We start from the raw sequence: 144,179 nt of genomic DNA, 5'->3' as shown, positions 1-144,179 counted from the left end.
GTGGTGTGTAAATTTTGAACCTAAATAATGAGTTTATAAATACAATTTTTCTGGTAAGGAAAGATAGTTTTCATCGAACAACTGGAAGAGCCTTCTTAGTAACTTATTGAATCTGCTGGTCTTCTTATAGTACTAAAGCTGATAATAACAGATTGAATTTAGCTGTCATAAAGTGTTTGTTAGAGACATGCCAGAAGGTGTTGTATTTGCATCTTAATTTACACTCACAGATGTGCATATAATACTGTTTTTGCCTTGTGATTGAGTAACTTATGTAATATCAAAATTGAATATTTTGTATAGGAGAAGTAGCATTATGTGTAAGCCTTATCTTGTTTGCATATATCAAATGATGATTTAGTTTCAAGTTTCAGGTATTTGGAATTGTTCTTGAAAGTGAAAATTAGGAAGAATATCTGTTCTTACCATATGTTAATAAACTGAAGTGCTTGATAGAAGATGAGTAAGAGTCATAGATGCTTTCTTAACCTGAAGGTTGCAGTCCTAAATGCTAGGACTGAAATTGCACTTGTGGTTATCTAATAAGACTATTAAAAAAATGTGTGTGGCTATTAAAAGAGAAGCATGTAGATGTTTTTGCAGTATCTAATTGTTTGAATGATGTACGTAATAGTCAAGTAAACTTGTTGCAGTGATTCCTGAGAGTGTTGTGTTTTTTATTTTGACAGGAGTCCTACACGTACAGGGACCCCATCACAGAATTTGTGGAATGCCTGTATGTTAATTTTGATTTTGATGGTGCACAGAAGAAGCTGAGGGAGTGTGAAACAGTAAGCTCTATAATTCTATTTTTTTCTTTGATTACAGATCTGCGTGAAATTCTCAAGAGCCAGCTAACTTGAAATTTGAACTCTAATTCCATTGCCAGTGTTTTTGTTAGCTTTAAGATTATATTTAGTCAGCTCCTAGAGCAAAAAGTGAATAAGTGATTGTGCTTCTGGCTGAGCTTCAGCTTCTCAGTTAGTGTTAGTTTGAAGAAAAGGGTGGCTTCACCTTCTGTTCTGAAAAGTGTTGCGCTCTGGGATGGTGACATTGAAAAACACTGAAATCAGGATAGGTAAGGATATATTCATGTAAAATGAGTATAGTTAAAGATAAGCAGTGCTTGGGTTGTAAAAGTTGTAAAAGTTAATGTTTCTCACAGCTGAAAACCATTGTCAGTTCTTAATCTCTTTTGACTCTTTCCACTGATATTGGTTACCTTATTAGATAAGAAGGTTAGTAACTCTGTTCACTGCTAAGCGCTGGTGGTCCTTTTATCTGAATTCAACATGCACAGTTGTACTCAAATGAAGCTGGCTTGCACGATAAGAGAAGACAGAATCAGAAAAGTCTCTTAAAGTAAGAGGAGAGTAGTTAAGTTTTATGCGTTATTGTGGGGGTCTTTCAGTTTTGAGACCATGTTCTTTTTGGTAACTTCCGTGATCAGGTTAGTGTGTAATGTTAATTTAGCAATCTGCAAATTCATGAGAAGTCATTTTAAATACAGACTCTTTTTGTCCATCATGGATTATGCTAAGAGCAGTCTCTAATAGATTCTGCATTCCATCAATAAACAAGATGAGTGACAAAATTACTCTTCCCATATTTGTTTTCAGTGTTCCTCTTCTCTTTACGCTTGCAGGTGCTTGTGAATGATTTCTTCTTAGTTGCCTGCCTTGAGGACTTCATTGAGAATGCCCGTCTCTTTATATTTGAGACTTTCTGTCGCATCCATCAGTGTATCAGCATTGGGTAAGAGAACTTTTTTATATGGCCATACAGATGGATCGGTTGCAAGTGAGATTGACAAACAGCATAAACTTTTGTACTAAAAATGTTCAATCATCAAAATCATGTAATGATTTTTCATTAACTAAAACCTAATTAGGTAGTCTTTTTAAATGTATAGCTCTGAAGTGATGGGTTTTAATTATAGCAGTCATATTTTAAAGCTATGTAACTTTAATGAAATTTAACACAAATTATCTTTGTTCTCCTCCCTTCTACACCCAACCAAACATTCATTTCTGCACACATTGATACAGAAGGATAGTATTAAGTAAATCATAGCAAATATGGTAATTGTTTACTTAGGCATAGGTTTGTCAATCAATAATGTCTTAACTGCATGCAGCTTGAAAGCGATTGGAGTTTCATTGCTTTTTTAAATTATATCTTGTTTCCTGTGCACTACTGAAATGATCCAGCTAGGCAACGGTATTCTTACAGGCAAAGATGTCTGCTATATACTCAAACTGATATTCTAAAAGCAGGCTTTTGCAATACCTTTGTTGTAGAAACTAAGCAGAAAAACGGTGTTATACATGTTTGAGATCCTCCTACAGTTGGTATATGCCTCCATGCTCTGTAGGTCCATGTCACTTAAACTTTTCTAGAGAATATTGGAGAGATCCCCTAAATAGCAGAAATCAGAGCTGGTAAATCAAATTCAGTGGAATTTTGCTTTGGACACCCACTAGTAACAGGTGGTGTTTGGCCGTCTGAGGAAGCTGTTTAATGCCTCTAGATTTAAAAAAAGAAGGATTTCTACAATTTCCCATGATTCAGGAGGAACAGTCAGAGACCTGCTACTCCAATTGGACTGCCACAAGTCCATGGGACCGGATGAGATTCTTCCGAGAGTGCTGAGGGAACTGGCGGAGGTGATAGCTGAGCTGCTTTCCATCATCTATCAGTGCTCCTTGTTGACGGGTGAGGTCCCAGAATACTGGAGGCTTGCCAATGTGACTCCCATCTACAAGAAGGGCTGCAGGGAGGATCTGGGGAACTACAGGCCTGTTAGCCTGACCTCGGTGCCAGGAAGATTATGGAGCAGGTTGTCTTGAGGGAGATCACGCAGCATGTGCGGGACAACTGGGAGATCAGGCCTAGCCAGCATGGGTTCACGAAGGGCAGGTCCTGCTTGACCAACCTGATCTCCTTCTATGACCTAGTGACTCCTCTGGTGGATGAGGGAAAGGCTGTTGATGTAGTCTACCTAGACTTCAGTAAAGCCTTTGACACTGTCTCCCACAGCATTCTCCTGCAGAAGCTGGCAGTCTGTGGCTTGGACTGGTACACTCTTGCCTGGGTAAGGAACTGGCTGGAGGGCCGGGCCCAGAGAGTGGTGGTGAATGGAGTTAAATCCAGCTGGTGACTGGTCACGAGTGGAGTTCCCCTGGGGTCCGTGCTGGGGCCTGTCCTCTTCAATATCTTTATTGATGACCTGGATGAGGGCATTGAGTGCATCCTCAGTAAGTTTGCAGATGACACCAAGCTGGCTGGAAGTGTTGATCTGCCTGAGGGTAGCAAGGCCCTACAGAGGGATCTGGATAGCTGGGCTGAAGCCAATGGAATGAGGTTCAACAAGACCAAAAGCCGGGTCCTGCACTCTGGCCACAATAACCCCAGGCAACGCTACAGGCTTGGGGCAGAGTGGCTGGATGACTGTGTAGAGGAAATGGACCTGGGGGTGTTGATTGATGCTTGGCTGAAAGTGAGCTAGCAGTGTGCCCAGGTGGCCAAGAAGGCCAATGGCATCCTGGCTTGTATCAGAAATAGTGTGACCAGCAGGAACAGGGAAGTGATTGTTCTCCTGTACTCAGTGCTGGTGAGGCCGCACCTCAAGTACTGTGTCCAGTTTTGGGCTCCTTGCTGTAAGAAAGACATCGAGGTTCTGGAGCGTGTTCAGAGAAGGGCAACAGAGCTGGTGAGGGGTCTGGAGCACAGGTCTTATGAGGAGCGGCTGAAGGAGCTGGGATTGTTCAGTCTGGAGAAGAGGAGGCTCAGGGGAGACCTTATTGTTCTCTCTGACTACCTGAAGGGAGGTTGTAGTGAGCTGGGGGTCGGCCTCTTCTCTCGTGTAACTGGTGATAGGACTAAAGGGAATGGCTTCATGCTGCGCCAGGGAAGGTTCAGGCTGGATATTAGGAAATACTACTTCTCTGAAAGGGTGGCTGGGCGCTGGAATGGGCTGCCCAGAGTGGTGGTGGAGTCATCGATCCTGGAGGTGTTCAAGGAACGTTTGGATGTTGTGTTGAGGGACATGGTTTAGTGAGTACTATTGGTATAGGTGGATGGTTGGACTGGATGATCCTGTGGGTCTTTTCCAACCTTAGTGATTCTATGATTTGACTGAAAACTCTTCCAAAATTTTGTCAGCTTATTGAAAGGATGACTTATTCATATCCTTTTCTAGTAGGATAAGCCCCAAAGATTACCTTCACAGTGTATCTGGAAAATGATAGTATTTTGTTAGGTGCTTAAAGTAATTGAGTTCAATACAAAGGTTGGTAGAAGAAGATTTTTTTTAAGAACTTAACTCTGAAGTAGTGTGTTTTAAGACTACTTAAAAGGTAGTAAACTGAACTAGATGGTGTAAGTAGAACTTTTTTGTACTTACGTTCACTTTTGTGAGGAGACTAATACTTGAATCTAAGTACTACACGTTTAGGGATAAAGTGACTTTAAATTAAGAATTTTGGAAGAATATCTATGTAAACTAAGCTCTGTAAGGGTTGAGTTTCTGGAATATGTAAAACTACATAGGGTCTTGCTATCTCCTGCAAATGATTCTTTGTACTTGAAGACACGCATTCTTAATGAAGTTAATGTTTACCAAGAGAAGTTTAAACTAAAGGCTAAATGTCATTCTTAGAAGTTTATTAGCCATCAGATCATAAAAGCAATGAGTAGAGAGCCTATAAGATGCATTTTAATGCATTGCAGGTTCTGAAAGAAATGAGATGATTAATGATAGCAAAAATAATGAGCTTTGTTTGATTCAAAGTATATGGCATGTTATCCTCTATAGAGCATTTATTGCTTTATGGTTCATACAGTTTTGTACCAAAATGATTAAAAAATACTTTAGTTTGTTCTCATTGTGTGGTTTGGAAGTAGAGGTAGCAGTGTCTTTATTCCATAATTGTAACGATGTGTTCTGAGGAAAGTGATAAATTGAGTTAGGTATGGATATTGTTGGCATAATTTCTGGTGACTTCATGTGGAATCAATCATCATTAAGGAGATTGTTTTCACTCGGTCATAGTGTTTAAAATGATGGACTCAAGCCTTTAAATTTCTGCACAAGTTGTGACAATTGTTAGACTTGGGCTTCAGTGGGGTACATAAGTGCATTGGTGCATTCTAGGCTTCGTTTGAAGGAACTGGCATCTCAGAATGCTTCTATTAAACTTTGGCTGAGCAGAGTTCTTGCATTTCTCTCTCCATGAGCAATTTCAACTGCTATTCCTAGAGCTGAAAACTAGTTGGTTCTATCACAGTGCCTTCAAGTATTGCTTAAGTAGTCAGAACTTGGAAATGCTGCTGTTCCTTATATTTAATATAAAATAGGTGGCTTATTTGATTTCTCTAACTGTATCTTTTAGGCAGTTGATACTTTTTTCCAAAGGACGTAGTTTCCTTATCAGTTGTGATTTTAAATTTATCAGTGCTAAATCATCCTGTAATTAGTTTACTGTTTAAAATACCATGTTTAGCAGGGGGTAATAGATTCAGTTATTTCAGAATGTGATTTGATTAGTTTGATATGCCTGTATTTAATTAGAAAGCTGAGTATGCTTTATTTCTCTTCTGTATCTTATCTTTCAGCACACAGAACACAGCAGGTATACTTATATATGAAGCTGTGTGGAAGTTCAGTAACCTTTCTGTTTATGCAGAGGAAATCTTTAAATAGCATTTCTTCCAGCATGAACCAAATAAGTGAGCCTCCTATTGAGACAGAAGGGTGGAAATAATCTGGAGAGCTTTTTTTTTGAACAGCATGTAACATGATATGGTAGACAGGAGTACTGTATACATACATATTTAATAGCACAGTAGAAGAATGGTGTTTGTAACATAGTTATAATTAGGATAAGTCTTCGGTGCATTTAGTTTGGAAGGATTGAAAATGCTTTCTGGCTGTTACTTTACCAGAGGATTATCTCCTCAGTGCTGTACATCCAGGCACTTGAAGTTGGTGTTGGCTGCTTCAATGTGGCCTGTGAGGGGACTCTAAGCTGGAGCCTAATTGTAGCAAATGCTGAAATCGGGTCATCTTTTGCCTTAAAGGTTTGATTAAAGTCTTAGTATTACTACCAGAATTAAAAAAACCCTTTATATCACTGAAAGATGACTGTTCTGTTATCTGTTATTTTATATTTAAAAGCTTAAATCAGTTTAAATTTCGTAGTTAGAAATTCAGGTAAGTTTTCTTATATCCCTTTCTGCCCTCTATCACTTTCATTATGTAACTTTGAAGATTTTCAAGTGATGTTGGAGGAAGAAAATACCTGTACAGGAGTTGTACAGAGGTGTGATATATGCTTGTCCATATAGCTATTTTAACATACTTACTCGGTTTCTTGAGAGAGAGGCTTATTTTGTAAAATACAGACATGGATAAAGCAATTCATAGCTCTTAATTGTCTCTTCAAGACTAGTAGTAATGAGTGTAGAAGATATATATTCCTTCTCAAGAGACATCTTGAGGTTTGAAGAACTTCCTAGGGCTGTGCTTATGTTGGCAAATAGTGGGTGTAAGAGGATTAGATCTACAGAGAAAAGTGTGTTGTTCAGGAATTTGCTGGCATCCATACTCGTATGTGTTCTGTTTAAAACAAGTTATAACTTGAGTAAACTAGATTTAAACCCATCATACTAGTTAAAGCACGCTTTATTCTTTGAGTGTATCTAACTTTCTATCTAATTAGAAGAATCTAGTTTTCAGTCTGGTTTTGATCGTACTTGTCACTGCAGTCTCCCACAATAGGAAATAGGTAGGAAATGATTGGTTTAATTTCTTGTATAAACATACATGCTAATGAAGACTACTTGGTTAACAAACCTTATCTTCATTGGCTCTTGAGAAAGGTACAATTTATCTACTAGATGATGTGAAGCAATTAATAGTTTCTGCTCTGGAGTAGCTCTTTCCTATAAGCCTATGTTGCACCTACACCCACTCCAGCACATAGGGACTGTAAGTTAAGGAAAAAGTAAAATCTGGGTGCTGTGGCTTAGAAGTGACCACTGGAAGTCACCTGATTCAAGTCTGTGCACCCAATTACAACTTGGTGCAGGAGCCACTCTCATGTTATGCTACCCAAATCCTTGCCTAGTTAATTCTTGTCTCCAAAGTTGGAATGTCCATAGCCAAATCACAAAGGTATGTAACTTAATCCATGAAGTTATGGCAATAGCCACTTCGTGTGGTCATCTGGAGGAGTTATCAGGGATTCTAATAAAATACTTCTAACAGAGAAGTAGGAGAATTCCCCTAGTTTGCTCTTCCCTACTGTTCTTTCAATTTAGAGTTTCTTTGTTTAGAGTCAAGTGCTTAAAATCACAAATTCAATGACTTAAAAAAAAGAAGTAGCTTTTTCCTGCTGAGATTTCAATATCCGCTGCTGCTTCTATACTGATAATTCCACAGAAATTTTACATCTGTGATGTCTTCTGTTCTCTTGCTTTGTCTGCCATAGCTCTCTACACTTTCAAAGTGCACCACAGATTAAGAGTTCAGATGAAATAGTAGCAACTATTTCTGGATTTTACTTACCCTTTGTAAAATTCCAGGTGTCTTGTTGTGTATTTGTTGCTATTTCACTGACTGAGGTCAGTATTAAAGTTACTTTGATTTTTCTCCTTGCTTCATTTCATATCCATCTGTGACAGAAATGAAATTGGTAGAAAATTAAGAGATAAGAGTGTGTAAAAGGAGAGATCATATAAAGAAGACCCAATATGTAGTCTAGCTATGTGGACTGGCTAATAATTGATAGAACATTAACTAGTGTAAAATGAAAGTTGCTTTTGGGTTCAGAAAAATGTTTTAGCAAGACCCTGTAAACTGGTGAGAAATTGACCTCTTGTGCAACTCCAGCGTAACCAGCTGGGTTTTGGTGATGTCTGCAGCCCTTACCTCATGTTTGTCAACGCAGTCTGGAATCTGATGGAAGAATGAGCATTACAAATAAACTCTAGGAGCCAAATGCCAGCAGGAAACTGGAGGAATTGGCTGCAAAGCCACAGGAAACACTATCAGAGGGAATTATTTCTGGAGTGCCTGTTTCATTAAGCATTTTCCCTTCTCCGTTCTCCTCCTCTCCTAGTCACCCTTGAGATTTCAGGAAACTGTAGTGTATCTATATTGAATGTGTGATGAATATATTGAACCTTCTGTACCAAGCTGTGTGTTCTTGTGGCCCTTGTTTCTGGCATTTCAAAGTCCACTGGTAGTTGTGTAACAGTCAAACAGCTTTATGGACTGTTTACTCTTAAAATGTGACTGTCTGGGTTTAAAGAAGAGTAAAAGGAATTCAGTTTTTTCCTTACAGTAACAGTTGATGTTTTATGTTGTGGTGAGACTTCATAATAGACAATTTTTCAGGGAATTCTCATGTAGACAAGCTTTAATAGGAATATATATAAAGATACAAGTTAAAGATATGCAGTAAGCATGTACTTCAAGGAATGAATTCCTTATTCAGAATATCCCAAGCAGTGACAGGATTTTTTCCTTTTTAAGGAGGGGAAAAAATACAAGGAGGGGAGGGAAGTAAGGATTGTATATTTTAAAGTTATTTTAGTCAAAGGGAAGTAGGCTTCCCAATTATATAAAAATATTGAAGCCTTGTGCTGTGTCAGGTTTTGTGTATTGGTTTGATGCATATTTTACAGGCTCTGAGTATATTTGTCAACATGAGAGAGGCCATATTTCATCTTTTGATAAGCCTGTTATCTTCTAGTATGTTGGCAGATAAACTAAATATGACTCCTGAGGAAGCAGAAAGATGGATCGTCAATCTAATCCGAAATGCACGATTAGATGCCAAACTGGATTCAAAGCTGGTAAGACTGCATGCATGGATCCAAGTGATTTCTTATCTAGAAGTAGTGTGTTCCAGTTTGTTTTTATTTGCCCACAAACTGTAGTAAGCTTCACTACTATGTTTTGGCTCTGTGTGAGAGAGAACTTTTGTAGAAGCTCTGAATGCAGAGCATTAAAATAAAGGCTTGTGTACTCTGAGTGACTGTTAAATTTCCTGTTTCTTTGTCACATTTTAGGGCCATGTAGTTATGGGCAACAATGCAGTGTCACCTTATCAGCAAGTGATTGAGAAGACCAAAAGTTTGTCTTTTCGTAGTCAGATGTTGGCTATGAACATTGAGAAGAAATTGAATCAGAGTGGTAGATCAGAGGTTAGTATGAGTTGTATTTTTCAGAATCTTTTTTTCTTGAATGTATTTTTCTTGAATGATATTGAAGCGTAATTCTAACCTGTTCCTTAGTTCCTCAGGCATACTTACTTCTAGTTCTGATGCCAAATGTTAACAAATTGACCAAATTGCCAGAAGTTGACAAATGTTTATTTCTTACAGTGGTTCTTGTTTTCTTCTTATTTCTTCTCTCTACAAAACAGGAAAAAAAAGATGCTTAATTATTTGTTTCAGTCATTTGATTGTGCTTCCTTTAAATGGTCCCTTTCACCATCCAGAAACACCTTTTAAGGAGGTGACATGTATGAAAATAGCTAATACCTTTTCTGAGTGAATTGTACTTGAATTACTCTGAATATTGAACACTGAGTTTGATCACTCTCTTCATCACACATTGGTGCTCTTTGACAATATTGGGTTTTGAGTCAGTGTTCCTTTGACAGTGTCATTTGTGATATAAGTATTTGTGGGTAAGTATTATTGGAAGAAAAATGAACAGCGTTGCAGACTCAGGAGTAGAAAATATGTTGGTCAGCCATCAGTGAAATTGGGGAAGTTGGCAATTTGATTCTGTTAGATGCAAGTTGTACAAAACTTAATAGGAGAAGAAATGAGTATTGCGTATTTTTGACTGATGCTTATTTTATTTGTTTTTAGGCACCTAACTGGGCTACTCAAGACTCCGGATTCTATTGACATAGTTCTGTTGTGGGAAAATTATCAGTTTTCATTTGAATAAAAAGCATATAAGTGTGTAACTTGGAGAAAACAATTGTTTCATCTTAAAATTATTTGAATAAAATTGGCTACTTTTAACTGCCTGTGTTATCTCTAATTTGTGTAGATTAGTACTTTAATTATATTGTACTGGGGTTTGTTAATATAATAGTATTCTGGAGCATTTTAGATAATAGTTTGCAGGATTTTGAATGTTACTTCTATTTTTACTTGCCTTGTACCAAGGGATGTTATGGCTTTTAGCGCCATCTGAGTTTATAAGCAGGGAATTTTATATGCAGCTATTTTCTTCTGCAAAAGTTGCATTTTAAGAAAAGAAAAACAGTATGAGCAAGTGCATCCCTAATAGCCAGATCAGAATCTTTTTTTCTATACTTCCACATTCGTCGCAGAAGCTTGTCATTACTAATGCATTTCTAACACACCTCTTGGAAAAACAGCACAGCCCATATGTAAAATGGTTTGGTTGGGCATTGTGCTTCAGAATTATAGATTGTTCCTGTTTTCTTGCCTGGTTTTGGAGACTTTTTTTTAGAGTGGCACTTTCTCAGCAGAAAAGTCTTTCTAAAGGTGTGGATAACGAGCTTGGTAGGTTGAAAACTCTTATTTTTGGAAGACAAAGCTCTGAGGATTCATAAAGCAACCAATAAACTAAATTCTGTATTGTTTGACTATTGTAACTTTTAAAATCTATTTTAGCATGGTTTTCTTCGCCCATCATTTCAGTGATTTTTTTTTTTTTTTTTTTTTCTTCCTTAGCACCTCTTTTCTGCAGAATATAGCGTAACACCTCCCAGGTCAGATCCCTAAAAAGTATCTTGGGTTTTCTGTGAAGTACAGACTGATCAGTGAGGTCAGTGCAAGTACTGGAAAGGAAAATATGGCATCTGAACAATTCCACTATTAAGTGTGGGGGTGGGGGACATGACTCCCTTTTACTGCACCCCCGGCACATACTAATTTCTTAGCTCTTTTTGTGAAGTTCTGGTACTGACATACATATAGCAAGTTGTTTTAACTCACCCCACTCTCTTCCTACAATATTTTCCCAGCTAGATTTTTGTCGTTTTTATTTAAACTGAAGGACTTACTGGATAGATAGTAATATGCCAGAACTGGCAAAAGGTGAGTTGTAGAACTATTTCATGTAAAGAAGGACCTTTGTACCTTGTGGCTTGATCATAACTTCTTAGAAAATATTTAGTAGCAGTTCTGACTTGGAGTGTTTCTGTTCTGTTGCTCTTCTCTGTTACAACATGTTAATCTCATTGCATAAGAATAACTTTATGGCCTCACTTCACTATGGAGAGTATTAAGTACCTAATTTGGCCTGAAGTATCAGTCAGTAATATTAGAGATACTGTAGTAGAGTAGGAGTATAGTGAGAAGTATTCAGGCTTTTAAATCAGTTTGATGTCTCTAAGTTGGCTCACTCTGTTTAAACTACTCATATCCTATCAGTGATGGCTTTCTGGTTGCTTGAAGTTCTGTTTCTCAATGCTGTTTCTAAGAAAGGATTAGCTACTACAGCTTTTCTTGTGCAAAAAGATTTGTTTTCAAGGTGATTTTTATCTTACTTGAACATTAGTGTTTTGGCACTGACAGCATGCTGAGAGCATGTCTACAAAACTGTTGAATGATCAGTAATGTGCAAATTTAGCCTAAGTATGACTGATTATCAAAAATCCAGACTGCTTCAGTAATAAACTTCTATATTGCATTATGCAAAGAAAAGAGAATCTGAATTGTTAGTAACAGAGAAAAGAAATTACTTTTCTTTCTCAAACCTCTACAGATGTAATATTAACTTCTATAAGACACTTAATGTATGTGACTTGTTATCCAGGAAATGAAGTTGTAGGAGCAGATTTTTCCATGAAAACAGCAGGTATCTCTCTTGAATTTTAATCACCTTTGAAGAGATATTTCTTTCCCTCTGTCTAATCCCATACAATTAATCCCATACAATGTGCAGTACCAACCTCGGACGTGGGGAGCAATCCACGTGCTGGAGTGGAAGGTTGTAATTCAGTAAGTGAAGCAGGCTGGAGGAATTGCCTGATAGGAATCCTCTGAGTTTTGGCAAAGCAAAGTGTGAAGTCCAGTGTCTGGGATGGAACAACCCTAGTATAAGGCAGATACTGATCTTGTGCAAGCCTGGTGGGGATTACCACCAAAACAGTGAGGAGTCAAGAGCGTGTGTTATAAAACCTCCACCTGAGGGAACTGCATATTCCTTAAGTAAAGCAGGCAAAGAACAGATTTTGTTGCTGTCTTTGGTACATAATTGGAGACTTCAAGCTAGAACATTTTTGAAGGTCTGTTGGGGTAGAATGAGAGAGAATGGGTGGAAGTATATTGTAATGGGGGAATTCCAATTAGATTTAAAGAGCAATATTTTTTATTTTTTTTTACTTTAAGCACTGGAACCAGTCATCCAGAGAGGCTGAGGAATGTTTACCCTTAGAGATGCTCAATGAGTATATGAGCATTGTGATACAGTTACAACTTTGAGCAAGGAGTTGTACTCAATGACTCTCAGAGATCCTTTCCAATCTAAATCATTTTGTTCTAATGTCAGATGTATTAATGTGTGTGCTGACAACTTTAACGCATACTTTTTCATCTTCAATTCAGCAGAGTATTTGTAGTGGTTTCCAGTAGATAGTTTAATTTGACTTATCACTGTATTATAGTCTAATCCTATAATGTTTTGGGCTTTAATAAGTATGAAGGAATAATACTGACGAACAAATTATCTTTTCTTGATATGAAACAAGGGATGGAACACCTTCCCTGTGTGAACAGGCTGAGAGAGCTGGAGCTGATCAGGAGAAGAGGGGGCTTCAGGGAGACCTGACAGCAGACCTTCAATATGTAAAAGGGTGCTGTAAGTGAGAAGGGGACAGATTCTTTAGCAGGGCCTGTTGTTTCAGAACAAGGGGAAGTGACTTCAAACTAAAAAAAGGCAGATTTTTCTTAGATATAAGGAAAGTTTTCTACAATAATGGTGGTGAGGCACTGGAAAAGGTTTTCCAGGGAAGTGGTTTGTGGATGCCCTGTCCTTAGAGATATTTAGTCTGGACCAAGCTCTGAGGAACCTGATCTCTGTAGATGTCCCTGTTCATTGCAGGGGAGTTAAGCTAGGTGACCTTTACAGGTCTTTTCTGACTCAAGTGATTCAATCATTCTATAATTTTGCTTTAATAAACACTGCTTATTGTCCTTATTGATGCTGCTCATCTCATGACTGCCAAAACAATTTTGCTGCCCTGATGGAAGGTAGCAGGTAATGGTGAACTGTTGCTGGTCTGTATGCACTAATACAGAAAGCTGTTCTACTGCACAAGGATTCACTCTGCTAACATACAGGATTAGTTCCCAGGATGAGAATGGGGGTGGAGGGGTCAGAATCAGAGCTGAAGATAGCAATTAGTATTGTAGAGTAGTTTCCTAGAGCTGAGCATGTTCATCTATGCTGAGCTTTTTGCTGTTTCTCAAGTTTTCTCTTGAGAGTTACGAAACTGCAAAGCGTAAATTTGTTCTCAGTTATTACAGTGCCAAATGACTAGCTTTAGAGCAATCCAAATCATGTAATAGCCATGTTCTGTTTGATAATGCAATCGCAGTACTGTTGTGTAATAATTAAAGAATTTTAAATGAGATAATATTTGAATGATTTTGTTTTGTAAACTGAGGGGAAACGACCCAGGTACAGCTTTACTTTTGGCAGTAAGAATTTCCTTGAGTATAGTCGCTCAGTTTTAAAAACATTTTGTCATGTTACAGCTTTCAGTTCTGTTTTTTTTTTTGACCTTTCATCTTTCAGATGCGCATATACAAGAAAGTGGGTCCAGACTGTAGCACTGTTTAAATTCTAGGAGTATGAGCCTTCATGGGATCCACTGTGTGCTGCAGTGAGTTTCAGTAACGTGTTGAACTCAAATCTTCACAAAACAGAGTTGTGACTGAAACAAACAAAACTGGGAAGCAAAACGTGTTCTCAGCCAAAGGATGAAGCTGTCTGGAGCATGTGTTGCAAGAGGCTGGCAGTAGATGAAACTCATTTTAAGCATGACTTGCAAATTCCATCATAACTTTCTTTCTATTGACTAAGCTTTAGAAATATTAGTAGTGATGTTTTATAAGCATCCAAGAATAGTTACTCTCATCCTTAAGTTACGTGATAAAATCAACTTTGTGCATCTTCTGACTGTTTCATGAAAATATTTGTAGCAACTGTCTGAAGGAGTCCTTGAAAGGAGAAGAGATGAAGAACTTTTAAGATTTTTTTTGGAAAGAGAGTCAAAAGAAAGAAACAGAAAGGGGAGAGGGAGGAAGACTGAGGGTGGAGAAATCTTCTACTCCTGCAAGGGCATTCTGAACAAAGCTATTTTTTTTTTCCCAGTAAATTTGTTGAGCATTTACAATTTTATGTTGTCTAGTTCTGTTAGGGGAAAAGATTAGTGTTTTTAAAGATAGGAAAGTGCAAATCTTTAAAGCTGTGGTTTTTTCTAAGGATTAAGTTGTTGGTAATTTTTAAAATTTATGACAGTTTTGCAATGCCTTCTGATGGCAAATGAACACAGAAATAACCCCTACAGCATCCATTCAAGAATTCTTAAACAAATATGATTTTACCTCAAATAACAGGCTCCTATAGCATGTAGAAGTGTAAGCATGGTATGAGGATCTCCCAGTGTACTGGTTATGTTCTTTCCCTGTCCACTAATTATAAGATAATTAGTATATTAACTTCAACAAGCAAAATCAGGTGTCTATGAGCTGTGTCAGCAGCTTGGAAAGGCAGGTGTGTAGAAACATCATGAGGGTGTAGTTTTCCTGTGAATGGAGAAGGCAATAATTGTATTTGTTGGAATAGGCAAATGGAAGGAGTTGGAAAGCGTGGTTGGCACATTGTTGCTGGAAATCTGACTGCGCTTACCTTGTGACTTCTGTGGATGCCTTGGTGTACTATCTTCGTAAGTAAACAAGGCAGCAATGAAGAAATACCTGTCTCCTCATAGCAAAATAATGCAGCCAGTGGGTATTGTTATGGCATGTTGCTCAGTACTGAGAACAAGTTGTGGTAAATATGCATAGGAGATGCATGAGAGCTCCCTACAGACACATTTGTGAATCCTGTATTCTATGAAAGGAAAACAACTGGCAACAGGAGCACAGTTACAAATTATTTGTTACCAGATCTTAGCGGCAAGCTAACAGGCTATAAAATAACTTTTTTTTTGCTTGTATAATGCAGCACTGAGTGAATAAACTATACTTCTAAATAGATGGAAATGCTTCTCTGCAAGCCTCCTAATGCATATTTTCACTTTAGGAATGAGTGGTACTTTACAAAGAGCAAAAGCATTATTGAATTATAGCTGTCCAAGGATATGTTTAGTTACTGAGGTAGAGGTTGATTATGGTACCTTAGCAGTCTGAGCTAAACGTTAAGCTACACCTCAGCACCCTTCTTGGTTCTACTCCACAAGCACTGCCTTGGAGATAGGATGCTTGTTTCTTGTTCTGTGTCCTCAGTGTTTTATAGAGGCATTTTAAATTCAAATGATATGTAATCCCTCCCCCCCCCCCCCCCCCCCGTGGAAGAGTAGGTTTTGTGGTGGCAGTTGGACTGGAAACAGCATGTCCACACATGTGCACTGTGCTAATAATGTGGACTAAAGTTCTTCATCCTGTGTTCTTAGACATCCTTTATGAGAGTTTGCATTCTTAAGTTATGGTCTTTGGACACACTTGATCTTTAGTAGCCAGTAAAATCATTATGCGATATAAACATGTTCTATAGCTCAAGGAGCATGAAAATATGTATTAGGTTTTGATGTTGGAGCTGTTTTCCTGGAGATAATTAAGTACCAGCTATGGACATACTAAGATAGCTATGAAGAGAAATTTAGTGCTAACAATGTGAAGGTTTAAGCTTATTTAACTAGGTTGAGGTTCTGATACACTGAACATCCAGTGTCCATAGGAGACTGGCACAAGGAAACACCTGGGTGCTAGTGAGAGCTTATATGTGCACATGTGTGAAGAGGAGCTAGCCCTGCTGCTCAGCTCCCACAGGCTGGATCCCATGCTACAAGACTCGAGGTTTTATTTGTCTGATAATAACCATTGGCAGCGTATGCAGAAGTCACTAGGTCAGAAACCGTTTTATGTCCAAGTTGGAAATGCTTATTTGTTAACCCTAGTGAGCCAAGGTATGGTATTTATCTCATGCTGTACCTAAAAGCTCTTTATTGAATGCATAAGCAAGTTTTGATGTCACAGTTAATACAAGACTGGATGTGATGCATGGCTTGTGTACCTGGCTTCAAAATGGAACCTTTGTGCATGCAGTTAGGTGTTAAAGCACCTTCTTAGAGTATTGTGATGTTAACCAATTATTTCAGTGTTTTCCTATCCTAGTACTCTCAAAAGGGTACAGAAATACGTGGTATTATTTCTTCAGATGGTACTTATTTTTTTGGCCCATTTTTCACTGCTTTAATGAGTGTGTTTCAAGGATCCTTGTTTCCTCCCGTTATACTAGATGGATGTGTTTTGTATAAGTAAAAAGGTAATAATACTTACATAGTAAGAGTTATCTAACATAAAAACATAGTTCATCCTTCCATCTTACCAGAGTTTTGTGATGAGTAATTTCTTTGATGTGAAAACGCTTTTCCTAAGATTTTTGGAGGAAAAAAGCTTATTCTTAATGGAGGAAATTTTGACTGTAAGATAGAGAGCAGCTTGCTTATTTCTTTCCTGCAGGTTCATTTCTGACCTAATGAGAGACTACTTGTTCAGTGTCTTGATTACCATATATTTAGGAAATGGCTGATTTCAAGTTATTTTCCTCTCTGTTCTATGCTTCATGGTGCCTGAAGGATCTGAAACTCACTGAAGGCAGTCAGCCCCCAAAGTTTGCAAAACATTTGTTAGGAAGTATTAGTACAAAAGTTTTATAGTTCATATGTTGCACAATTTGAATACAAAGGAAATATGTTACTTCCCATTCTTGGTAATGATTTCTCTTGAACTACAGGGGGTTCAAATTAAGTTAGAAAAAAAAGACAACTATTTTGGCTTTCAGTGTGTTTAGGTGTTAGTTTCTTGCACAAATTCAACTGGGATTACTGTGTGGTAACTGAGTCATGACCCAAACCACTGATCACCTGGGCAAAGGACCCAGTCAGTCCTGGGAGCACAGGTGAAGGCAATTCAGCTGTGTGACTGGAAGGGATGGAGTCTGGCTGTATCTCTCTTAGACATTTAAAGGCTGACTGCCACTGGGGAAGGATCTCTGGTTGGAGATCCCACCCTTGTGGATTTTTCCTTGATCTTTAGAGATGGGTGAGCACTTTTCTTTTTGTAATACCTTTCTACTGTGCTAGTTCCTTTGTCATTACACCTCCTGTATTGCCATTCCATTGCGTTGATCTCTCTGATTGTTACAAATACATTATAGTCTTAGTTCTGAAGGCTAAAATTATTTGCACCGTTCCAAGTGCCAGTAATTTGTGAAGCCCCCTCTCACACAGTAAACAGTTTCTGAGAGATCAGGCATTTGTGATTATCAAGTTATTAATGATATGTCCAACTAAAGACCAAGAGAAACCTAATTTAGGTAGCTGTGATAATTCAAGTCTTGGTTACAGAGCTTAAAGTGCCATTGGAAGCACCTTTATCCAAAGAACTCCCTTAATAGTATGTTGAGGAAATACCCCTGATGTGAAATGAACTTTTCATTTTGACTTCATTGAATCCTCATCCTCCCAAAAAACTATCAGACAGCATCTTGTTATATAATTTGTCAGCTCTGTCAAAAAAAAAAAAAAAAAAGAGAGCTTGTGTTACTTAGAGGGCCTTCATGCCAGTTCCAAAATGAAAAGCACTGCACGCTGCCAGTGCAGCAATTGCCTTTGGGCTTATTGAATTTCTGTCTTCACTCCCACTCACCACCAAATTCAACTCAGAAGAAAAAAAAAATCCCCAAAAAGGCTTGTTAGAAGGCAGCAGAACTGAAAGCTGATAAAATGCTAAAACCAGAATTTTCTTGGGGGATGGGGGGGAAATTGCACATTATTTATAGCCTATCGTATAAGTGCTTTACTAAAGTATAGTGCTAGAGTCAGTAGGGCTGCTTAACATGTGGGCCAAGGCTACATTTTGTGAGTTTAAGAACACAGGTTTCAGTAGCCCACCAAGTTCTCTTTACCTTTGCTTTGTCTACCGGATTCTGGATTTATTCTTTGGAGGGGATCATCACAGACCCTCTTTTTACCCCCTTTATATGTTAACTCTGTGTTATGTGAGGAAAGCGAATAGGATATAAAAATATATCTACCACCTGGCATTATCCTTCCATTTAGCTAACAGCATCCATCAATCTGTGCAGACTGCAGCAGGGAGTCTGAGATGCACTACATGCTCCACACAAGTTCTTTACAGCTCTGTGATACACTTGAACTGAGGATTTTTTTTATAGACTCTCACAAAGGAGTGCAAAGAGTGCAAGGGAAAGCCATGGGGAAAAGTCTTTGTTCTAGAGAGGTAACTAAAGAAACGGGATGCAGAAGTAGAAGAGAAGACTGGGGAAAAAGCACAAACAGTGCGGAGTGTGTTGTGTAGAAGAAAGACAAAAGAAGCTGTTAGATAGGAATCAGAAAGTACTGAGCAAAGATAGGAGGAAATGAGAGCTGAGGTGTGAACAAAATAAGTGTTGATGGCCATGTATATGTGGAAGAAGTGTTAAATTTGCATCAGTGTAAGGGGATGTTGGCCAATGACCTGGCAACTTTTTCTCTAAATATGCAACTTTTTCTCTAAATACCTTTCTACTTTAGTTAATGGCAATGATGGGGCTGGAAAGCCAGGCAAAGCATTTTGGGAAAAGAAAGAGGATAAAATAGTCTAGTGTTTTTCTCTTAATTTTATCTGGTCTATTTTTGTTGTTGGCTCATTAAGAATCCCACCCATCTTCCAAGAGAGAAAGCAGTTTGGTTTCTCCTTGATAAGATATTTCAGGCACACCATGCTGTTTGCATGGAAATATTACAGTTGAGGAGTTAAATGGCAGAAACAGAAATGGAATAATAAGCTTGGGGAAAGTAGTCTCTGGCAGCTGGTTGGAGGTTTTGGTTAGTACTTATAACAATCCAAAGGCTTCTAGTACCACAGGCTTCTTCCTTTCCTCTTTGGTTTACTTGTGATGAGAGAAGAATGACAGAAAAGATCCAATTCTAAATTTCCAACATACTTTATTTTTTTCTCTTGTGTTGGAACGCTGATTTATTAAGTGATGCCGAAGCAAGCTCTCTGCTGGGGGAACAGCTCTTGCTATCAATCTGATGAAGGCTCCAAACTAGAATTTTCGTAGGAGCTACAAGTAAATAATACAGCGTGAGGACGGCTGAGAGCAAGGAGTCACCACAGTCCAAACCTCCCGGAGTTAGAGGAGCAGTCTGGCTGGGAGATCGTTGGCTTGAACAAGGGGGAGAATGCTTTTCATACTGAGGGGGCCTGCCAGAAACTGTAAGAATCAGCTTGTTATTACTAGATTGATCTAAAATGAGGGCAGAAATTTATGGAGTGTGATTGTTCCAGGTGGCTTGTGTGTCCTGGTGCTGTCAAATCACAGAGTTGTTGGGATTAGAAGGGATTTCTGGAGATCATCTAGTCCAACCCCACTGCTACAGCAATTCTCTACAGCAGGTCACAAAGGCAGGCATCCAGATGAGTATTGAATATCTCCAGAGAAGGAGACTCTACAGCTTCTCTGGACAGCCTGTTCCAGTGCTCTGTCACTCTTGCAGTAAAGAAGTTTTTCCTTGTGTACATAAGGAACATTCAGTGTTCCAGTTTGTGCCCATTACCCTTTGTCCTACCCCCTGAAAAGAGTTTGATCCCATCCACTTGACTCCTGCACTTTTTGTATTTATCAGCAGTGATTAGAGATCCTGCCTCAGCCTTCTCCAGGCTCAGCAGTCCCAGGTGTCTCATCCTTTCCTTATACAGGAGGTGATGAGGCCTTGCCAAAGCAGAATGGAGGGGGAAGATCACTTCCCTCTCTCTTTTTAATGCACTCCAAGATATTGGCCTTCTTGGCCGCAGGGGCACACTGCTGGCTCATGGCCAACCTGTTGTCCATCAGATACCCACCCAGGTTCTTCTCTGCAGAGCTCCTCTCCAGCAGATCAGCCCCTAACCCGGACTGGTGTATTCCTGCTGCCTGCCTGCCAGGTGATGCTCACAGTGCAGATGTAGTGTGTTAAAAACACCTACCTCAATCCGCAAAGCCATAGCAAAGCTAGCATTACCCAGTGAATATCAAAGAGTCAGGTTATGCCAGGGCTTCTATAGCAATACTGCCCTAGCCACACTGTGCATTCCTAAAGTTTTCTGCCTAACTTTCTAGTGAACAGTATGTTAACTCTACTTTTACATCCAGTGTCAAGTAATTGGGGGGGGGAGGGGTTACTGTGAATATTACTTGGATCCTTAAAGACTTACAGTATGGTGTTTTCTTCACGTTTCTTTTTTGTTTTTAAACATAACTTCATTGACAAAGAAGGAAGAAACGTGCTGCTTAGCACACCAGGCTGCATGTGTTAGTTCAGCAGACAGAAACGTGTAAAAGAAGTTAGTATTCAACCATTTTTCTTCAATCAGCCCGTGGGATTAGAGCAGTTTGGGCATCTAGCTGATAAATGTTGCAGCTTTTGTCAACAGCAGTGTCCCTGTGTGACCCCACAGGATGAATTAGTGGAAAGCCCTCCTTTCACCTCCAGGTGCTTAAATCCACAATTTAAATCTGTGCTGCCTTTCCCAGCTGCAATCCAACCTCTGGGGCTGCTGAGCTCCCGAGGCTGTGCATGCAGGCACAGCTTTCCAAGCACTCCTGGTGTGATGTGCGTGCATGCAGCGCCCAGCCTGCGTGGTTCACACCCTGAGTGCAGCTCTTAGACCTGGCCAAGCAGGAAAACAGAGAAAATAGGAAGGGGGGAGGTTGTGTGATGCCTTGTCTCAGCACACGTCTCAGCTGCAGGTGTAGTCTGTCTTTTGCTGATTTGGAACTTAAATATCTCACCTCTCAGGAAAGCATTGGAGTGGCTTTTCGTCTTTCTGTTTTTGCACTTCTTGAATGGTTTCTTGGAGCAGTTCTGCTCCAGCAAGTGTTAGTTATTCCCTTATAATCAGTGTTTGCGTGCTTTTTTTGAAAGCCAAAGAGCTGTCTCAAGGAAAAATAAACAGACTATTAACCTAGAAGCCAGTAACACAAACACACGTACTTTTTATATCTCACGTACGAAACAGCACAATTTAGGGAAAGGTTTGAGCAAAACTCCCCAGTAGCTTGTCAGTTATGACAGCTTTTTTGGTTGAAACGTCAGCTAATGATATCAGAGATAACTGAGACAGACACAAAGAAAATTATTCTGAGTGGAGCCATGCTAATTGCTAACTTCAAGTGATTAACTCAAAGTTGACTTTCTTCCAGTGGTTGTTCAAAAAAATTATGCAATACTGCAGGATTTTTCCTATATGTCCTCAATCTTAACCTGGACACGTTCAGTCTGGAGAGTGGAATGTTCAGGGAATTCTTATCAATGTGTATAAAAACTTGGTAGAAGAGAATGAATAAGAGGGATACAGGCTTTCTCAGTGCTGTGTGACAAGGTAAGACAAGTTAAAAAGCATTCCATCAAATCTGAACACAAGAAAACAAGGGAACACATTTTTACTGTAAAAGTGATTAAACACTGGCACAGCTTGCCCAGAGAGGTCATAGAGTATCCATAGAGTTATTCAAAATCTGACTGCTCTAGTTTTGGGCCCCCTACTCTAGGTGACCCTGTTTGAGCAGGGTTAGACCTGATGGCTCCGGAGGTCTCTGCTATCCTCAGCCTTTCTGTGGCTGTATTCATCTCTATATTTGAGATAGCTGAATGGAAATGTGCCAGTAGCAAGCAGTGCTAGGCACCCATACTTAAAGCACGACACAGCCATGCTAGGGCTAAAGTCAGGCCCCAAGACGGGGCCACAGAGCTTGCTAGGAATGCTTTCCCCAAGGCTGGCAGTATGTGCTCCCTCTTGCCTTGAATGGAAGTCCAAGCTCTCCACCAGAGCAACCTGTCCACACAAGGATGATGTCTGAGATAAACTGGTTCCTACCCAGCAATTGCAATATGGATGCAGCCAGGATCTGGCACAGGACTGGACAAGGCTGACTTCTGGTGGAGGTCTGGAAAAATGTTCTAAGGGTACTGATAGGGTCTCTGGAGACAGAGGGATGTCCTGCTCCTTTTTCAAACATCTGAGTCATACTCTGGGCATGAACGCAGATGGAGAGCATTCTGGAGGAGCCATCTTCTTTCAAAATTAGTTTGCATTTCTCAGGAGAGAAGTTTATTACAAGAATGACATATAGCCTGGATGAGTAAGAATACCATTGCTGTGTAATGGCATGGAGATGGCTGCTCTCTTGCCAGCAGTATTTTGTGCTGCAACAGTATTACCAGTGCACTGGTAAAAAAGATGATTTACAGCCCTCCGACCTAATAAGTGTAGAATTAGCTCCTCAGAAATTTTCCTCTCTTTCCGTGTCCCTCTTTAATTATGGCTGATTTTACAGTTGTGTGTAGTGGGTTTGCTGTCTTTCAGCAGGTGATGGCTACTGCTGCCTGGCCCTGGCTCCTACTTGTGTCCTCCTGGGGACAGCACCATTTGCTTTCTCCAGGCATCTTCCAAACAAGAATGAGCAGTTTGGTTGGGCAGTGAGCAGGATGGGCTTCATTGACAAAGCTATATGTTGTGACCCAACCAACTTGGTCTCTTCCATGCCCACTGCTTTTGTTCCAGATTGGTCACATTCCAGCATGTTGTGACAATCTTGAGAATCCAAATGCAGGTACAGAAACAGCAAATATTGCTTGTTACAGAAGGAAGAACATGGAAAAAAACTTGTCCAGCTTTGCAGGTGTATGTGCTGCTCCCTGCCTTCCTGTACCATCCATTCCCTGCAGACAATGATAATTTAAGCATCAAACGTCTGACAAGACATCTTCGTGATAAATGTGAATTTTAACCTGAAGTAGCAAACCAGTGCTATTTATTTCACTTCTTGTCTAACCTGGCAGGCAGCTACTTTGCCATATCAGCACATCAGATAGTATCAGACATGCAAATACTGATCTGGACTTCCTGTATCTCGGATGAAGAAGTGTTTCCATGCTCTGGATTATCACATTCTGCAGTTTTGAGGACTACAAGATACGTGCCGAAGCAAATGAGTGAGGCTCAGCAAACACCATTAGTGCTGGTTCTCTTTTTGACAATTTTCCCACCCTTGACTCATGATAGGTATTTTTTAAGACTTGAAATAGTACATGGATGCAAGCCTGTGAACCACAGAGTTCTGCTTCCTTCACCAGTACCCCAAAACCTTCCCTAATCTGTTGCATGGAGGGCTGCTCAGGAAACCGCTGAAGAAGTCCAGGTGTAGATGAGAGTTATCTATGAGCAGCACTGTGATTCAGAGTGGTGGGGAGGCAAAAGAGGGTCCTGAAGACCGGCAGGAGATGTGTTACTTCCTTCAGTCACTGCAACTTCATCATTACTGACCACAGTGTTTGCATTCTGACTGCTCTAAAGGAGACACAAAGGAGGCTCCCTTCTGAAATGGTTTTGAATTAAAGTATCATAAGGTTGCAAAGACTACTAGAAACGTCTTGTCCAACTGTCCACCTATCACCAATATTTCCCACTAAACCATGTTCCTCAGAAGAAACATCTAAATGTTTCTTGAACACCTCCAGGGATGGTGACTTAAGTACCTTCCTGGGCAGCATGTTCCAGCACCTAGCCACTTTTAGAGAAAAAAATTTTCCTAATATCCAACCTGAATCTCCACTGGTGCAATTTGAGGCCATTACCTCTAGTCCTATTACTAGTTACATGGGAGAAGAGAGTGACCATCACCTTGCCACCACCTCCCTTAAGGTACTTGTAGAGAGCAATGAGGTATCCCTGAGCCTCCTTTTCTCCAGACTAAATAATTCCACCTGTTCTCCAGACACCTCACAGCTTTGTTATCCTTCTCTGGACATATTCCAAAGCCTCAATGTCTTTCCTGTAGTGAGGAGCCCAAAACTGAACACAGCACTTGAGGTGTGGTGTCACCAGAGCTGAGTACAGAGGGATGATCACTTCTCTGCTCCTGCTGGCAGCACTTTTTCTGATACAAGCCAGGATGCCATTGGTCTTCTTAGCCACATGGGCACACTGCTGGCTTGTGTTCAGCCGAGCATCAACAGTACCTCCAGGTCCGTTTCTTCTACACAGTCTTCCAGCCACTCTGCCCCAAAACTGTAGTGATGCATGAAGTTGTTGAGGCCAAAGTGCAGGGCCTGGCATTTGGTCTTGTTAAAGCTTGTACAGTTGGCCTCAGCCCAACTATCCAGCCTGTCCAGATCCCTTTGCAGGCCTTCCAAATCCCAAACAGATTGATGCTTCCTCCCAACTTGGTGTCATCTGCAGACTTAATGTGGGTGCACTCAATCCCCTCATCCAGGTCAACACTAAAGATATTAAACAGGACAGGCCTCAGCAGACCCCTGGGGAACACAACCCATGTCTAATCACCGGCTGGATGTGACTCCATTTACCACCACCCTCAGGGCCTGGCCATCATCCAGTTCTTTACCCAGGAAAGAGTGTACTTGTCCAAGCCATGGGCTGCCAGCTTCTCTAAATGAGTACTGTGGAAGACAGTGTCAAAGGTTTTGTTGGACAGTAGGTAAACTACATCAACAGCCTTTCCCTCATCCACCAGTCTGGCCACTCAATCATAGGAGATCAGGCTGGTCAAGCAGGACCTGCCCTTCATGAATCCATACTGGCTGGGCCTCACTGCCTTATCTACACCTCTTGAATACCTCCAGGTCATGACTCCACCACCTCTCGGGGTAGCCAGTGCCAGTACCTCACCAATTCTTCTGAGAAGTAATTTTTCCTAATATCCAACCTGACCCCTACCTGGTGCAACTTGAGGCCATTACTTTTCATCCTATCACTGTTACCTGGAAGAAGAGTCCAATCCCCATCTTGCCACAACCTCCTTTCAGGTTGCTGTAGAGATCAATGATGTCTTAACCCAAGTAAAATTTTCTCTAGTAACTGATGATGGACATCTTTTGGGGCATAGAAACTGAAAGCCCAAAGATGTGTCTTTTTGATGCTACAGGCTGGTTTTTCTTGTGTCCCTCTAGTTTAATAAATCCTGGTTTGGTGCTACACAGGGACCCAGCTGCAAAAAGGAAGATAGAGATTGCATCCACCTGCCCTACCTTCTCCTGAATTCTTTGGAGACATTCAGAATTGGAGAGTTGGGTATCATCAGGCAAATGAGGGAAAATAGTTATATAATTAGATATAGTTTTAGTAAATATATATAAAAAAAGCTATATATGTATATAAACTCTATCTATAGTTGGATATAGTTTTTTCATCCAGAGGGTGGTGACGCATTGGAACAGGGTGCACGAGGAGGTTGTGGATGCCCCATCCCTTGAGGCATTCAAGGCCAGGCTGGATGTGGCTCTGGGCAGCCTGGTCTGGTGGTTTGTGACACTGCACATAGAAGGGGGGTTTGAAACTAGATGATCATTATGGTCCTTTTCAACCCAGGCCATTCTATGATTCTATGATACTGACTGAATCTTCAGGCAAAACATTTTGCAAGTGGACCATTCCAAGAGATTTTTTCAAAATGTATGTGGTAGAACACTCCAACAGGACGAGGGTGATAGACTGAAAATAACAATACACATTTTGTGCCTGTTCTGTATTTGGGGTTTGAGAATGAGATGTTGAGATGCTGTCGGAGAAAAGCTGTGCCTTTCACATTTGCTGGTTTGAGGTAGACCTAAACTCTGCTCCTAAAGGATATTTGAAATCAGACTAAAAGTTGCTATGGAGGTAACAGACTGCAGGATGAGGAGCAAGCTGGGAGAGGTTTTAGTTTTATCATCATTTCAATTTTGGATTTCGGTGCAATAATTCAGGTGAAATTTAGGTGCAAATATTCAGATACTTGATCTATCCTTAAAGCTCTTCAGGGATTCAGCCCCCAGTTTCTATTACACATACATGTAGCACAAGATTTATGGTGTCTTACCTTTTCCAAATACTTTAAAAACATCTTAACACTTCTAATCTTAAGAAGAACAATGTCACTGCAAAGGGGACAGCAATAGCACAGGATGAATTCACTTTCAAAATCAGTTGCTTGAAGCTTTCCCAGCCACATCCCATGATGAGCAGATAAAATGTAGATTTTGATACTGCAACAACTGCTTACTGTGCAAGATGCTGTTCCACAGCACAACTAAGCAGCAGGAGATGGGCTGGGGCCCAATGTTATTACTGGTTGTATTCACCAACCCAGCTATCAGTCTGAAAATACTCAGCTTCCAGTGGTGGGCCAAACCAGGGCTGGGGTGAAGGAAGGTTTGAGAGTGTCATGAGGGCACTGCAGCTGATCAATAGCTGTTTTTAGACTGTGCCACGTGCTTTGTTATATTCCCTTTGTTAATTGTCATGCTGTCTGAAAACCCAAACCTTGTGTTTTACCCAGGGAGAAAAGCTGATATTAAGCAACAAAATCATCACAAAGTTCCATCTCCAGTCCCAAAACATTCATTTAAGTGGTAATGAAAACTTCAGTGTTGATTTCAGGGAAAGAAAAGTGAAATATCTCTGGCATGGCCTCACTAATTCTGTTTAAAAGGGCTCTATGGAGAGAAAAAAAGAACGGCCCCAAAGGAAGCAATAATTAAAGGTGGATATCATTTACTCGATTACTGTTTTTATTATTCTGCCAGTGCAGGACTGAGTCCCTTAATACTTATTTAAGCCTATCAGTCCTTTAAGAGTGAACTTTATGGGCTCTCTGCTGATCGGCAGAAGATAGAAGCACAGAGCCATAGAATCACTAAAGTTGGAAAGACCAATAAGGTCATCCAGGGCAACTGTCACCCCATGCCTGTGACTGCTCTAGACCACGTTACTCAACTAAAGGCATGGTTAAAGCCTTACTCTTCTTATGTGCTGTGGTTTATGCTCTTGGCTCTTGCAGTCTTCTTCTGACCTCACTGTTCTTCTATTCTATTTTATAACTTCATTTCACACTGAAAAATATGACCTTAAGATTGCACTTTTCCCCCCTCGCTGTTTAGCTTTATCCTACTGTAAGGACAGTTAAGGTTACATGTTTGTTCCAGAAGCTGTGTGATTTATCTTTCCAAAATGTAATAAAGCAAAAAGCCATTTGAGGCCGCACCTTGAGTACTGTATTCAGTTTTGGGCCCATCATTACAAGAAAGACATTGCAGCCCTGGAGCATGTTCAGAGAAGGGCAGTGGAGCTGTGAAGGGTCTGGAGCACAGGTCTGATGGGGATTGGCTGAGGGAACTGGAATTGTTCAGTCTGGAGAAGAGGAGGCTCAGGGGAGACTTTATCACTTTGTACAGCTACCTGAAAGGAGGTTGTGGCGAGGTGAGGGTTGGCCTCTTCTCCCAGGGAGCTTCAGGTTTTGTATTAGGAAAAAATTCTTCTCTAGAAGAGTGGTAATGCATTTGCACAGGCTGCCAAGGAGGTGGTGGAGTCACCGTCCCAGGAGGTGTTCAAGAAATAAGGAGATGTGGCGCTGAGTGACGTGGGTTAATGAGCATGGTGGTGATGGGTTGATGATTGGAATAAATGATCTTACTGGTCTTCACCAACCTTTATGATTCTATGAAAAACTGGCATTCAGCTCCCATCATTATTAGCCGTGTATAGAGCCAAAACAAAACAGGATTCTACTGTGGTTTTTGCAGTTTTGAAATTTAAAAAACTGTTGTGACTCTCAAGTTGTAAAAATACTTCCTTGGGGACATCGGTGGAATTCCTCTGGCAAAACTGAATGTAACTTCTTTTCTTGCTCTTTCACTGGAAACCTTTTCAGTGTGTGGATATGTGTCCCAACACCATGCCAAGGGCTGGTATCCTGAGCAAAGTGATATTTCATGTCTGTTTCCTATTAGTGTCACCACTGGTGTGATGCTGGCTCCTCTGCTGTAGGGTTATCTGCCAATCCCAGCTTTCTTCTCTGATGGGCTAAAGAAGGTAACAGTGTTTCAGAGAGAATGATAATGAGTCCTCTTTTAATTTATTTTCCTCAGCTTTGTTTGCCAGATGAATAAGACATGGGGTAATCAACGAGGTGACAGTGGAGAAGTATAATATTCTACAGATTATGCAAGTATCTTGGACATATGTTTTTATATTAATGGAGGCAGTTTTACTTCTTAAACTCACTGCAGATTAACTACACAATTTGTTAGCATTTTATCTAGGGATTCTTAACTGTCCAAAATTCTTCTTTAACTCTTTTCTTTACTATCACTTGGCAGAAATACTTCTTATATATTCCAACAAATATTGTAATCACTTTATTGCTAAATATATACACTGGAGAAATCATGTGGTTAACATCACAACATTTAGAACTTTATTAACAACAGATATTAAAGATCTCTATGTTGTATAGAATACTCCTCCAAAACCAGTTACAAAATTAGATTATTCAGATAAGTTGTTTTACACGAAATCTATCTATGCTGTACTGTTCCTCTGTTACAAGTAAATAATCTGCAAGCTCTGATGTCACAGCTGCTTTTTATTGCCAGTGCTTATCCTTGCAACAACTCTCATTTTATAGGTATTCGATCATCTTTGCTCCTTTTTTCTTCTGTAATCAAGAAAAACTGAGGTGGATGTCATGTTGGCAAGTCTTGAAGATGTCAAAAAAAAGTCAATATTTTCTCTGTATGATGTGTAGGTAGCAAAGAAATAGAGGAAGATAAATGTATAAGTAAAAGGAAAATATTTAAAACAGAATATGCCAGCAATAAACAAATATTTATGTATAAATATGTAGACAAATATAATACAGATATACATACAAAGGAGGATTAAAAGAAGATGAGGTGTACTGGGAAGGGCCAAGGGGTAAAGTCTACAGTTTGCATCAGATATATGGCAGTAATTTGTGAGGGTGAACAAGTCTCAGAAGAGATCTCCTGGAAAGGCTGTGGAATGATCATTTTCAAATATCTTCAAAACTCAGGTGGATAAGGCTCTCAGCTACCCAACCTAACTCTGAAGTTAGCTCTGCTTTGAGCAAAGGGCCAAACTTCAGGGTCTCTACCAAACTCAGTTACTTTGTGATCCTGTGTGAATTTCTTTGTATGAGTAAGGGCAAGAAAGCAGTAGTTAAGTGAAGCTTGGGGCAAAAAATGGGGAATCTATGTAAAAGTAGGTAAAAAATTATGTAAAAAGCAGTTCAATTTTCATCTTTGCATTCAAAAGGTCCGTCCTTGTGAAGTCAATTTTCTGAAGGTATACTAGAGCAAATTTAAACTGATATGTACATGTTGCAAAGCACAACTCTGTAGTTTGAGTGTGATGAAAAGTATTCCAAAACACAAAGTCTGATAGGCATGGTATGCACTGATTTTTTTTTTTTAAGTCATTTTCTGATCTATATGCTGGCAAACTGATTCACCATTCTCCAAGAGAAAAGGATTGTCAACTGTCAAGCTGGCATTTGAGCTCTCTCACCTTAAAAATGTGATATCCATGCACGAGCAAACTGTATTGTGCATTCTCCAAGAGAAATATGGTGTCCACAGCTGGCAGACAGGAACTGGTTGTCTTGTGCCAGTCCAAATTGGATAAGAACGACACACATCATTTAGAGCATATTTTTCTCATTACTTGTCCTGTGCTTTTAAATTTTTTTTTATTATTATTATTATTTTTTTTCTTGAAAGAACTGGAAATTAAAGTCAACAGAGTTACTAAAGTCATTTTAGAGATGTTATCCCTTCCTTCTGTATGTTTGTTTTGCTGTTAACTCTTCTTTCCTTTTATTTTGCTTTAATGAAAACATTTATTTTTAATGAATTTGTTCTCATTCAGGCAATATTCTCATGGATATTCTTGGAAGATTTTCATGAGGAAAGCCTGAATAATTGGGCCAGAAACTGTGAAGTTTGATTGTTTCAGAGAAGTCAGAGTCAAAATGGTGACAATCTCTGATCCCTTACTCAATTTGTAAGAGAATTTAATTGGATTGCTTCTGATCTCAGACTCTACAATCTTCTTCTATATGTCATTGGATATTTTTTCTAAGAATAATCTTTTTAAAAATGAAAATAGCTTTCCACAGAGATTATTAACATTTCCATAACCTGACAAAAGAGTATGAGATAGTTTTGTTTCACTGGCTTTATGCAGAAAATAATTTTTAAAGATCATTGTAGCTTAAAACATAAAAGACTATGACTGGAATTCTTCCTCTTGCTTCAAAACTAAGAGACAGTTTTATGAAGATTTGTTTCTTTGCATACTGCAGATATTTCAGATTAACCAGGTGTGGCCTGTTAGAGCTTGATGTGAACCTAAGCTGGTGTTAGAAGGATGCAGACTTCTCACCCTATTTTGGGAACTTGTGATTTGTGTAGAATTGGCAGGGATGCTGGGAGGTCCCTAGTGCAATTTCCTGCCAAGAACTGGATCACCAAAATTGAGATGAGGTTGCTCAAGGCCTTGTCTAAGGAGGGTGAGTCTACAGCTTCTCTGGGAAAACCTCTTCCTGAACTTATTCATTCCCATAGGGAAATTTCTATGCTACCAGTGAAAACCTTCCTGTTTGCATAAACACTGTCTTCCATTCTTCTGCCTGTCACTTCCATTAGCAGCCTGGCTTCACCTGCACAGTAACCCTCTTATGGGTTTGGGAAGGGGCCTTTAGGACCTCCCCAAATGTGCTCAGCTCCCGCATCTTCCCCTCAAAGGGCCATGCTCCAGCCCCCAGATGTGCTGGTGGTCTTCCCATGGCCTTGCTCTAGTTTAAGAAGGCTAAGAACTGGGAAGAATGTTCTTGTATTATTAATTTAGATCATATTTTGAAGAACTCATGAATTTAGTATATTTCAAGAACTTAAAGGATGTAAAATTTGACTCAGAAATACAGTGTTGGAAGCAAGGTTGTGTATGACTATTTCTTTCAGTTGTAAAGCTTATCAAGATAACTTATTTCTTTCTCTGAAAATAAAAGCTATATCTCCTCTACTGCAGTATAAAACTACGTAGATTTTCATATTCTTGCTGATACTTTGGTCTTGGGAAAGAGAATGACTGAAGCAAGGAGGAGTTGAGTGTCCCAGGTATAGCAATTTGGAGTGATGTAGCAATTTCCTTTAAAATTAACTTTGGTATTGTTTATTTTAAGTCTTTCTCTGCTACATGATGAAGTTAGGATGGTTGCAGATCACATCCAATGGAAACCAATAAGGAATAGAAAGATTCAATTACTTCATACTGTAAAAGCAGCAACATTTTGGCTTTAATATAGCCGAAAGGTAGAAGTCAGTGAAACCTCTGTGGAGCACCACACGTAACACTATTCAGTGAACAGAGTTCTAATTCTATAAAATAATACGATTTTGGGATGGTGTGTAATGAATCATTCCAGCACTGTTCAAGTGCATTAAGCTGGCTGCTGAGACTTCTGAATAAACTATCTAAAATACACCCTTTCCTGGCTATCCACACAGCTGAAGCTGCTGCCCAGGCTCATCTGGTATTTCATTTATTGCCACATCATCTTCTTGGGCCTTGAGTAATGTATTCTTCCCATGAGCACGTCCATCAAGCAGCGCAGTTCAGATCATTTTCCCAGTTTCTCACTTTGACAAAGCCTCCCTGGAAGGCATGAAGTGTTGATTAATGGCCTAATGCTGCACGATGGCGCACACGTAGTTTAATGCCTACAGTGAGTTCTTCTCTGTTGATTTCAATGAGACTCAAAACAGATGCAAAGTTTTACTGTGTCCGACAGAATCCATCCTAGTACTTTTCCTTCCTGTGCACATTAACCTCACAGATAACTTGACTCTTTTCCCTCTCCCCGTAATTAGGCTTCTGAACCACCAACATCATTCTTTTCAAAATCTTTAATTATTTTTTCTTAATCAGACCTCAGAGTTACCCTCACTCTTCTCGATTTGCCAACCATCATAGACAGCTGGCTATATTTGAAGTTTTGTTCTCCATAAGCTCTGTGGTTCCTCTTGTTCTTTTCAGCCTTTCTTTCCTGTTACTGTTCCTTCTGAAGCTCACTCAGAGGTGATCCTCACCCACCTTCTAGATGCCCAACAGGTGTTGACTAGAGTCTTCAAGATATTTCTGCTTTCTCCCTCTGCCTTCTGTCTCTGGATTTTTTTCCCTTGAGAACACAAGTTCAGGTATCACTCCCATAACAGTGACTAACAGAGCTGTCATTTTTTCTCTCTTTTTTAGCTGAATCCAAAATCCAGGCCTTTCTCAAATGCTTGTGTAGACAAAAAGTAAAGCTTTAAGAGACTTTTCTGGTGTTTTGAACACATTTATTGTTCACATTTATTGTGAACAACACTACCACATTTGATTGGTGTGAACTACTGTGGTCATTGCCTGTGATTTACCTTTCTGTTTGTTAACCAAGTTATACCAAGAAAGACTATTTCTATGCAAGCGATTTCTAAGCAAGAATTTTCTATCCATCGTCATGTCACAATCATTATGCAGATACTTATGGTCAAATATCTTGCTTTCTGCAGCACTGCATTCTGTGAATTTAAATGTAATTGTAGTCTGACATCTGTCTGGAACTCTGTTCTTGGACATTGGCTTTGATTATAATGCTCTTTTTCTTGCAAACTTCTAGAGATTCTTCCTCATGATAGGAAGCATAAGATGGATGACTTTTCTTTGAAAGCACTTCCTGCCTACTATATCTCATGCAGTATTGAGAGTTTATTTCCCATCTCCAGAATGCCTCTAGCACCTAAGCACTGAATCTTTCTGACAAGTGCTTTCATACCATCCCTATAACAGCCCATCAAGCATGGAAAGAGTTATTGAAAAAATACTAATAAAATAAAAATAATATTTATTTGAAGTTGTGATAGCTGTGATTCCTACAACAGCCTTGAAAACGCCACTTGCGTTGAGCTGTCTGCCTGTTACAGACCACTGGTGGTCTGCAGGTGATCCCCATCATCTGTCTTGACAAAAGCCATGCCCTCTGTTTACAAGGTCAAGGTACTTCTCTTTCCAATAGGTATTTCTTTTCCAGATCTGGGAGACCATCAAAAGAGCCCAGAATAGAGAAGAGTGGCATGCTGTTCTGACTAAAGAGCTGGAGAGATGCCTGAGACCTGCATCCCCTGGAAGCCTGTGCTACACTCAGGGAGACCTCAGTCACCTTCAATGGCAGCAGGCCACCTGTCTGAAAGTCTCCTTATGCCTTTATGTATTTCTGACACATCCAGGTCTGGAGCTGAACTAGCTGGAAAGTGCAGATATCAGCACTTACACAAAAGACTCCCAGGCTGATCTCCAGAGATGAGATTCGTACTCAAAGCCCCAAGGCTACAGGTTCATAGATCTGAAAATAGGAAACAATGGTTCCTGAAGCTGTCTTTAAGGTGTGGTTAACACCTCTGTTTGATCCAGGTCATCAGTGCAGATGTAGAACAGGACAGGCCCCAGCAATGACCACCACTCTGATGGGTCTGGCCATCATCCAGTTCTTTACCCAGCAAAGAGTATACTTGTGCAAACCAGAGGCAAATCATATAACTTGTAAAAATCTTCATCATTCATCCTCACAGTTACACAAGTGTAGCACTGCTGCTTAGCCACAGGTGAGCACAAAGGAAGGCAGCCCAGCAGTTACAGCACTGGAAAACTCCGGACTGAGTTTTGACTCTGTCCTATCCCTGCCTTCTGGTTCCGGGCAAGTGATTCAGATTCCTTGTAACTCACTCAGCTGCCCAAGGGTACTGATGCTTCTCTGCTTTAGGATATTATTATACTGATTATTATACTGATATATATAGTCAGAAGTTCTGAGGTCTAAGGGCAGTGTGGTAAGGTAGATCGCCCAAGCTGTGGAGGAGAAGCCTGCCCAGGTCCAGCGGCTGTCAGTGAAGTGGATGAGGCGAGGAGATGACGGGAGCTCCTGGACAGAGCTAAGTGTGCCTGAGAGCTCCGGGGTGCTCTCCTGTTCCGTCCTCTCTTGGCATTGCTGCCTGGTTCCAGCTTCACCAGGGAACCAGTTTGCCAAGTAGAGGTGTGGACAGGAATGGCTAAAAGTCACTCTGTGCACGTATATCTGAGGACTTCAAGAATGATCTTCCCAGAACAGTGCAAGTGGCTCCTCAGGGGAGAGCCTTGGGAGCTTGAGAGATACGATTTTAGGAGCTGAGAGGAAAGAAAAGAGGTGAAATCAAGTGGTTTAAGGTCTTAAAAACAGGGCTGAAAGGGACAAACAGATTTAATTACTGAACGCTGCGGGAAGAAAAGAGAGAAGGAGCGAAGTGAGCGTGCTATAGGCACGCCAGGAAGCTTTGGAGGAGAGGCAGCGGCGCGCCGAGCCGAGTCCGAGCCCCGGGGGTCGCGGGGCGGGCGGCGCTAGGGCCCGGGCGGGCGGAGGCGGGGGCGCGGCGCCGGGCGGCGCTAGGGCGGGCGGCGGCGGCGGCGGCGGCATGGCCGGGAGCGCGGCGCGGCTCCATCCCGCGGCCCCGGGGGGCGGCCCCCGCCGAGCGGCTGCGGGCGGCCGGGGGGAGCGGGCGGCGCGGCCGCCGGGAGGAGGCGAAGGAGGAGCGGGGGGAACGCGGACGTCGCCCGCATGCGGCCGGGAGCTCCCTCCCCCCCGACTCGGGCCGGGCGCGGGGGGCAGCCCCGCGGAGCCGAGTAGCTCTGCGGCCCCGCCGACGGGGCGGGCTGGTTGCGGGGCCGCGCCGCGGAAGGTAGGGGAGGCGGCTCCGGACCCGCCGTGCTGCGACCTGAGCGCGTGTGGGCGGGGTGCGCCCCTGCGCCGGGATAAATAGCGGCTGGCGAAGCTGACAGCCCGGCCCGGGGCGCGCGGGTCCGGAGGCTGCGCTCGCGGTAGCGCCGGGGAAAAAAAAAGTTGGGGCTGTCGGTGACTCCGCTCGGAAGCCCCGCTCCCGCCCGCAGCCCGGACCGAGCTTTTTTTGTTTCTTTTCTTCGTTTTGATTTTCCCAGCCGGGGAAAGGGGAGGACCGGAGAGCCGCGCGGAGCTCGAGCCGCGCTTTCCCCCGCTCTCTCGGCGCAGCGCAGGGGCGATGCTGGAAGGCGCCGCGAGTTCGCAGCGCGCGTTCAGGGCAGCGGGAGGCGCGTGAGCTCCCGCAGCGGCCGCTGCCCCCTCCGCCCGCCCCGCGCGCCGCCGCCGGAGGAGGCTGCCCGCCCGCCCCAGCGGCCCAGGATGCGGTTTCGCCTCTTCTCCTTTGCCTTGATCGTCCTGAACTGTATGGATTACGGCCACTGCCAAGCCGGCCGCTGGAGACGCGGCAAGAGAGGTGAGTGAGGAGGAGCCGCGGGGGCCGCCGTGCCCGCCCCCTGCCCGAGGCAGGTGAGCCGACCCCGGGCCGGCAGCTCCGCCGACCGCGAGTACCGAGTCCTGCGGCCGCCCCCCGGTGCCGCCGCGCGGCTCCGCAGCAGTTCGCAGCGAGCGGGGTCGCGGGGCGCGCTCTTCGGGCTGAACGCTGGGGCTGCCCTCCGTCCGCCCTGCGGTCTGGTGCCGGCACGGCGGAGCCTCGGGCAGTGGTTTGCAGAGGTTTGGCTTTGTTGAGTGGTGAAGTTGTGCTCGAAGCGCGCAGAGCCCTTTGAGAGACGGGGAGAAGCGGTGCGTTGGGATCGGGTCTGTTTTGCTGAGATGCTGCTGCGGGGATTGCGGAGTTGGGAGCGGAGCGGTGTGTCTGTACAGCACCCGTGTGGCCGCAGCGGTTACTGCAGCTCTTCTCAGCTGTCAGCCGCCTGCGGGCTGCTTCCCTCTTTGCTTCCCTCTTTCTTTCTTTCTTTCTTTCTTTTTTTCATTTCTTTCTTTTATTTTTTATTTTTATTTTCTGTAGGAAGAATCAGTGTAAATGTTTCTATTCTCCACATGTTCTCAATCGCATTGCCGTTCGTTTCCCCATTCTTTTCACAGCCGTTCCCCCCATTCCCGAAGCTAACGGTAGATCAGGTGGCTCCGGCACTGAGACAGACATTGGGATTTCAGGACAAATTGCACCGAAGGGTTATTTGAGAGGGGAGGGAGCGAGCATCTACAACGTAAAGCCGGTACAGATAGCAGCGAAACCTGCAGAAGGAGAAGAGCTTGTGCTTCCCTGCAGCCCAGAGTAGGCACAAATAAAACTGTACAGCAGTTTAGTTTTGATGGTTCTTCAACAGATGGTTTCCAGAATTTAACTTCAGTGTGTGGCTAAAACGATAGCAGTCCTTGAAAGTGACCAGCCTATCTGTGCTAACAAAGGGGATACTGTGTCTTTAATTAAATGTGGAACTACTTAGAGTGCTGACGAGACAGCGGAGGGTGATAGCGGTATTTATGCTTTACAACAGAGCTTAAGGGCTGCATTGTAGGAGCGCGAAATGAATAGGCATGGAGCTCGAGTGCTGTGAATTGTCCTCTCACCAAAACCTAAGCTGGTTTTAATTGATCTTATGTTCGACGATTGATCTCAGAGCGATTGTTGGGCGTGCTGAACAATTGGCTTTTCCTAGGAGATTGATTTAAATTAGTTTTTAGTTTAGTTATTGGATAAATAAGGTCGGTATTGACAGTTGGCTTACTGGCACTGTTTTGTGCCATCACCTAAGGGTTCTGTTTGTGCTTCGAAGAATGCAGCCTTTTCCAGTTAATAAGGCTGAAGAAGTAAGCACAGCCAGTTTTGAGCACTGAAAGCAAAAGCTAAGAATGCATTCAATACTATAATAGACGCTTGCCATGACACATGCAGTCTGAAGTAATGCTTTCATACAGGATTCAAAATTCCAATAATTTCACAATTTTTCCATATCCCATCTGCAAATAATCAGGCATTCACTGTGGGGTACTGGCTTAATGTTTCTTTGGCATTCTATTTTGTCTGTTACATGATCTCAGATGCTCCATAATATCATTTTCTTAATGAAATGAAAATTTTGGCATCGATTCAGTCTCCTGTGTGGTAGAAATCAATTGCATTCAGTCTGGAATCAGGGCAAAAATCATGTGTAGCTGACTTTTTTTTTTTTTTTTTTTTTCTAAAAAGCAGCTGAATTGTGTATAGTGAATGTAAAATATATGTATATGGCTGCATATCTCTGTGTGTGTTTGTAACTACTGTGGGATACTCCAGTAAACAAGAATTTAGTTAATTCTAGTAGACGTTTCCAGACTCCTGTATTCCCCTTCCTTCAACCCTTTCTCATACCAAGGAATCATGCAGCACTGCAGTAGAAGTGGAATGAAGTACTAATGCTTAGAATGTGGCTCCTTTCTGGCATTGGTTTCTGCTCTATTAGTGAGTGCCTCTGCTTTAAAAGTTGTGCTTTATATGTATCACAGTCAGCAGATGCTGTGAATGCCACTGCTCCTCTTAGTTACTCTGGCAGCTCATTAGAATTCTACTCTGCCTGGTTCAAACAGACCAGAGCCCTTACTTCTCTGGAAACACTCTAGCACCTCCTCACCTTAGAAGTTTTGAGCCTAGGAAGGTAGATATGGTGATTTGCCTTTCTAACAGAATCTGTTCTAAAATGTATTGAAGGGTATGTAGCTTAAAGGTCAGTAGTCCAACCTCATAGCTAGCTGATTTAATATCGAGATACCTCCTCTCCCTTTTTCATTTAGTTGTATAATTTGATTTTTAACTTCTTTAGAATGCCTTCTACTTGTTCATTTCAATCTTGGATTTCTTTCTCTATATCACTCAGCATAAAGTGAGTGACTCCATGTCTTAGGACTTCACTGAACATGTGATGTGTGTGAGAGACCAATCATTTTTTCCTTCTCTTTGAGAAGTGAGGAGAACAACTTTCCTGAACTTCAGATTCAAATGGTGGTATGTAGAAATGAAGACTGTTACCAAGCTTACCAGGAGGAGTGATGGTATTCTGCAAAAGCATTGACGGAGAAGAGTTTGGTTTCTCTGGAAATGACTGCCAAAAAAATTAGTTGCTGAAGTCAGTGTGATAGCAAAGATTGCATGGATGGGAAGACTTTTCTGTAGTAAGAGAGACTAAGTGGAGTTGATGAGACTACTGCATGGTGAAGAGATGCAGATGGGACACATTTGCATGAAGAAACTGGAGTTTCTCTACATCCAGAACTCCAGGAAAAGCAGTGTAGAAAACTTGTCTTTCTATTCAGTTTATGAGACTTCATATTCAAGGAGTGTGATAAAGGCTACTGTATGTGCTCATCTGCCAAATGTTCTCATTCTGTATTGGATAAAGGCTGTGTCACTGCAAGTGCATGAACGGTGAGCAACAATAGAGATGGCAAAATATCTGCAGGTAGAAATAGGAGGAGGGCCTGGGAATGGAAAGTTCCCTGTGTCCAAGTGGCTCAGTAGAGCTCTGAGTGTTTGTAGGAGTGTATGCATATATGAAGGAATGTAGGCACAGAATCACAGAATGGCCAGAGTTGAAGGGGACCTCAAGGATCATGAATCTCCAACTCCCCTGCCACATGCGGGGCCACCAACCTGCACATTTAATACTAGACCAGGCTGCCCAGGGCCCCATCCAACCTGGCATTGAACATCTCTAGAGATGGGGCATCCACAACCTCTCTGGGCAGCCTGTTCCAGAGTCACCGGAATCTGATTGAATCTGCTTAAATATGTATCACCTTATGCAAGATGGAGATCTTGACCACACATCAGTTATTAATTTACATGGATTTACAGCTAGAGGAAAACTTACTGAGATATAGGGGTTTGGGAATTAGCTTTGTTAATTATGTAATTACCTGAGAAGGGGATAATATCAGAGCTTTCTCATTTGTATGTGTGGTCAGGCTATGGGAAAGATTGAGCACACAATTATTAGGGAAAAGGAATTAAGGAGAAATGCACCAATTAAGGCATATACCACATCTGCTTTGCAAGAACTGTAGCAACTCCAAAGAGCAGTAACTGCCTTAAACAACAACAGCAGTCATACAGACAGAACAGGGAACACCTTTTGCTTGTCCGTCAGTATCCCGGCTTTTTGTCTGTTCTTACTTCTCTTTGAACTTGAAACATGTGTTGCATTTGGAGGACTGTGAACTTTTTGCTGGTGGGTTAAAGCTTAAAATCCTTCCAGGAAGCTGTACTTTGAACTCTGTGTTTTCCTCAGGTGTTACATAAGTGCTTGTAACAATTTGTAAAAGACATGTTAACACTTGCTGGAGTTATTCCCCAGGTACTTGTGATCAGTAGTAAAGCTCTGGAGGGTCGCTTCTGTTCCTCAACCCTTTACTACTTGGAGTAGTTAGTTATAAAACACTGTGTGTATACACATCCTATTACACCAGCAATAATATCCTAACAATGAATCTGCTGAAAAGTCAAACTTAAAAAAAAAAAAAAAAAAAAATTGGCTACTTATACCCTATTGTCTGGTAAGTCTAAGGAAGCTTCTTACACTAACATGTCAGCAGAAACCAAAACTTGTATGAATGAAGGAATAATGAGCTAGCTAATGGCACAGTGTTGCTGAGAATAATCAGTGCTCAAGTGGATTGTGAAGGTTTGTGAAGGGGTGCTCAAAATGCAAAGAGTTGTTCAGTTTGAAAACGAGCTCTGAAGTCCAGGAGCTTGATTCAGTTGCCTGATGTAGGTTTCTAGTACTGCTTGTGATATTTAAGCCACCCTTTTGGGCCTGGCAGGTTTGGTGGGGATGTACATGACCTTCTGGAGCAACAGTTGGAGGATTCCCATAGAGCAGGTCACATGCATCTGACACCCTGAGATGTTTTTATGGTGGAAGATGAAAATGGAGAGCATGTCATAGAATCATAGAGTCATAGAATCATAGAATCACAAGGTTGGAAACAACCTATAAGATCATCTAGTCCAACTGTCTTCACACTGCCACTGCTACCACAAGCTACCAAACCAGATCTCGCAGCTCCTCATCCAAACGCCTCTTGAACACTGCCAGGGACGGCGACTCCACCACCTCCCTGGGCAGCCATTCCAGTGCCTGACCACTCTCTGAGAGAAGAAGTTCTTCCTTAAGTCTAACCTAAACCTCCTCTGGTACAACTTGCAGCCATTTCCCCGGGTCCTGTTCATTGCCTGGGAGAAGAGGCCAAACCCCTCTTCACCACAACCTCCCTTCAGGAAGTTGTAGAGTGCAATGAGGTCTCCCCTGAGCCTCCTCTTCTCCAAACTAAACAATCCCAGCTCTCTCAGCCGCTCCTCATAGGACTTGTGCTCCAGACCCCTCACCAGTTTTGTTGCCCTTCTCTGGACACGCTCCAGGCCTCAATGTCTTTCCTGTAGTGAGGGGCCCAAAACTGAACACAGTACTCAAGGTGCAGCCTCACCAGTGCTGAGTACAGGGGGATGATCGCCTCCCTGCTCCTGCTGGCCCTCTTGGCCACCTGGGCACGCTGTCGGCTCATGTTCAGCTGAGCATCAACCAACACCCCCAGGTCCCTTTCCTCTTCACCATCATCCAGCCACTTGTCCCCAAGCCTATAGCGCTGCATGGGGTTGTTGCGGCCAAAGTGCAGGACCTGGCACTTGGCCTTGTTGAACCTCATCCCATTCACTTCAGCCCAGCTATTCAGCTTATCTAAGACCCTCTGAAGGGCCTCCCTACCCTCAGGCAGATCCACACCACCTCCCATCTTGGTGTCATCTGCAAACTTACTGAGGGTACACTCAATCCCCTCGTCTAGGTCATCAATAAAAATATTAAACAAGATGGGCCCCAGTACCAAACCTTGGGGGACACCACTTGAAACAGGTCACCAGCTGGACTTAACTCCATTAACCACTACCTGTTGGGCTCGGCCCTCCAGCCAGTTTCTTACCCAAAGGAGCATGTACCTGTCCAAGTCACGGGCAGCCAGTTTCCCCAGAAGAAGCCTGTGAGAGGCCAGGTCAAAGGCTTTGCTGAAGTCTAGGTAGACTACATCAACAGTCTTTTCCTCATCTACCAGTCTGGTCACCCAGTCATAGAAGGAGTTGAGGTTGGTCAAGCACTACCTGCCTTTCATGAACCCGTGCTGGCTGTGCCTGATCCCCTGGACACCACGCACATGCCGTGTGATATCACCCAAGATGATTCGTTCCATTACTTTCCCTGGTACCGAGGTCAGGCTGACAGGCCTATAGTTCCCCGGATCCTCCTTACAGCCCTTCTTGAAGATGGGAGTCACATCAGCAAGCCTCCAATCCTCTGGGACCTCTCCAGTTAACCAGGAGCACTGTCCCAGCACATGCTGTATGTACACATGCTTCCTATTCCTGTTTGCATCCGTTAGCTTCCATTAGTGGTCACTTGGGATGAGTATACTAAGCTAGATTAGTATTTGGTCAGGCATAGTATCTCTGTCCTTTTACTTAAATATGTTAAAACCTGTAGGTAGATTTGCAGAATACTTTCAGTGTGATGAAGGGTATATCTGTCTGCTTTTTGACTTATTTGAATGCTTTCCAATGTTTGGGAATATGTTTTCCAAGGCTTAGCTGAAATCTGTTGCTCGAGCAGGTTAAAATGCATGGCAAATAATCAAAAGTGAGGGTGCTTCTAAGAGCCTGACTATCCCACAGAGGTCTGCTCTTCATTTCTTATGTAGCTATTTTTAATAATAATAATAATAAAACAACAGCTATTGATATATATATATATATATTTTTGATGGATTAGGGAGTGCTGTCAAGTCAAACATGCAGATCGTCATATGTTGCAAATTTTTCTCAGTGGAATGTACATCAAACTCAAAAACTTATAGCTGAGTTGCAATACCCCTTTCCAAAATGCGTCCTTGATTATAAATTGTAGGAATGGGATTTACTTGACTGCACAAATTATCTTCAACATGAATATCATATATTTCTTTTAAAATTGATGGAACTGTGGTTGGTGTGGTCCATGGAGCTGTTGGTACAAGTTAATCCATCCTGTTGTAGAAGCCTCCCTTTGTCTGGGCTCCAAAAATATTAACAAACTCAATAAATGTTAAATAAGATTACTTACTTGCCTCTGAGTATAGTGTATCTGAAGTATAGTTCAGATATCTACATCTTTGTTGTTGGTGTCTGAAACAAGCTGAAAGCAATGGCAAATGAGAAGGAAACCCCCACATCCAGCTTTCTTATGTTTTCTACACAAATTATGTTGGTGTAGCTCTTTTACAGTAACAGATATAATCTCTGGAAAGCTGTGCTTTCTTTTTTTATTAGAGAGGTTTGATAAACATGAGGCTTGTTTAGTTTTTGACATTTTTAATATATGTGTGTTGCTCTGAAAGTAGTACCTCCTATTCATTTTCATGGAAACTACAACAGTTGCAAAGAGCACAATAATGGTATTTGATAGAACAAATTCTCATCTACAAAGCACTATTTTTCAACTATTTTTCACCATCATTAGCAGATGAACCAATCTAGACTCTCTTCATTTTATGGTCCGACAGTTGTGCATGGCCATTTGGAATATGGCTTGTCTTTCACATTGCTGTTGCCACTGTTGAAACTCACTGTCCACTGCTTCACTGTGCTTACATCCACTGTTTGGTCTTGGTAAACATTTGGCAAGTACCAGTGTATGCCAGTGGGTGTCATTTTTTATGCATGGAGGAATTCAGTTCTACCCTTTTGCTACATAAGCACTTCCATGTCAGATGCCATTTTGTCAGACTGCCCCTCTACTGCCACTCTTCACACGACAACAACATGTAACAGAATACTATTGGGAAGATTCAGCCTCTGGTGCCGTACTACCAACATAATAAAATAGGAGGCATTACTTTTGGAGCAGCCCTCGTATGATACTAAATTAAATCACTTTTTTTTTTTTTTTTTTTTTTTTCCCCTCAAGCATTCTTTTTCTTTTCACTGCAAAGATTTGTTTGGGCACAGTTTGAGAACCTTCTGGTATTTGTCTAGACTCCAAGTGTTTGCTAATCCTTTTCTTAGTGAAAAGCATGACTTCATACATGTTGGCTATTGATAGTGCAAAAATGTAACAGCTTGATCCTTTCATCACAGGCTGCTTTAGACGCTAGAAGTAGGTACTGCAATAATGTGTATACTCATTGTCTGTGCAGTGCTTGTTTAGTAGATGCAATACCTTGAGAAGTATTATTTGGGTGCTGCAAGGTCACCTTATGCATGCAAAATAAATCTACTGCTTTTTGAGTAGTATTGTTGGCTTTATAGCCTGTTAAATCTATGAATTTTGTTTTAGAGTGTGGAAAGGATTTGCAACAGCTCTTTGATACCTGGATCCTGACTAATCCATCTCACTAAGCGAAGTATCAGGTGAATCCTGCTCCTGAGGGCCACTGGGCAGGTGTAGAGTTTGGGTTGTGCATCTGCTTTTGTCTACACAATGGCTTTGTTCAGCCAACTCCATACATTAAAGCCATTTGTTGACTAGGGTTTATTTATATCTCTTGAACTTCATATATCTGTGGGCAACAGGTCAGCTTGCCTGAACTGAGAATCAAGTGATGGAGCTGTGTTTCTCTAAATCTGATCCAGCTGTCACTTGGTTTACCATGAGGTGAACAGTTCTGTTCATTTTCACCAATACTTTTGTAAAACAATGAGGAGAAATGAAGTTGAAACAGTTTGAGGAATTGGCTCCCAAAAAGGCACTGTAGTGTAGCAGTGTGTCAAGCACAGAAGAGGTGAGAATTGAGAGTCTGATTGACAGGCACTTGGATTAATGGTATCTTTCCAGTATAGTTTCCATATGGAGATAGAGAAGGGGGAATTACAACAAACTGGTGTTTGTAGATATTTTATGCCAAAAGCTTAGTTGATGTGAAGGTCAGTGTTCTGTCTATGGAGTAGAAGCAACCACTGTAGGTCATTACAAGTGCTTCTTTCTGCAGATTTCGTCATCCTGTGAGACTGCAAGGGTTTGAGACATTGTGTGCTTATATTTGGCTCGTTCCAGCACTTTGGTTTCAGAACCAAGCACATCTCTGAGCTTTGTATTGTCCAGTAGTGTTCCGTGGAGCAGGCACATTTTGTGAATGTGCACACCTTGTCCTGATGTCAGTACTGAAGTGCTCCCGAATGCAGGACTAAAATTAGTTTATGTAGCTTTGCATTAATCTCACTTCATTGTGGTGCAATTGTTTGTTTTTTGCCATTTCAAGTTTCTTTTTGGATGGTGGCTTGGAAATATGTTGATGATTACATTTCTTGATCTTTCCTCTTGAAGTGTAAAAGCTGTAAGGTGCGAAAGAACATAAGGGAATAAAATGTTAATATGAGGCAAACAGGTCTTTTTCTTTCTTTCTTTTTTTTTAAAGTTATCTTAAGTACCTTGATTATGTGATAGTAAAGGAATGGGAGGCTTTTAAGATCCTCTCAGTTAAGGTGTGGTGAACGGTGTAAAAAAAATAAACAAAAAAAAAAACCACTTCATGATTTGTTTCCCTATAATAGGAGAAGCTTGTGTTATATCCTTTTGTAACATGTAGTTTGGCATTCAGTAATTAATTAATCATGGCCTCCAGTAATTAATCAGTAATAATCAGTAAACAGTAGAGCCAAGTGTTCTGTGTATCTGTGAGATTTTGTCCTCTTATAAGTGAATGGAATTTATGCTATTTACTTTGACTTTTTTGTTTGTTTTTATGGGATGGCATTTGAGTGGCTTTAGTGAGGAAAGTGTAATTAATTACAACCAGTATTTAGAACAGGCGTGCAATTCTGTAATTACTTTTCAGAACAAACACTCATAATTGCATTATGACCACTGTTTGATGAGGGTACCAGCAAATATGTGTGGTTCATATAGATTCAAAATGTTGTGCAAGTCTTTCTAGTGAGATTTACTGTTAGTAAATAGTAACTTTTTGCTCTCTAGGATTTTTAAAATGTAAATCTAGAAGTAATCCAGAGCCTACTAGAGTAGGTTCTATAGGTTAATAATCCCTATAGGTTTAGGGATTATGAGTCTCAAATTCACCTTGCAGAAACTTTTGTCTGGTTTTTTTTTTGGGGGGGGGGGATTTTTTTGGGTGAATCATCAAGATTTTCTTCATCTTGATGAAAAACAGACACAAATGTGGAGGTAACAAGGCAGAGTGAGGGCTCTAAAAGATGAATGATGTTTGGGTTATCAGCAGTTGGGTATTGGCACAGAGAGGTTGCATGATCCAAGCAGACTGGATCCAGCAGTGAATCTGTGCTTATGTACTGGGTAAAACTTGTACACATTTACTCCACAAAGGGAAAACAGCTTTTGTGTGAGAGAATTGCAGTGGTGTAATAAAGAATAAACTTCCTGATGCGGGTAAGTTCTTTTTTTTTTTTTTTCCCAGAGTTGAAATGCTGGCTGAAATATGTTACAGGCAAATACATGTACTAATGTATGGTCTCTGCAGCCGTATGGTTGCCACCTTTGAAATACAAGAAAAAAAAAAAAAAGAAGCACCATCCACCCAACCCCAGACCGGCCACATCAGAGACGGCTGTAGTGCATGCACGCATCATCTGCACATGTATTGCAGCCCAGATAACAGCCGGTGTGTCCGCAATGGGATTTGCCAGGCAGGTTGGAAACCACAGAAGCAATGACTATGCTTGGCAAAGGTAGATATCACTGACTTGCTCAATTCTTTTTCCAGTTGCTGCAGATTTTTTGATTGCTGTGTTTTTATTATAAACTTGCTAACCTCCCTGTTGAATGAACTGGGAAGCCTGTAGCTAAGTGTCTATGAATGGTAACTAAAGATTAATAATCTTTTATGTTACCTGCAGTGAGTTAGCATTTAAGGATCCCAGCTGAGGTGGTGTCTGGTAATACTGACATTTCTTAGCTGACAGCCAAGGAAGAAACTGAATCAAAGTCACCAGAGCAAAGTCTGGCCTGGGTTTTCCTCCTCTAGCAGGAATGATCTTTGGCCTTTCATTACAGCTTGCTCAGACCTGCTTTATGTCCAGTTTTACACAGTGCATGCTAATAACATAATGGACATCAGCTCAGTTTTGACTTATCAAGAGGAACTGTAACTCAGCAGGAGGCTGTAATGCAGCCAAGGGGCCTTAGGTTGTGTTTACAACGCAACAAGACAGCAGCCCCCTGTTTTAGTTTGTTCCAAGCTATTGCCTATTATTGCAAAATGCCTACTTGAGGATGGCCTCTGACTTGAGATGCTTCCCCTTTTCAAGGGGTGGGAAACCAAACGATGTTTTGTAGGGTGTTTGTTTATTTACCTAGCCTCATGGAATTGCATATTTTAATACCTTCATCAGGAGCATTTGCAGGAGGTGGTTTCAACTCTATGTTTGGTCTTCTGTTCTTTCCAAAATCGTCAGTCTGATCTCCCCTGCTTGTAACCCTCTCTTGTCAGGAAAGCTGACCTGAGGAGGCATGCTGCCATTTGCAGATTTCCCATGCATAAAACTTTTGTTAACACATGTATGCATCAAAGCCAGTGGTAACAGAAAATAATTTCCTGCTTTATGTAAATGTGAAGCAGCATATTGGTGTGGGGGAAAAAATGACGTTATGGCAATATGGGAATTAATAATTAAAACATGCAATTGAAAAGGTGCTTCTAAACAGGTGCTTGGGATTCCAGCTGTGTTTTTCACAGCAGTAGTGAGATCTGTGGGACTGCAGTGACTTCACTGATGCTGAGATATCAGTGACCACAGAATTTTAAGTGCTCATCATAACTGTTTTATTCAGTCTCAGGTATTATTGGACGTCACTGGTGGCTCCCAGTGTTGAATGTTGGTGTCCCAGAATTGAATTTTAGGGAACATGGAGAAGAAGATGCTTGGGGTTCTCATCAGCGTATCTTGGGAAGGTGCCAGGAGAACAGAGCCAGGCTTCTTTCAGTGGTGCCAATGCCAGGACAGGAGGCATTGGGTGTGAACTAGGGCACAGGGGCTCCCTCTGAGGCTGTAGGTCTCTTCCTTGAGGATGTTCAGAAGCCGTCTGGCCATGGGCCTGGGTCCCCTGCTCAGGGTGTCCCTGCTGGAGCAGGGATGGGCCAGAGGGGAGCAGGAGCCCTGCCAGCCTCAGCTGTTCTGGAATTCTGGGAAAGGCAATTTGGTAACATCTCATATACCTAGCTTGTGCCTGCTTGGTTTTGGTAATCACCAGCTGTGGAGAGGAAACGTAGAGCACCCAGTCCCTTTAGGAATCTCTGAGGTTCGTGATCTAAATTATCTGCAGTAAATCCTTAGCTGTGTTGAGGGACTTAGTTTGGACTTAACACTGGTAAGGTTATTGAGCAGTGCAGAGGAGTTTCCTTGTGTTGAGTGGTGATACAGGAGTTCTGAGTTCAGTCATTTTTTCTTCAGCAAGACTCTCAGGCTTGCAGAAGTCATGAAATATCACCTGCTCCACCCCAACTTCCCTTCTTGTCCCTATGTAAAAAAAACAAAAAATACCAAAAACAAAACAAAACAAACAAACAAACAAAAAAACCCAATTAAACAAAGAAAACCAACTAATACTGTTGCACAGGGGAAATGAAATGTAGGAGGCAAAACCAAACAACATGAATAGATGAATTTATCTGGGTGATTTGGGCCGTTTCAAGTTATCAGGCAACCCAAAATTGGGTTCTCTATCATACCAACTTTATATCATAAGAGTTCTTTGCTCCTCAACATTTTTCTTTCTGAAGTTAACATTTTCCAAATACCAGAGGCTGGCTTGTGAATGAGGTGATTGAGATACTAGAACTAACTTTGGTCCCACTCGTTTTTATCTGCGGATGATGCCAGATGTATGACTCTGGTAGAGTGCATACAAATAAAGTGGTGCTTGTTGTGGTAAATACTACACTGTCATGCAGTAGTATTGTCAGATTATACAGGAAAGCCATATGTCAGGCATTTCTCTTAAATAAGAACTGTAGTATGCTTTTTCTAATGCTGTATTTGAAAACTCAAAACTTTTTCATTCCGTTTTGTTCTTTCCATCAGACTCCTGGAAAAAGTCCTGCTGCTTCCAAGTTCTAGTTTTTGTAACTTTAGCAGTGGCATAAATACATGTAGGGTTTTTCAGCTTTTGGAAGAGGGTTGAAATGTGACTCTATTAAACCTGAATCTGAAGACTGACTTGGTTCATATTGTTTTCTCTTAATAGCTTTCCAAGCAGCCGTTAAGTGAAACTACTGCATATTGAGCCGGGTGTAATATGAGGCTCATTGGGTAAAATAACATTAGTCTGTGCTACTTAAACACACTCTGAAAGGCTTAAGGAGGAGAGGAAGGAAAATATTTGAAGAGATCAACTGGGATGTGGTGGAATACAAGTAATGTCACCTGAGAAGGATTAGAATTCGCCAAAGCTTGACCTGAATGAAGACCTCCATTTAGGGCTTGTGTTCCTACCAGATGAGCTGCACTAGTTTTTCCATGCAGGGCTTTCTACCAGCAGTCATAGTGAAAGAGCCCAGTGATTTACTTGGCTTCTGTGTCTCAGTAGCAGTGGAGCTTTTTTTCTTCTTTAGTAAATAAAAAAAAAAATCCCAGTTTAACATTCTTTCTTATTAGCTGCAGCTGGCTTTTTCTAATTACCAAAGTCTTAAGAGAATGTAGCTGAGAAAAATGTTACTATTTTCCTCATTGGCAGCTCATTGTATGCACTGTAACTGATAGGCAGCTGCATATCCTATTCACATCCTTAGATGCAGAGACCTCAAAAATGTGTACTGACACCTCAGAATCCAGGAGAAGACTATGGAGGAGCTGATAGCAATGGCATTTTCTGTTGTGATTTTTTTTTTTTTTTTTTAATTTCATTATGAAGGGTTAACTAACCCAGCAGCCCCATACTCTTAACAACATGCCTGCTGTGATGGTCTCTTTGAAAACTACTTATTTTTAGATACCTAGTGCCTCTGAAGTAACAAGTAGCAGTGAGGTGGGCTAGGGCTAGAAGTAGGCAAAACAATTACTCCTGTGTCATGTCACTAGGTGGATGTTCACCCCTATGGGCTATTATAACCAGTCTTGGAGGTCTGAGAATTGCAATGGGGTTACGTGGGAAATCCTTTCATATGAAAGTCAACGTGATTTATGTTTGCTAGCACCATAGATGTTCAGAGGAACTATTTTACCTTATGCTTCTTGGTTTGGGCTTGGATATGACAGGTTGGGAGTACTTGTATGGAAAGGAATTTGTATTTACCAACAAGAGGTTCTTTACACCTTTCTTTGAAGTACTATTGACTGCTGCTGCACGGAGTAACACTTTTGCTCTGTGCATCAATTTCCATGTGAAATTTTTGTTACGGTTTCTCTTTTCACAGAATAGGAAGATCCATGCCAGTGGTATTTGGTTCTGGATTTCTGTGAGGTTCAGCTTAGTGTGCACCTTTCAGGGTTTGACTTTCCTGAAACACATCGTAAGTCACAGTTAAGCCTAGCAGAAAAGTAATGAAAAAAGGCACACAGTGAAAAGCAGCACTATAGAGGAATATGGCATGTCTCTCCAGAGGCTTGTATGGGAATGATTTAATGTCAGAACCAGTTAGTATTATCCTTCTCTCTCATGTATGTCTCACTGCTAACTTCTGAAACTTTGGCAAGCGCTATCCGTTTTGTTTAGCCACAAACATCGCTGACTTGTTTTTTCATCAGTGCTTCTTACTGTGGTAATTCATTTCTTGATTTTTGTCATTCATGCTTAGTTTGTAGCAGAAACTCTATATCTGCTCTCTCCATGAAGTAAACATATAAAGATCCCCATGATATTCTACTGTATGGAGTAATTTCTGTTTTGTTTACGTATTTTAGCCAAGGAGAAGCCTGATTAGCTGAATGTTTAATAGTGTTCAAATACGTCCTAGAGCATTTGCTGTTTGATGTTCCATTTTATAGCTTTACTTAAATGCTCTGCAGGGATTGTGGTTTAGTGGTGGGAGCATGAAATTTGAATCCAAGGTGCCTGTTTCTCTTACCAGCAGAGCTGGTCAGTATGTTTTAAACGTCAGATTCTTCTATCCCACCACCCCCATAATGCATTTTATCGTGTATGCAAAGAGTTTTTTTCCTTTTACCCCTTCCTCTCCTCCCCCTCTTGCCTTTTTTTTCCCTCCTTTTTTAAATATTGAAGATTCATTGCTTAAACAGGAATCGCAAGTGCCTCTGTTTCTCTGGTGCGTAGGGCAGTGTTTTATCACACTGCATTTTAAATTGTATCAGTGATTTGTGTGGCTGAGGGGTCCTAGAGTGTTAATCTCCAGGCATGTATACAGTTCTTACGAGGGATGATAAGCGCATAAATGAGTTTCCTGCCTCCTCAGGTTCACTGACGGAGCAAACATCTGCATGTAGAACATTGCATCCATGCCAGTGGTCTAAGAGATTTAGAAATGGTTTGTTCTGGCTGATGGGAAGTCTGTGTTCTCTGCAGATTTTTTCATGGCAAGATGTGTCTGAGAGACTTTAAATGCTTTTTTTTTTTTCCTGACATATTTTACTAATTTTCAGACACAAAGGATGGAGCTCTTCATATGCAAGTAGTTATTTGCAGTAGACTGATTAATTGCAGTGTGAAAGATTTATATATGCGTAGAGCCCAAGTATATCTTATTTCATACCTAAGAAAGATAATTACATGATAAAGACTTTGGAAATGATAGGAGACTTGGGGCACCTCAGACTTCAGCTTTTAAGTTGTTTCAAAGAGGTCTGCTTTGAGAGAACACCTTCCTGTTTTGGTTTTTATTATGGTAACTTACCTGAAAATGGAAGCATAACTTTAACACTTAAGGCATTTGCAAAATAACATAATGTAAATTTCTTACATTAAGAATGAAAAATGTATATGGCATGTTTATCTTTACCTCCTCAGGGCTGCGACTGTCTTCCCTTTAATTCTGAAGTCCCTTATTATTCACAATACAAACATCATCTATGGAATGTGAGCCAAGTAGCTTTTAGCTTTTTATGAACACGACTTGTCTGTTTTTAAGACTTTATTCACATTACCACAGAACTATCAAAAAAATTCAGTAGCTTCTTGCCAAAGAGTAAACTTAATTTCTGCCTGAAATGTCCAGAATGCTGAACATGCAGGGTGCACAGGTAAATCAAACACACTTTTTTTAATTGAGGAAATTCTATAGCCATGAAGTGGTGATCTTTCTAGGCTGCTGTGATATAAGTGGATATGAAAAACAGAAGCTGTTTTTTTTTTTTTTTTTTTTTCTGAATGTTATTCCTACTAGATGAGGAGATAAAACTGTACATATCTGAACAGCAAATGAGCTCTATCTGTTCTAGTTCAAGATCTCAAGGTCTGGTCCATCATTTTTGTTTGATGTCTCAAACTCTTATGCCTTCAGTTGACAATAGGGAGGATGACAGAAGATTTGGTGGATGTTTTGAATATGCTAAATTATTGCAAGCAGGATGTAAAGTACAGTGCAGTGGGGATTGAATTAAAGTGAGGTACTGCAGTGATCTGTATATTTGTGTAGTATGCAAACAGTGAGAGTTTGAGATATCTTTTTCCACATCTTACTAAAACTTGGATACATACATGTATGGTAACATCTGCATATTTGTAGAGTAATATCTTTCAAGTTTTGTGTTTCTCCACCACGTTTAGCAGCACTGTTTGTTTTTTTTTTCTTACCTTCTTCCTATTAAAATGGATTACTTTGCTATTTGTCCTCTCAGTTACATGCAGCTTTGACATAACTTTTCGTATTTATTTATCCATACCATGTGGACATCATGTGGAAAGCCATAATGCTGTGGGGAGCCAGACAAGGGCCGATCTCTGCTCAGGAGTTGGCTGGGTGTTGGTCAGCAGGTGGTGAGTAATTGCATTGTGGATGTATGTGTGTGAATATATATATGTATATTATTGTTCTCACCTTTTTCTTTCCATTTTCTTTTCTGTCTTAGTAAATAGCTTTTATTTCAACCCACAAGTTCTATTTTGTTTCCAGTTCTCTTCCTCTTCCTATCTCCTTCATCACTGGGGGTAAGAGAACAGCTGTGTGGTGCTGAGCTGCTGCCAGGTTAAATAACAACACTGTTAAATTAATAACACATCCTCCATTGACCTGAGTGGAATGAGAATATCACTGTTTGGTCAAAAGTGTTTTGTGAAGAGCCCTGGCTGGGAGCACACTTTTCATGGGTTTTAGTAAGACCGTGTTCCTTTGCTTATTTGCACAGTACTTTCTGTATCTTCTGTAGATTGTGATGAGGCCTTAGATATTTTAGAAGTAGCTGAGGTGAACTAGAATCTTAGAATCATAGAATGGCCTGGGTTGAAAAGGACCACAATCATCATCTAGTTTCAACCCCCTGCTATGTGCAGGGTCACCAACCAGCAGACCAGGCTGCCCAGAGCCACATCCAGCCTGGCCTTGAATGCCTCCAGGGATGGGGCATCCACAACCTCCTTGGGCAACCTGTTCCAGTCTGTTACCACCCTCTGCGTGAAAAACTTCCTCCTATTATCTAACCTAAACCTCCCCTGTCTCAGCTTAAAACCATTCCCCCTCATCCTATCACTATCCACCCTCGTAAACAGTCATTCCCCTTCCTGGTTATATGCTCATTTCCGATATTGGAAGGCCACAATGAGATCTTCCTGGAGCCTTCTTTTCTCCAAGCTAAACAACCCCAGTTCCCTCAACCTTTCTTCACAGGAGAGGTGCTCAGCCCTCTCATCATCTTAGTGGCCCTCCTCTGGACCCGCTCCAAAAGCTCCACGTCCTTCGTATACTGGGAGCCCCAGGCCTGAACACAGTACTGCAGATGGGGCCTCACAAGAGCTGAGTAGAGGGGACAGTCACCACAAAACAAGCTTCTTCCAGAAGAGGCAGGGTTGTTCCTAATAAAATAAATAGAAAAAAAAAAGAATAGGACTTCCTTCACATTTCTGATTTTTTATTTACTCAGCATAGTTTTAGCATGTGAAATATTATGGGCATGAATGTGATTTAGAAAAGCTTTTTTGTTAGCGTTGTTTCCAGTTTGGCAATAAATAAACTGTGCCCTGTCCAGCCTCTCAGTAGATAACTACTTCATATTTTATTAGAACAATTTGGCTCCTGACATGAACTATAGTCCCATTAATCCTGTAATATAGTGCATAGGATTGGAAAAACACAGGATGTAAACATGTTCTTCATTATGCACTTTAACACAAAACAGATATATAGAGCTCATTCTAGAACATGGTAGTCAGAGTGTACTAAGCAAATAGCAAATTGTTGACTAGACTCATCTGCTATTAGTTTATTTTGGGGTTAGGAGAAAAAGGCTTAAAAAATCTCAATCGTTTCACGTTACATCTTGATGCCTATCATATCTTGCTGGCCGTTGCTTAAATAGATAGGACCAGTGACTCTATTGCCTTCATTGAATCCAATATCAAGGCAACTTAAAGGTTTCAGTAAGTCTTACAAAAGAAAAAGACTCAGTAATGAGAATGGTTATGTTTGACAGTGATGTTGTATAATCATAAATAAAAATCTAGTCAATGGAGCAGTAAATCCAGGCTCTTTTTTCTGCTGCAAGCTTTTAATTTGGGACTTTGTTATCCTTCCCAAGTTTAATCTGAGAGTTCCTCAGATTGTTCAGAAGTAGGAAAGAATAAATTCCTTTCAATACTCTAGCATCTACTGTATAAGTCCAAGAGGTCATAATCACAGTGGTCTCAGTAGCATTATGTTGAGTGAATTTGTTGGTACTATTCAGTGGGAAAATGGACTGGAACAACCTCTACAAGTAAATGGTTACACAGATGTGCTTCAAGAGATACGGTCTTTTAAAATTGAGAATTGGATTAACAACCTGAGTTGCTGGTTTCTTAAAGATAGGTATTTAGTTGTGTAATTGTCTCTAAGACTGATGAATATCAATTGATGAGAAGTCAATGGTTGCGCTCCGGACTGGAATGTATACTGTAGTCTGTATATCTTAATCTCATCTATGAGAAGCATGCATGTGGAAAAGAAAGTTGAAGACCTTTGAATATAGTTATCATATTCTCATGCAAAGTTTGCCTCTATCAAAGTGGTAGGTTACTGCTTCAAATTGGTTAACAGCAAAATATTGATCAAATTAAATTCATACGTGATGTTTCAAGAATGTAATTGCAGAAATGGATCCACAATATACTTCCAAGTTTGATATTGCTTACTGAATGCTATATTTTTTGGTGAGTATTGGCTTCCAGGGTAGATGGATTTTCAATTCATTTGTGTATGCAGAAGGGCAGTCCCTTTAAAAATGAATTTGGAGGCATTCTTTTGGGAGCACTTAATTATAATGCTGCAAAATTCTGATATTGCATTAGTGTGCTGCCATATTACCTCTTTTCCTGTCCTTACATGATAGGATAGCAAAATTTTCAGGTACTCTGAAACAGTGTTTGTTAGAATGTGATTTCCATGACACTGGTAACTGAGCAGGAGCTGTCAATACTAGTTGAGATGGAGTGTAAAAGAATCCTTAGCCTTACTATTGTCCCTTTCTAAAGTCTTAGATCTTTCCTATTAGGAATGAAACCACAATGCTTCCACAGCACAGATATGGTTATTTGGGAAAACAATCAAAGGATGCAGTGGATTTAGTGGAAGAAAATAAGGAGGTGTTTTCCAGTGGTGGAGGAGGCTAGGCAGAAAAATAGGGAAGGGAAACAAAACTAAACCTTTTCACGAATACCACTCAACTTTAATTAAAAGTATAACTAAATAAAAGGACAAATAATTGCTAAATGAGGCATCAGTGTAGTAGCTTACAAGCAGTCGCAGGAAACAACATCTAATAAATTGATAAGGGATTTGGGGGTGCAGCTTTTATTGGGTTTGGCCAGAATGTGTTGTGTCTCTTTGGAATGAGACTTCATGGAAATACACTAGCAGCCAGAGCACAGATTCAGAAAACATTCCCGTATTTGAAGTGGTTTAGCAAAATTCATTTATCTATTAAATCAAGAATTGTGTTTAGGCTGCAGAACCCGATGGCCCGAATAACGTGCACCGAGCTCCTAGCAGTCATATATAAACTGTCTAATCGCTCTCAGCTGTGTTAAAACAAATAGTCAGAAACTTAATATCTACCAGCATTGGTACCTGTATCTGTTACAGTAGCAGACTGTAACAAAGAAAACAAAAAAACAAAAAACCCAAGATCCTCCAGGAAAAAAAAAGCTGTTTAGATTTCTTTAAATTCCTTTTTGCTGCTACTGTAAAACTGCTTTTTAGAGCTTGGCTGCCTTTTGTCCATGTTCCATTGTTTTCTTTGAACAAAAGCCAGTCCTTTTTTTTGGCAAGTACTTTGCCATCTGAACAACTGTCAGTAGAGGGAGATGCATTTGTGTGTTAAGACAGTGATGACTTTAACGGGTTGCTAATGCAGTGGAGGATGCTCCTGAAGCATTCCTGGATATTCAGTTCCTTGCTATGAACCCTTCATTTTGAGTCCCAAGGCGCCATAAAGAGGGCAAGTCTGTCTTGTCTGCTGTGTTGGTTTTCACATGGGTTAAAAGACCAGTAAACTCTTTTGCAATAATATTTGATGTTACTCAGTGCACATTTTGCGTAGGTCTGAATGTGTGTGTGGGTTGCAAAAGCAAGGAAAAAAATTGCACCCTGTGTTTTGCAGAACGATTTTCTGTTTTTGTAATGTTATTTGATATATTGGAATTTTCCAGATCTCAAACTGAGAAACCCAAGTCTGCTGAAATGTATTACAAGACCTGGGAGAGTAGTCGGAAGGTAGTATTGTGGTGGGCAAACAATATAGCTGTGCACTTCTTTTAAAAACAGAAAGGATGCTTTTATGTGAAAAATCATAAATACTTTGCTTCAAATTGTATTGAGATCTCTTGAAAACTCTCATTGCATACACTTTGATTTTAATTCAAATGTGAAACTAGTGTCTGTTGTGAGAAATCCTTTTTTTGTCAGCAGAGGCGTTAGAGCAGATATAGCAACTTTTGTATTCTATAGTTAGCCCATTAATTAGCTGGTGATTGCTCAGCAAAGAATCCAACGAATCAGGAATACAATGACTCATCTGAGATATTTGCTGTATGTGATAGTTTCATTGTTAAGTCTTGGGTATATGATTACTGCATGACTTATTCAAAGTTTTATTACTATAGAAAGGAGATAAATTATAAGAGGTGGTTTTCAAACAAAAGTTATTTTCTTGGATTCAAATGGAGATGATCTTTCTCTTTCCCATTCAGTAAGGATAAAATAGGGAAGGAAAAAGCTGCACTAGTGCTGATGATGGCACCTGATTGATTAAACATTTAAATGGGAACCTTATGTTCATTTAGCTCTGTCCTCAGCTTTGTAATACTTAGTTATGTGTTAAGCCTTGACTGCTTGCATGTTTCAGCATATGATCACTTCCACTGGGTCTGCTCCTGAGCTGAATGCAAACTAGTGATGAGCTCAGTTGAGACCAGGACTGACTGCTCAACTAAGACCCATGTGTATTTGCATCTACATGGCCTTGCAACGCTTCAAAGGCCGAGGTCAGACCAAAGAGAACAGCCTTATGTGGCTTGTCCTCTCCTCTGTTTTCAGTATATCCATATCTAGTGGACAGTGTATCTTTTCAAGCAGTTAGACTTGGTTAGAACTCCTTGCAGAAACTCATAATTTCTCCTGCTCAGTGTTACTACAATAAATTGAATGTGATGGTAATATGGACTTAAAACTTGAAGTTTTCATGAAGATGAGGGAGTTAGTTCCTTTACTTTGGTTTATGCCTTTGAAAATCTTTCTCCTTCGCTACTTGAGAAATTTATTAAAACCAACATTTTCTGCATCTTAGCAGCATCTACAAGCAGTAGAATTCTGAGTAAAGATAAATAACCGTTTCTGTCTTGCTTTCTTTTAGTTTTGTCTGTGAAGATTTTGACCCAAAATCCATACATGCATAAGGAAGTGTGCAATGCAATGCAGATACATTTTTCCTGATATCTCTTAAACCTTACATCCTTTGTATTTGTTACTTGGTAGGATGCTTTACAAGCTAGTCCCTTGAATTTTGAGTGTGGACCACCTCTGCTTCTTGGGCTCTTCTAATGTAGCTCTGATCTTGAAGGTATGCAGTAGGAATTTTGAATTCATATAGAATTTACATAACACAAATATGTGAACTGGGGTCCAATTGCTTTAATCTGGAAGTCCAAAAGAGCACAGTGAAGAAAGGAGGGTGGGAAAAGGTGAAGCAGACACGAGTGTGCTCAAAGTGGCACTGAGAGGAAGTAGCAATGGAGAAGGCAGTTCTTACTAGGGAAGGAGGATCAGTTGAGTTGATTGGTTTCATGTGTTGCTAAGACTATTTCACAAATATTTGTTTATAAAATTAAATATAAATTTCTTACTAGGAAGGAATATTGTGGTTGAACATGGTTATGCATTTGTGACAGCAGATAGCAATGTATACATTCTGTGGGGGGGGGAAGGGGAAGACAAGACTGTTCAAAATACAGATTTATAGGGGAAGCACCTCTTCACTGATTTGTAACAGCAGCTAAATTGTGTTCCTGCCTTAATTAGTGTCAAAGTTATTTGGTTCTCATCATATTAATCTTTGTTACAGTTAGCTGAAATATTGTTCAAGTGTTAGGTGCTGATGAGAAACTCTGTGCATCTTATAAATTGCATGCAATATGTGGAGTTCTTATTAATTGGTGGTGGAAGTTACAATCCATATTTTAAATAAGTAGCATAATACAGCCATTCAGAATTACACCACAAAAAAGAGAGGGTTTTAATGGACTCCATATGTATGCTTTTAGAACTGGTTGAGTAAAACTTTTGCTATACCACATAATGGTAAACCATCAGTGCTATAATGTCTTTAGGGTCTTTTAAGAACCTTCTTTATAGACACTCTTTTGACAAAGATTAATTCATTAATGGATTCAAGCCAACAGTATTATAGTTTATACTGTTACAATAAGCAGGCATCATTGTTGGTTGCATTATCCCTTTAAATTCCTGAAAACTGAAATGTAATAGCCCTGCTCTCTGTAGGGAAAAACTCATTCTGAACAACAAGCGCTACTTCAGTGCATTGCTTGAATTTTATAACAATTGTTTCAATGCTTATTTCTGTTTTTCCTTTTTCAGAATAAAGACTACAAAGACTAGATGTATGTGGGAAGACATAGATATAGGATGTGGTATTCCTGCCTCAGTGACTTTTTTGTTTTATATGGAAAAGTTCATCTCTACTTCTTTCAAGTTTTTTTTATGGCTGAGCTCTATTAATTGCTAAGAAACTAATGCTGAGCTGCTAGTCAGTAGCTAACTTAAGGCCACGCTATGTTAACTGCCTGACTGCCTGCTCCTTCCTCCAAGTAGTGCTTACACCTAAGAGTATTTTATAACCCACTGAACCTGGCTTACAGAGGCAGAATTACACTTACGGTGCTGCCTGGCCTAGCCACTCTGTAGTAAATACCAGATCACTGGGTTTAATATCAGGATTCCTGTGGGGAGCACGTTAAAAGACCTGCAGTGATCTCTCCTTCACCTCTAGCCTTTAGACATGGGCTGTCCCAGTGAGACACTGGTCTGAGACTGGGCTTCTCCTCACTTGTAAGTGTACCACTAATGAGACAAACATGTCTTGGTAGAAAATAAAGGCCATGACTTTATTAAAAGGGCTCAGATAGGAATATAATATTCCACTTTTTCGTTACGTGTCTTAAAATGGTTTATTTCAGAACAGTGCATGTTTGTGTTTTTACATTTGTGTAAGCATACTGATGAAGTTCTTGTTAAGTTCTATTTTGCTAAGTTTAAAGGCTAAAACTTTACAAAATTTGTGTACATGAATGGACTTCTTGTTTTGAGGAAATCTAGGAAGTTTCAACCATTTGCTTTAATTCAGTATTTTTTTTCATGTTGAGTTAATAGCATGAACTGCCTAGACTAACTCTAAGCTATATTTAGAGCAATTAGTCTTTCAGTCTGAAGCCCGGTGCTCAGATCCATCTTCCCACTTCCATCTCCACATGAATATCGATACTTCGTCTCCTGGCCGTTGCCTGTGGCTGTGTACAGTGGCTTGACCTTGGCTGGTGGCCAGATGCCCACCCGGATGCTCACTCAATCCCCCTCCTCCACAGAACAGGAGGGGGAAATAAGATGAAAAAACTTAGGAGTCGAGATACCAAGCTAAATGCTCTTTTGCTGTATGGAAATAACAGCAGTAAAATCTACTTCTAGTTCCTGGAGAGGCAGAGAAGGCATATGGGCCATGCTCTTGAGAATGCTACCTCATGACTGTAAAGTAAGATTATTTCTTCTATAGTTAAGGAAATATCAATCTATTTTGATAAAGCAAAAGGGGGTAAAGCCTTTTTATTTTTTATTTTTTATTTTTTTAATTCCAGTAATCCAGAGGTTTTATATCTAGAATCCCATTCTTCCACATCTGAAGTGTTGGCAGTGCCAGTTTCTGGGGGCTCTGCTCTTGGATATCAGCACTTTTTTTTTTTTGAATGGCAACTGGGACTAATTAATCTAGCAGGGCTAGTCTGTCCATGCATTTCAACAGAAAAACAGATCCCTGCTGGAAGGAAGGGAATGATATAGCTGTCAGTCAGAGAAGGAAAGGAGAGCTCTCATCTCCTAGCAGTTTAAGACCTTGTTTCTGTATTCTTAAAAGGCTGATAATTAATTAGCTTAGTTGTTTGTCAGCCCACATTTAAAAAAGAGGTAGTTACTGTAGAAGGAAACATCCGTTTGTTATTTCAGATGTTGGGATTTAATACGTTCTCCCAGCTACCTTCTGCACATATGTAATACATTCTAGCTTTTTATAAGGCTGTTGGTTACAAATAGCTTTGAAATAACTACCATGTCTACCAGATCTAAAATTCCATAATAATTATTCATTATATCGCCATCATTTTTATTATACCAAAAGTGATTTCTTCACAACCCCTCCCACAGCAGAATGATGCTGTAGAAGAGATTTAATTTGCCCTCATTAATGCAGGATTGCTCAACACAGCAGTACAGCTATGTCATCTTTGTTTTAAGAGGAACTGGATGGAGTGAGACAGCCACTCCATGAAACTTCAGTAATTGGATTCATATTTAAGCAATGTGTGGGCAAGAAAACCCCTTCAGCTTCCTAGCTTAATTCTTTTTATTATCTGCATGTAATCTGAGTAGGTTCTAACTAGAAGTTCTCTAAGAATTAGGCTAGCTGGCTTTATAGCTATAATTTAGGCATAGTTATACATACCTCCAACAATTCACCACTTCCTGTTACATATTCAGATTGAGGCTGTTGGGACAGTAATTTGTTTCTGAGAACAAATTTTGGCTCTTTCTTTTAAATTCAAATTTAATATTTATCTCCCAAATTTTAACAATATTTCTGGAGCTTAGGACTCTGTATGTCTTATTTTTCTCTCAAGTTTTTTAAAGACTACTAGACAAAGTCTGATTTTAACTTAATTTTAATGTGATGCATGCTATTATAACATCCAACTGCTTAAATGTCTTTTAGGCTTTAAAATGCAGTCCCTTAAACTTCTTTAGTTCCAGAGTATCTGATTTAGGTACTTGTATGACACAATGTGCTTTCACTTTATTTTAAGAAGTGAACACACAAGATACTACTTTTTTTTTTCATTATCTGATCCTTATGCATTTGAACTTGGGCTTCTGTGACAAAGACACAGTTGTTTGTCTGCTGATTGAATTTAACAAGAAGCTGGTGTTCTCAGTGCCTCATTTCCTATAGCATAACCATACAGTAATGCTAAATGCACATATGTACAAAAAAGCATTAAACCCCAGAAAATCCCCTTAAATCTCAAAGCTGGAAATTCAACCACTGAGAGGTAATTGTACTGAAATTTAAGCCAAAAGTAATTTTCTTATGTGGTTAGGGAGTTTTAAATGTAATAAACTGTGATAAAAGGAATCTTTAGAGGCAACCTGAAGGTGATGGTATGAATTCATATGTATTGAGTGATCATAGTTTCCATCTGAATGTGCAAGAAAAGTGTTATCTTCAAACTTCTTATAAAATAATAGGCAAGATAACCCTTGTATTACTGCAAATTCTAAATTACTTCTCTTAGATATTTGTCTTTGGAGCTGTTGCCTACAAGACAAGTTCTACTGAGAAATATCTGTCTGCCTACTCTACAAAGTTTAGCCTCCTTACATCGCGTAAGTTATTTGAGCAATCAGAGTACAAGAACGTCATAGAGTAAGAGTTCAGTGGGACCCATTTTGTGTAATTTTAGCAATCTGAAGGTTAGATTCCATCTGACCTAGTCACGAGTCAGTGAAGCATGCCTCTCAGCAGGGAAGTTTGGCCCACTTAGCTTTCAGGTTCTTCTGTAGTGGATGATGAGTGTCTTTGAAGGGCAATTTATCTTATCCTAAACGGTTGACCTGTGAGTGAATCATTAAGATTTTTAATTTGTCTTATTGGAAAATGAGAAAGGACCTGTACAGGTTGTACATGTCAAGGCCTTTTCTACTTTTCATTTTGTCCTGCCCTCTTTATTCCTCTGTTTTCAAGATTCTGTCTTCACAAAAGCAGATCAGAGCCCAAATATCCTATAAATCTTTTGTGCAGAAAGCTAGCACAGTTCCTGTGGATGATATCCTGTTCTCACAACTGTAAATGTGTAGCAGTTTTAAAATCAAAATATTTAGGAATAAAGCAGTGTGCTTGTTTCTGACTCTGTTAGGCCAGCTTGAAAGCTGAAGCTTTTTCAGCAACAGTGCTTCTGAAGAGTCTTTCCAAGGTAGTTTGAATGTTCTGCCAAGCTCCTGGATCTTCATATGTTCACTTGCACTGCAATTATTTCCCTTTGTTTCCTATCTGGTTCTGCATAGTTGCCATCCTGGGTTTGAAGGGGGGTGGATTTTTGGCATGAGTACTTTACTGGCTTCTGACTTGTGTTTAATTCCTAGATACTTGTCCTCTGCTTGTAGTTTCTGATCTCTATCACTGTTTTGTTGTTATACATTTATTTTAGAGTTTGCAGAGTGTGCTATAACTTATTCTGTGTATTGTCACAAATGTTCATTTGCTAACTTTGAGAGCAAACAAGAAATGTACTATAAAGGAAAAAGTTTGTATGTGTTTTTTCCTACATTAGTAATCAACACAAAACACACTGTGGAAAACACAGTTGTTTCAACAGACTCTCGGAACTGAGACTTAGGTAAAGTTTATAGTTTCAATGGGACTCAAGGGACCATGCATTTTCTGCCAACACTAAAAGGACTTGAAAATGTGTTGAAATCTTATGTGTATTATATTTGTTTTGTCTGCATGGACAAATGCTTCTGTGTGGCCCCTATTTTCCTTGATAGTCTCTACAGCTGACCTTGTAGGTGGGTTTTATGTCTCTGGTGTTGATCAAAAGGAGTTTGTAAAGTGCATCTTAAAAGTGCTTTAAGGGTTGGTTGGACTCATGTTTCAAGGGTTGGAAGGATTTATTCAAAATATGTTCAACAAATTCAGTTTTTTTATGTAAGGAGTTAGAATAGTGTCTTGAGTAGTGTCTTCCCTTATCCCCTCAAGGGAAAAAAGAGATTTCTATTATGCTATTTATGTCTTAGATAGAAATAATAATTCCCACTGTATGGTCTGATTATTTTTATCCAACTGTTGATTTTTTTTATAACAAATACGCAGCCATCCAGGCCCATGGCTGCAGAATGTGCCTGAGCCTTTTACTAGCATTGTATATGGCAGAAGAGAGAAACAGCTGTGTGAGATGTGAGCAGGTAGAAGGCCTGCTTAGCCTGGTAGCAAGGCTACATGATAGAACTGATGGGCTAGAAAGTGGCAAGGGGGCAAAAAGAGAGAAGGAACAGAGGAGCCGTGCTCTGCCCTCACTTGAGATGTGTTCAGCCACAAGATTTAAGGTAGTCTGGATCTTATTACTAATAGGCTGAAGGCAAGAACTAGAAGGAAAGGAGTGAATGAAGACAAGTCCATGCTCGAGGTAGCAAGCAAAACACCTCCTTATCCATTCCACCCCTCAAGTATCTCTGTACAACAGGTACAAGGCTCTGGTTGCATGTCTGTGGATACACACTGGAGGAACAAAAAAACCCCAACAAAACAAAAAACAGCCTTCCTCCACTATCAAGGCTTTATCATCACAGAATTGCAGGGATTGGAAGGGACCACAAGATACTTAGTCCAACTGCCCTGCTAAAGCAGGTACTCTACAAGAGATTGCACACACAGGTGTCCAGATGGGTCTTGAATTTTTCTGTAGGAGACTCCATAATTTATCTGAGCAACCTGTTCCAGTTCTCCATCACCCTTCTTGTTCTGCATGTTAGTATGGAACTTCTTATGTTCAAGTTTAAGGACATTATTTGTTGTTATATTGCTACATGCCACTGAGAAGAGCCTGGCTTCATTCATTTGCCTGCCACCTCCCTTTAGGTATTTACAAACATCGATCAGATCCCCTCTCAGTCATCTTTTCCTCAGGCTGAACAGACCCAAGTTGCTCAGCCTTTCTTCATACAGGAAATGCTCCAGGCCCTTTATCTTTGTGGCCTTCAACTGGATTCCTTCTAGCAGATCCCTGTCTTCTTTGAACTGGGGAGCCCAGAACTGGGTGCAGTTGTATAAATTTGGCCTCTGGCCAGGGCAGAGTAGAGGGGAAGATTGCCTCTCTTTACCTGCTGGAAAAAGAGAAGAGATGGATATTAGTTATCCTTCTTGCAGGGATCTCAATAGCCAATATGCCGAGCAGACCCTCTGAGAGAAGTCTGCTGCCTCCTTTGGGGTTGGATGAAGGATGTTGCCTTCTCTGTTCAGGAGAAGAGAAGGCTCTGGAGAGACCCTATAGTGGCCTTTTAATATCTAAACGGAGCCTATAAGAAAGAAGGGGACAGACTCTTAAGTAGGGTCTATTGTAATAGGATGAGGGGAAATATTTCAAACTGTAAATGGGAAGATTTTGACTGGTTAAAAGGAAAGTGTTTTTATGGTTTTGTTTTTTTTTAACAATAGGGGATGGTGAGTTACTGGAATGTGTTGCCCAGAGAGGTGATGGATGCCCTATCCTTGGAGACACTCAAGGTCAGGCTGGAGCGGGCTCTGAATAACCTGGAATGTTCTGTTGTGTGTGTGAAAACGTAAAGATGGGGGATCTCACAGGATCATGATTTAAACTGTTCCATGTTTGTATGCAGATGCTCTTCTGTGGCTTGTAAAAATTGTATGCCAGAATTTTACTTTTGTGTACCTTCTGGATATGGTCTGAAGCTGACAGACCAGATTAGCAAAAATCATTCTCTTCTCCTATGTATATGTGCCTAATGTTACTGAAGACACATAGATACCAAGCAGAGGTGCTTGGTTATGCTTTTTTCATGTTAGTATGCATTTCTATTTATTTGTTTTGACGCATGATACCTAGATCACCTGTCTTCAGAAGCAATGGCCAGATGGATGTGAGACTAATCCTCAGTGCAAACAGTTCAAAGTCTAAACAGATACAGTAATTTCTAGAATCTTCAAACTATTTTTCTGCTAAAATCATTTATGCACAGTTTTCCTATTCTAGGAAATGTGGTTTTTTATCATTTCTATTTGAGAGGAGGAAAATAGGGAAAGAAGTTAAGTAATTTGAGGAATTATAATAGGAGGTCAAGTATCTACATTTTGTCTTTTCTGTAGTCTTACTGATTTCCACTCTTTTCACATTTTAAAGACCATTTCTCTGATAGCAAACAAGCTGTTAAGCTATGGTGTGCGTATACACATGTATCTATAAACATACCTGGTAATTTGAAGTTCTCCTTCCCCTACAAGAAGTTTGGCACCCTAGGAGTAGGTATGAAAAAATCTTACCTGTATCTCAGAAGAGCTAAATAGCTTTCCTTTCATGTCTGCATAATTTCTGAAATTTACATTAAATTTTCCTTCTAAGAATAGGTACTTTCCCCAAAGTCTCCTGTATTGCAGTATTAAAATTTTCCTATGGGTGAAAAGTGATTAAAAAAGACAAATCAATTGGATAATTATTCCTTTTCATGAATGGTGACCTTTTCAGAGACTTTCAGAATAGCTGACCTCATTTTTCTTGTTCTAAATCTCACTTCAGCATATCCTGCTAGTTACTGTTGACTGCTGAAGGAAGAAAAGGTATCCAGAGGAACCTGGACAGGCTTGAGAGGTGGACCCATGCCAGCCTTATGAAGTTCAACAAGGCCAAGTGCCTGCACCTGGGTTGGGGCAATCCAAATCACAGATACAGGTTGGGCAGAGAATGGTTTGAGAGCAGACCTTAGGAGAAGGATTTGGGAGTGTTGATTGATGAAAGATTCAACATGAGCTGGTAATGTGCATTTGCAGCACAGAAGGCCAACTGTATCTTGGACTGCATGAAGAGAAGTGTGACCAGGAGGTTGAGGGAGGTGATTCTTCTCTCATGAGACTCCATCTAGAGTACTGTGTCCAGCTCTGAAACCTCCAATACAATAAGGACATGGAGTTGTTGGAGCAGGTCCAGAGGAGGGCCACAATGATAATCAGGGGGCTGGAGCACCTCTCCTTTGAGGACAGGCTAAGAGAGCTGGGACTCTTCAACCTGGAGAAGAGAACCTGGAGAACTGCTATAATGTCTCCTCAGCGCCTTCCAGTACCTGAAGTGGGCCTAAAGGAAAGCTGAGGAGGAACTTTTTATAAGAGCACGTAGTGATAGGATGAGGGAAAATGGTTTTAAACTGGAAGAGGGTAGATTTAGACTAGAAATTAGGAAGAAATTCTTTACTGTGTGGTGGTGAGACACTGGAACAGGTTGCTCAGTGAGGTAGTGGATGCTCCCTCCCTGGAGATGTTCAAGGCCAGGCTGGATGGGGCTTTGAGCAACCTGATCTAGAGGGGAGGTGTCACTGCCTATAGCAGGGGGTTGAAACTAGGTGATCATTATGGCCCTTTTCAACCTAAACCATTCTATGATTCTTTGTATGATACATGCAGAAATGGGCATTTGTAGAATAATTTCCTAAGCTGCAGGAGCCTTGAAGAAAGGCTGATGAATGGGCATGTGTTAGCTTTTCCCAGCAGGAATCCAGTAATACTTTCTCTGCCTGGGAAAAGCTGAGTGATTCCCTACCTTTCCAGCTGAGTGCAGGACAACAGGAATCTCATCCACACGGATGAAGCACCTCCATGACTTCAAGCCCTGCTAAGAGCGATCTGTTTTCTGGCGTGACCTGCTGCTAAGTGAGAGGAAAGGTTTGGGATTAGCATGTTTGCAGTTTATAGTTACAGCCTTTATGGTCTGTTTCCTCAAAGATATTTTCTTTTTGTTCTCTTATGTAGACTTTATTCGTAACACACCACAGGAGGTCTGGTGGTGAGGTTTTTATGTAGCCAAAAGGTGATCTGGTCACCACTGTGTGCGTGAAAAAGGTAACAATTTTTGGGTTTCTTCTTGGGAGACAGTAGCAGCAGAAGCTCAGGACAACCTTAAGCTTTGTTGAAAGCCAACTTCTTGTCCTTCTTGTTAGCTTCTAGTTGGGTCCTACCAGTTAGTTTATCCCAGCAGCATACAGAACTGGCAGTTGTCAATCTGGAGGTGAGCTTGGAACTGCAAACTGCTAGAGAACAGAAGAAATATGGAGCATCTTTAGCGTTGCCTGGAGTTTCATAGCATGCTGATTTTATCTGAAAATTAGCTATCAGTTCTGCATTTGTAATTGAGATAGATAGGAGTTAAAAATCAGTCACCATTGTGAAATAGAGTACTAATGAACTCCTTTGTCAGCCTTACTTTGGATTTTTTCTTTCCTTTCTTATGTGAGCTTTGTTCAACATCCACTTCTCTGCACACCACCACCCTCTCCAAGAACCTTTTCTTAAAGACTGAAGATGTGGCTTAGCACTGTATGCAGATATGCATACACACACAGGGACAAACAAATGTGACATCTGATAGCTACAGAAAGTGTGACTTCCTGTTACAGTGGGGGTGGGATTGGCACATCTTAAAAGCAAACAGCAAAAAGGCAATCCTCAATTTAAAATACCTATAATTTAAATAATAAAATCAACCAAATGCTGGTACGTGTGCCAGTAGTTCAGTACAGAACCCAAATTTGTAATTTACAGCCTTTCTGACAACCAGACTTGGACTGTGGACAGGGGGTGGATGACAGAAGGATATAGCAGGATTGGCTTTAAGCATCTTAGTACTCAAAATGAAGTGTCATTTTACTGTCAACTAGAAAAAAAAGATAAGGAACTGAGCCACTGCATTAAAAGTTCCTTTGCTGAAATGTAACTTAGGTTTCCCCTATGGTTGTTAATATGCATCTTGTACATTAAAGAACCAAAATAAGGAGCTCACATTGAATGCTTTCTAGCCTGAAGTGAGATTGTTTGCTCTTTGCTCTGATAAAAAGGGTGGAATAACATGAAAATGATGGAAATATGATGGACTCATTTTCCTCTTTGAACCTTTTCTTGTGTTCACATCCTCTTAAACGTGTTTTTTTTTTTTTTCTATTCCTCCATGAAATTCTCTCACTTGCTTGTCCCTCCACAAACTTATTGGAATTCCTTCTGTGTACCCTTGATCATCCTACATGCCTTCAGACCAGCCTACTTTGTAGTCCTCTGAGGTTGGAAGATGTGTCACTGAACTGATTTAGTTAGATACTTGGGATGTAGATATTTTAGCATCTCTGCTCCTGATGGAGATAGATGCTCCTCATTCTTCTCTTCTTCTCTAATAGGAGAATGTAGGCCCATGCATGCTAGGTTGTTTTACAGGGGCTGCAGGAGGATCCAGCAAGATGGTAATTTGTTTGGAACTTTCACTTGCAAGGAAAGGAGAAGGATGAGCTGATGGTGGTATGACCAAGTTTTCTCATGGTCCAGTTTAGGGCCTTAGAGTTCTGTCACTGTTGGCACATGTACCAGCATCATGGCTGTGAGGATGACAGTGTTCATCTTTAAAAAGAAAGGGAAAAAGTTGACTGCAGTTATCTGGATGAACCCAGAAATGCACTCATTATCAAGCAAGGCACTTCTTGTTCCCCAGCCAGCTATTTATGGTGAAGAAATCTCTTCTTGAAAAGGAACAACATCTGAAACTGCCATCTATTTATCAGAGACTCCTGAGCCTTCCAATGGTTTTGCAAACTTCTAAGAGAAGGTAAACAGAGCATAACTTGGACTGAAAGAGCTATGACAAGCCATTCTTTCTCTCCTAATCACCACATGCTCCAAAATGACACCCCCCTGCCTCCACCAATAAACAAGTATTGTTCTGTATTCCTTTTCTCTTGTGTTTTTGAACATGATAAACTGTTGCTCTTGTGTGCCTACAAAAAATTTTATTTAGATGTCTGCCTTCCTAAAAATAGCAAATGAATGAAGTGTTCCAAGCAGCTAACCGCAGCTTCCTGAGGTAGCAATTGCTATAGCACAGCTTCTAGCTCTAAGCTTGTTTTATAAGTGATATAAGATTGCAGATTCTACACCCAGTTTTACAGCATTGCTTTTCTGTGTGCTGTTTGTTCATATTCAATTATTGGGTGCAAAGCACGTTAGTTGACTAACATAACAGAACATCTCTACTTTGTTGTATGTGTGCCCAGTCCACTGCTTGGCAACATGTTTTATCCTGCATGTTGTTTACTAGACTGCAGTGCTCAAAATAGTATCTGCATATTTGGTCATATATTTTATTGCTTACTATATACTGAAAATGCACTTCATTTTGCACAATACATTTAAGAATGAAAGAAAACGTGTGCTTCAGACTTAGCACTTTGACTCTTTGTTCAAGCTGTTGTTCTGGTGTCTGAAGTCTGCTTACTCAAGCTCTGGTAAAAAGGGACCTGGCTGGGATTCAGTTGCCAAATGTGTTCTGAAAAGGCATCGTAAATGATAAATAATGATTTCAAGTCTGGGAGAAATCCAAGCATGATATATATTATGTTCCAAAGTTAATTTTGCAAAATGGAGTGGGAGGAGCAGAGAGAAGAGAGTGAAGTGATCATTTAGCATTATCAAAGTACTTAATTTTCTTGACAAAGTTCTTAATATTTTAAAACATTTCCATTTTTTTTAGAAAGAATCCATGCACTCTCTAATTACTGGTAATAAAACGAAGTAAAGGATTTAAGACCTATGAATGTTACAGTTGGAGGAAACTATAATTAAGGCTGGCAAGACTGTTTCCCTAAGGAAACAGGGAGTTCAGACAGCTTTTAAAAAGAGATGGTAATTATTTTTCCCACTGAACTTCTGTGTATTGATAAATGTGTTCTCCAGTCACTAAGCAGTAAAGCATATCCCAAGTAACTTCTTAATTTGTGTTTCCCAATGCGTTACTTTAGTTTCAGTGTGATTTATCTGGAAGTAACTGTAGCTTTTTCTGTATGAATAGGAATCTTCTATTTTTATACCTTATGTTATCTGCTGACAAACAGAAGTGATACAGAACAAAGTGAAGTTTGGATATGTTTAAAAAATAAGCTGGCTGTGAAAGACTGCAATACATATTCCATTTAGGATTAACAGTTAGAGTTTAAACATGGAGGTAGAGATTTGCATGCTCTCTCTTGCAGCCTGTGTGAGTCAGGGACTGCTACTACTGGATAAGACAGCAGGGAGATTGTCAACTGCAAAATAGATGTGGGTCCATCTAGGTGTTGCCAATCAGATGGTTGTTACATACAGCCAAGTCTGGACTGTATTGGAATCACTGCAGAAATCAGTGTTTTGATAAATCCACCTTGATCTTGTGAGCTTCCCTGGGTCAGCATTTCTTCTCCAGGAAAGATCCCATGGAGGCTGCAGCTCCTGGTGCTCTCACTTGACCTCAGTGCTCCGGGGCTGGCAGGACTTGGGCCACCCCAGCAGCTTCTTAGGTAGGCTGGGCAACATGACTGTGGCCCATGGCTCTGGATGCTGGCGGCTCCTCTTTAGTTCACTGAACTCTGTTGAAAAGGAATGAGTGCTTGGGAAGCACTGGGGATGCCAGGTCTCTGTGTCTGTCATTTGCTCCAGAGGCAAAGTCATTCTTTTCTCAGGTGGGCAGTGCATGAATTTGGCTTTTCTTTGAGATCTTTATTCCTATGTTATTCTGCACTGGGGTGAAGACTGGTTTCTGAAACTGCAGAACAGGCTTCTGTGAAGTGAAGTTGGACTTTCTGTTTGTCCCTGGAAATGAGGTCCATTTTCTGCCATGGAGATTTGGATTAATAGGTGTACTCAGATAAGAGTTAAACAGTTAGGGAACAGAATAATTAAAAAATAAATAAACCTGAAAAAAACATAGAAAGTAGTCATAGAACTAGTGGTGTTAAAGTAAGGTAAAAATTCACTCCTACTTTATAGAATTTGTGTAATCAACTCCTTATTTTTCATAATGTTATTGAATTGACTGGTTATGCTTCGAAGACTCAAGCATTTGTGGTGCTTTTACTTTACTTTTGGTGAGCAGAGTTCTTGGCTCTGCCTCTGCCCGGTTCCTTGAGTGAGTTTGTATAACCAGATCATTCTGCATGTGAGTGAGTTTATCTTGTCAGCTTCATCAGAAAATGCTTGTACCCATGAGAACAGAGTGCAGATAAATCAGTTGCTATAACTCTGTGGAGGGGAAATGCAGTGTATTCATGTGTCCTTGTTTATTTTTCCAGATATGAATGATGTAGTTTTTAAAAGCTAAATTATAATGAACATGTTTCACAGTGCTCGCACCAAGCAGATCTGGGCATTGCACAATGTTTTCTTGAAGGTCTATGGCAAAATCATGTTTTTATTTCCATCTTTGGAGATGGAGGAGACAGCTGTTCAGCAAGGGCCATATAGGACAGTGTGGAAAATGTGATTTTCACATGTAATTAATCCTATTAAAGCACATAAACTGTTAAAACACAAAGTGTGTAGCAGCTTTTAAATTAGAAGAAAGTCAGTAAGGTGGGGAAAGCTACTGCTCCCTCACTGTGCTGCACTCCTAGAAGTCAGGAAATGTACAATGATAGGTATATGGGGCAGCAATCATCAGTCAGTCTGTGCAGAGCCAGGTCTAGGTGGATGATTTTGGTTCGGGTAGATGTCTCTATTGTTATATTTTGTTGTGCTCTGGATATCGTTCCATAAATTATGCTCTCAATAGATATTTTAACACCTTATATCTATTTCCTAAATCTTTTGTGCAATTGGTCCTTTCCCTCTGGTTCACCACAACATTAAGTAGCTCCAGCACACTCTTCCAATTTACGATGTCTCTCTGACTCGCCAGCTGGACTCCACGCATAGCCCTGGTGCTCCAGGAAGGAAGAGTTGGCATCAAGTGAGTCTGGGGTTAATGAAAGCCTGGAGTGGGAGGTTATAAAAATCAAATGGTTGTAGTAGCTGTAAGGAGCTATACACTGAGTTTAATAGCTCCATGGGGAATGGTGATATATGAGGAGTCTAGGTGGAGAGAATAGGCATATGAAGGTGCTATTATACGTTTATATCACCTTTCCCCTCCGCTCCCATTCCATCTTTGTGGAATATTTTATATCTTTTTGCCAAAATCCAGTCTGCCTAGAGTGCACTGAGTCATCTAACAGTTCCTACAGAAAGTTTGCAGAAAGGGGAAGCTGTTTCCAGGACCCAGTCTTTTCCTCTGTCTGCAGTGAAATACCTAAGTCTGATAACTCATGTGATTATCTCTGAAATATTTCATGATGGTTCTGTCATCTGCATTATCTTTTATCTTGGTCAGGCACTTATTTGGATTTATTTATTTATTTCTGTTCAGGCAGATGTAATACAAGTTACTAAAAGGAAAACAGCCACAAATTTAATACTGCCTCGTATGCATGCGTGTCCTGAGTTCAGAGCTGATGCTTCTGTTCAAATGGAAACAGGGAATAACTGGAGGCAGGCCTCCTCTAAGGGACTGATGCAATCCCAAACTTATCACTGTGGTGGGCAGTGTGGAGGCAGCAGGGCTGAGTCAGGAGTCACGGCTTGGGCTATTGTTCTGCCTGCAGTGCTTGGTGCTCCTCTCCCTTTATGGAGGTGATGCTGTGTCCTCGAGCTTAATCAGCTGGGCCCCTCATCCCATGACCTGCAGTAAGAGGGCTGTGATGCTACTTTATAATGAACATCAAAGCCTCAGCAATAGTGGATGCTAAAATCAAGAGCTGCTTCATGTTCAGCATCATGCTGTATCTGAATGATTGTAATATTAGTTGCTGAAAAATGAATGTTTAGGCAACAGTTAATAGTGCTACACTGAGATGTATTTATTATAGTTTAAATAAAGAAAAAGATGAAGTTATCTTAAAAATAAAAACATTTTGTATGAAATGAAACTTTCAGTCTAGGACTACCTGGCATGTATTCCCCATCATTCTTGCGTCAGAGTTTTAACAAAGTGCTTGCTTCCCTTGTTGGCTTTGTAAAGTCAGTGTTTGCATAAAAAAATGCTTCAGATTCCAGCATTTTTAAGAATAATGAAATAAATTGGCATTGGCAATGTAAATTCTGTCTTTATTTACATCTTCTTTTAATCGTGAAGGCCGTGGTTTTCAACTGATTTAACAAAGAATTGTGACTCCAAAATCTCTGAGGGAGACAGAAAACCTTCCATGTTATGATTTACTTAGTTGGCTTTTTTTAGGACTGGCTTTGGCAGGAAATAATTATGCATGTATATATATATGTGTGTGTGTGTGCATGTACACACTCAATACGTGCAGCTCGGAACCCGAGAAAAGCACTTGAGGCACAAGTGTGGAACACCACAATGTTGTTTTTGCAGCCCGCATTTTGGAGGAGAGCAGCACTTGAAGAATATCCTAATTGCATCATCTATTCAATTTTTGTTGAAGCTATGTTACTTAAGGTTAGGATAGCATGTTCTCTTGTACATTTTTCAATGTCATGAAAAAAAACATACAAAAAATCCCACTCTCCCACTTTTAAAAAAAAAAAAAAAAGAAATCAACAAGGAAAACAAAACCACCCCACCAAGGAAACAAAAACATCCCCAAACCAAAAGGGTAGAGATTGCTCGAGTAACTCAGGGTTTCAGGTGAAGAAGCGAAGTATTTAAATATCAATTGAAATAGCAGTGTGTGTAATGACATTTCTTGGAGGCAAAACCAAATGTCATTGACTTCAAAAAAAAATTTGTCTCAGTTGGTAGAGTTCAAAATGTGCTTTTATTTCTCAGCTGCTGCAGCTTTGTGTTACAGAATATTCCCTAAACTTCGTAGTATGTCTGAGACACAGAATGAGATACATTCATTCTTCCTTTGAAATACCACTGCAAAGAGAACACGTCACAGGTGTATAAAGAGGATCTTTTAAGCTTATTTTCAGTTCTTGTGTTACAGCTCAGACCTACCCACACCAATGCTTCTTTTTACAGTTATACAGTTCTTATTATTACAGTTTATAGTTATGTGAATGTCTTGGAAATTTTTTTTTTTTGTCCTTGTAATATATACAGGACTTTGGACAAGTCCTATCTATGAGATTCTATTTATTACTGCTAGTTTTTAGGATGCTCTTGCTAAGTGACAGTATGTCTAGCTTTTACTTTATTCAGAACCTGCTTCTCTGGCATCAGGGGGCTTTCCTAATAGTCGTATTCTGAAAGAGCTTCTGCTTGTCTTTACAAAAATCTCATCTCATCTGTTTCCAGTGGGAAAATATGTTCTGAGTAATTACTTCAAGTCAAAAATGTAATAATGAGAGTTGTAATCATTGTATGAAATAGCTGGCTGATTTAAAGACAGTAGTTGCACTAAGGCTGTACTTCAAAGTCCTCCCTCACTGGAAACCAATGAACAGTATTTATCACTTAGAAAACAGTACATGGAGAGTGGTCCTGGAGTGGTCCTGGCTCCTCTGGACTTATTTGGAATGTACAGCAATGTCAGACATAGAAACCTGTTTGAATATCAAAGTGTCAATTTGGCTGCAAGGTTACAGGCACCTCATTTGAAAATACTAGTCTGATTATTATTTTTTTCAGTGGCTTACACAGCATTTACCAGTGGTCTCTAGGACGAAGTGTTTTGAGAACTAAGTGAGGGGAGAACTTAAGAGAAATCTTTTTTCATCTATGAAATATTCCAGGAATGAAGAACTTTTTCATCCCAAGCCCCCTCTCCCCCTTTCTTTTTTTTTTTTTAATGGATTTTAAATCAATTTTAAGAATGAGGCAACAAAATTCAGTGTTAAAGCAAAGTTGCTTGCTGTACTGTTTTTGTCTGGGATAGAGCCAAGCTACGAAAACAACTGTGACTGAATTACAACTTGAACCTAGGTGTTTTATCCTAAGCTGAGGGCTTCCTTAAGTAGTTCATTCTTCCTCTCAGACATACAGCCCTTGTAATAAAAGTGAATGATAATAAATACCTTTTTAGACTACATAAAGATATCAGTAAGATTGGAACTTGGAAGAAAACATTTCATTTCTCAAGGGACCAAACTGTGATACAAACTGCAGCAGTAACTGAGGAGCCATGGAGCACTTAAGGCCCGATACCTTAACTGAAAGAATTGTCCAGACAGTCCTAGCAAGTAAACCACACCACATGTTGCATGTCTCTGTTGATTTGATGGAAGAAAATTCCTTTCTGAATGTAATTTGATAACTAGCTTGATTCTGAGTATGGGGGACATACACAAACCAGACACAAGTGTTGATCTAGCATGCTATTTCCCCTAGTCATGGCCAGTCTGATTACTCAGAGGAAGAATAATAATTTTCCCTTGTTCTTGGTAACTATGTCTGCCTGCATGTGAGTAATCTTTACAGATTACTCATTGAGCCCTGAAATATGAGACCATGTAGGATTTATAACTACTGCTCTAATAAGTGTGAATCTATCAAAGTCAGTCCAGACATCTGTGTCCTTCATGGGATAAGGAAGTCCACTCACTGACCATAGCTACAACAGATAGCAAGAAATGAAGCCCAGTGATAACTGGGCATTTGCAGAGCTGAATAATTAGTTCTGGGGACCTGGTGCCCACACTTCCACAAATTTCAGGGTTTTATTTTGCGCTGCCTCTGATACGGTCCTGTGAACTGAGTGATGCTTCCTGCTGAAGTGTGTTAGTTGTACACTTGGAGCATGCATTTCAGTTCAGGTTAAATTGAAGGAAATACAGCTCCAAGACTGCTCTGAGTTGTGGAAACCAAAGCTCAGTTTATGTTGTATAAGCATGCTGCTGACCCAAACTGACAAACGCACAGTTCTCATATTCTGAAGTGTTTGCTTGACATCTCTACGGTCGAGGACTTAATACTTTATTGCAGAATGAAAATGCATGCATGAAAATGATGAAAGCATGTATCTTCTGAAGTCTCTTCAGCCCTGTTAAGACAAGGTATCCAAACCAGTCCAAGGCTTTTTGCATTCCATTCTCTCCTTGCCTCCATCCTACAAGTAACATGTTCCATTTTGCAAGGTGGATGCATTCAGTTTTATTTTAAGCCTACCTACATTTTCCAGTCATCATCAGCAAGATGTACTCTTTCCCTTCCTTTACCTGAATAGCTCATATTTACTCAACTGCATTTGTTGGATTGTATTTGGTCTTGAATTGAGTCTGTACCAAGGATGAGTCCTTCTGGTGATGTGTTAACCCATGAGCTTTTGTCACCTGAAGACAATGCTAGAAAAGATTTTGCATATTCACTGAGACTCTTGTAGGTTAGCACTCATTTGTCTCTAATGTCAGTGTACACTTTGAGATGTGTTTGTAGGCTGGGATTTAAAATCAAAATGCTGTGTCATACTAAATCAGATGACTTGAAGAAGTGCAGTTATACCTTGCCAACAGTTTTCTTTCCTTCCATATTCAAAGGGAGTACCAGTTTGATCCCAAACCATACTTGTATACATATGTGTACAGTATATATAGATAGATATATTCTCAGCCTCTTTTTATGATATTGCAGCTCTTTCTTAAAAACTCTATTTTTTTTTTCCTCCTGAAATTGATGGTGGGTGAATTATTTGTTTGATACATAGTTGCCTTCTAAGCTGGGCTAAGTTGGCTTTCCTGTTTTCCAATACTTAGTAAAAATAAATAAACAAAAAATAATGATTGAATAGCAGTGATAGTTGATTATTTCTTTTCTTTGGCAAATGGTCTTGCATAACTTTGTTTAATAGGGATGGTAAACTTTGGATTAGAGCTGTGTTATCACATTGGGTGGATACATCCTGCTTGATTCCAAACATGAGGTGTAAATGTTAGGGTCTTTTTGTTTTCTTTCTGTCTGTTATTTTGTTATAAATATGGGTTATTATTCTCGTCTCTATTCACTGTCAAGTTTGGGGATTTTGAGGATGTAAAGGGGTGGGGTTGAGGTTTTTCTTCTTACCATCTTTGGTAAGAAGAAAGTCAGTAAGACCCTTTAAGTCTTTTGTCAGTTATCTCAAATTTTGTTTGCTGTTTGTCTTATTTTTTCCATTCTTTGAGGCTGTGCTTTAACGCTGCTTCCGTATATTTGTTTGTTTATTTATTTTTTAGAAGGGAGAGAGTACATGTAAACTATAGCTTATTATTCATCCAGTAGAATATCCTCAAACAATTCCCAGTTTTAACTCTTCCTGACACCTAATTTTTGTTTTCTGACAATTATGCCAATATGTAATTTAAACGTTATGAATCTGGCCCTTGGAAAGTTTACAGTAGTCACATTTGTGGCTTATGCTATGTATTACTTGGGTAGTGGAAACATAGCCAGACAAAAACTCACAGATATGCACTAATTTTTCATCAGCAGTTGCCCGTTTATTATCTTAATTTATATGTAATATATATTCTAATTTTGAATTGCTCCAAAGCAAGTCCACTGAAACAGTGCTCTTTAGAAACCAAACAACTAAAAAAATTCCCCAAACTTTACTAAAGATGCTCTAAATTATTGTTATTATTTTTAATTCTTAATCAGGCATCTCATATCAGATTTTTCCAATGCCAAAATTTTCTGGGATACAGTTTTTCTGTTTGATAACTAATGACTAAGGAAAAGTTTATCCTGTTCTCTTCAGAGGGCTGAAGGACCACCTGTACCTTTTGGGAGTGAGAGTTTTATAGGCCTTGGAGTTGCTTCTGTGTGTGTGTGACATTAAAAGGTAATTTTTGGCATTTGAACATACATCTCTTTCTCCTCAGTCCAAAATGCACATCTGCATTCAAGTTGTGTTTGGTGTGTTGATAATGAAGCTTGTGCTCTGGTGACCAAACAACCGCAGGGCAGGTGGCTCATCGTTGCAGGAAGTCCTCCACAGTAGGTAGTGAGATGCTACCTGTCCTTCTGCAATGTCGTTTCTGCCTTTTTTGAAAGAAAGATATCTGTAAAGGAAATCTTTGGGTGTTTTGGCCAGTGGTAGGTGTCTTGTGCTTTTCTGAACTTCATCTGGTTGGAGCTGAATCACATTACTAAATATAGGCCTTTTCCTTCTGTGAACTTCTGCATTTTTTTCTCTTAAGATGGTTTGCTTTATATGGAGAAGGTTACTTCCAGCTGTGAAGATTCCTTTTAGATTCTCTTATTACAGTGCATTTTCAAACTGTTTTGCTTCTGTTTCCTTCCTTGATACTTGTTGGCTGTCTCTGGAATCTCCTGTAAAATAGAATACATCTGGACACCTAGAAAACCTTCCATGTCCCCATGTGCTCTGTTGCCCATTCCTCTTCTCTCAGAACTATACAGGTCATAGCTCAGGTTATCTCCTCCCTCAAGCAAGAAGTCAAATCTGTGACTTCAGGTGTGCAGGTCATAGGATCACAGGATAAGTCAGGCTTAAGGAGACTGTGGAAGGTTGCCTCTGTCAGGCTTGGACAGTTTGCAGTTCTGCTTGAATAAAATCCTACAGAAGCTTTGGTAGGAACTGCCTTTTGCCCTCATAAGGAACTATACAGCATTCCTTCTGTAAAACATACAAGATTTTGAATATAACCTTGCATGAATTTTAAAGGTTCCTACACAGGTTATGGCTGAGGCCATTAAAACTTCCAGACTACTCACAGTGATCTAAAACTTAGATTTCTTCGTCCTTATTGGGTATGAGTTTCTGTACTTTGCAGTTTAATAATATTCATAAATAAATAGACAGGCAAAAGGCTACATTTGTATTCTGTCAAACATTTCAGAAATTCGGTGTTTATAAAGCACTCACCATTGTGTTCATTGCTATATAAACTGGAGAAGTAGGGCATGTTCTTCACTATTACAAATTTACAATGCACAGTCAATATTTATTTGTTTGGCATTTCCTTTACATGCCAGTTCCTGTTGCACAATAAAAATGTGATAGTAAACAATAGTTGAGCACGTGGTCATTAGTTTAAGATGCTTAATCTAGCAGTGAAAATAGTCATATAATCTTCGCATCTTTTAATTTCTACTGGAATTGCTATATACCGTATCCAGCTTCAGAGTCCAGATTTGATATCTGTCTCATAAAAATTGATTGAATTTGATCTTCCAGGAAAAATGTGTGAGCTCTTTCTCTCTATCTTTCCCCCCTCTGTTCCTCAATCTTTCCTACCTTTTTAGGAATTGGTCAGTAAAAGTATGAAATGGGAAAATGAAATGTCATGCATCTACATAAAATCTTCTTATATGTCACTGTACTTTGTGTGTTAAGCTGAGTTCTCTGGATCTTCACCTCTTTAGATTTAATGCTTCCAATAATGTTTTGTCTTCAGCGGTTTGGGTGGATCTGGATTTGGAGCTGTGTTTTTGTTGGAGTGCCTCTGCGTTGGATCCCTGCAGCTTTCAGTGCTTGGAAAAGTTATAACTTACAATAGAAGACAAAGTAAACACACCATCAAAGAGGAAAAACTTAAATCTCTGTTTATTCACCTGCATGCTAGAGATGAATCTTATTCGCAGCAACTAGTTGAAATATTCTAGATATTAAAAGGCTTGGCCAAAAATGAATTTATTTAAATGCCTGTGACTATGTTCCAATAGAATTTGTGTACCAGATGTTGGTTTGCAGAAACAGTATGCTGCATGAAGTTTGAAAGTAGTGTCAGATAGCAGCGCAGAATATATAGATGGGGAAAATGCATTCCTGGACAATTTTTTAATTAAGAAATAGGCTGTGGCAGCCTGTGCATTTCTAGATGACTATGGCATGGGAACTTTAAATAGAAAGACTGGTGAGCAAGTGGTTTTTCAAGACTTGACAGGTGGAATTACGCCTTGTGGTCTCCCCCTGATGTGACCTCCTCACCAGCATGGCAAATAAGTGTTTATTGGTTTATCTTTGTGATATCTGCTTTAACAATTAAAACAAAAATTTGGTCCAACGTATAGTAAGTCACTGGAAGAAATAAAATATTTCTTCTGATTTAGAAGTACAACTGTCTCTGCTTGAGACTATGTTCTTGCTTCCAAATGCAGTTTATTTTCAGTGGAAGGCAAGTCAACTTAGCATTTAAAATAAACAGTCCCACCACCCTCTTCCTACATATGAGTCCTAGAAGGAGCTCCTGGACCTCATGCTTAGATGAGATAGAATCATCACAGAATCACAGAATGGCCTGGGTTGAAAAGAACCACAATCATCATCTAGTTTCAATCCCCCTGCTATGTGCAGGGTTGCCAACCACTAGAACAGGCTGCCCAGAGCTGCATCCAGCCTGGCCTTGAATGCCTCCAGGGATGGGGCATCCACAACCTCTCTGGGTGACCTGCTGCAGTGCATCACAGTCATCTGAGTGAAAAACTGAAAAACTTCCTCCTAATATCCAACCTAAATCTTGCCTGTCTTACTTTAAAACCATTCCCCCTCGTCCTGTCTGCTATCAACCCATGTAAACAGTTGTTCCCCCTCCTTTTTATACACTCCCTTCAAGTACTGGAAGATAGAAGAGATACAAGTGAAAAAGAGAAAGATGAAAGTAGATGTTTTAGCTTAGGAATGTGAATTTTTAAATTAAAATATGAATTTTTAAAGCAAGACTATAAGGATGTATAAATTGATTTACAGTTCCCTGTTATCTCTGTGGGAGTTTTAGATGGGCCCAGTGCAGGTGCAGGCTGTGGCTGACCAAAGTTGCCTGGCTGAGACAGAGAAACTGTGGATATCCCATCCCTGGAATTGTTCAACTGCCAGATTGGAATGGGCTTTGGTGTAGTGGGAGGTGTTTCTGCTTATAGCAGGAACAAGAACAAGATGATCTTTCAGGTCCATTCCAACTCAAACCATTCTATGATTCTATATAGCATTAATTTATCAAAATCATTGAAATGAAATGTCACCCCACAGTTTGTTTATCTTCAGAGGAAGATTGTTACTTTAGGGAACGTGGGAGTTTTCTGTGTGGTAGGCAGCTTGGAAGAAAATTATTCCAGGTGTTTAAGGATCAGTATCTTGAGAATGATCACTGGGTGATCTCCAGAATAACTGCAGAACGCATTGGGGAACGAAATGGCTGCTTCCTACACAGAGCAGCGTGGTACTTGGGAATCAGTGTCTTTGTGGCACAGAAAAAAAAACACCAAAAAACCAAACCAACCAAACAAACAAAAACAAAAAACCACACACACACAAAAACTAAAAACAGAAAAAAACCCTTACATAATACATAAATGTTTCAAGTGAGTAGTATCTAGGAAAAGTAGAGAAACTGTATCACTTCTGTATTTGGCAGTGGTACAATCACTTTTCCATTGCTGTGTTCTTTTTGGTGTCCCTATGTCTGTTGATAAAATGGTCAGGGATTGATCAAAGGACTGGATACTTTGCCTTGCGGTGAGACATTCTGGAATCTTGCTCTGTTTATCTTATCCATGAGAAGGCTAAGAGTTGACTTGATCAGAGTGTCTGCATTGGGGAAAAAAACATTGAAAAACTGTTAACAATCTGGCAGACAAAGATATAAAAAGGTCCAGTGGTTGCTATTTGAAGTTCAGAATTCCATTGCAGGTTTTCAACAGTGAGAATGATTAGCCCTATGATATCTTAACAAAGGTTGTGGTGGTTTCCTTACCACTGACAATTTTAAAATCATGACTGAATGGTTTCTTAAATGATATGTTTTAGTAAAGCACAAGTTTTCTGGCTTCTTTGTACAGGGCATTGGAGTAATTGATCACAAAAATGCCCCTTGACCTCAAATATCTTAATTCTTTTAAATTAAGACAATAGTTAAGAGCCTAGTTAGTCATTTTTTGTTTTGTTTTTCATCCAAAACTTGTGTTTACATAGCTCAAGTGAAAAATATGCCTTTTTCTTGGCCAGCTCCTTTTCATAGCCCATTAGATGATTTTCAACTATTCTGACTTTGCAGTTTTATAGAGTTGGTACATTGGTATGCTATAGGATATTGGTGCATCTATACGGCTGTATTAGTTGTTCAATTCTTAGGTACCCTGAACTCATATGCCAAACAGGAGTGTAGTTTATTTTCTTGAACTGGAGAGAGACTTATGGGATAACTTTTATAGCATTAATTGAATTTCAGGTTATGAAATCTACTCTTTCTGCAATAAGTGCAGCTTGCAGCAGTCTTTTAGCTGATTCTCTCCTCCGGGTTCCATCTGTGCACCTCATGTTTTGCTTTCAGTGATAAGTGTCTCGGAGACATTCTTGCTAGATCTGAGCTAGAATCCAATTACCAGAGTTTGTGTAGCTGCAATCACAGTCATTAAGCTGACCAGTGTACCAATAATCCCAGTTTCTGAATTCAGAGAACTTGAAAGTCTGATAACACAATGAACGGGCAGTGAGCAATGTTAGTATCATAATGAGCATGGTGTCCTGACCCTTGAAAGAAATTATGTTAAGGTGATATTTTCTATTTCCAATTGATTTTGCACCCGTTTATCCATTTTTACAGCTGTATAAAAATATCATGTTCTTGGGGTGAAGTGAACACAAGATTCTGAGGAGACTTGTAACTACTTGCAAGTGAATGTACAAGAAAGAAACAAATTGGTAGCAGTTATTGTGGTGTGGGCTGCAAGACATTAAAATCAATAGGAAATTAAATGCTGCTAGTTCTTTTGCAACTTGTCTTATTGTGGGGAACAGACTAGACTCATTTTGCACCATTGGTTCTCTTGTGATTTCAAATAGTCATAACATTTCACTTTAAGCCATATTGCTGAAGTGGTTTTAATACTTTTGATCCAGACAAGAGTTAAAGTAATTAGCTGACATTTGATTTTACTTGATATGGATCCAAACCATGAAACTTTGAACACCCCTAGAGTTCAAGTGTTTCATTCAGTGTTTGGGTATTATTCTGTGTTCTCAAGTAACCTTTTCTAACTTGGCATATTTTATCCCAGATTTAAAATAATAATAATAGAAAACCCAACAACATAGGGAATCAAGTCTGTAAATGATTTTTATTTAAATACAGAGATGCCCTAGAATGTAGCTGTAGAAGCAGCAAGCCAAAGGAATAAGAAAGACACTGCCTGTGTGTGCTTGTGTTTATGTGCAGCGTTCACACCTGGCTACATATCTGTGTGGCTGTACAAAATGTTGCTCCTGCTGCAAGGAGCTTACAATGTTAACAGACAGCCAGGGCAATCATGTGCTCTGAGACCCAGAGGATGGTGCTAACTTAGAGCATGTGTGCATTTTTGGTTTTATGATGTGATGACAGCAGCATTCTGACACTGGTTAACATTTGTGGGCCTTGTGGAAGGAGTGAGTTTTCATGAGGGATTCGGATAGAGAAAACCTGCCTGCTTGGCACACAGAGTCGAGGAGGGTGTTCCAGGCAGAGTTGAATTAGGGATGTGAGAACTGAGAGAGTAGTGTGATGTTTTACATTGTATGTGACGCAACTGGTAACTTGGAATGTAGCTGACCATGTTTTGTAAGCTTGTTATTTTTTTTCTTGCAGTCTAATACAGAAGGGGAAAAATATTTTGTTATGAAGAAATTCAATAGGAAACGTATAGATATTATTGCTGAACATAGATACATTTACTTCCTCTTTCAATTATCTGAGAATTGAGGAAGCTGTATACCATAAGATGTATTTGTTGTGTTAAGAGATGAGACGGAAAAAGAAGGCTTTCCAAGGGGTGAGGGATTTGTAGAACTTGATTATAGCCTGTGTGTATAGGGGCAAAGAGCTGATGTTAAGTTGATATCTTCAAGATGGCATGCTTATGTGATGCTGGAACAGTGCTGGAATATTTGATTTGTTGAAGTATGTGCTCAGTATCCAAGTAATTTAGCTGCAGAGCATAGCGTGATTTTTCCTGCGTAGGGACAAGTTGAACTGAAAGAAAGGTTGCAGAAGTTGTTTGTCTGCTTCCCATGAAGTTCTGCTAAGAATGACTGATGACAATGTAGAAGAAAGTCAGTTCTGTGACATACACTTCACAATAACTTAGTGTACACAAAATACTTGCAAGCTGTTCAGTTGCCCAAAGCAGCACAGTCAGAAATTTCCACATTCTCTCATACAGTTTATTCCGTACTATAACATACAAATAATTTTCTGTCCATATATTCCTTTCCCTTACTGCTGTCTAACCTTTTATTGAATTTTTTGCCTATTATGGTGAAGAAAGAGAGAAAATACATTTTCAGGTTTTTATTGTAACTTAGTAAATAGGAGAGCAAGAAGGAAACTCATCATTGTATGATCATCATGATCTCCCTGTTATCCAAAATCAATGCGGCTAATAATCGGCCATTTAAGTAGAAATATATGCACTTAATCTTGTAACACCTCTCTTACAAGGATTTCAGAGCAGTTTAGAGGTTTTAATGCTGCAACTCACAACAGTGTTCTGAGAAGAAAAAACACAGTGGAGAAATTGCAAATTTGTTTAGGTTGTTCATGAGATAAAAAAGCCAGTTGATATGTGATACTTTAGGGAACCTATATGCAACATAAAATTTTGGGATAAATGTACACTACTTACAGAACCACTCTTTCATATATTCTGTGTTACCTGAAGCTGTGAAGGATTTACCCTTCATCTCCTAAGTAAGGCTAACACAAGGTAACTGAGGACCATTTTATGCTGTTAGCTCTGTGTCATATGAGAGTCTGTTGGGACAGAGCTATGGCTGAAGTCCAGGGAAGTCAGCATAATTTAGCTTGCCTTGTCGATCAAAGGGTTGACAAAAAAAAACATCTTAACAGAAATGGGGAAAAGGGAAAGTAACACACGGACAGTAATAGATAAAGGAAAGCTGGGCAGTGGAGTCGTGTTCTGTAGCCAAGATGTCAAAATTTGAGAAAGTTCAAAGAGAGTAGAGAGTATGACCTACATGTATCCTACAAATGTATCTGTTCTCATGTCGTCCGTGCTCCTCAAGCCACACTATTGAGAATTGCAGCCTTTAGCTTTATCCCTCCTGTTGTACAATTGGCCTTGTGTTCCTTCTTCGCCTTGGGTGGTTGCACTAAGTCATAATCATACATAGGCTTCTCTCTGTTCAGTCTCTGAAATAATGTAAAGATTGTACTGTGTGACTGGATAGTGTTTTTTATGAAAACTGTTAGATGTTGGATGGTGTGGCTGTATGAGGCTCATGAAAGTCATACTTCTAGTATAAAGGGTGGGTCCTGCTCATGGCTGCCAGGAAAAGGTGTGAGGGCTGTTGGACAAAGCAGGGCAGTCTTCCTGCTGCCTACCTGGAGGATTCTCTAGTGCAAACTGTTGCTGGAGGTATGCATGGGTTATGCTGTGGAAGGAGTTAGTTAATTCCAGAAGAGAGCACAGGGCTGGAGCAACAGTTGCAGCTGCTCTAGAGGGACAGAGAGGAAAAAATACCCTTGATTTGAGGTAGAAACATCATGCTGGATATGAGATCCTGACCCCTACTGTTTCAAACCCCAGAAAGACCTCTGAGTGGTGGTGAATAACTGAAAGCATCTTGTAACTTTACTTTTGTTTTATTCTATTTAATTCTTTTTCTTAAAGCACAGGATTCTGTGAGGAACCTTGAACGAGTTTTGCTGAGGGTGAGATTCAAGGAAAATAAAAGGGGACTCAGGGGTCTCACCATGTGTTAAAGCAACAATTGCTTTGGAGTACACAGTCCTGTGTTTGATGTGGTTACAGAAAGGCAGTCCCTGTGACAGAGAGAGAAGGGATGCACTCAGGCCTAGCTCATTGCCTGTTTCCTTCTTGTACATCTTCAAAGAATGTGGGTATTTGCAAGATGAAGTTGTCTCAGAGAGAATGGATGCAGCAGGATGCGTGCACAGGTTCAGGATTTAATGCAGTTGGTCTTGTAGTATGTGCCTTTGCCATGGGTGCATGGGTGTGAGAATTTAGTAGTATGTATACCAGAAAGGATACTATTCCCATCAAGAGAATCTAAGTACATGAGCCTGGTCTCAGAGAACTCCAGCCTTCACAACGTGTCCCATGGGCTGAGCAGCTTCCCACCACTCACTTGGCTCCTCGTCCTGCCCGCCACACACCCAGAGTGTTCTGCACAGGATAGGAGCTGGACACTGCCATACTGAGCTGGGAGAAGCGTGTTGGGGGGGATGGAGCAGCCACAGAACGAGAATGTGGTGTGCAGATGTGCGAAGGTGAGAGTAAAGCTTATCAGCTACTGGTTCCAGAGGGTGGTGGGCTTTTTCCTTTCTTCTTTTCCCAGCTCGGCTGGTGAAGTCAGCCATTAAACAACAGCTTTTATACATCCACATAAGATAAAATTATTGGAGTACTATGTTAGGGCATAAATACACTGGAATACTTTAAAACACAGCAATTAAACATAGTCTTTGCTCTTTGGACCAGCTGCTGTCAAATGCTCTTGACATCTCAAAGGCGTTTCCCTTTTCATGTATAATATTTCTCTTTTGTTTCTAGTAAACTAGATGTAAACAGGCAGACGTCTGTGAAGTCCTGTGACCAATTCAATATCTAAGAAAGATCTATTATTATGCTATTCTGGTTTCAGGAACGACTTGAGCCTTCAGACCTCTGCTAACCTGCTGTGCTGACTCAGCGCCTAAGAAGGAGCTGACTGTGTGTAGGGCAGGGACTGTTCCCTGACTCTGGAGGAAGGCAGAACAGTAATGGCTCATAAGGGCATAGAGGGATGCAGCCAGGGTTTGTTGCACTATCATCACTCAAGTCGTAAAAAAGAGAGTATATTTAGTAGAAAACATAACAGCTAGTGACCTAAAATGGTGATTAGATGCAAATGCCTTTCTTCTGAAATGCCTGTGCATGTTGCATTCGACTCATTTGGGCTAGAACCTCATAGAAAATAAACTTACAGATTGTCTTTCTTTTTGGAGATAATGGTCTTTATTTTTGTTACAAAGACCTAGAAGTGACTGCAGGAAGGTGCTACAGTAATACCTTAGAGATGTGTACACAGCAGTTGTTGTACCCATTCTGCAGTTTGCTACTCTGTGTTGATAATGGCTTTCCATGGAAATACCATTCCAGATGCATAGATTATGGTGCCAATATTATTATATTTTGCTGCTGTTTTGTACTTAAATGCTCAGCTTCAAATTAGAATTGAGCATACAAGTTTTGTTTATGTTTTGCTTGTGAATTTTATGCATCTTGATCTCTGCTTGTTTATACCTTTATTTAAAATGTATCCAGTTCATTAAATTGCTGAACATGCTAGTTAAAAATATTTCTTATATTTCTTTTATTTTCCTTAATATTTCTTTATATTTCTTTTTATCCACTTCCCAGTGCAGATGCTTGACAATGAGTACGCTTGCAGAACCTCCTTTTCAAAACTACTTGTAGTCATGCGGTAGAGAACATTTTACAGAAAAGAGGACCAACAGCCAAAATAATTTCCAAATGATCTTAAAGTGTAATTTTTTTTCTTCTTATTTTGTAGCTAGCTATGGATCAAATCCAATTTGCAAAGGCTGTTTGTCTTGTTCAAAGGATAATGGATGCATCAGATGCCAGCATAAGTTATTCTTCTTCCTACGAAGAGAAGGAATGAGACAGTATGGTGAATGCCTGCATTCCTGCCCATCAGGGTATTATGGACTCCGAACGCCAGATATGAACAGATGTTCAAGTGAGTTGCGTGGGCTTTTTGTTTGTTCTGTTGATGTTTTTGAAAGCTCACATGCAGTTTTTATTGGGAAGCCATAATTCACACTCTGTTTTTAAGGTGATATGTTGTGGAACATAATATTTTTATAGAAGTCATGATCTTCATAAAAACTTATTTGCTAATGTCCAAGCTCACACCAAGATCAGTTATGTTCAGCAAATTAAATAGTTGTTGTGTTAACCTAGCTGTTGTTATTGCTTCTTTAATTTTAATTAAAATGAAGGTCAGGAAAGAGTTATGATTTAAGCAGCTATTTGTGGTTTAAAAATAATGATTTCCTTTATATGAAAATAAGAAAAGATTAAGCATATATTTAACAATGCTTCGTGTAGATACAAGCCCAGTATATGCACTGGGATATGGGTGGGCTTCTCATCAAGCATTTTGTTCCGACACGATTTTCAGGTGACCAGACACCTCGCAACATACATGTTTTAATATGTAAGTGTTGCTGTTTTAATAAAACAGATGTACTATTAAGAACAAACAACCTTTCACTGTTAGTGCTGCATTTTATTTGGAAATTTACAACCTGCTAATGTGCAACAAGATTCCTTGTTTGCGTGTTTGTGCCTCACAGTACGGCTGTTAAGGCCTATGAGTGCTCTGCTATATCTGCACGGTATTTCACCGCTATCTGGCACTTGTGCCTATTTGTATCGACTTTTCCATATGCTCATATGTGGACGATTACCCATATGGATTATTAATCATTGCTACCACCCCTAATTCATAGTTTTTTCATGTGTCATAGTCTGACCAGAATTAGGTCACCGAACTGAAGAACCTGAAGTGAGAAACAGCTTTTCTTTGCTTCCTGAACTAATCAGACATTCGTTAAATGTAGGGCACTCTCCCGTGGGTCCTGCGGCACGTCACAGGGATGCACTGTGTTGTGAGGAAGTGGGTGCTGTCCTTCAGATCGCACATAATCTTGACAGGCCTATGAGGTCATACTGTGGCACTTTTGGCTGGAATAAGAGCATTAACTGCAGTGCTCTGGCCACATTCCAGCCCTTGTAATGACATCTCGCCTGTTTCTCCCCGTTCCCTGTGCGGATGCAGTGGATATGGTATTCTTTGCTTTGTGATAGGTAGTGCTGTTGAGTGCTGCCTAATCTGTACCAGGTGGCTAGGTTTTGATGAAGAATTCAATGAGAGCAGAACAGCATTTATACATCCCTTCTGTAAAACAATTTAGGAGCTTGGCCTTAATTTTCATTGCATGGTTGTGAATTCAGCAACTTGTCCGCTTTCAGCCTTTTGGGAGTGGGCTGTAAAAGCTGGGTAACATGAAAATGTTTTTGAATGTTGTTACAGTTTTGGGAAATAGATGAATGTATTTATATTAGCCCGTACTGTGTTTGTGAGATAGGGAACATTGTCTGTGCTGATAGTTGTTCTTTGCTTTCTTTCAAGCAAACAAACCGCCCCAAAAAATCCCAAAGCTTACAGAAGGTGAACTGTGAATTCAATACCACTTATTCTACATTTTTACCACTTACAGAAAGTGGCCTTTTTTCCTGAATTACAGGATTGGTTTTGAAAAGCACAAATGTGAGGCTGTGTCCAATCTATATTGGCATGTGTTGAGTGCTGGATATTTAACTCACCCTCATGCCTTTGACAGTCTCTCCCTCTGAGAATAATTATACAGTTGAATTTACAGACCAGTGCTGGTTCCCCTCCAATGGTTTTTGAGCTGTGTATTTTTATTTTGGTGTGATCGCCAACTGGTGAATTTATAAATCATATCTGCTCTTGGTTTGGTGATCTTGCATGGTACACACGTTGCGTTGTGGACACGGACATTTTGTGGATTCAAGCTGAGATAAAATAAACATTCCTGAAAAATAGAATAGGTTTCTTCCTATTTGATGTCAGATACTTTTAGTTACAGCTTGTTACAGACTGTTGCTCGGATAGTATTATCTCAGCTAAAAATAATAAAAATTCTGGCTCCATTAAAATCTGTCTGTGAGTTATAGGGCTTGAATTACTTAGGTTGAAATGATTTCTGCCCTATTAATGCCTTTACAGGCACAAACGCTGTTTAACATTTTATTACTGGAACACTTGCCCATTTTTGTTCAAGAAGCTATAGAACATATTTTTATGGAAAATGTTGACATGATTTTAAAAGCCAAACATAGTTAGTGCCAAACGTAACACAATAAATACTACAGCCAAGTGCAACAGCTCCAAAATTATGGAAATTTTGAATTTCAAGGCTGATTTTCTTTTCTACATGTAAGCAGTATGTGTCTCTTGAATTTGCTGAATGGTTCTAGACTGTTTTTCTAGTAACAGTGAATCATGTACTTTCTAAATTGGTTTTCCCTAGAAATCGATGTAGTGCTTCCTGCTGGGGCTTATTTTCATCTGGAACACTGAAGTCAAAACACTTGAACATGAAATTGAAAAGTGTTGGGTCTTTCCTCCACAAGAGTGCCCAAGAAGAGTGCTACACTTCCTTAATTTTCCAAGAAATGTTAATAATTAATAACTTTGGGGCGAGGAAAAAAAAAATCTTCTGAGAAAAACAAAACAATAAATCTGAATAAAAGAATAGAATGAACTCTGTCACCCCACTGGTTGTTTCAACTTTGGTTTAATTAATCTCTCAAGCCTATCTTGAACCTTTCAACCTGGTCAGTGTCTATGGTAAGCTTTTTGGGGAAAGACATGGTAACAGTTTAAAAATCGCAGTTCCCTTCAGCTTGGCAACTCCATTTGTTTATGGTCACTTTCTTTCCTCGTGGGAGGACCAGGCATTTCTAAAATTGTCATTAGCTGTTCCATGTGCCTTCAGTGAAAACAAGATAAAGAGAAGCTTTTAATAACTGGCTTGTTAATCCATTATTTATGAAACACATGAAGTTAATTCACTGTGTTAAGAAAGGTAATGATTTTTTCTTACAAAATAGCAAGGCATCATTAATATGTAATGGTTTAAATATTGCTTAGGTAATATAGCAGAACATACAAAGCTTGGAGACTATTTATTTAATTACTTGTTTATTTACAATTATGGTAAAGGCATCAGAGGCATCAGATATATCTTCTTTTTTTGTTGTTGTTGTTGTTGTTGTTTTTTTTTAATTCCATTTATTCCACTACTTTTTCTTCATTTAAATGCTTTTTGGTAAGTATTTGGTCGTGTCCCCAATTTTTTTATTTTTTTTTTTAATTTTTGACCTTATTTTGTATTTTCCACCATTCCAACAAAAAATCTTAATAGTGCTTTGAATTAAACATTTCTTAAAGCTGTAGTCAATTTAGATTTAATATAGCAGTTGTATATTTGTAAAATGCTAATTGAAACCACTGTGGTTTGGCAATTGTTTAAACAATCTCAACTAATAATAAATCGAGATTAGAACATAATAGAAATATATTAAGTGTTTAGTAAGTGAATTTATTAAAATAATAATAATAATCCTCATTATGGTATTTTATAAGCAGCATTTTATATTGCAAGCATTGATCTCTGTGAAATGACAGAACTGGAGTAAACTTCAGTAACGATTACTGGCAAGTGGCTGCATTTGTTGTTCTCCAGACTCATGTTCATCCACTGCCAAAAGCTGCAGTTCGAAAAGAATTTTTAGTTTTAATACTAAATCCTTCAGCTACTGAAGCCTCTTCTGTTTAGGAGTTTGTTAGCACCCTTGTAGTTTAAAGCTCTTTTGCTCGTGATTTTACTCCTCTATTTCCTTAAAGCCAATTGATGCTTTGGTCTCTGTTTTTTCATAGAATCACAAAATTGTTTGAGTTGGAAGAGACCCTTAAGGGTCAACTAGTCCATCTCCCCTGCAATGAACAGAGATTTCTACAGCTAGATGGTTTGCTCAGGTCTTGACTGTGTCCAGAGACAGGCATACACCACATCTCTGGGCAACCTGTTCCAGTGCTTCACTACTCTGATTGCAAAAAACTTATCCCTATATTCAGCCTAAATCTCCCCTAATCCATCAGTCACTCAGCTAATTCTCCATCCTCTACAAGAACTGCTCACATGAAAGCTTACTTTAGCTCTGGCCATATCTCCTGCTCTTAACATCCCTGTCTGTCCCCCACGTGCCTTTATCTTCTGTCTTCAAGGTGAATTATGAAACCCACAGCAGGGGGGTTGGAGCTAGATGATCTTTAAAGATCCTTCTAAGCCCATTCAAGGATTCTATGAAATGTGTAGTCCAGCTGTATTTTTGAAATGTCTCCTAGCTCAGGAAATTCTGCATGAGAATCAGTGTAGGAGGTGGTACAGAGTGCCAAGGAGTGTTAGCAGCCAGTCAGGATGGCAGCCTGGGGATAAGGCTGGAGCAGCAGGGCTGCAGAAGAAAGGTGAGAGTAGGAGTAGAAGCATTTTATGCTTCAAGTTGATTTTCAAAGGTATTGTTTCCTTACAATTCAACTTATTCTGGCATCTTAAATGCTAGTTGTAGATGTATTGTGGAAGGACGGTATTTGTTTTAATAACATCACACTTGCTTTAACTGCAGTAGAGACTTAAGTATTCACAGGAGTGCTTTTTTTTTTCTTAATCATACCAAATGTATCTACCTGGGTCAAAATTTAATTTATATTTTGAATTCCCAGGCTTTTGATTTTTTTCCCTTAAAATATGAGTTTATCATTTGTTAAATGCTTATTATAACAGAAGAATTAGTAGAATTGTCTTACCATGACTGTCAGGAAGTCAGCATAGGCCAGAGAAATCTTTTTATGACTGTAGTTCATTGGACCTGATTTGTAATCCAGGCCTCTTAACTTCAGAGTTCTTTAATTTACCATTTATGTAGTGCCCTATAAATATTGGAAACATTATCCACCTCAATTAGATCTATTTTTGTAATGATATACAATATCAGTATTCACATCAATATAAATGAGATAAAGCCTAAATCAAATATTTTATTGTTGACTAGCTAAGTACCCTTTTTCTAGTACGGACTGGTTTCTCTAATATTGACTGATATATGCTTCATAACTACTACCTAAAATAATAATATAATAGAAACATTTTGGAAGAAAATAATTTCTAAAGTGCCGAGGGGTGCTTTGCTTGCTGAAAATTAAGTAGAAGGATAGTTTGGTTTCTAAGTTTTGTCCACAACTGATTTTTTTGCTACTCTGTTTCAGTAAGCAAAGTCTAAGTTGCTTTAAATTTCTGTTTTAGGAGTCTTTTCTGACAGTCCCCCTTTTGAGGGAGATATTCTCTTCCTCCAGAGGATGAAAAGATTTTGATGCTCTGGTTCTGTAGGTCTTCTGACCATTGGTTGAGGTGGGAGCACAGTACTAGTTCATGCAGGGAGTGATGGTGATGCTTCTTTCTTGAGCATGTTCTGTAGCTGTTCTCAAGCATGGAAGCAATTTGACATATCATAATCTATCTTTGTGCTGTACTGAAATGTCACTTACTCAAGTTCTTATTCTTCTCTCAGGCTAAATTAACAGATTTCACAGTATCAGAAGACTTTCTATCAGAGTCGGTATATATTTTGTACCAAAAATCAAGCTTTCAGAGCTCTATTGAAGGGATACATGTTTGTTTAGCTTTGTTTCATCTAACCGCTGAAGACACTTCAGCAGCGCGCATCAACCTAATTTCAGCCCATCTAAGCTTCACCAAAGTAGTGACTTCTTTTCCACCCTTTCCCCTGAGAGGTGAAGTCATGGAGCTGTGTATTTACAGCCACTCCTGTGACAGTTTGTGATCGAAAATAGGCTTGTAGTAAGTCAGCTTTTCTGACTGCTTCATTTCTCACTTGTCATTCTGCAAATACATATTTGTCATGACAGGTTGTATCTCTTCAGGGGGTTTTAATATTGTTTTTGTCCATTAAGGTGATTATAGTGGGCTGTGGTCTATCTGATGGCATAAAAAAAGTTAGTAGTTTAAAATTGCTCTTGCTGCAGCGATTAGGACCATTGCCATGGATTTCAGTGAAGTCAGAATCTCGTAGCATTTACATACAGCTGTAGTGGGAATATGGTGTAACACTTTAAAAAGTGCCATCTGTTTAGAAATGGAGTGTACTAATAAGACATAGCACAGATTTCTCTGGGTCCCTCTAAGTGCATTTTGAATTCTGGACATATAATGATGATAGCAGAGGAAGATGTCTGGTTTTCATGTGGTTTTATGCATATTTTATACGTTTCAATTGGTAGGTCGAAGCAATAATGTAACTTCCCTTTGAGTGCCAAGATTGAAACATTAGAAAGAAAAGAGAAAACTATGCTAGATGAGATACAGTGAGAGTGCAACAACGAGTCTGGGAGACCCTGGCTATATAGTAGCAGGTAGTTAGTTCCAGTGGGATATAGGGAGACGTGATGTTGAGCAGGAGTAGAAGAGATTTGGGTCTGGTAGGAAGCAGACCCACTGAGAATTGAGTACAAGGGAAAGAAGAGGTAAGGATTCTAATGTGCAGACTTCTTGTTGCTAGCTGGATGGGAACAGCAGCAATGGAACACCTTTTCTTCACTCAGGTTCTGAAGACTAAGTGTCCTAGATTCTTGTTGCCCTGCAAATATGGTTGGCCTGCCAAAAGTATGTGATTGCTCTTTAGGGTTCTTCTGCATTACTGAATTAATCAGTTCATTCTCTCTTTCACATCAGCCTTCTATTTCTCCAAAGCATCCATTTCTAGGCTCCTCCTTGCTACTTCCAAAAATTCTCAGCAGTTAACCCTGTCTATCTGGAAGCCTATAGTGACCATAATTTTCTGTTTATTTTTAGAGCAAAAATCAAAACATTTTGGAAGCATACTGGGGGTTGTGAATATCTGTTTCCTTCCTTTACAGAACTGCTTCTATGTAAAATCTCAATTATGCAATTAGATCTACAGGTAGTAAGATGAATCCACACAATCGGTTTTGTCAAGAGTCTTCTCTTGATTAAAAACAAAAAAAGTCTCACGTTCCAGTAGATAAAATTAACTAGTGAATTTGAAAGGCTTTAGAAAATTAATTAGAATTCTACTTTTCTTTGCCACACTTAGACATAAGATGCTAAGATGAAAAAGTTCAAATGGTTGAAAGCTATGGCGATCACTGTGTTACTGTTACTGTGAACAATATTTTCAGATTTTTATTCTGTTGCTTTGTGTAAAGGATAAAACCACTTTTAAAATGCTACTTTTCTTAATTACAAGGACTGTTTTGAAAGTAGTGCCTCCTATTTATTTCTTTGTACAAGAGGTACAAAGAGCACAATTTAATAGAGCAAATTCTCAGCTACAAAACACCATTTTTAATATAGTCACCACAACTAGCTTTGGTTTTCTTGCCAGTAATGAACAATGACTGCATGCCGCAGTCACAAAAATCTGCCTGTGTGGAGATGGTCCATTTTTTTCACAGCTACTACAGCAGTGTCATTGCTAGGAAGTTGAACAGATGGGAGTAAGAAAGCACCAAATCTGGACTATACAGTGGGTGAGATAAGACAATCTAGCCAAAATTTGCAATATGCTCTATGGGCTTCAAGCTGACACGAGGCCTGGTGTTATCATCTTTGCAAGAGAAAGGTTGTGTTCTCCTCTGGCCTGATGCTGGAAGTTTGAGCCTTCAGTTTAATAAGTGTCATGATGTTGTGGTCAGAGTTGATGGTTTGTCCAGGTTCCAGGGAAATCCAGAAGGATCATCCATATCCTATCGCAAAAAGCACCACACATCACTTCATCTGCTTTTTCTTCAATGGTTAACTTATATGCTGTCACACTGTGGACTGCCGATTTGGCTCTGGCTCATAGAGGTGACATCACGTCTCATCACTGATAATGATTGGATCCAGGAAACAGTCACCTTCAGCCTTGTTTTGGTTCAATAGATCCTGACAAACATGCATACAGTATTCTGTCTGTTTCTGTGTGTGCATTTGCACACATGCAGGGACCCAGCTGGCAAAAAAATTGTGATATTCCAACACTGCCACCATCATTTCCAATGCACTGAAGCCAACATTCAGCTCTCTGGTCATTATCCATTGGTTTGTGTGGATGAGCTGATCAAGAATCTCTTCATTTTGTGGTGTGGAAGCTATGCATGGCCATCTGGAATGTGACTTTTCTTTCATGTCACTGTTACTACTGAAATGCACCACGTGCTTCCTCACTGTGCTCACATCCATTGTTTGATCTGCATACACTTGCTTCAGCAATCACTGATGATTGTCAGTGAGTGCAGTTTTTTCAATTCCACACCTTGGCTTCATAGGCACTTCCATGTCAGATATCATGTTGTCAGACTTCCCTTCTGCTGCCATCTGTCTCATGGCAACAACATGTAATGGGATGTTGGTGGGAAGGTTCAGAATCTACTGCTGTACCACCAACATCTGCCTCTGATGTTGTGGGTCAACATTAAAAAAATATAATAATAAAATAGGAGCAGCCCTTGTATTTATTTGCACACCAATGTATCTTAATAATAGAGAATCAGCATTCTTTACATCTTCAACTGAAAATCTATCTCTTTCTCTGTCCGTGTTGATATATGTAGATATAAAAGAATTTTATAAATGCCTCTATTGATTTATTAAACTCAGAAACAGTTAATTTATTAATATCACATTGATTCAAAAAATAAGTAAAGGTGATTTGCTTACAAAGCATTAGACTATATAATCAGGTGAAACCAGACACCAAAACTAATATGCTTTTAAAAATTTCAGTTTTATAACCACTTCTCTGATAGTTTGTGATTGAAAGTAGACTTGTAGAAAGTTAGCATTTCTAACCTTTGGAATACTTTCTTTACCTCTTTAGTTGATTGGAATTGTCCTGCAAGGCTTAGAGCTGCCTGAGCATCTTTAATGGTTTGAAACATCACAAGTAGCACCTAATAATCTCACATTCCAGGAATGGTTATCACTCTGGTGAATTAATACTTCAATTTCAAAAATGTTCTGATTTTATTTTACTGTATTTATATAAAATGGCATTTTATATGGATTAAATAATAGGTGTTTCATATTTGAAACCTTAACCATAGCCCAACAGCTCCTACTATGTCTTCAAAATATAAATGTCATGGCAAAGGCTCTACTGTAACACAAAATAAAACTCACGTGGAAAGCAAAGCAAAAGATATAAATAGGATGGGAGTTTGAAGTTTGATCAAGAAACTGGTAGAAGATTGAGTCAGTAGTTCGATGTTTAAATATAGGATATTCACATGGGTACTAAATAGCAGTTGTTTTTTGTAGGGTATCCCCAGTGTAAGACAAGGCAGGATTTCACCTGATAAGTGTGTTTATACGTTATCAGGAGGTGATGTTCTTTGTTTGATCGCTCTTCCATCTCAAAGAGTTCAAATGGAATAGACTTTAAACACATCACTCTCCAACGTGATTTGAAAGCAATAGTTAAAGCACTATTTCAAAAATATACTTGCATCAATTGGATGTGAGGGAGGGTTGCATGATGCTAATTTTTCTTTTCATGTTGGTGTTCTACACCTCATCATTGGACTAACTGGTTTGGAAAAACCTTGATGTCTTTTCTAACTGCCTTGCGTGGGTGTGCAAGAGGCAAATGTTTTTTTCTGAATATTTAAACTCAGTGGATGTTTGATTCAAGCATTGCAATTAATAAAATATTTGCAGTACATGTGGAGTGTAACAAACCAGATTTGCAATTAACCATTGCAGTACATCTCCAGAGCAGCCCGCCTTATCATTTTCCCTTACAGACACATTCACCTAGGGAAGTGACTTTGAAGTATTTGTTGCATGAAAACTGATATTATGTTCTTTGGAGGCTGGTGCAAACTTTGGGAGAAGGAAGTGGTAAATCTTGGGAATTTCCTAAAGGAAGACTGTGGGTAAGAAGGCAAATTTTGCTGCTGCTATGCACAGAAGTTCTAGGAATCCCTTTCAGAAATGCTGTACACTGGATTTGCTAGCAAATGGGTTGTGTGATTGTCTCCGCACAACTAAATGTGTATCTTTGGCAGTGGAAGACTTCAAATTTTGTTTTGTGAGTCCTTTTTACACCAAAGATGTGCCAACATTTTTTTATTATTATTATTATTTTTAATCCCCTCTATGCAGTCTGCCTAATTTCTTGTCCAGTGTCAGAAGAAATCTGATTTGGAAAGTTTCTATACAGAGCAATTTCTCACCATTCAGTTTAAGTGTTATGGTATGCCCTATTACAGCCTGAAGTTTATGAATAAATATTAAAATCTGTTTCATAAAGATTGGCTAAATTTGCCATGCAGGGGGTGGAGTACCAATGGCTATTTCAGAAGTCCCTATGGTTATTTATTTATTTATTGCTTTAGAGAAGAATGAAAAATAAATGTATGACATGAATGACCAAAACATTTAGTACATCATTACATGAAACCAGTAACAAATGCTTACTGCTGTAACTTCAGCTGAAGACAGGATACAATTAATGTAGTTCACATGAATTAAGCACATTTGCTTAAGGAATGGATAAAAAATGATAAGCTCTAATGTGTTCATTATTGTTTCAAATATAATGACTTTCACTTCTGAAAGTTTTTCCAGGCATTTTTTCTATGTATGTATGAGAGACTTCCATAGCTTTCCATGGAAGTATTTCTGTTTTACAGGGGTGCATATTGTTGTTGGTATCGATTTCGTTATCAGTTTGCCATGTTTTAGTATGAAATATGAAATTTCTGAATGGTCTGCTTCTGAGTCCACAGTCTACTGTGGAGGATAGTTGTCCAGAATTATTAGTGAAATTCTATATTTTAAAAGGCAATAGTTGGGTTTTTTTTGTTATTTTCAGTTTTTTTTTCCCCATTATTTTTATTGCTTTGTCTTTCAATCACTTAATAACGGTTATCTTTTATGCATGGACTTCAATGATAATAGAGAAATTACATCCAGAACAGTTCTATTTAATTATTTGTTTTTGCCTGGTAGGAAATGCACGTGTATAGATACGGAACTCAAACAAAGCTAAATGAATGTTTTCATGTATTATTTATAGAGGAAATAGCCGGGAAAAAAATTGTATCCTGCTTGCAATGATAAATAATAAATCAATTGCAATACATGCAGTGCAGATCTAATGCCCAAAATAACCTGTTTGCCTTATGTTCCTTAATATTAATTAAACAGAAAATAATGTACATTTTTCCTCTAAAAAGATCAAATCAGCTCAGAAGTCATTTAATTGGAAGCTTTATCAACATTGTTTATTATACAATAGAATTAAAAGGACGTATGGAACAAGCGATACAGTTAACTGGTTTCTCCTAAATAGTGGATAGATTTCAGGATGGCAGTATTTCTCGATACAGTACATAAGATTTTGCTATTCCTTTATAAATCCTTTCTATTTAAAGCTTCCCCTAACTTAGCAGCATTTTTGTTCCTTATGATCCTTTTGATTCAGGATGCAGAATAGAAAACTGCGACTCCTGCTTCAGCAGAGATTTTTGCACCAAATGCAAAGCTGGCTTCTACTCCCACAGAGGCCGCTGTTTCAGAGGTTGCCCACCTGGATTTGCTGCCTTGGAAGAACTCATGGAGTGTGTGGGTGAGTCTTCCAGTCCAGTAGTGCTGCTGAAGCCACTTTTTTTTTTTTTTTTTGCCAGGTGGCCAGGTTTGATTGCTGATGACTGCTTTTAAGCTAATACTTAGTAATTCCTCTACAGTGCCTGAAAGGAGGTTGTAGTGAGGTGGGAGTTAGCCTCTCCTCCAAGGTAGCAGTGAAAGGACAAGAGGTAATGGCTTCAAGTAGCACCATGGGAGGTTTGGGTTGGGTTTAGGAAAAATTTATTTTCAAAAGGAGTGGTAAAGTATTGGGGCAGGCTGCCCAGGGAGGTGGGGGAGCCACTGACCCTGGAGATGCTTAAGAAAAGGGTAGATGTGGCACTGAGTGACATGGTCTAGTGATATGGTGGTGATGGGTTGATGGTTGGACTAAGTGATCTTAGTGGACTTTTCAACCTTAATGATTCTATGATTCTTATCAAGAAATATTTACCAAAAGATTGTGTCTGGATCTCTATCTCCATAGCAATATATATTTTTCTCCCAAACTTTGAAAGAATACACTGGGAATGCTGTTCAGCATCTGAAAGTTCTGTCCTGTAAATCATCTTGTATGTACATCTGTAACTCAGAATTTGTAAGATTTTAGGAAGGCCTCTTTTTGCTTAGAACTTGAATGCCCATTGAATTTTCATCTCCATAAGCCACCTTCTCCTTTTTTGTTTCATGGAGCCCAGAACCCAGGGGCAGGGCAAGTTGGATCATATGCCCTGTTCATGAAGCTCAGCAATATCTGGGCATCAGAGTCACTTTTAGTTTCTCTACAGCTCTCCCCTGTTCTATTTTGCAAGTAACAGGAAGCAAAGGAGTTGGATATAGCAGCCCATATGGGTTGCTCATTGTATCACACATATTGTACTGGGCATTCATTCTATAACCAACACTATTCTGCTGGTGGAGGGGGAAATTAAAAAAAAAAAAAAATACAAGTCCTGTAAGCAGGACTTACAACTATAGTTGTATAGTTGTATACATAGTGTACAACTATACAGTTGTTGGTCATATAGTTGGTCACATCCACATGCAGGACAAATGAGAGAGATGGTGTGAACTGGAGGAGAGTGAGCAGTAGAAACTCAAGTTGGTCTTCTGTATTTTGACTCTCTTGATTCAGAACAGAGTAGATAATTCTTTGCAGGCTATAAAATCTGTAGCACTGAATTCAGACTTTTTATTTTTTTGAATGTAAAACTGAAAATGTGTTTTTTTTTGTATAAATTTACTTTGTAACTCTGAGCTGGCTCTGGCAACTTTGTGAGTCTCATAGCTTGGTGTTTTACCTTGAGGTGTGGGAGCTATCAGAACAGACTCCTCATTTCAGGAAAAGTCCTTTTGTTTCATGGTGGAGAGGACCTAGAAATGTGAACTCCTGAGATGTACACATCCAGGTTACAAATTAGTAGGATTTATCAAAAAGAAAAAATTTAAATCAAGCTCAGGATTTTAGGAAGGCTTTGAGACTGACATGATGTCCATACGGGCAGATTGATAGTGTAACTCTTTTATGCTTGGGGTGGTATAGACTGAAAAGATTGTTTCAGATTCTGTGAGGTATTTTGTTTCTATGTTTTTGCCAGTAAATAGTAAATCTTTTAAGTAGTACATTCTAATTTAAGTGGTCCTTGCTAATTAAAAAAAAAAAAACTTAATAAGAGAAGGAGAGAACCAGAAGAATATCTAATAGGTTTTCTTTTGCTTTATCAGAAGGCTGTGAAGTTGGTCAGTGGAGTGAATGGGGAACTTGCAGCAGAAACAATAAAACGTGTGGATTTAAGTGGGGCCTGGAAACGAGAACAAGGCAAATAGTGAAGAAGCCAGCGAAAGACACGATACCGTGCCCAACCATCGCAGAGTCCAGACGGTGTAAAATGGCTGTGAGGCATTGTCCAGGAGGTAAGCCTAGAGCATGCCACAAAAATCTTTATGAGCATTCCTTAACAGAAATCCTAGTTCTAACTTGAAAACAGAGCTATTTCATCTCAGCTAAAGCAGAAATCCTGTCTCTGCTCTGCCAGATGAGGCTGATAGGCGGTAGAGCTGCTGTGGACCTCATTTCTGCAGCAGGACTTCAGGGAGAGGCTCAGCATGGCAATGATTAGTCTCTCAGTGGACTGTGAAACTGTTTTCCTGGTGTGGTTTTTCAAAGAGGTATCTCATCAAAGGACTGGAACATGTTATAGCTCGAGCTGCAGCATAAGAACTGTTGGGACTGTGGAATATCTAGTTGTGTTGCACATTGCAGGAAAGGTTGTGAGTCTAAATGTTTCTGCAGGTGACACACAGTTGTTATGGGTGTGTATATGGTGTTATGGGTATTTAAATTAAGTGAAGAAACTTACACATGGCATTGTTAGCTGGAACTATTAGCTAAAATGTTACTTGTTCTGAATATCTTGTTTTGGTCAGGGCCAAACCGTGCATTTCATTTCCACAATAAAAGGAGTAATGGTCAATTACAAACTGGATGTGGTAAAAAATCACAAAACATTAGTGAACAAAAGGTGGCTGATGTGATAGGTAGGCAGCAGTGTCACACTCTGCACTCTGAGTCTGACTGATGTTTCATACAGACCTCTGTGATTAGCAGAAGTCTCTGGAAACACTCTGAGCTTATTGCAAGTAATTTTAAACATAACCCAAATAAGAGATCGTGTGGAGTTCTTAAGCTGCATCAGAATGATCTGTGGTATACTTGATATAAGGCCCATATCATCATCCTTTGAATTATTTACATTTTTTTAAGACTTCGTTCTTACATTCTGAGTTTATTGGTTAATTTTCTAATACATGTAAAATAAGATGGTAATTTATATATTAAAAAAGGAAAAAAACTTCTGTTGTCCAGCAGAATAACTGGATTTGGTATCAGTTCTGTCAGTGCAGAAGAGAAGTGATACATCTTGAAATGAGATGAATAGACCTACAAGATGAACAACTTTGGAAAAAGGAAGAAAAAAAAAAATGTAAAAATCAGTGCTGACTGTTCTGTCAAATTTTATTATCTGGAGATTTATGTCACAGACTGAAGATTTACCTTCTTATTTTTATTGGATTTCAAGATAGAGGTAGATTTTCTTTAGAGTCAGGAAATCTACTGTCTGGTTTGCATCAAAATCTTTGTTCTTTTTCTCAATACATATCAGAAGAGTTGTTTCAGAAAGTACAAATTCAGAGTGAAAGGCTGGTTTCCCATAAATCCTAAAGATTTTAGTCCTCTTCTGTCCTCCCACCATGTGGAATTCCCTGATTGTATTTTTGGAGATAAAAAATATGCACAAAACTGCAGGTTTGCATTCTCCATGCTGAGTGCTGGTGATTGCTACTGTACCAAATGTCTTATCTCCTGCTTTGTTGTATGTTTCAATTATGATTTTCTACACAGTTGGTCTACAGTCATGTTTATTGTATTTCATTTAGTTAGCAGGCCTTCAAAATGCTTAGCTGCTTTCTCAGTTGTGGTGAAGTATCAGGAAGCAGTGATGCTGGTTATGGGGAAACTCAAGTCAAGTGGATTTTATATTGCTTCTGTTAAAGAAGGCATTCTGGGACTTGAAAAAATGCAACATTTTAGAAATTTCATAATTTTCAAATTTTTAACTGAGGAAATCAGAAAAAAATGCAGTTAGTGGCACTCAGTGACCAAAGAACCATAATCCCTGGAAATATCTGTTGAGAAGCTACGTTAAATCCTTTCATCCGAACCTTCTCAGTATACAGAATCTCATAGATTGTAATGGATTAAATTGAGCACAGGAAGTAAAGATGTTTTTGGTTGAATGGGGTCAAATAAAGTGCTTTTGGCATGTTTTCTATTTACGTACATTTTACTGTTACTATTTATGATCCATAATACAGAAAAACTTCTGAAACTGATTTTTCATTTGCAAAAGAAATGGAGTTAAATTCAGTTTTCCTACTAAATACTTAAGTTTCATATTTATCGGGGATTAAGATGTTACCCATCTGGCCATATGGCTGTAGAACAAATCTTGTTGATGAAGAATTCTTTATCGCTTTCCTATTACGTGCAGAGTTATAGAGATGCAAGCTGGAATGCAAGTGAAAGATGATTTCACTTCTTTCCTACTGAAGCCAGCAACATGTAAGAGGATACTCTCCTTGTTTTCAAAGAAGATACATTACTTTGCAATATTTTCTTACTGTCAGAACTAACTGATTTAACTGTTATTACCAGATGGGATTGTCACATTTGTATTTCTGTTCACATTATGTATGCTACCCTGTGGCTTGGGTGTGACGTGACACATACAGCAAGAGGTTAGACTTAAACAAAGATGGCTTGGATCAGTCAGGACACCTCCTAACATGTTGGTCTCTTTCTGATCAGACCTTAGCTCAAAAAGAACGAAAAATAGATTTTTTTTTAAGGAACAATTCAGTTACAGGGAATGGGGAAATTACCAAACAGAAGTAGGGGTAGATACACATTGCTATCTTAAAGGTTTTTCATGCTTAGTACAAGTATTCACTTTTTACCTCTCCTTTTAGCATGTTCCCCAAGTTCACGTAAGTAAATTACTTATTTTGCCTTCTTTTGTTTGTACCCCTCAAGTACTTGCAATACTCATGTTTTGTGCAAAGTATTAGAAAGCTGAACAGCTTTCTACTTTTAATCTTCCATGACTCTGCAAATCCTCAAGCTGTCTGATACACAAATACTACTCTACACAAAACTGTTATTTCCAGTAAGAATCACTGTGCCAATCAAGAATGCTTATTTTGGACATGAGGATGAGATGTGTCTGCTTTAATTTCCTAATGCTGAAAGGGAGAACATCATGAGGTGAGAGGGAGTTCTTTCCTCAACACAGACATATAACTTAATGTACTTTACACTGTTTGATTCAGTTTTGAAAGCTTATATCTTCCTATTGCTGCAAAAGAATACAAGACTTCTGGTGGAGCTACAGTGAAAACACCCAACCAGGATGTTTCCTTCTTTAAAACAACATATTTCCTCCAAGAGTGAATGTGTTAAGAATGATGGCTTTAAATTGACAACATGCACTACGAAGGGTCAAAAATGTCCTTGTCATCCCCTCGTCCCCTGCCAAGCTTGATGTTAGCTACATTCAATTTCTTTTGAAATCAGTCAGATGAAATTTGGATTTCTCTTTGAGTATAAAGAAAGTTTTATTTAGAAGAGGCTAATAAGATTTTTTTACTTGCACACCCAACTTAGTCATAGAATCATTGAATAATACTGGTTGGAAAGAACCTAGAGAGGTCACATATTCCAACCTACTGCTCAAGAAGACGATCACTTCCGTGCTGTCCTGTTAGTACAGTCAGTATACTGTTTGCCTTCTTTGCTGCCAGGGCATGTAGCTGGCTCACATTTAACTCAGTTTTAAGCAGGACACCTCAGGGCCTTCCCTTTAGCCAGTCAATGCCCATCCTGTATTTTTTTTTTTTTTTTCAAAAGCTGCTTCTTTCCCATGTGCAGAACTCTGCACTTGTCTCTGTTGAATTTCATGAGGTCTCCTTCAGCTACAGTGAATCTCTTTTCTAAAAGAGAATTACAAAAGAGCTCAAAATAAATGCAGCACCAGAGTAAGTGAGTGATCTCTCTGATCAGAGAGATTATTAACAAACAAAAAACCCCAACATCCTGTGCAGATCTTTTTATTTGTCTTTTTCCCTCCTGCCCCTGGGATAGGAAAATTAGTGACTGGTTATTGGAGGAGTGTACTCCTCCATACTTTCATTTCAAAGCAGTAAAGAAAACTAAGGTATAATAATGCTGAAAGGTGAGTAGATAGGTTCTGATGAATAACAAAGCTATTAACTCCCGAAAAAACAGTATGATGTTTTAGCTGTAAGATAGGCATAGAAAGGTTAATAAAAATAGTATTTCTCATACAGCGTTATGTGTTGTTTAGTCATATAAATGAGGAAATACTTGGTTGAATTAATTTATGAAATCTTATTTTAAAATTTACCTTACACACAAAATGTTTAAGATTAATTTGTCTAGCAATCCTTAAAAAAATTATGTATCTATATCTCTATATAAAAGAAGAATGTCACTTCTTATATTTTGATGGGTGAAGTTCTGCATTTTGTAAGAGTGAGCACAACTGTTATACTAGTGTGTCCTTCAAGTTCAAACTAAGATATTGTAACATGGTTACATGGCTATTAATTTAGTTATTTAGTAATTACATGGAGAAGGTAAATGTTACATTCATCTTCGGAGGGGAAGGCCTGGGGAATTAAGAGGTGGTCAGCTTTACCTCACTTCTTGGGAAGATCATATAATAAGTCTTCAAGATAACTGCTTCCAGGCAAATGAAGGACAAGAAAGTGTTTTCAAATGTGGTGTCTTAAAGCGAGCATGGGTATGAACCTGATTGACCTCTGAGATGAAACAGCTGCCCATATGGATGAGAGTATAACAAGGGCAAGGCTTCTGATAGACTTCCATAATATCCTTCTTGTCAAATCGAGAGATAGAAAATGTTGCACCTTTATCATAACTTGTCCAAAAAATGATCAGTGAAGTGGTTTGGAAAATGGAGCATGTTTTACACTAGTAGAGGTTGGCATCATAGAAAGTCCTGAGTTGGAAGGGGTTCCTGAAGACATCTTTTTCAACTTGAATGATTCCAGGATTCTATGACATCGTGCCCATCTCCTAACTCCACACAGGGAGTGCTGTTATAGTGAAACCTAGGTTGGATTAGTTTGTTTATTTAGTGAATGGCTCATTTTGTTTTAAAACTTTTAAGAGGCTTAGCTCTTTGACTTAACCAGAACTAAAAAATGATTGTACCTTAATAAGGCTAGAAGTAAAATCTGCCTGAACAGACTGACCTTTAAAAGTATCCTTCAAGGATTCTGATTTCTTTTTTAGTTTTCCAGTGCCAAATGAATGCCCTGTAACAGACTGCATATACTTGAATGCAGGATTTTAGTTTTATTCACCTTAACTGGACATTTCAGTCTGGCCATTCTGCATTGTTTTATCATGTTGCAGCAGGATAATTTTTCAACTTATTTTCAGAAGATTGTCAGTGAATTATTGGAGTGCCAGCTAACACACATTTTTCCCTTTTCAGTATACATTATCCTTCAGTCCTCCTTTTTAGTTAAAGTAAAGCAACAGGGAACTTTTTCCTTTGAAGGCTTTCATACTGTTTTTTCAATCATTAAAAAGTTTTATATTCAATTTACTTATTATCATTTTTGTATCTTAGATCAGATAAATAATTTCAACATGTGTGTTTCCTTAAGTATAATATATTTCAGAAGTAGCGTGAGTATCATCTGATGCAGCAGCTCTTATGGGAGTTATCTGTTTTTAATGAATAACTGAATAAATGGCAGTGCAAATCCTTGTAAATAACCAGAGTATGAGTTAGAGCTGTCCCATGGCAATTACACAGTTCAGGATTGTTTAAAACGTGAAAAGAGAGCCAGATGCTAATCCACATGGAAATACAAATACTGGAAACAGTTGTAGCTGATCCAAGTGCATAAATTGCATTTGTCCATAAAAGGTACCTGACAGATTTTATTGTCCGTGCCTTTATGAAGTAACTCCTGTTGGTTTTATCTCTTGCTCATTCTGAAACTACAATTCACCTGTACGTGGAAAACCCATATGCTTTCTCATTTCTCACCCAGACAGTCCCTTTTTATGCAGTACAGTGTTTGCTGTTTGCAATCACAGCAGAGAAACCTGCAAACGTACACCTACCTGAGATTACTTTTTCTTCCCTAAGGATCAAGGAGTGAGCCACAGTTCTCTCCTAGCCCACAGGGCTGGGTGTAGCAGGTCTGGAGATGCATCTGCTCCAGGTGTGGTATGTCTGCAAAGCATTCTGATCATTTTTAAGGATTCTTAGGATTCACTAAGCCTTTCCTCACTCAGAAGTAAGTCTCTTCTAAAGTAAGAAACATGTTAGGTTATATATATATATTATTCATTTTTGCAACATTGGTACAGGACCATATTCTGACAGCATATTTGGGTGATTCTGATACTCCTCATCAGTGCAGTTCATCATTCCAGCATTGTTAACAATGGCAGTGTTCAGGTATTGGAAATGTTATTCCATAAACATCAGCAACAGTGACTGGAATAGTGAGACTTCACCATAATACATGTGGTATTTACATATGCGAAATTTAGATACTTTCTGCATCCTCACAGTAAAGAATGCTGTAAGAAAATGCATGTGACTCTCAGTGTTGGGCCCTGCCCTGCAAGACTGGATTGGTATCTCTAACCAGCTGTGACAGAAATAAGATTCTTTGGATGCAGATATGATTGCCAACAGTTATATTATCATTTTAAATAGTTAAAACTATTCAGCTGAGCCACAGTTGTGTGCATACTCCTTGCACACTTCCAATGCAAAGTAAATTATACAAGTATACACCACCTTCTGACTGCCTAGCAGCTAATTACAGGTGCTTGGCTGTTAAGCAAAGAGCTTATTAATCCTTCTGTAACTTGATTGATTGTGATGGCCTGTCTGTACACTTTGCGATAGCTTTCTTCTTCTGGAGAATCATTTTGAGTGTTGTAACCTGCTTGCTCGATAGCTAGTGGCAACCTAAGGTAACCCACAACACAGGCCTCATGGGTTCAGGTTGAATTCAACAGAAATGGTTAGTTCCTATCCCACAGCCAGGCAGTTGAAACTTGGAGAATGAAGAATCCAGCAAAAAAGAATGAGAGAGGAAAGAGTCTGAGAAAGGCTGACTCACATCAGCGATATGCAGTTCAGAGGCTCTTGAACTGGTGTGCTGAGTAAGGGAGCTCCAGAAACTAAAACAGTTTAAAAATGTCAGTGTAATGCTATGCAAGAGCTGATTGCCTCTACTGAGAGACAGGATTTATTAGGTCTTGTATTGTGCTATGCAGATTTTTCAGGACATGAGGTAGTGTTTGTGATTAGGAACTGTTATTTTCCGTAGAGATGCATGGCTCACGAATGCTAACTTGGGGGGTCTCATTCTCTTGTACGTCTCATTCCTGTCAAATAGTTATTACAGAGAGGCTTACAAAATTCTGGAAGGGATGCTCAATTTATAAATGCAACAGCTTCTATTGCTCTGCTGTAGGTCAGATTTAATTAAATTAGCTTGCACCAGCTGGCTTCAGGAGTCAAAGGGGAAGGCCAACAGGGAATAGGTGGAGAAGCAGTTTCCCCAGCTGCTCTCATGTGATCACCACCAAGGTTAAACCCCTGGAGTCAACTGTGCTGTTTTTTAAGGATGTGCTGTGAAAATCATTTGTTGATTGCTTCTAGATAGGTCTGCATTCTTTACCTCTTATGAGATGCACAGAAGGAGCAAAATGGCTGTGATTATGTATTTCAAGAGCTTTCTATGATAATGTTTACCTCAGATTGAAAAGCTTGGACACCACTGGTTCCTGTAATGATTTTTGCTTAATGCTTCAGAGGTGAATGAAGAGAACTTCTTGGAGGATTCAGGTTCTGGGTTCATTCTGAAGCACTACGAAAGGGACTGCAGATAATGTTTAGAAGAGTAGCAATAACTAACAGTGAAGGGAAGCAATAGAAAGTGAGCAGTGTTAATAATGTATAGGACTTTCCTATTCTTTATTGATATTTCATGATTTCACTGTCTCTCATTAATAATTTGAGTAGGTTTAAATAATTTTTAAACGTAGCAGTAGATATGAATTAGTTTTAAATGAGTAGTAACAAGTAAAATAGCATTGCGTACCACGGAGGTAGATCAGAACTGTACCTGAGTCAGTATAGCATTTTGCCCCAAATGATCAGGCATAGATGTGGTATTATGACAGAAACAATATGCAGTCAATGTGTTTGGTCCCCAAAAGGGCTCCTTTGTGCCTTGGCAATTGGTATTCTCTCTTAAACTTATTTCTTTGGGGTGTCTAAACTGACATAACTGATTCTGAAGGTTCACAAAAGTAAAATATAAACCGCCTGCCACTCTATTAGAATCTGCTATATCCTTTACCATTTAATATGAGTGCATGTCAGTTGCTATTTATTTATACAGAGTGAATCAAATATAAGGAAACTAGATCTCAAATTAAGGCTGCATTTATACTGCCTGTCACCTTTAAGAATAGCACCTCAGTGTTATGTTCTACACATCTATTGCCTGCGATACGTGTATGTAATGGTGCAGTCTGCTAAGACTGTTTGCTTGAGGTGTTATTTTCTTGTAGAAGCTGGTTAGCTTGGCTGCTCACATATTTGTCTGTTTCAAGCCTTTTAAACAAGTTACCATGTATTGGTTTTCTGCAAGCATGCCTTTACACTGAGCTCTTCAGTAACCAAGTCTGGTTCCTTCTGAGAACCTGGTACAAAGTCAGACTGCTGGAGAGCAGAGGAGCGTACAGGTATCTAGCTGCAAGAGCAGTTGCTTTATGTCATATGAGATTTATTGAGGACTTTGTTTTAAAAAGTTCAAACAGGGGACATGTCTTTCAAAAACCTATGTTTGAGTTGCACTACCACGTAACATAAAGATCACTGGTATATCTAGTGATGTTAATATCCCATGATAGCACTGTGGCACGTGTTATAACGAATTTCTGATGGAAATGACAGGCAGCTCTTAAATTATTCTGCTTACCTGTTGGATACAAATGTGAACATCCTGAATGGGTTGCCAATTGTACCTGTGTGAGCACTTTCAGCATGATAGAAATAGGACTGTGAAAACAGTCAAACTTGTTTTTTTTCCTTCATTACATTTAGAGTGACACAATAAAATCTCACCTCTTGACAAGATGTGTATGCCAGGCAGCTTTGGTCAGATCTAACACAGTTGTCTTGAAGGTAAATTTTATTTAGCTTTAATGCTGCGGTATCTCCAACACAAAGAAATCTGCTCTATCTGTCTGCTACTTGAGATGACAAATGCCTAATGGCTTCTAAAACACAGCTAGTTAAACTACCACAAAGTTGATTAAATTCCAACATTGTATTTTCACTCTGAATTTGTGGATTAGATTGTTACCTCCTGATTTGCCATCTGTTCCTTATAACATCTAAATTGGAAGAAATGACTTTTATGAGGCCTAGCAAAGAAACCCTCAATTTGGCAAAATACAAAGAATAAATTTTAAGCACTGCAAAAGGCTGTGCAGGAGAGACACACTAGAAGTCAGTTCGCAACTTTGTCATATAGCACGAGGAGTTGTATGTGTAATATAACTCTTTTGAGTGTATTTGTAACAGAAGGAAAGATGTTGTGTTTGGTAACTGATGGCTGAGGAAATCTATGGGCCATAAAAATTCTGCAGTTGAAAAAGATCTCGTGGGCAAGTTCTGTGCCAGGCTTCAAACCATTTCTCTGCTTGGAAACTGGGATAGATGGCTTCTAGCTAAAAAAGAAAAGCACAGTGGTAAGATACAGGGGGATAACTCATGAAGCAAAAATGAAGTTCGTTTCAAAATCATTACAGACTGTGTCTTTTTTATAATATAAAATACTGGCATTTTGATGAAATGTTCAGAACCAGTTTTTCATAATCACTGAAGGATCTCTACAGGATGTAAGAATAGATGCTATCAGCTGTAATATGCAGCACTCACTCAGGACACGATTATTCTGCCACCAGACTTTCCTAATCGGCTCAGCAATCCAGTGCCAGCTTGAGCGTGGGCTGTAATACCTCATTTGAGAGCAAGGGAAGCCAGTGGATCATGAGTCCTACACATATAAATGGAAAATTCCTCTGAAATAAGGTTCATTTTTCTTGCAGCTAAGGCAATGAAAAGGAGAACAGGGTTTTATATTTTTTGCAGAACTCAGTAGTAGGGATGCCCAAAAAAGAGCAGTGTGTTTCATAAGAAGTTTTATAACATGCTGAATATTTCTTTCAGCTGGAGTGATTTGATTAGGTAATTGTTAAAATTGCAAACTCTAAAAAATATTGATTCATGCATTCTTTCCAGAATAATGGGGTGGAGTATGTTGTGAAAGATTAGTATATTCATTCTCTTACTTTTCTTCCAACTATCAGAATTAGTTTTTGAGGGAATAAAACAAAACTCCATTTTTTTGAAGGGGAAGAAAACCCACCTCTTTTTTTACAGTGTCTTGAGCTAACTGTATCTCAGACTGTGATTCCAGGTCACAAAGCAGTCGCAGTCTCTTTGTATGAGATACTCAAATGGAATAAGTCAGTGTTGCTCTATAGATGAGCATCTATTGAACTCTAATAGCACAGATGAGTGAGAGCTTTTTCATGCCTATGGACAGAAGTCAAGAGAAGCTCCAGCAAATTTTCATTATTCCAGGATCGGTATAAAGCAAGAAGCACATCTGGCTGCTTTGTAATAATTAATTACTCCACAAAATAAATAGGATTTCAGAATTTAGTAGCAAAATTAAAATATGAGCCAGAAAATAACTGCAGTCCTTCACACTTCGTTGAGAAATCTAAAAGAGAGATGTTTGTCTTAGAAAAAAGGTTAAAAAAATCAGAAATAAAAAGATACAACTCTCTCAACTGGATGAGTATAGAGAAGTAGAACTGCTGGAGTCAGTTGTAGCTGAGTGCATTGCTATGTGCTCTTCAAAGCTAGCAGAAATAAGTTACAGAGGAACCTTTAGAAAGTTATTTTAGACATTGTTCATTGTCTTTATTCAGGGCTATTAAAATAGGATGTGTAGGACTGTGTGTTACTACTTTTTATGTGAACAAAAATTTCATCTAATTATGCAATTAATTATGTGAACGAGAGGACTGTTCATTATGTGGTAAAAATGTCCTGACAATTCACTGGCATTTGAACTGTTCTGTCCAGCTTTTATACCACTTAGAATATTTTTTCAAATGGTTTTGTTCTACAATATTACACAAAAGAATAAGGAAGGACCTACTTGCTGAGAACAGTGCTACATGGAACATTTGTCCTTCTTCCAAAAAAGTAAAGAGTTGATTTCAGAAAGATGCTTTTTCTGGAAGCAAAACTCTGGTACTGCCAGCATTGCAATGCTTCAGCTGCCCAAAGGAAGGTATGCTGTATCAGCAGTGAATCCACTGTAATCTGTACTCTCAGTTCCTGTGGACTCATGCAGAAAGCCTGGTAGCTTCCTTAGACAGAATGCTTGGAACCATGGAAGTTGCCATGCATCACTCTTGCAGTAACTGCTATACTTACTACTTTCAGGGATTTCAGATGATTCAGGGAAGTAAATAAAATATTAATGAGTTCACTAATGAGAGTTCCTTTTTGTTCATGAGTTTTGTCACTAGTTGACTGATTTCTTAGAGCTCAGCTGCTGAAACCACTGCGTAATAACAGTTTTCTTGTCATCGTAGCTGCAGGAGAAAGTCTGAAAACACAGACGTTCTGAATGTTTCAGCACCAGAAATGAAATAAAAAGCGCTGCAAAGTAATTATTGCTTTAAAATCTCGTGATTTTTAATCTTCACTGATGGCATTGAGACCGACGTATTACGTTTGACTCAACGGGATTGTGAAGCTTGTACCTGATGAGCGATCCAAAAAGGTGCTGATTAGGAGTTTTCATTGTTCACTGTGTATTATTTATTCCCATGAATGTTCTGATATATTTCTGTATGAAAGCTCTTGGTATATGTTTTGTGAAGAACAGAATGATGCCATGTAGGACTGAGGATATGGTGTATTTCTGAAGGGCTTCCTTTCATTGTATTTAAGCAAAACCTAGTCAGTACCAAAAAATCAAGTGTTGTCAATGAAAGAACACTTGAATGCAATAATCTGGCATGCTAATTTGAGAAAATTAGAAATTCATATTTTCATTTCGGTTCTGAAAATGATATAACATAATACATCGTGTCCAAGCTAAATAGCTGATAATTTACTTCCTCAGTTCCTGTCAGCACTTTCATTTGTATTGAATATTGTGTGTCCTCAAAGAGATTGTGCTAAAACTGCTGTCAGGTTTTCTGAATGCTTTATGAAGCACAGCAATTTCCTGCTACAGATAAAAAGTACTTCAGTCTTCAGTCATATTTACATTTTGCTAGTAAAAAGTTGCAATCTTTTAAAAATGTCTTATGTGCAATCTTCAAAGTTGATTTAGGTTATCCTGTCACATCTGTGTTCATATAGATGCGGAGTTGAGCTGAGCAAACTTTAGTAATAAAAAAATAACATATTTTTAAAAGCCAGTGAACAGTAATGGGGCACCATGGTACTTGTGCTGAGAGCCAGTATCTTCCAGTTGTTTAGCTGTCCAAAGTTAAATAAGGGGAAAGTATGGACGTTTCAAGTTTAAACTATTGTTCAGAAAATGAGGTGATAACAGCTACTACTGCTCACCACATGATTTGGTGCAGTAATTTTGAGAAAATTTGTTTATGTTTGTCAGAAGCTGAATACTAAATAAGCTCCATTTCTCATTTTTGCTAGCTAACCTATTTTGCCTCTAAAATAGAGTTCAAATATACTTATGGTGATCTTATGCTTCTGAAGATAAGTGGAAGAAGTACTTTGCCTACAATTGAAGTTCCTGCTGAATTTTAAAAGAGCAATCAGATCCGGATCTCCCTTGCTTGAAGCTTCATATAGGGTTTATTGTGGCCTAGCTTTGTTCTGAAGGAAAAATAACAGACTTTTGAGTATTTTGAGTATTTAATCATGTATATAACATTAACATTTGGAAACATTTTTGAGTTACTGTAGCTCAAGAGCCAATGATAATTATTCTGCTTTAATTTTCATTTGGTTAATACATTTGGTCAATGCATTTGGTAAGATATGAAAAGTTAGGTTTTGTACGTGGTTAAGTTTTTCTAAATAGATTTGTCATCTCTCATGTTTTTCATTTATATCTATAACTTAAATCATCACCAAAAACAAATGTTCCATTTTACAGAGATTGGGGCTGTGGGTGTTTATATTTATAAAATGGAAATATTCATGTGTGTGTAGAAAAAAAGGTGTTTGTGAGTTTCCAAACTTGTAGTAGTTTCTAAATTAGGAGATCTTTAGCTCTTGGTGTTTCTTTTAATACACAGTTCTTGTTCAGGCTTCTGAAAACTCACCAAATACACTAATTCAATTATAATTTCATTTTTGAACATTTGCTGCTTGAAGGGCATCTTTTCAGAGGAGTGTGTGTGTTTAAACACCCAGCTTCTTTCAAAATGCTTTTTGAAATGTACTGACTTCTAGTTGCTATTCTGAATCCTTCAGGTGTGTGTGTTAGTCTTTTTCCATCTAAAGTAATGATATTATAGAGGTTGCTGTGGGATTTCTGAGTCTTCTCCATACTGAAGTTCAGGATTGCAAACTCTTAGATTACAAGTAGAACACGTAGGAGGAGATTATTTGCTCAGAGGGCAATGAGGCACTGTCACAGGCTGACCAGAGAAACTGGGGGTGCCCCATCCATGGAGGTGTTCAAGGCCCTGAGCAGCCTTAATTGGAGGTGGCAGCCCTGCCTGCAGCAGGGGGTTGGGACTAGAGGAGCATTAAGCTCCATTCAAACCCAAGCCATTCTACGATCACGTTTCTTGTTTTTCTTTTTTCTTTTTTTTTTTTAAGCAATGGCCTGATTTATGAAATATTTCTGAGTATATCACAGTTAAACTTCTTAGTCCAAATGGGACAAAATAATCTGGTGGTCACGTAATACTGAATGCTCCTCAAGCATGACTTTGGTTTAGGAATTGGGTTCAAATCTGGCAACAAAACCTTTCACACACTATTCTTGAAATTGCTTGACATCAGTGAAAAGTTGCTCAATTTGCTTTTAAGAATTTTAAAACATATTTTTATAAGAGCTAAATCAGGCAGCGGATTAAACAGGATAGAGAGGGACAGATTTCTTTATTGTGATACTTGCAAATTGTGTATTAGTTCGGAATAACAGTAGCACAGTATGTCTTTGAGTAGTCATGATATCAGTCCACATCCCTTCTATCCTAACCTGCTACCTTGACTTCAAGACTATTTGTCTAGATTATGGCAAAAAGGCTACAGCATGAGTTAATTTATCTTACTCTTAAAAAGAAAAGGTAAACATTTCACTAGGTAAGAAACATGTAGAATCTTTCTGTGAAGCTATGCCATAAGAACAATCATTCTCTCAGGTTTTTTTGAGCTTCCAGTACTGGCTAAAAGTAGGAGTTGCAGAAGCATATGAAAATATTCAAATAGTGGTTAACGGATAGAATTTTGTTTTCTATGATTATATTGTTATTGTACTGTGTATAACTGTTACTTGATATACAGCTATTTTTCTAAATGTCAAGATGTGGCTAAGTAAATAACCTTAAAACTCCATCTCATGGTAACAACAGTAAGTGAGTTTCAGTGGAATAATACAGTTTGGAGAGGAGACAGAGCTGCTGTGCACACTGTGCATTTTTGTTGGGAAATATCTACTTCTTTTTTTCCTTTTTCCCCAACTCCCTAACATAGCTCTCTTCCTCCTCATCCCCCAAAAAGAGGTCTCTTTTTCTTTTTTTTTTTTTAATGTCTGGTAATATTTCATAATGGCTCCATTCAAATCTTATGCGTAATTTGTTCTGTGTTGAGATAAATTATGCTATTCATTGATAATCTGATGGAGCTATGCTGCACTTGGGATGCTTACACAGAGCCAGAGTAGCTAGCCAGAGCTTGTAAAGTTTCCTTGCATGGTGTGTACTGCAAATGAGAGCTCCAGGCGTGTATGTTGAAGTGTGGTATCTTTAACAGAAGCTGAATCTTTGGAGTTGCTGAGTTTAGTAGATGTATCAGTGCTAGTGCTATCAGATTACTGCTCTCCCTTAAATTAATATAATTATTTATTTTAAGAATAATATATTAAATGGATAATCATCCCATCTGAGGGGTATTAAAAAATACACGAATTCACGCAAATTCTACATGGCATTCCCTCTGCCTTTAGTTGTGCCTAATGACTATCAGCATGTCTATCTTATCATGTTTCAAAATTTTGTGGAATCTCCTGTTTCGTTGCATGCTTTCTTCTTTCTTCCATCTTTGACACAGTTTCTCTCTTTTTAACAACATTCCTCCTACTTTTCCTGGTCTCTTTCTACAGCTATGAGATAACTTTGAAGGTATTATCCTATATTTATTAGATACTGTAATGTTGGCATATTTGTACAGCCTTTAACTAAGAACTGATTGATTATCAAACAAACAAACTGTTTGTAGGCACAATTTGAATGCAAAAAACAATTTGAAGAGATGGTCAGTAACAACTGTATTGTTATATGTCTTTGAAATAAGATTGTTGTCAGAACTAGAAGGTTTGCGGCTTTATTATTCGTTATGTGGTTCTCCATCAATAAGAGGAAAAATAAGTGATGTGCCTGGGTGCTCTACAGTTTAGAACATGTGATGTTTCAGTTCACCTGCAGATGTTGCTCTACTGGGGAGAGGCAATATCTATGACTGGATGAGTGATGGGAATCTTAACTCTCACTGGAAAATTGAGAGCATTGTTGGCATTTTTAAAGCATGCAGAGAACTGTGTACAATAAAAATAAAAATAATTTTAAAAAATACCGATGATATAATAACAAGTGAAATACCTGCAGCCCACTGGATGTATTTTAAGGTAGAATATCATTCTTTGTTACATCTGTGAATGATCATCCTTACACATGAGAAAATAGCACAATTCCTTACTATCCTAAAAATGCTTCCTCTGACTCTGGCTCTCCCTGGCTCTCTATTACAGTAATAATAATAAGAAGAAATATCATTTGTTACTGTAGAACCTGGAAAGATTCTCTCAAAGTATCAGCATTGAAGCCTGAAATCCACTAGCAACTTGTATGTTCTTTTCTAAGTCAGCCTACGTTTTAATCTTCTCTAAATAATATTTGCAACCAAAAGTTTGCAGTTTTGTTGGCTGTGGCAGGGTTGACAAGAAGAGTCTGTGCTCAAAATTCTCTTTTAAAATGTTTATTGAACCATGATCTCTTTTGTGGAGCTTTTCAATGCAAAAAGTGTTGATGATTTGAATGAATTGTATGTAAGGGCACATCTGCAACAAACTGTTACCATTTGCATTAGCAGAATAGCTGGTTGAATAAGTGAGTGTCAGCACAGAATATTAACAGATGTCTTTCTCTTTTCTGACCCCATTTAAGCATAAGTAGAATAATTTTATTTCCTTTTCCAATGGTCATGAAGTTCTTACTTCAGAATGCTGTCTGATGTTAACAATTTATAAAAGAGGGGATCTTACACAACAGGGAGAATAAGGCTTTGCCAATCACTCAGTCAATTTATCAGAAATTAGCATCTCCATATGCTTTTGTGTTTCATAACTAACATTCAGGATTACTTTTCAAATCTGTAAGTAACCAGAAGTCATAAACAAAAATATGTAATACTTTCTATAGCTGTAAACCTAGGATAACCTGAAGACAGATCACAGAATCCCAGAACAGCTGAGGCTGGCAGGGCTCTCTGGCCCACCCCTGCTCCAGCATGGACACCCAGAACAGGAGGCCCAGGCCTATGGCCAGGCAGCTTCTGTGCATCCCCAAGGAGGAGATCCCACAGCCTTTGGGCAACTTGTGCCAGTGCTCTGGCACCGCACAGCACAGCAGTGGTGCCTGGTGCTCACAGGGAGTTCCCTGTGCTCCAGTTGGTGCCCATTGCCTCCTGTCCTGGCACTGGGCTACCGGGAAGAGCCTGGCTGTGTCCTCTTGGCACATTTCCTTCAGGTTTTTATGGACATTGATGAGATTCCCCTGAGCCTCTTCTGCAGTCTGATCAGTCCCAACTCTCTCAGCCTCTCCTCCTGTTGTTGTAAGCTTAACTTGTTAAGGCATTTAAATTAGACTAAATATATTAAATTTAAATAAATTGATTAAATTAATGTATTCAATTAAATTTATTAAATTTATTTAATCAAATGAATTAATTTATTTGATTTATTTAATTAAATTTATTTTAATAAATAAATCATGCTCATGGTATACAATGAAGCTGCAAGTTTTTCAGTGTCATTTTTTTTACAAGTGGACTGTACTGTAGGTTGGCATGGAAGAAGAATTTGGTTCATATCCTGCAATATCACAATATGGCCTGATGCAGGGGGCCATGAAATATAGGTATCTAGATTTTAGCAGGAGAGCACTGATATCTCTCTATCAGTAGAGCTATAACTCTACTTTCTTCCTTTCCCTATTGGTCTCAGATGAGACTAAGATCTTTATTATTTGTGGTCTCTCGTGCCACATACATTACAGGTTCAGTGCATGTCTTTTGCTTTTCTCTTGGTAAAACTAGGTTTCATGTATTTTCATTGTCATATAAATTTTGCTGTCTTTTCTGTACAAAAGGATTCAGGCATGATCAGCTGTAATTAACCAAAAAAAAGACTGAAAAATTATGAGCCAAAATGCCATAGCTGCATGATCTTAATGAGCTTAGCAAGGTGAGGATCATGCAGCAGTAAAAAAGAAAATGAGCAGCAGAAATGCAGTGCAGCATTCACCTCCAATTGTTCTACCAGAAAGTGCATTCCCCACCTAAATTCTGTTTGCAGTCTCTTCTGCAGATAATTACTCAGTATGGCCACTTACATACCAGGCCTCATCCATGATGGTGAAATTTTGGGGGAAAGAAATGGTTTATTTTTGTCTCACTCTTATACCATTACTAACACATGAGTTTTGGGCCGCTGCTACAATAGCGGTTTGGTGGACCTTTGGTTGAGTCAGAGCAGCCACTTCTATATGTTCTTGCCACCAGCTGTCTGTCTCAGCCTGTGACGTTATGCACCTGTGCCTTTGAGGATTTGTCAAATTTAGGGCCAGTGCATTGTTTAAGACTTCTGGCCAGCATGAAGTGAACAAAATTATTCTGTTTGCGCGGTTGTTTGAAAACTCGGTTGTGTTCTCAAACAAAATTTTTGCACTTAAGGAGAAAATAAATCAGCTCTTCAAAAATGACCAGATTTTCATTGCCAGATGAAATTTTGGAGCAGAATCACTTACCAAAATAACATTTTGGAAAAATGATGGGATTGGATCAGATAAGTTTTACGTTATGTAAATTATGGATAAAAATCAATCCCATCTATTACCATCTAGTAAAAGAAAAGAACTGCCTTCCCACTTAGAAACATATTGCATTTGTTCAGTGTTAGTTTTAGCTTCTGTTCTTGGCCTGCTCACAGATCTGCAGTCCATTACAGTGGCGCCTGTTAGGGCAAATACAGTGAAAGTTGGGCCAGTTTTTCTATGATAAACGGTGTTTTCCAGTAATTCATACTAAATCATAAGAAAAAAAAATTCCTCATATTTGACACTTGGCATGGAAAGCCTTGTTTCACAAGGGTTTCTAATAATAATAGATCAATCTCCTTTATTACAACAAAAGTTTTTTAAAGTAAGGTATTGTTTAAAGATCATAGACTTGTATTTGTTAGCAAAGAATAATATAATGATCATTTAACCTAAATAGATGTATTTCCTGAAACGAGTAATCACTTCGTTGCTCATGTATTACAGATGACTCTTAAACATTTCTTTGTGTTTCTTTTCTTGGATAGATCTATGCAGAAAGTGGTCGCATTTTTAGTATCCTAAAAATATTCAAATTTCCAAGATGTTTTGCTTTGAAAAGCCAATTGTGTACCAACGAAACTTTAACTGTAAAAAAAATGGTAGGATGTTGATTTTAAATCCTAATGGTATTTTAGAATTTAATTTTCACCATTTAATTAATTACGTGCAAATAACCATGTAAGTGCATTCTTAAGGCTCATCATGGAGATAGGAGAATTCATCTGCCTTGTATTACTTAACTTTCTCATACACCAAGACGTTTTTTGAATAGAAAAATTGCACATCTTAAGAAATGTTACTAATAATCTCCAAATAACAAACAGATGTGCACATATGACAAATAAAGTTAAAAGAGAGTATTCTCTACCTGGAATGTTTGTATAGTTCTGAAAGAAAAAAAATTGTAAGACTTGCAGTTTCTAACTAATAACCCACTTAACTGTGGAGATGTTACTTATTTGCATAGACAGGCAAACCAGGGAGGAATTTTTTATTACGAGCATTTCTTTTTGATTGGATATTAGTATATGATCCTTTCCATTGAATTCAGGCCAGGAGAAAGTGCTATTATCTAAAGTTTACAGAAAATAACAGGAACAGGAATCACATCAAAGCCAAAATGTATGTGAAAATAACTGGATGGTGTGAAGGAATCAGTTATCATTTGGCTACATGGAGGAAACTGGCAAGTTGTTACATGTAATTAGAAAAATTGATTCCAGCAGATTTGAAAGGAGTCTCCTGAAGTCAGAGAGTGAGAATTCAAAAATATTCTCCACTCTCAATTAAAGAGAAGGAAAGTGGTGTAAAACGTAGATTGTCTCAGTAGAGAAAATGAACAGCTGAGTGGATATTTGTAGCTAATATAGTAATTACGTCACAACCTAAAATGATCCAGTTGTCACCCATTATTTATCTTATAGTACAGGTTAAATTAACACATGGAACAAATTCTGATGAAGGCAGTGGCCAAGAAATGAGTGTTTGCTAACATGATGAAGTAGTTAGCATTCAGTAGAGATCAACTCTACTTCAGTGTGTGAAGCTGATAATCACTTAGCTGAGGTTGGTTCAAATAAGTACTTCCTCCCCACACTCGAAGCAGTATTAACCCAGCCAAAGTATCCATTCAGATGTCTGATTTTAGATTCTTATATTTGAGTCTTGGGGCTTAGCACAAATGCATCCAAAATCAAAACTGTAAAAACTGCTGCTTGAAAAGCAGCTGCTAATTTGAAGTTGGTCATGTCTGAAAAGTTAGTTATTTTTTTTAATCATCCCTTGATCTGCAAAGAACAGAAGGAATGTGCAGTCCTTAGGAGAATGACTTAGTTGTTGCAGGTTGGAAATGTGCATTGTGTTTTGGGAGAGCATTCAGACCTGTGCTATCCTTGTGGTTGGCCACCAGTTAAGCAAGGATTATGCCTGTGCTACTGTGCCAGCTGAATCTGTGTCAGGATGGGCTCTCTATTACCGGCAGCCTGAATATCTACTGGTACCTCTGGCCCACAGAGAACTGTTAGCATCAGGCACTTGGTTTCTAAGCCTAAAATAAATTTCATTAATGCAGTCTTTAAACTAACACTGTCACAAAATAATGAAGATCCTTCATCTATCAGATGTTTACCCTAAAAGTCTATGAGAGTGTGACGATGTGGAACAGGAATAGCATATAAATTGAAATTTTCATATGGTTAATTAAACCCATAGACTCGCTCTGTACATAGTAAGGTTTTATTGGTATTAGAATAAAGAATTTCTTTTTAGAAAAAAAAAAAAAAAAGACTGATAATTACTTCTCTCTGTGCTTCTAATCAACAGTCTTTGATGTACATCTGTTTTTTGCATACATCTGTAACTTCCAGTCAGGAAAAGCCTTTTATGGCAAGTGGCCTTTAAGCTACATGCTGAGTTTATTTCATGTATTCCTTTTCTTTTTTTTAAGAAAGCATCCACGCTTTTCTTTTTTCCCCCCAGCTTTATCAGCGAATATATACTTAAAAATATTTTATGCAGGAAAAACCCCTCTAGTTTGCAGTTTAGTTTAGAATGACTTAAAACTGATGGAGGATATTAGAGTTCTGTCTTTCTTGCAGATGTATATCAGTATAAGAAGAGAACCTAATCTGTCCACTCCATATGTATTATTAGATACCACGGTATACTGCTTCTTATCATGTGATGCCAAGGCTGCATCCAGCTGCTGTGGATGTGAGGGGGGAGGACAGCCCCCTGTGGTGCTGAGAGCATCTGTGGCAGCAGGCTGTCCTCACAGCACAGCAAGTCCTCCCCCAGCAAGTCTGTGTCTATAATCTCTGGGAGAAAAAAAAGTATTTTGGTAGTGTTCTTCTTTAAAACAGGGCTATATATATGTAAATAGATATATTTAAATATTACATATTTAAATTCTGGTGAAATTTGTACTCATTATTCAGTCTAAATTTGTGAACCAGCTCATGGATAAATTTATTGTTAAGGGCTGACTTCAGTTAAGGCTGTTTTCAGAGCGAAGCTATGTCCAGTTTTGCATGTTTTCTCTATATCTGAATGCAGCACTGACCTTTTGTAGGCATTCCTGGCCATATAGCTGTGCTGGGGAGGGACCAGAAGCACTCGCAGGTAGGCCTAAAGCATGCAGGGAGATGATCTGAGCAGTCTTGCAGGCCCTATTTTGTACTTGTCAGGATTAGCACTTGGTAATGAAGTTTGCATACAAAGCTGTGAGAGTGAATCAGCATTGCCAGGAGGTGGCACTGAGCTACAGCTGGAGCAAAAGTGTTGTTCCATGCAGTCTCAGCAAAGCTGATTTCATTCTGGAAATACAGTCTATTCAGGCTTCTTATGGCTCTATCTAGACAAGTTCTAAAGGGAGCTCGGTATTTAAAGGGGGGCTATATGAAAGAAGGGGACAGGCTCTAGCAGGGGCTGTTGTGATAGGACAAGAGGAAATGGTTTCCTCTTTCCTTTCCTAAAAGAGGAAAGAAAGAGGAAAGATTTAGATTAGATATAAGGAAGATATTTTTTACAATAAACCCTGTTCATTTCAGGGGAGTTGGACTTGATGACCTTTAAGGGTCCCAACTCAAAGGATTCCATGATAAGCTTTTATGGAGAATAATTTCAGGTTCTGTGGCACTTCACTGAAAAGTCACATTATTATCAATTATTTGCAGCTTCTGAGCTAAGATTCATTAGAAGCTCTAAGATGCTTACAGTTAAGTCCAGCCCACTGAGGGCTGTTCTGTTTTTGTCGTAACATCAGCAGATAACATTATGCATACAGAATTCATTTCAAGGTAAAATATTTCCCTGTGAGGACTCAGCCTGTGGAAAGTTTCTGTAAAATCAATTGATCTCCTTTTGGCTTAATATTTGCATTTGTAGAAATGAAGCAAACAAAAGCATCACAGAAGTCCCAAGTGGAAATAACTACTGACTTGGTTCAAACTTGGGATGTTTATAGATCTATACAGTCTTCTTACCTTTATCACAATAAAATTAAACTAAGTGCTGGCAGAATGACAAGGAGAAAGTGGTGATGGCCTTAATATGCTTCTGTAAGTACTATTTGTTTCAGTCAATTGTATAAAAATTTTTATTAAAGAAAGAATGTGAGTATAATGGTAAGCAGTGCTCTAGAAAATAATCCTTTCTTTGCTTTGTAATTGGTGAAATGCAGTGTTATACAAGTTGATTGAACAACTACAGACCTACGAATGCATGCCTTCAGGAACTGCACATTAAAACTGTTTCTGAGAAGAAATCTTAACAGTAGTCCACTACAGTGTTATGGGAAAATTTCAAATGCTTTTTTTTTTTGCTGTGTAATTTCAGTAATAATGAAAAAGCACAGAAAATTAATTGTATCCTGCAGAACTGTAAGACCCAGTCAGAGGAAAATGTTTGAAATGCTGACTCTTTCTTTCACTGTGAAAATTTCCAAGCATATTAGATTGAATTTTCTGCATTAGGCTGATTTTGTACTATATTGCCATTAACCTCAAAAAAAAAAAAGTGCCATGAGGGGGTGGGAAAGTTAGGTGGTCCCGTGGTCTGTGTATGTCTAGCTTTCAACAAAGCTTAAAAGAGAGAATCTCAGTTTTCCTCAGGTCCGTGGTGATTTGGTGATATTTCCTACTGTCCTCAGCCAGCTCATGTTCAAGCCACAATTGCCAGTTTGTCAAAAAAGGTCATCTAACAGCATTTCTCAGCAAGGCAGGGACAGTTCAAAGAGGTTGCTGCTGTTGCTGTTTTTGTTGTGGTTGGTAGTGGGAGTGCAAAGTTTATCCTATGGCAAGAATTATGCAAACACTTGAACCATTCATTGCTCAAACACTTAGAAAAAATCCAGGAGGAAAGTTGAAGAAAACTGGATTAGTAGTTTTAAATCCATGCTGAATGTTTCTAGAATTCTAATGGCAAGATTTGAGGTGGCCGCTGCAGGCACTGTGTGCCAAAAACACTGATGCTGGGAGCTGGGGGTACAGCAAAGCCCTAGGCTCACAGTGCTTGAAAGTAAAAATAGGCATCATGGTACTTCTTCATAAAACAGAATAAATGAGAATGCAAATATCCAATGGCCATACAAGTTTGTTCTTTTGTGTTCTGGGCCTGGTCTGTTGGGCAATAGGGAAAGTCATTGTTTAATATTGTAATCTCAATATATCTCCTTTAAAACCAAAGAAGTAGTACTATTTACATGTTCTCTTGAACATGGAGTAGCTATGTGAACACATGGTGAACCTATTCAACACTAGTTCTGGGGTAGGAAAGGAACTGTGTTTTCCCTGAAGTGCTGAAAGTCACCCTTTAGTCCAGCTTTTTCCATTGTTTTCTCCATGTCATGTTTGCAGCAAAAAATAACAGCATCAACATCCTGGGAAAGCTGTGCTGCCCTGTTTTGTCCTTAATGTTCCATGACTCTTCCAACAAAGTCAACAAAGATGTTTCTGAAATTGTGACAATGGTTTGAAAATACTGGACACAAACAAAAGTGTTAGCAAGATGAAATGCCATATTGGATATTATACCTGTCTATTTTTGATATTATATTTTTATATTTTTTGAGTGACTGCACTGTATTTTATTATCTGTGAAACTGATTTGTGACTATTGGGAAACAGATAACAAAATAGACAAATAAATAAAAATAAGATTTAGGTATAAAGGGCCATTTTTTCAAGCTTCTGGTAGTGAAGAACCCTCTAGCAGCTGTATGATACAGAAGTGACTCATAGGCTGTTGGGAGAAAGTGCGAATGTTTAGGCTGGCAATAGAGCTACCCTGATACATTTAGGGATAAAGCTGTGTGCCTCAGTACATCTCTTAAATCCAGACTGGCCATGACTGATATTAGTGACTTGGTCTGTAGCAATTAATTAAATGTGCTGGGGGGGTGCTGTGTCACAGAATCACAGAACTGTAGGGGTTGGAAGGGACCTCCAGAGATCATTGAGTCCAACCCCCCTGCCAAAGCAGGTCCCCTACACCAGGTAAGTCACCTGAGTCAACAGGCAAAGGTTGGCACACATCTGCATTGCTCTGCTCAGAGCTCCCACACCAGGAACACAACTCTATGTGAGCAGTCCCTGGCCTACACTGTCTCCTGAGCCATCCCTCGTGAGAGGCAGGGGAGTGGCAACCAAGACAATTATTCCTCAACTGTAACTGTTGACTATATAGATAAAATATATTTACGTGTGTATGCATGTTCTTAATATTGTATAAATATTTTTATTATTTTGGAATTTGTTTCATATTGAACTGCCAAGAAGAGAAAACAAAACCGCAAACCTTCCAAAGGAAACATTTTGCTTGGCTCTGCTTGCAAAGCATCTGATCTGATACATGATTGACGGAGAGAATACTAGTGAGTTACCTCTATGCCACAAATGTCCACATCATTTGGATTCAGAGATAAATCCACATTAGGTAAACATTTAGGATTCACTGGAGACCCACCTGTTTTCACAGTACTTTGAAAGGATGATCTGATTCAGCATTAAAACATCTGTACTATTCAGTTCTGGCAGTTTTCTATGATTTCTATACACCTTGTGTTTTCGAGCCTTCCTCTTTCCACGCTGTACTTCTTTTTGCTTTCCTCCCAAGTCTGTTAAGTATGAAATCCTAGGTTTTGTATTGTTTAGTTAGTAGAATCAGTTGTTCTTTCTTTAGGCAGAGTAAATGGGACTTCTTTAAAGAAAAATGAATATTCTTTCTCACTGCCATCTACCGTACATGTTGTAAAACTGCAATGTGGAGAATGCACTGCTTGTCAGCAAAGCCTCTCTTCTCAGTCAATTTGTCCTAAAGTTGAGGAAAAATCTACTGAACTCTTAGTAGGCTGTGACATGTAAATTCTATTCTTTGTGTAGGCCTAGTTTGCTAACCATTATTCAGCCCTTGTAAATGAATAAAGAACATCACATAATTAATGACTTTTCTGAGGTGTCCATTGTTACCATACTTCAGTGCTTTGCAAATATTAATCCACCTTTATAATATCTGATATTTCAGGATTAGAAATGGTGGTGTGCACACCTGATGTACTTAATATTTTCATAACATCCTTTCTGTTGCTTTCTGAGGCAAATATGTGTATGTAAGACTTCAAACTAGAGCAGAAATTCACCCAAGAATACAAGGCACTGGCTGCTGACAGTTGGCCCTTTCCGTCCCGTGTCTTTAATTCATCTCCTTTTTTCCAGTGTCCATCCAAATCCCAGTGTCTTTCACTGCCTGCTCAAAATGGCTGTTTTATGTTGGCTGATTCCCCCAAATTATATTGTTTCTGAAGCATGTACCAAGCACAGATAATTTAAGCCTAAATTTGATAACATTAAAAATAATTGCACACTAAATTCTTATCTGTCATGAAGTCCATAGCAGGTGACGCTGGTAGTGATGCCAATGATCTGTGTTTTGCTATGCTGTGAAACCTCACTGTTTTATCTTCCAGTGTGGGCCACTTGTCAGAGTTGGTTGGTGAACTGCATGGTTTAGCCATACTTTAAGCGTGACTTAGCAGCAATGGGGATTTTTTTTTTCTTTCAATGTGTATACATTTATAAAATTTCTTAACAATTCATGTATTTCTCTGGCAGTTTCTGTATCCACTATTTTTCATCCAACTGAAAGTGCTAGGAGATAATTTGCCTTTGGAGGATCATTTCTGGGCTGAATCTTTCTATTATTTGTGTGGTTTTTTGTTGTTTTTTTTTTTTTTTTTTTTTTTTTTTTTTTTTTTTTTTGCAGTCACTGCTTCTTCATAGTTTGATCTGCACTGTAAATGAAGAGGAAATGATTAGGCATCCATGGACTTATACATGTATGACAAAAGCTTTTCTTCTGTCATGTGAGACAGGGCTTCTCCGGCATCTTACATCTTCTTGTTTCTCTTAATGTGATTTGACTGGTACTGGTCATCCATCCTTCTGCTGCTGCCATTAGTTCATGCAGTGTCTACTATCCTGCAGTGTTCCAAATTGAGTCTCAAAACTTCTCTGGTTTACCCTGCAGAGTAGATGCTGCCACATATAGGATCTGAAGTAAAACTACATCTGTAGGAGAATGATTTACATAAAGGACAATTGAAATGGAAGAAAAGATCAAATAATGCACTTATTGAAGTTTGTTTTTATCCCAGGACATCACTGTGCTTTTACAACTAACAGTGGAAATTGTGCACATGAAAATACTAGAAAGGGAAGAAGGCATACACTGCTCAATGCTGTTATTCAGTAGTCATTAGTAGAAGAGAAAAAATATTTTAAATAAAGAAAGGATATTAAGCATTTTGATCTCTGTAAAGAAATTAATATTTTTAATAGGAGAACACTGAAAAATTGTGAGGGAATTACAGTGTGAAGTAAATATGCAGATAGCTGCCTCTTTTTCTTTTCTTAATGTTTTAAAATTAAATCCTTACTGCCCTCATGTGGATGTATGCTGTTTTCTCTATCTGCTGAAACTGAAAATGGACAGGTCTCACTATTGAAGAGATTCTGTATGTGGAAAGCTCCCTTTGCAGCTGACAGGAGTTGATGAAGGCTTCCTCTGAACCAAATGATTTGCATCCTGAATGGACCAGGAGGGTCCATCTAGAAGGGATGTGCAATGTTTTCAAACTCCTTTGAGCTCAGGGCCTGAGACAAACCAGGGAACTGAATAGAAGAGCAGCATGCAGCTGCTGTAGGAGCATTGATGATAACGTGATAAATAGCAATAACAACAAAGAAGAAGAATCACCCACATCATACCAACTATTTATAGCTCTTTGATGTATGGACAATTGCTGCATATATAAGCATAAATAATTTTTTTCAGGAATGGATGTTGAAATTGCAGTATTACCTCTATGTTTATGTACCTTTATCTATATGTCATTATACTGTTAGAAATTGTAGCACATTATTAGCTAACAATTAGCTGACCATCCTCCTACCAAAAGCATGTAATCCAAAAAGAAGCTTCATGAATAACACTGTAAAGAGACTGATGATTGTGATAATGTATTTAGTATAAAATGAAAATATTTCATTGGTAATTCATAAAGCAAATAGCAAAACTGAATTGTATAATATTGCAATAAAGAGTGGCTTAGCTTTGCCAGTCTTGCTTCTGTGTAGAACTTGTGAGATACAGAGTGAAAGATAGGCTTATAAAGGGTTTAATTTGCTAAATAACCAAACACCAAATCTAGGTGTGTTTTGTCTCTTTCCTAAACCCTGTTCATATTTCAGTGTCCACACCCAACTGTACAGATTCTGTACAGTTCTACAAATTATGTTCCAAGCTGTCTCAGATAGTGAAAGTTGAGGAGCCCTTTTTTAGGTGTGAGGGCTGCTCTGACATTTTCTTATGTTGGCCCACAACGTCAAGGGTGGATGTTGGTGGTACAGCAGTAGAGGTTGAACCTTCCTGCCAATATCCCGTTACATGTTGTTATGTGACAGATGGCAGCAGAGGGGCACTCTGACAAAATGGCATCTCACACAAAAGTGTGGATGAAGCAAAGATGTGTCACTGAATTTCTTCATGCAGAAAAAAATTGCACTCACTGACATTTGTTGATGTCTTACTGAACATTTCTGGAGACCAAACAGTGGATGCAAGCACAGTGAGGTGGTGGGTGGGTGTGTGGGGTCACCTCCAGAGTAGTGCAGATTGTTCTGAGTGTGACATGAAGGCTCTTGTTTGCTGCTGTGAAAAATGCAGAGCTATGACTATGTTGAAAAACAGTGTTTTGTAGCTGAGAATATGCTCTATCAAATAGTGTTATTGACCTCTTTATTTTGGCTTCCATGGAAATAAATAGGAGGCATTAATTTTGGAGCATCGTACATAGTTTGAGATTAAAATATACTCTTACACTGGAAAAGCAAAAGTTAGTGAGGTATTTGGCATGCAAGGGAAAAGCCAGTTGAGGACTACAATAATTTGAACAGCCTGTGTTCTGATATCCTGCTCTTCAATTGAATTACTTGTATTTCTCCCATTGCTATTAACACTAAGGACTTTCAAGGATACGTGGTCTGCAGTAATAAAATGAAGATTGTAGATCAGAGCTGATGTGGAGGCCTATAACTTGGAGAGAAGAAATGAGGCCTGTGGCTATCTGCCAGCTAACAGGCGGGTGAGGTATCACTGCAGACGACCCAGTGTCACGGCAAGAGCATTGCTGGCTGCAGCCCTAGGCACTGCACTCAGCGATCTGCTCCCCAGGGCTCTTGCTGATAAGGATCAGGCTGTGGGGATCAGGCACTCTGTCAGATACTGTTACCATGTGTCTGCACAGTGATGCTGTGACCTGCTATTGATGGAGGAGAGCTGGAGGCAGGCCGGGAAGAAATGCTGGGCTGAATAAGGGGCTGTGTCAGAGGCCCCAGTGCCTCCCAGCATGTGCGGAGGGGGACTGTTGAGTTTTCGGAGGACAAAGATAGAATCTGTTACTCTCTGAAACATACAGTGAATATGTTACTTCAGTGGAGGAGGCCACAGAGAAAATTAGATGTGGTGATTGGAAATTGTATTTCCTTTGCTGATTGTTAAGTGAAACTTTGCAATGAAGATCACTAAGCAAGCTGGATAGCAAAACTCCAGTAAAGTTCTGACTAGCAGCACTGTCACTTGTTTCAGATCATCTAATACTTCCTTAATAAATATTTCCAAGATTCAGGTTAAATAATTAGAATATATTTAAAGTTCAAGAAAGAACGCAGTGTTCAACTATATATTTTGATGATCCACAATATACCAACGAGTAGAATCACGTAATAAAAATTTGGTATGGAAATGTGTATAATCAAAACCATCTTGTTGTAATGCCGTTCTGTGTCAAGTGTTCCTTCTCCCTGACCTCATTAGGTGTAGGTAGTCATTAGATACAGTGTTACTAAAGAGTTTTAACTTAAAAGCGGCTTTGATTAATGATTGGTTGGGCTGAAGTTTAACTGTGTAGGATTAACTAGATTTAAAAATGGCAAAATGCCATAGTAGCATTAATGCCAGACTTTAACAAGAAGCAGAAGTAAACTCCAAGGACCCTTATGATTTTCATATGGACTAAACTCATGTTCTCATTAACTTAATGTCCTGTCCTGTTTTGAAAGCTAATGTTCTAATAACTCCTAGAGAATAGTAGTTTAGGCAGCACATTACAAATATGTAATCCTTATATGTTTAATGAATCATACATTTTGATAATCTTAATATTAGGCTCATTCAGCCATGTGCTGTCATTGTAGTTGAAAAGTACATTTTCACATTTCTGTGTTGTCTGACATTTGAATTTTATTTTAATGTCTTCTTATTTTAGTTTTCCTGAAAGTTGGCATCTCTACAGCCTAATATCCTTATTTTTTTTTCTCCATTGATCACATATTTCTTTATATCACACTGCTGAGAAAATGCAACCAGTCTCACTTAAAACGCTATTCAGTCATCTTAAATCCTACTAAAGAATATAGGATTTAAATATAATGTAATAAAATAAAAGTTAACGTAACGCTGAATTGGGTCCATTCTGTCTAGCATTTTTTCCAGTCCATGGGATCTTTGCTGAACTAATCAGAATTCATTGATTTTTTATTGGAGCTAAACAGGAAAAAAACTTTCTCATTTCAGGAATCTGAGAATTCTTTTTGCTGCATTGATCCTGATTTCATCATTTGGGTTATTTTTCAGTGAGCTTCTAGTCACAAGAAGTGCGTAATGAAACGTGTTTCAGCGTAGTAACGCATTGTGAGAATTAGGCACTGTGTGTTAATAATTAATAATAGCAGCTCTTTAGAGAGGCAGCACTCTTTCTGCCAAAGCATCCAGCCAAATACTTGGGCTGCAGTGCCTAATTTCTCATTGAAATCCGGGATATATTAGACTTGACTTAAATAGGATTACTCACTCAAGCAAATTTACGCAAGTGTATAAGGCATGTATCCAGCTTGTAGTGAGTTAGGAGTCTACCTACTTGTTTGGCTCTAGGCCCTAGGCACTTGCATAACATTGCTTGCATGAATTATCCCATTAAACCAAGACCCGCATAAATGTAGTTACTCATACCACCAAAACTTTGTTGTGGACAAGTGCTGACAATCCAGGATCTTGCTTCCTCTTATACCATATCAAAGGGTTCTGTTTTAACTAATGATCAGATTGTATTAACTAAACTTGATATTTGCAGTCCCCATTGGTAATTCCTGTGCCACTGAGGTTTTTGGCTGCATTCTAATACTACCTTTGTATTTTTTGCTTCATTGACTCAGTGATATTTTTTCTCTCTTTTTTTTTTAGGAAGAAGGGCAACAAAAACAAAGGAGAAGAAAAAGAAGAAAAAGAATTTGATGGAGAGGGCTCAGAAGCAGCACAGCATCTTTTTAGCTACAGACAAAACAAGCCAGTAAAGACTTGATTTACTTTTTTTAATATATTTTTGCAAAGTGCACAAAAGCTGCTATATGCTCCTGCCCATGGATGCACTACAATTCAGCTGCTTTAACAGTATTGGTGGCAAATAACTTGTGAAAAGAAGCCCACAAGCTTGTTTGTTTTATTTATATATTTTTTATTTTATTTTTTCCTCTTATTTTGACCTGAAGACTTCAAGGTCAGGAGCACACTGAGTTGAATCAGTGGAAGTGGTGCTGAAGTGTGTCACAGATTTTGTACTGAGTGTTTGGTCACTGTGTTGACACTGAATGGAAGCAGGAAAGAAATCTATGTATCACCATTAGGCGGACTTGTGCATATTTAAATAAAAAAAGGAAGTCTTGGAGGTGTAGGTACTATTGCATTTATGGCCTTTGTCTCCTATATTTGTACATTTCAAGAGTAAATGGATATGACTCACATGCTTAGCATTAATATGCATTGTTCTCAACACCTACTGCATTGAAACTGTTGTACGAGTATAATAAATCTGCTTTATGACAATATGCCACAAGAATCACTGCTTAGAGTTACAAATGTGCAGCAGACTTTATGTGTACATATTACTCTGTCTACGTATAAATGAACATATTTACTGTACATCTATGCATTTTTATGTATAATACTATATACATGTTTAAAGTTATGTCCTGTTGGTTCTAGTAATATACTTTAAAGTAATCCAGTAAATGTTTACTTTTGACTATGTTTTAAGGATCTTTTCATGTTTCTCAATAGTTACAAACTGGAATTTTTTTTTCTTGTTTGTAAAGCACATTCAGATGCTAGACTACCTTGTACTGACGCTCATAATGGAGTGTCAGCTCTGAAGTATACTTGCCAGACTGGTATAATGCAATTCTTTTCTGCTCTTCTTTACTCCTATCTCAGCCCTAGTGTATTTTGTCTCAGAAAAAGTAGGGTAACTTTTAAAGATGAGGCATGATGATAGATGTTTTGAGTGTCAGGAAAGAAATTTTACAGAAAGTTCTTGGTATCTAAGATTGTATATGTAGTTTTTCAAATGTAATGCACAATGTTTTATTTCTCTTAGTCCTGATCCAGTCAGATACAGCAACTGAATACTTGAATAAGGAGAAACAAAAGAAAAAGCTGTGCTAATCAGTCATTCTGCAGTATAGCGAGCACCAGTCAGTTTCCCAGTATTGCCAGTTAACTGTCAAAGTTTAGCAAATTTAAACTGCATCTGGTCTGGGGGAAGGTGTCTTTTTATGTGTCTAAAATTGCTCAGGATGTGTAATTTGGTATTCTTGCATTATCGGGCTTTTATTCAAGGAGAGTTTTGAATATCTTCTTGGAAAATCCTACAACTAAAATGCCTGCCACTTATGCTGTCACTTACAAAAGTTATAGTTCTAGGACTAAAACTTGCATCACTATCTGCTCAAACAAGGGTGTTTTTTTAAAAATTATTTACACTTAAATTCTGACAGGTCTGGCTAAGAAGTTAATTCTAACAAAAGGATAAATCCAAATCGAGGACTCTCTGAATGTTTCCAGCCTCTGCTTCTATACTCACTTCTGAGCTAGGATAATACTGGCTCCACTGCTACAGGCTCCACCAAAAGCCCTCTCTCCATATTGTCCACTGTGGCAGTTAGCTAACTGCTTGAGGAGTCTATCTCCCCCAGGCATTATTTGGCTTTATTAACACAAAAATGATTATCTGGAGCCCATCTTCCAAGGGTAGACACTTAGCTTAGTATTTGAATGGTTTTCCTCATCTCTTTTGTCCTTCTGAAATAGTTCGTAAGTGGGGTCTCTGCAATCACTTGCAGAGAGAACTGGGGAGCAGAGAGAAAGAAGGCTGCTTAAATGTTCTCTCACTGTGATCCTAGTCAATGAAGCTTCTGTATGACCTGGTTTGAACTGTACTTGTGTTACCAGGCACAAGGAGTCCTGATGTTCTCAAACAAAGAAAAAGGAAAAACAGACCCCAGAGCCCACAAATATATATTTGAGATATATTTTAGAAAAAATCCCACAAATCTTAGTTTTAGTTTTATGGGTTATATTGCTTCATAAGTAAATAGGAAATAAAGCATCTGTAAGTATAAATATATTCATAATAAGCTAGAAGAAGTGTTGCTAAAAAACAGAAAAGTGCAGTATTTAGACACACATAACATTCCATGAAACTGCTTGTGGACTTCCACTTAACCATGAGGTTTTCTCCCTTCACGTAGAATAGGACTGTATTTACCTAGAACATAACAATGATAAGGACAGTAAGATTTTTCTGACCTGGGCTGCTATTTCAGACTTTAAATGCTCACTTTAAAATAATGGGGGGGGGAAAAAAAGGGCAATATAAGCTGTAGCTGCCTGTTTGCTTATTGGTTATCAAATTTGGCTGCAAGTGCAGTGAATACCCTCGTACCATCCTTCTAGTAGTGGTTACAGATGTTGTATTAGGCATGTCATAGAAAGAATGCTACAAAATACAATAAAATGTCACAAGCTTCTGACTAAAATATCTTTGGTCCTTTTTAATTCAAGGAATGTCTTCCTTTGGAATAGCATACACGCATGAATTGGGGAAGGTGTATAGATCCAGATTTTCTCCCATTGTACTGGAAAATTTGAGGACTGTTATTATTTTGTTGACACTTACAACATGTTTGAAAAGGATACAACAGGGGCAGGGAGGTGATTGTCCCCCTCTACTCTGCTCTTGTGAGGCCCCATCTGGAATACTGCATCCAAGTGTGGAGTCCCCAGTACAAAAAAGACAGGGAGCTGTTGGAGAGGGTCCAAAGGAGGGCCACGAAGATGATCAGGGGACTGGAGCACCTCCCCTATGAAGACAGGCTGAGGGAGCTGGGCTTGTTTAGCCTGGAGAAAAGAAGGCTGCGGGGTGACCTCATTGCAGCCTTTCAGTCCCCAAAGGGAGCCTACAGAAGGGAGGGGAATCAACTCTTTGAAAGGGTAGGTAACTGCAGGACAAGGGGAAATGGTTTTAAGTTGAGGGAGGGGAGATTTAGGTTGGACGTCAGGGGGAAATTCTTTACAGAGAGAGTGGTGAGGTGCTGGAACAGGCTGCCCAGGGAGGTTGTGGATGCCCCGTCCCTGGAGGTGTTCAAGGCCAGATTGGATGGGGCCCTGGGCAGCCTGGTCTAGTATTAAATGAGGAGGTTGGTGGCCCTGCTTGTGGCAGGGGGTGTTTGGAGTTGGAGTTTCATGATCCTTGAGGTCCCTTCCAACCCTGGCCATTCTGTGATTCTGTGTGGTTCTGTGATACAGGCACTGTGCATTAGCTACACACTGATTTCCTTCTTCCTAGTCATCTTCATATTGAGATTTTCTTGAGAATATAGATGCAAGAAACTCATCCCTAAGTAACAAGTGCCCTCATATGTAGTTTCTTCTTTGTCCTAAACAACTGTTTCAATTCCCTTTTGCACAGCAGATCCTATCAAAATATTTATAACATTCTGAGTTTCATGAGATCATACTTCTCCTGAAGTTGGAAAGGACCTCAAGAGACCACCTAGTCCCAATCCCCACTTAAAACAGGGCTAAGGTATGTCTAAAGTGGAGAATTTTGTAACCTCTTTAGTCCCCGTTGCAGTATTTGACCACCTTCACAAAGAATTTTTTTTCTTTTCCAGTAAGAATTTTATCACTGCCTTTTTTGTCTGTTCCCACTTGACTTTCTACTGAGAAGAGTCGGGTTAAGTCTCCTCTATACACTCTGTTCAGGCAACTGAAGACTGCAGCTAAATTTCCCTCTAGCTCCTTTTCCAGATTACATACTCACAGATACAATCTTTTTCTTTTTTGAAGCTGTCACTACCTTTTCAGTCTAGACAATTTCTTTAAAATACTGGCAGGAATTGGAGCAAGGAGTTTCTGTCTTCACACTTAGGGTTTTGTGCCCAAAGTTTAACCATTAGCTACTGGAAATTTGCTTAAAACTAAGGAAGATTCAAGTTAGTCAAATAAAGAACTTTCCATGCATATTCATAGGTTTAAAAAAATGCTGTATTACAATTATGTGCAAAAAATCCTTTTTCCTAAGCATATATTCTTTAGTATTGTATTCACCTTTCTCAGAAGAGACAATTTTATAGCCTCTCTCTCCTTTCAGGACCTCTGTATCTTTAGCATCCCCAGCCTTTTCCTGGCCTCCTAGTAAGTGTCTGCTTAAATGAAACAACAAAAAATCTGCAAAAACACAGGTGCAAGGTTAAAGTTATTATTTTGTGGCTGAGTGGTTTTTAATACATCTCAGCTGTTCTTGCTAGCGACATTATTGCTACATTTCTCTTATTACTGGGGAATAAAAAGAAAAATTGTGCTTGATATTATGGTAATGCAAACCTGCCATGCTACAAATGCCAGTATTAGAAAATTGTTCTCTGACACTGAATGCTTAACATAAAGATGTCAATGAAAAATTTTTTTAAAAAAGATAAATGCTAGATTGAGAGCTTCTAAATTAAGACGACTTTTGCAAACAAAGACCAAAATCAACTTCTCTTTCTTTCTTCAACTGTTCTATATTGTTGAAATAGAATATAGAACAAAACTGACTGGGTGTGACCTGCACAAGTACCATACTTTTTAAAATGGATGAGGCAAGTAATGACTGATGCTACCACTTAACTGAAGGTAAAACAGCCTTTTCAATTCAAAAGGCACATCATCTTCCCTCTACCAACAAGATGTACTTGTCTCTTGACACTAGTTCACTTCCACTTGTGATGGTGTAAGCCAGCATGAATTCCAGTACACTGATGTTATTTTGGACAGACACCAGTAAGAACAAAATGTACCCTTCTGAACATGTAACCTACAAACAACTATCAGCTTTTTGTTTAGCTCTTTACTGAAAACACTGAGCTTGGCATCGTTTCTTTCATGAAATCCTCTGTCCAGGAGACAGAAAACAGTATTAAATTTAGGAAGTGTTAGAGCAACCTGACCTACATGATGCCTTTAGTGTAACTTTTCAAGGCTCCAACAGATTTTTAAAATTATTTTCATTTTTTATGCAAGGTAGAACTATTCATGTCTAATGAACTCAAGTAAAGCTGGATCCTTACTTAAACTGGTAAGCAGTATCTCTGTGTTTATGTCTGCAGAGAAATTGCTTCTCTGTCTCCCTGTTTTCAAGTTATTTCTTCAGTGATGCTCATGTATTCTTGTTCATTTTAATTGAGCAATACAAGCAAACTAACAAACAAACAAAAAAACCCTAATAGCTTATAGACCACAAATGAATAAACAGTGATTTTTTTTTCACCAGTCACTTCTCAAAATAGAAATTAACTTCAAGAGAGATAAGTGATTACCCAAACAGTGGCACTTGGAGTATATGTCTTGGCTTGCAAATACTGTGTCTTTCTGACTGAACTTTAAGGGGGCTTTACAGGAATCATAGAATCATTAAGGTTGGAGAAAACATCTAAGATCATCTAGTCCAACCATCAATCAATCACCACCATGCCAACTAAATCATGTCCCTGACATCTATCCTCTTCTTGAAAACCTTCCCACCACCCATACAGAGTAGCCAGTTCCAATGCATTACAGCTCTTTCTGAGAAGAAATGTTTCCTAACATCCAGTCCAAACCTCCCCTGGTGCAACTTAAAGCCATTGCCTTTCATCCTATCACTGTTACCTGGGAGAAGACACTGACCCTCACCTCGCCACAACCTCCTTTCTGGTAGCTGTAGAGAGTGGTAAGATCTCCTCGAGCCTCTTCTCCAGACTGAACAATCCCAGTTCCCTCAGCCAATCCCCAGAGGAGTTGTGCTCCAGACCCCTCACTTCATTGCCCTTCTCTGGACACACTCCAGTGTCTTTCTTGTAGTGATGGGCTCAAAACTGAACACAGCATTCAAGGTGCATCCTCAGTGCAACAGATTACAGGGGGACATGAGGTGCTGGGGTTCAATATCTTGAAAGAAGTAAGACAAAAAACAGAATTGCTACCCTGGACTTTTGGAGAACGAACTTCAACCTTTACCAGGGCCTACTTGGAGATATCTCATGGGCTGGTGTGCTAGAAGGAAAGGGGGCCTGTGAGAGCTGGGTGGCATTTAAAGCAGCACTTCTTCCAAGTTCAGGGTCACTGCATCCCTAAGAGTAGGAAACTGGGGAAGGGAGACAGGACACCTGTGTGGATGAGAAAGGAGCTCATGGATAAGATCAAAGAGAAGGTCTATGAAATGACCTCATCAATGATCTTGATGAGGGGATAGTGTGCACCCTCAGCAAGTGTTCCAACAACAAAAAGCTGAGAGGAGTGGCTGACACACCTGAAAGCTGTGCAAGACCTGGACAGGCTGGAGAGCTGGGCAATAAGAAACCAGATGAGGTTTAACAAAAGCAAGTGTAGAGTCTTGCATCTGGGAAGTAAAAACTGCAATACAGGTTGGGACCTGTGCATTAAAAGGAGTGTGGCCAGGGTCAAGGGAGATGATCTTCCCCCCTCTGCGCTGACTCTGTGCTACTCAGGCCCCCCCTGGAGTACTGTATCCAGCTCTGGGCTCCCTGGTACAAAAATGACAGGGATCTTCTGGAGAGATTCTAGCGGAGGGCCACAAAGATGATAAAGGGCCTGGAGCATCTCCCCTATGAGGAAAGGTTGGGTGACCTGAATCTGTTCAGCCTTGAGAAAAGAAGACTGAGAGGGGATCTTATTAATGTTTATAAATAACTTAAGTGTGGGAGACAAAGGCCAAACTTTTTTCAGTGGTCTGTGAGGACAGGACAAGGGTCTGCCTCTGCCCAGGGCCATAAACTAGAGCATAGGAAGTTCTGCACCAGTATATGAAGGAACTTCTTCACAGTGAGGGTGATGGAGCACTGGAACAGGCTGCCCAGGGAGGTTCTCTGGGGATATTCAAGACCCACCTAGACACCTACTTGTGTGACCTGCTGCAGGGAGAATGCTTTGGCCGGGGGTTGGACTTGATCTCTGGAGGTCCCGTCCAACCCCTCCAAGTCTGCGATTCTGTTTCTGTGATTCTGTGATTTTGCTATGTAACAGGCTGCTATATTTCATTGATCTGAGACACGTACCTAGGTGCAGGAGCCTCATTAGATATTGCTGCTGAATCTGTAGATCTTTCAGATGCCAGGAGGACCAAAGAAACATCCAGTGAATCACCACGAATTTAGGAAGGCATGAATTTGGAAAAATAGACTTGGCTAATGTCTAAAGCGTCATCTCATTTTTTTGAGAAAATTCATATTGGCATTAATTCAGATGCAGATAAAGACAGAAACAAACATTCCAAAGATTTTCTGCCCAGGCTGAAGAACAATGTAATCTTAAACTGGCAAACTTAAACTTCCAAATATTTTGGAAGTTAAGATCAGATGTAATCAGAAGCACAGTCTCACAAATGCTATTTGCCAATAAAATCTCTCTATGGCAAGATTTCATGAAGTTTCAACCCTTCAAAGCAAAGTACTTCTAAAATGCATGTAATATTTACATGTTTCATAATTGTTTTTTAATAACAGAAGTTCAGAAAGATATGATATTGAGTATATGTGGAATTAAAAAATGCAAGTATTGCAGACACATCTGAAAATAAAATGAGGTCATTGAATATCTTTACTGACTAGGAGCAGCTGTATCTTTAGGATTGCATAAAGCTATGTGTTATATGGGGTAGTGTGTAGCACATTCAGCTGCAGATCTGATATGATGATGGATCTGGTCAGTATTTTCTTTGTGAATAGGAACACAGAAATTTATTTCATTATTAAAAGCTGAACTTGTAGATGAGAACTTGTCTTCTTCCCATTCAGTCTATGTAGGTAAACTTGTTGCCTTCTGACGAAATAAATCTTTCATGAAGACAAAAAGTCTTCATGAAAAATACAATTGCTAATGCAGTTTTTCATCAGTGGGGGACAGCATGAACTGAAAAACTAATATAAGCTTAGTAAGCCTCTAGAATTCTGAAAACACTCTCATTTCTTCCAAGGGTGTTGTTTTTACCAGTTCTGGTATTCCTGGATCACAGGAGAGATAGAAAGCATGTGTGCAAATGGGAACTTCTCAGCAGAATAAGAAGTCACTGGCCAGAGCCCAGTGTCTTGCATATTCAAGGCCAGTTCAGTGGCACTATACAAACTGCTACCTAGAAGACTGTGAGCTTCATAATTGTTACTTGTTTTTTTTAAAAAAAGTTGCTAGGCTTCTAACTTCTACTCTTTTGTTTGTAAAAAAACTAATAGGAGAAAATATTATTTATTCATAGAATAGAATCATAGAATCATAGAATGGCCTAGGTTGAAAAGGACCACAATGATCGTCTAATTTCGACTCCCCTGCTATTTGTAGGGTCGCCAACCACCAGACCAGGCTGCCCAGAGCCACATCCAGCCTGGCCTTGAATGCCTCCAGGGATGGGGCATCCACAGCCTCCTTGGGCAACCTGTTCCAGTGTCACACCCTCTGTGTGAAGAACTTCCTCCTAATATCTAACCTAAACCTCCCTGTCTCAGTTTAAAAACACTCCCTTTATCCTGTCACTATCCAGTGTTGTAAACAGTCGTTCCCCCTTCTGCTTATATGCTCCCTTCAAGTACCGGAAGACCACAATTTGGTCTCCCTGGAGCCTTCTCTTCTCCAAGCTAAACAAGCCCAGATGCCTCAACCTTTCATCACACAGGAGAGGTGCTCCAGCCCTCTGATTAGTGGCCCTCCTCTGGACCCGCTCCAAGAGCTCCACATCCTTTCTGTACTGGGGCCCCCAAATCTGGATGCAGTACTCCTAATGGGGCCTCACAAGAGCTGAGTAGAGGGGGACAACCACCTTCCTCTCCCTGCTGGCTGCCCCTTTTTTAATGCAGCCAGAGCACAATTGGCCTTCCAGGCTGCAAGTGCACACTGCTGGCTGTCCAGCTTCTCGTCCACCAGGATCCCTGAGTCCTTTTCCACAGTGCTACTCTCACAGAGTTCTTCCTCCAGTCTGTATAAATACCTGGGATTGCCCCATCTCAAGTGCAAAATGCTGCACTTGACCTCGCTGAACCTCATGATTGCATATGGTGTTGATCCCTCAAGCACTTTATTACTGTAGTCCCTCATCCTGCCAAATGCTGTGCAGTACTCAAGTGTCATTTTTTCCTCACTCACCAAAAGAAGTAACAGCGACAAACTTCAGAGTGTGGCATTTCTCATCCAAGAATAAACTTGCTGAATTAGAAGCTAGGGAAGACTTCCTTGCTAGTTCTAGTTCTGACATTCAGAGACAGGTAATGTGGTACAAGAGGAGGATATTGGCTTTTGCAATTACAATCACAATCCATCCTCAGAAGATTAAAGTTTTACACAGTGGTTGTTCTCAGGAAATTTGCTGAATCCTAATATTTAAGATGTATTTACTAGCACATTATGTATGGGGGATACAGTAAAGGAGGGTTGCCCATTCTCTCTTCCAAACAAATGTGAATTTTAAGAATATTTTTTTTGTTAATGATGAAGGAAAACACCACTAGCATTACAGCATAAAGTGAAATAACTATGTGATGACAGCCTCCAGCACCTCTGCTTGTGGAGCCACAATAGCAAGGTAGGTAGAAATATGTACTAAGAGGACCGTCTGTCCTTAATAAGCTTCAGTTTAATTGTCTCCACTACAGACGTCACAGCAGCAAGAAGAAGAAAGGGACTGCATGTCAAGTGGAGTGGGAGTGACAGGACAGTCTGCAATATAGACTGCTAGACTCTGTTGTATGAATAATAAAGCTGCCAGCCAGCACAGACAAGAAATTATGAGCTTAAAATTAAAAAGGCCTCTTCAAAATTCTTGCAGCTTTTTTTTTCTTTTTTCTTTGTATGTGTGTGTGTGTATGACTGTATCTAAGTCCTACTGAAAAGCCATGCCTGCAGAGCTGGCACCATCTGCTGGCTTAGAAAGCTCCAAGATACATCCCAACAATTTGTCTTGGCAAACTTTTATAGCTGAGGTATTCACCAATTATTACATTTAATTGCTTGTATGGATTTTTTAAAAAGTCATATCTTTAAGCATACTGGTCTGCCTTAGAAAATGATGATGAGCGTTAGTCTGTCTCATGCTGTAAATCAGGATGGGCTGCTCTAGATATGAATGTTGTGCTAAACATTAAGAACAATCACCTGGAAAAGAATAAAAGTATGAGTACTAACCAAATATAAATGTATCCCCCATACATAATGTGCTAGTAAATGCTGCCATTCAGGGACAGGTAATGTGGTTCAAGAGGAGGATACTGATATCAATTATCAGTAAATTTTCTTAACCTTGATAAGGATTTCTGTAGAACTGGGCCTGAAGCATGAATAGGCTGTTCTGGACAGAAAAGGCATTGCATGAAAATGGCATCTTCTTACTCAGCATGCTAGGGCCATACTGAGCATCTGACTTTAATGATGAAAATGAGGTCATGCTGCTCTTTCTTTCTGCAAAACCTTTCTGTAACCAGGCAGAGAGTTCGTGCAAGTGCAACAGGGTTTGAAGTTGGGCACAGGCACAGGCTGACTGAGAAGGTGGTGGAGTCACCATCCCTGCAATTATTTCAGAAATCTGGAGCTGTGGCACTGAGGTACATAGTTAGAGGGCAATAGTAGTTGGATGGTTGGACTAGATGACCTTAGAGGTCTTTCTAACCTTAATGATTCTGTGACTCTTTGATTCTGGGTGTAACCCAGAGCAGAAAGAAGGAAAACAGAAACAGAAGAAGATAGGGGTTTATATAAGTTGTGAATGGATTTTTGTTTTTTGGTGTGCATGCATATTCTTATCCTCAATACTAAACTAAGTATACAGAGGTTGTTTGTTGACACTGCAGCAAAATTTCCCACACAACAACACAATTTCACACAACAACAACACAGGATAAAGCAGACTGATAGCACTGTGCTGCAGTTACAGAATCACAGAATCATTTGTGTTGGAAGCGGCCCTTAAAGGTCGTCTAGTCCAACCCCACCTGCAATGAACAGGGACATCTACAACTAGGTTACTCAGACTTGGTGCAGCCTGATTTTGAATATCTCCAAGGACAGGGCCTCCACCACCACTCTGGACAACCTGTTCCAGTGCCTCACTACTCTTATTGAAAAAACTTCTTCCTTATATCCAATCTAAATCTCCTCTCTTCCAGTTTGAAATCATTTCCGCTTGTCCTATCATAATAACCCCTCCTAAAGAGTCTGTCTCCTTCCTTCTTATAGCCCCTCCTTCAGATACTGAAAGGCTGCTATCTGTTCACCTCACAGCCTTCTCTTCTCTAGGCTGAACAGCCCCAGCTCTCTCTGCCTGGTTCCATTCCTGGGATCATTTTTTGTGGCTCTCCTCTGGATGAGCTCTAACAGGTCTCCTCTCAAGGCGAGGCCTTACCAGAGTAGAGGAGCAGGATCACCTCCCTTGTCCTGCTGGCCACTCTTCTTTCGATGCAGCCCAGGAAGAGGTTGGCTTTCTGGGCTGTGATGGCACATTGCTGTCTCATTTCCAGCTAATCATCCACCAGTACTCTCAAATTTTTTTTTGGCAGAAAATTCCACATGCAAAATTCTTCTCTACTCAAGCATTTATTTTGCAATATTCTTGAAAACTGTTTTTTGAATTTGTTGAACTCTTGTGGAAAATGCTGAAGGTAATCTATTTAGAAAACTTAGTGCCCACCCAATGAAAAGTAGTTTATAAATCCGAGGTTTATGTTGGTGTGCTTTCAGGATTGGTCTTGCAATGCATGATCTCTTGCTTAGGATCAAAACAGGCTGCAACAGCAGAAAAAAGATAAGTTGAACATGCACTGGGATGCTGTATAGATAACCATGACAAAATGTGTCAGCCATGTTTCAGCTAAGCTGAGGAGATCTGAAAAGGAGATCTGAGGAGATCTGAGATGTTTGGCATTCCAGACAGTGCTGAGCTCAGTGCTGAGCTGAGGGAACCGCTAACAACACTCAGGTTAGGGAGGAATTAACAAGGTCCTAAATAGATTAGAACATCACACGAGACAACATCTTTCAATCAGAAGACAAACAAACAAACAAACAATGGACCTACCTTTATGGGGAGATGGTAAAGGAAATGAACTGTGTTGGGTTGGTTGACAGTTTAACATCTGTCTGTCTGTCTATCTATCTATCTATCTTTGTTTCTTTGAAACTGTATCAGAAGTTCTGTGCAAATATTTCTAGGTAATTTGCTGTCTGAAATGAAATGTTTGATGAGTGCTGCAGAAGTAGATGAATGTCATTCTCTGATTGCAAATTTAGCAGTGGTACTTAAAAAATAAGGTGCTTCTAATAAGGAATTTATTTAGTAGATCCATTTTATTGTCTCATATTTTATGTCAAGCAGTAGCTAGTAATATTTTTTGCTGACAGTAATGGAGACTTAGAATAGAAACAGATGCTTAACTTCACATAAATTGGTGTTCTGAAATGCCCGTGTTACAGGATCTCTGATGTTACTGTTCTGTCTTCCAGGTAAGAGCAAATTCAAAACCATTTAACCTATAAGCCTAGGTTTTTAAGGAGACTTTGGCTGAACATGCTGTACTTGAGGCACACACAAGAGCACATCAGTACTTCTGCAGTCAGTAGATGAGCTGATATTGCAGGTTTTGCTGGCTGAACAAGTAGGAATTACGGTAACTTGTTGCAGCTGTGGGGTATTGTAATTTTAATACCCTTCTCAAGAATAAGTCATTTGGATGAGTGCTGAGACCACAGTGTCCTGCAAGGAAATCTGTTTGTACAAAGCTGGTATTTTATTTAACAGTCTGCATTAGAAAGTGTTTGGAGAGAGGTATGCTGTTAGAGAGCAACGGTATGAGGGAAAGCGGTTACTCATCTGTTCCCATCAGTGAGATTTTGAAAAAGATAGGGCCTAAAGATTCACACAGCTGTATTCCAGGTCTTTCTTCTTTAGTACTCTTCCAGTTGCCTGGTTGATATCCATATGTGCTTTTTACATTGCTTTGACTAGATGTCAGTGTTCTGATTAAAACTTGGTAGAAAGACTGGAGTTTCTCTTCTTCACGTTAAGAAATATTAAC

General features: G+C 39.3%; 2 protein-coding genes across 4 annotated transcripts in view; both read left to right on the top strand.

Moving 5' to 3' along the window:
* The window catches only part of EIF3E (eukaryotic translation initiation factor 3 subunit E), a 22,506-nt gene extending 12,459 nt beyond the window's left edge, over positions 1-10,047 (top strand). For both annotated transcript variants that reach the window (XM_031591132.2, XM_031591131.2), the window contains 5 exons: positions 690-791; positions 1,646-1,755; positions 8,760-8,862; positions 9,079-9,213; positions 9,889-10,047. In XM_031591132.2, coding sequence (XP_031446992.1) covers positions 690-791; positions 1,646-1,755; positions 8,760-8,862; positions 9,079-9,213; positions 9,889-9,927 — 489 coding nt within the window. In that variant the 3' untranslated portion in view covers positions 9,928-10,047. The remainder of the gene's footprint in view (positions 1-689; positions 792-1,645; positions 1,756-8,759; positions 8,863-9,078; positions 9,214-9,888) is intronic.
* A 24,997-nt stretch (positions 10,048-35,044) lies between these two features.
* On the top strand, positions 35,045-133,613 carry RSPO2 (R-spondin 2). Of its 2 annotated transcripts, none has more exons than XM_090137908.1 (5): positions 35,045-35,453; positions 86,906-87,094; positions 98,518-98,661; positions 100,383-100,571; positions 130,999-133,613. In XM_090137908.1, the coding sequence occupies exons 1-5, from the start codon at positions 35,360-35,362 to the stop codon at positions 131,106-131,108; spliced, it is 726 nt and encodes a 241-aa protein (XP_089994034.1). In that variant the 5' UTR covers positions 35,045-35,359; the 3' UTR covers positions 131,109-133,613. The 2 variants fall into 2 exon arrangements, with proteins under 2 accessions (XP_089994034.1, XP_089994033.1); XM_090137907.1 differs by having other exon boundaries at positions 35,234-35,453; positions 100,386-100,571.
* The last annotated feature ends 10,566 nt before the right edge of the window (positions 133,614-144,179 follow it).

This window comes from Phasianus colchicus, chromosome 3 (genome assembly GCF_987193195.1).
Source record: "Phasianus colchicus chromosome 3, bPhaCol1.hap1.1, whole genome shotgun sequence".
NCBI lineage: Eukaryota > Metazoa > Chordata > Aves > Galliformes > Phasianidae > Phasianus > Phasianus colchicus.
Note: the sequence above shows the minus strand (reverse complement) of the source record. Positions and strands in the feature narration are given on the sequence as shown.

Coding starts and splice junctions, on each gene's coding strand:
- RSPO2 (XM_090137908.1), top strand. CDS start 35,360: ATGCGGTTTCGCCTCTTCTCCTTTGCCTTGATCGTCCTGAACTGTATG. Junction 98,662..100,382: donor AGAACTCATGGAGTGTGTGG/GTGAGTCTTCCA, acceptor TTGCTTTATCAG/AAGGCTGTGAAGTTGGTCAG. Junction 100,572..130,998: donor TGTGAGGCATTGTCCAGGAG/GTAAGCCTAGAG, acceptor TTTTTTTTTTAG/GAAGAAGGGCAACAAAAACA.